The sequence below is a fragment of the Tubulanus polymorphus genome, chromosome 10 (assembly GCF_964204645.1).
Source record: "Tubulanus polymorphus chromosome 10, tnTubPoly1.2, whole genome shotgun sequence".
Lineage (NCBI taxonomy): Eukaryota > Metazoa > Nemertea > Palaeonemertea > Tubulaniformes > Tubulanidae > Tubulanus > Tubulanus polymorphus.
The window spans coordinates 13,754,679-13,885,095 of NC_134034.1; the positions used below are offsets into that span (position 1 = coordinate 13,754,679).

General features: G+C 40.7%; 12 protein-coding genes and 1 non-coding gene across 17 annotated transcripts; 4 read left to right on the forward strand and 9 right to left on the reverse strand.

The window, feature by feature from the left end:
• Positions 1–7,504: 7,504 nt before the first annotated feature.
• LOC141912123 (pancreas transcription factor 1 subunit alpha-like) lies at positions 7,505–14,622 on the reverse strand. Its single transcript, XM_074803344.1, has 2 exons — positions 14,154–14,622; positions 7,505–7,696 (listed from the first exon to the last, which is right to left on the reverse strand). Exons 1-2 carry the CDS (start codon positions 14,620–14,622, stop codon positions 7,506–7,508), a joined length of 660 nt encoding a protein of 219 aa, XP_074659445.1. The 3' UTR covers position 7,505.
• An 8,291-nt stretch (positions 14,623–22,913) lies between these two features.
• LOC141912287 (uncharacterized) lies at positions 22,914–27,876 on the reverse strand. Its single transcript, XM_074803528.1, has 3 exons — positions 27,720–27,876; positions 24,472–24,680; positions 22,914–23,224 (listed from the first exon to the last, which is right to left on the reverse strand). The coding sequence occupies exons 1-3, from the start codon at positions 27,784–27,786 to the stop codon at positions 23,012–23,014; spliced, it is 489 nt and encodes a 162-aa protein (XP_074659629.1). The 5' UTR covers positions 27,787–27,876; the 3' UTR covers positions 22,914–23,011.
• A 931-nt stretch (positions 27,877–28,807) lies between these two features.
• On the reverse strand, positions 28,808–31,660 carry LOC141911648 (uncharacterized). The gene is made up of 4 exons (XM_074802638.1): positions 31,649–31,660; positions 31,327–31,574; positions 29,733–29,853; positions 28,808–29,466 (listed from the first exon to the last, which is right to left on the reverse strand). Exons 1-4 carry the CDS (start codon positions 31,658–31,660, stop codon positions 29,380–29,382), a joined length of 468 nt encoding a protein of 155 aa, XP_074658739.1. The 3' UTR covers positions 28,808–29,379.
• LOC141912184 (uncharacterized) lies at positions 31,536–44,539 on the forward strand. Its single transcript, XM_074803396.1, has 4 exons — positions 31,536–31,607; positions 43,611–43,881; positions 44,171–44,247; positions 44,439–44,539. The coding sequence occupies exons 2-4, from the start codon at positions 43,611–43,613 to the stop codon at positions 44,454–44,456; spliced, it is 366 nt and encodes a 121-aa protein (XP_074659497.1). The 5' UTR covers positions 31,536–31,607; the 3' UTR covers positions 44,457–44,539.
• On the forward strand, positions 32,097–35,976 carry LOC141912226 (apelin receptor-like). The gene is made up of 3 exons (XM_074803445.1): positions 32,097–32,208; positions 32,496–32,576; positions 32,997–35,976. The coding sequence occupies exon 3, from the start codon at positions 33,006–33,008 to the stop codon at positions 34,137–34,139; it is 1,134 nt and encodes a 377-aa protein (XP_074659546.1). The 5' UTR covers positions 32,097–32,208; positions 32,496–32,576; positions 32,997–33,005; the 3' UTR covers positions 34,140–35,976.
• Positions 44,540–45,915: 1,376 nt separating the features above from the next.
• Positions 45,916–49,532, reverse strand: LOC141911968 (putative proline iminopeptidase). The gene is made up of 7 exons (XM_074803099.1): positions 49,396–49,532; positions 48,237–48,360; positions 47,714–47,892; positions 47,487–47,574; positions 47,045–47,238; positions 46,391–46,535; positions 45,916–46,103 (listed from the first exon to the last, which is right to left on the reverse strand). The coding sequence occupies exons 1-7, from the start codon at positions 49,530–49,532 to the stop codon at positions 45,993–45,995; spliced, it is 978 nt and encodes a 325-aa protein (XP_074659200.1). The 3' UTR covers positions 45,916–45,992.
• Trnas-gcu (transfer RNA serine (anticodon GCU)) lies at positions 48,527–48,608 on the reverse strand. The gene has a single exon. It is a non-coding gene; the product is annotated as a tRNA-Ser (tRNA).
• A 787-nt stretch (positions 49,533–50,319) lies between the features above and the next one.
• LOC141911753 (putative proline iminopeptidase) lies at positions 50,320–53,929 on the reverse strand. Its single transcript, XM_074802787.1, has 7 exons — positions 53,688–53,929; positions 53,053–53,176; positions 52,414–52,592; positions 52,129–52,216; positions 51,510–51,697; positions 50,975–51,119; positions 50,320–50,847 (listed from the first exon to the last, which is right to left on the reverse strand). Exons 1-7 carry the CDS (start codon positions 53,879–53,881, stop codon positions 50,737–50,739), a joined length of 1,029 nt encoding a protein of 342 aa, XP_074658888.1. The 5' UTR covers positions 53,882–53,929; the 3' UTR covers positions 50,320–50,736.
• Positions 53,930–55,111: 1,182 nt separating this feature from the next.
• On the reverse strand, positions 55,112–63,334 carry LOC141911716 (coiled-coil domain-containing protein 93-like). 2 transcript variants are annotated; one of them, XM_074802730.1, is made up of 20 exons: positions 63,230–63,334; positions 62,790–62,896; positions 62,521–62,634; positions 62,299–62,393; positions 62,115–62,226; positions 61,583–61,681; positions 61,235–61,291; positions 61,019–61,116; positions 60,744–60,783; positions 60,567–60,647; positions 60,334–60,381; positions 59,770–59,856; positions 59,374–59,388; positions 57,998–58,112; positions 57,565–57,703; positions 57,135–57,363; positions 56,576–56,805; positions 56,147–56,231; positions 55,755–55,868; positions 55,112–55,655 (listed from the first exon to the last, which is right to left on the reverse strand). In XM_074802730.1, the coding sequence occupies exons 2-20, from the start codon at positions 62,880–62,882 to the stop codon at positions 55,611–55,613; spliced, it is 1,896 nt and encodes a 631-aa protein (XP_074658831.1). In that variant the 5' UTR covers positions 62,883–62,896; positions 63,230–63,334; the 3' UTR covers positions 55,112–55,610. The 2 variants fall into 2 exon arrangements, with proteins under 2 accessions (XP_074658831.1, XP_074658832.1); XM_074802731.1 differs by lacking the exon at positions 59,374–59,388.
• Positions 63,335–63,541: 207 nt separating this feature from the next.
• Positions 63,542–80,311, forward strand: LOC141912358 (ATP-citrate synthase-like). 4 transcript variants are annotated; one of them, XM_074803612.1, is made up of 24 exons: positions 63,542–63,651; positions 64,455–64,650; positions 64,949–65,071; positions 65,611–65,864; positions 66,090–66,169; positions 66,691–66,940; positions 67,402–67,538; positions 67,934–67,963; positions 68,885–69,076; positions 69,360–69,493; positions 70,959–71,215; positions 71,487–71,655; positions 71,735–71,839; positions 71,926–72,017; positions 72,250–72,675; positions 73,019–73,112; positions 73,315–73,469; positions 73,697–73,847; positions 74,358–74,501; positions 74,844–74,957; positions 75,102–75,184; positions 75,299–75,375; positions 76,570–76,698; positions 77,274–80,311. In XM_074803612.1, exons 2-23 carry the CDS (start codon positions 64,498–64,500, stop codon positions 76,671–76,673), a joined length of 3,324 nt encoding a protein of 1,107 aa, XP_074659713.1. In that variant the 5' UTR covers positions 63,542–63,651; positions 64,455–64,497; the 3' UTR covers positions 76,674–76,698; positions 77,274–80,311. The 4 variants fall into 4 exon arrangements, with proteins under 4 accessions (XP_074659713.1, XP_074659714.1, XP_074659712.1 ...); XM_074803613.1 differs by having other exon boundaries at positions 76,570–76,694; XM_074803611.1 differs by lacking the exon at positions 76,570–76,698.
• A 1,521-nt stretch (positions 80,312–81,832) lies between these two features.
• Positions 81,833–95,760, reverse strand: LOC141911751 (uncharacterized). The gene is made up of 22 exons (XM_074802786.1): positions 95,681–95,760; positions 95,409–95,514; positions 95,008–95,073; positions 94,567–94,788; positions 94,159–94,343; positions 93,273–93,657; positions 92,788–92,993; positions 92,463–92,579; positions 92,000–92,131; positions 91,780–91,876; positions 91,069–91,697; positions 90,022–90,219; positions 89,463–89,814; positions 88,926–89,065; positions 88,480–88,681; positions 88,029–88,247; positions 87,585–87,870; positions 87,092–87,241; positions 86,581–86,685; positions 86,220–86,292; positions 86,035–86,121; positions 81,833–83,082 (listed from the first exon to the last, which is right to left on the reverse strand). Exons 2-22 carry the CDS (start codon positions 95,470–95,472, stop codon positions 82,981–82,983), a joined length of 4,017 nt encoding a protein of 1,338 aa, XP_074658887.1. The 5' UTR covers positions 95,473–95,514; positions 95,681–95,760; the 3' UTR covers positions 81,833–82,980.
• Positions 95,761–96,333: 573 nt separating this feature from the next.
• Positions 96,334–110,633, forward strand: LOC141911649 (lachesin-like). Its single transcript, XM_074802639.1, has 8 exons — positions 96,334–96,371; positions 106,392–106,498; positions 107,540–107,624; positions 107,918–108,091; positions 108,443–108,600; positions 108,874–109,075; positions 109,465–109,704; positions 110,491–110,633. Exons 2-8 carry the CDS (start codon positions 106,397–106,399, stop codon positions 110,610–110,612), a joined length of 1,083 nt encoding a protein of 360 aa, XP_074658740.1. The 5' UTR covers positions 96,334–96,371; positions 106,392–106,396; the 3' UTR covers positions 110,613–110,633.
• Positions 110,421–115,130, reverse strand: LOC141911861 (spermine oxidase-like). Its single transcript, XM_074802935.1, has 5 exons — positions 114,850–115,130; positions 113,284–114,158; positions 112,657–112,859; positions 111,544–111,652; positions 110,421–111,347 (listed from the first exon to the last, which is right to left on the reverse strand). Exons 1-5 carry the CDS (start codon positions 115,034–115,036, stop codon positions 111,219–111,221), a joined length of 1,503 nt encoding a protein of 500 aa, XP_074659036.1. The 5' UTR covers positions 115,037–115,130; the 3' UTR covers positions 110,421–111,218.
• Between the last annotated feature and the right edge of the window lie 15,287 nt (positions 115,131–130,417).

Sequence of the window (130,417 nt, forward strand, 5' to 3'; positions counted from 1 at the left end):
TGTCGTTGATTTTCAGACGACCTGGCACAACCCGAGTGAAGTTACAAAGTCCATTCTCAAAATCACAATACAACGGGAAACCTGCTGTTAACGATATGACAATTTTTGATTAATGTAGATTGAATTGTTTTTTTGTTATTTTGGCATCGGGGATAAATTGCGATAACAATTGTTTTTATGAGCAAATATATCGATAAAATCGAGTTGATATCAAACTCATTTTTAAAAGTAATTAGAGACGACATCCATTTTGACCAACGGTGTATATTGCATAATGATTAATAGTTCAATTGTTTACTCGATGGGGCGGTGGGGTGATGGGCGGTGGGGCGGCGGAGTGATGGGGCGGTGGGGTGTTGGGGCGGTAGGGTGACGGGGCGGCGGAGTGATGGGCGGTGGGGTGATGGGGCGGCGGAGTGATGGGGCGGCGGGGTGATGGGGCGGTAGGGTGACGGGGCGGCGGAGTGATGGGCGGTGGGGTGATTGGGCGGCGGGGTGATGGGGCGGCGGGGTGATGGGGCGGTGGGGCGGCGGAGTAATGGGGCGGTGGGGCGGCGGAGTGATGGGAAGGCAGGGCGATGGGGTGGCCACAGGATCAATAGACATCTTTATGTGGTCATAGATGCTTTTTACCGTTTTCAAATGTCTTCATTAGTTTTTAAGTAATTGCGAGTCAAACTTCCAAAACTGTAAAAAGGCTTATTAACAATATTCCTCATTCCTCATTCCTTACATTTCAATGACTCTTTATACAATTCTAAATAAAAGATCAATTCTATATTATGGACTTCATAGCTCAAGTCTAGTATCGGAACTACGACATAATGTGGTTCTTGGTAACTGCAATTTGCCTGTAAGGTATTGATTTTATCAAAACCTTGATTATTGATTGTAGACGAACATGTAGCCAGTACATGTAACGTGTATTTACAAAAAATGAAAATGAACATATGTAAATACTTACTTTGTTCGGCGTCGGCTTCGGATTGTGAAATCATCAAAATCAACGCGATCAACAATCGATTCATGGTGATCTTTTCGAATTCACAATGACAACGACGCGTTAGGTTTGACATCGAGTCAGAGTAGACAGAGTTAGGAGATAACATTTCATCGGACAAATTATTCGTATAGGCGAATGATACACCCACTAATAAAGCCAGCAATGATTTATGCGGTGCAACGACGACATGATCGGAGCAATCCAGTTCATCAATACTTCATCGCATCGTTTTTATTTCATTGATTGCTATTTTCGTTCCACTTCATGAAACAAAACAAAACAAAACAAAAAACACAAACAAAAAACGCTTTCTATCGGTCAGTTACTTCCGGGTAATTGAAGAAAACGTGACCAATTTACCCAGTTCTCGTAATTGAATTAGGGCTCAGATCTCGCTGGTAAAATCTTGGACGCGGGCGACGTCCTCGGGATTCGAGCTCGTACGGCCAGTCCGAAAGTGGAATAAACTAAAACTGCAGTTTAGTGTGAACTGCGAAAGTGCGCTTGTAAAATGTCTAATGTTCATTTTCAACTTGTCTCAGATTTGTCTCATTGAGAAATGTTTTTACGGCGTCAAAAAAAAACACGGAGAGAGGCAGATCCTCCCTGCTTGACCCCCTACTACTGTCTCAGGAATACGGGTCGCAATACTCGCGGTGAACGGTCAATAGCGATGACAACCGGACGAATATTTATTGATGGATTATGACACGAAGCATCCGTTTTATTCCAATCGTCCTCGGACTCACGTGATTGTAGCTTCTTCGCCGAGCGGAGATTGATCACGCCGGGCCGGAAGTATCACCGCAGAGCCGACCCAATAACCTCGATTTCAACAAAGCATTCGATTCCACACGCGCGCAATCAATCAGTTTTTCGATAAAAGCGCAGCCGTTTTGGATTTAATCCCCGGATCATTCAAAAACTCGTTAAACATCGAGTTAGAATGATTAGATCTATTTAACACGTCAAAAGGTTAATACCGACTCGATGCGGGTTAATCCGTTTTACCGGTTACCCCTCTCCCTCTCTGTGTCAGGCGACTTTATGAAATATCGAATATAGAATTCAATTGATGTTTCATTGCTTGCAAAAATACTTGAGTTGTTTCGAGCACTGTCGTGTTTCGCCTTGATTAGGCCGCACACTGAATCAACGCATGAAAATACAGATCAGCCATACTTTTTATCCAAAACCTCTTCCGGTCGAATGTAACTGACAAACTTGAATAACACACAGAACGAAACGTATAGATTAATACATTAACACTTTTTGTAACAAATTTTGTTTTTGTTATTGAAAAACGAAATCAAATAAATCGTTCGGCCGCAAGCACCTAGTAAATAGGGGAAAGGAAAATGAAGGAAATGATAATTGATAAATTCTGAAGCCCAATAGGCAAGACTATTTGTAAAGGGTTGTTTCGACGATACCAACGAATACCCGTATCCGCGCGCGCGCGCGTGCGCGTATGTTGTGTTATCCATCACACAATATGTGAACGTCGTGATATCGAGTTGATTATTAATTCATTAAGACTCAATCACCGCGTTTTAAGTGTTCCGCGTCCACTTAATTAACTACAAACAATGCGCAGTAGTCATCGTGATTTCAGACGATTGATCGTTCCGCCGTGTCTTGTAGTCCGCGCTATTCTCTCTCCATACGTCCGATCTAACGTTTTCCGATACGCCCGAGGATAGCTGCGCACGCTTTGATTCGTCGACGAATTAAACGATTTTCTAGAGAGCGTAAAATCAATTTCTATTAACGAACGAAGAGCGCGTTGCTTTAGGGTATTAAGACCGCCGGTGGTGGTCGTGTTTGAGATACCCGCCGCATCTCCGACCTGTGAAATTCATTAAACGAGTTCATCACGAGACAAAAACATAGCAATCCATCCTCTAAAATATCTAAAATACTTTTATACGGAGCAGAACAACGTCCTGCCCTATTCTTTGAGCAAGGAATCGTTAGAACTTTAATCGGGAAGTTTCACAACATTTTTCACCCGAATCAAAACGTTTTTCAAAATAAATCATATGATATCGGAGTGACAAACGTTGCATTAGGCCGACATCAGTGTCTTAAGATGGCCGCCTCCTATATTCCAATTATCCAAATAGCCGACAGGAGTGGCGCCACCTGTTTTGGATCGGAGGGAGTCAGGGCCCATTTTGACCGATGTATTTTGGCCAGTCTTCGCGGAACCTATTGTCACGGAGTTAAAACAATTTATGGCTATCATTCTTTATTATATGAAGATATCGGGCGCATCATTTCAGCTGGAATCAAAAAGGATGATTGTGAAAGGTGAGACTAAAATCAGTGGGGCCACTGACACCGCCTGCTGAGGGTTTCCGATATGGTTTCGATGATTCAAGTTCAAGTAGCAAAGCACAAGAATAACATGACAAGTCTGGACCCGCTACCTAAAAGGGTAACTCGATATCTCGAGTGACAGTAACCTCGCGGACTGATCGATCAAAATTGAACGAATTCCGGTGTCTTAATCAGCGATTTGTGCGCGCACGGATTTATAGATCAGTGACTCACGGCATTTGTAGCAGAAACACGAGGCGAACAAGAGGAAAGAAACATCGGCTGAAGAATTTCTCGGTTCGGAGATTGATATTGTATATCGTTGCGACGTCTGAAGCCATCTGTCGAAATTCCCTTGCCTTGTCGCAGTATCGACCGACTGATATACAGTGTGCCGCAGTCCATGTCTTCCCCTCCTCGCTCGCTCGCTCGTTGATTGCCTCTGGAACTATTCACCACGATGACGAAACGCTATTATCACGGTTGAGCTGATTTCCATCCACGCATCCCGGTCCGTCCGCGCGCATTTCGTTAAAAAGAAAACTCATTTTGAGCTTATATGATGAAAACCCATTCGACGTTGACTACGTTTTAGAGTCCACGATTAAACTTATAACCCACACAACTGTGGAGCGGAGTCCAGCGTGGGATTAAACCCTATAATCAAACCCACATAACTGGTCCAGAGTAAAAAATTAAACCCACACAATTGTGGAGCGGAGTCCAGAGTGGGATTAAACCGGCACAACTGCTGTGGAACTGGATCTATAGAGTATAAACCCGCTAAACTGTAGATAGGTGTCGTTGTTGCAGGTTGTTTTTGGTCCAGGCCTGTAAAACGTGTTTTTTATCAGCTCGAATCCGTTTTCCTATTGTCGTGATGAAAACAGCGTGGAGTCTGGTCGAACTACTGCATGCGAGATGATTATTATCAAATCTTGTTCTATATAATTACACCGCAAATATTGCGGAATAATATCGGGTTTATGATGAAACGGCCCCCCGTGGGGAGGTCGCCACGTGTGCCCCACTTGATTATAGACATTTCATTTAATTAAAAATAACCACATGGATCTTCGTTAAACATGTCTATGGGCCGCCGATCCTATTTTATGTTTTTTAGGTTCTGTACCTAGCGACACCTTCGTTCATGTCGATAGTTGCGAATTTATTCGCTCTTACGGCATAGGGCGCGGGGGGATTCCTGCACTTATTGGGTGTATTCTTAAGATAGATTATAACACAATGACCCCCCTCTCCCCCCCTCCCAGAGAGAAATGATCAGCTTGAACAATTCTCCACTGAAGGACTCACGGTATAGGAACTGATTTTTACTCCAGCACTTCGTTTCCCCTTTCATCGTTTTTAACTCATAAATTACACTAAATACAAAAAAATGAACAGCATCATAGAAAAAAGCATTGAAAAAAAGAACTATTCTTTTAATATTTCGTGAAAAAAGCTTCCCGCATTCCAGGTAGAATATGTATAGATTTTATTATCGTATTTTTTTTTCAAAATAAATGCAACAAGTGTTCATCCATTAGTTTTAAATGTACAACATTGTCTTATAAAAATACTATTTTATCGAAGACTCATTGGCTTCACTTTCCATCATGAACCATTCATTAATATTTCAAGATGGTTGCTTATTCAATTGTAAAATTTTTTAGATTAGGCTGAAATAAAATGATACCTTGTTCCTAATCGGCGCCGGGCTATTTTTGTAAACAGCAATACAATTCGTAATCAGTTCAATTCTATAGATACAGGGTCTGTTACGGTTTATCTTGATCATGATTTTAAAAAGGGGTATTAATAGGCGGCCGGATGGGTCAACTTTCAAGCTCAGCAGAAATGAGAGACAAGGTATCAAACTTTTTTAGCCTTTTACATATTAGATATGAACATAGACGTTTTCGATTGATAGCTGGCGAATCTAGGATTAACAAAGCCATGGCTCAAATAGAAAAAGGCATTTTTAACCATAATCGCTTGGATCGAGGACTTGGAGCTTTTGAAGCACGAAAACTGTTAATACAAAATGTATCTCGGTAACGACATACATTTATAGAAAAAAGTCCGATCTAAATTCGAAGTTTTAGGTTCTGAATCCCTTTGATTAATAGTATACAATATGACTAGTCTTTTACTCAGTCCCTTTTTATTTGTGAATATATTTAGAGAATATTTTCATAATTCCTACATTCCCCGAAACACGAACGCATAAAATTGAATATTTCAAGACGGATTACAGGTAAACCCCATTCATTCTTTAAGTACTATAAGTTATCGATGTAAGTTAATAGATAAATAAACATTCTTTCTTTCTGTTGATTTTTACAGTTATAAGTTATGTGGCCTTATTTACAATACAGCGATGAATTATACCTAATCTACAGCCTTGAACCTGCATCCCTCAGCATCCACGTTCAAGTAATCCAGGCTTTACGATCTTGTCGTTCAGTCTTAACGTGTGCTGAGAATTTCGCCCGAAACATTTCTAAATTGAAAATGATCTATAATCATCAGGCAATGGAACATTATCAGCAAACTTTAAAGAAGCGATCGTCCAAACTTAACGTGCGTTCTGGATTTTAAATTGTAAACGAACCAACAAATTAGCTTCAGACATCAGACATTTTGTCGGCACACTTCCAAAAGTGCTCGTCAGGACTGAACGTTTGTTTAGGACTTTGTCCGAGACATTTTTGATTGAAAATGAACGAAGAAATGAACATCGAACACGTGACATTCGATATTAATACACTTTCTCATATCTATGACAACAATCTACAGTGCTTGTGGGTGGTTGGGGTGGTGGTGGATGAGGAGGGGGTCCAAACTGCAGATAGATACCTGCGTTCGAATCAAACTTATCGCTCATGCTTTAGAATTTGTATTTACATAAAAATATGTTATTTACATATGGCAGTGCGTAGAAAGGGCTAGTCGTTATTCTGAGATTAAAAATACAGACAGATACTTTCAAACCCTGACCCAGAATATACATCAACACACACAGGCTCCAGAACTAAATCCCATCGTATGAGTCCAAGTCGAGAGCTCACAAGCCACCAGCTCTACCACCAGATGGCGCGTGTAACAATAGAACAACACTTGGATCGTAGTACATTTTAAATCCACTTTCATCTTGATTTTTAGCCTCCTAAATCAGGCAGATTGATAAACTCGTGTCTCTTGCTGAACTCAATTCATATTTAGGCCTCAAATACAGCGCGAATTCAGTTCATCATTCATAGAATTTGCGAAATAATTGCGGATAGATTTTGATTTAATCAGAAAAAAAATCCGACAACGTTGTCCGAATGCACACTGTTGCCACCTGGTGGATCCACGCTTGCATCAAGTGGAATCCCCGATTGCCACAGTTAGCTACGGAGTCCTCGTTACGCTTTCACTGAAGAGCTAACATGAGGGCGAATAGGGAGCAGTGGATTGAACCCAATCAGTCGATTACTACGTGTAGTTAGTTGTATTGAAAATACATTTTTGAGCCGCGAGTAAAATATCGAACACTGATTATGACGACGATGAATTCATGGAGGTTTGTTTAAAGTCATGTTTTTGATCAAAGAACGACACAAACGTTTTACAATGAGATTCTTTAACCTTAGAATAGTCAAACAAATTAATATTCATACCTATAATTATATATATGATAATAATGATATTATAATAACAATTTTCTCTATCTTTGGAAGCACTTTTTGAATGTCAATATAAGAATTGAATGAATCGCTTTGAGTGACTTCAACATTTCAATAGAACCATATCTTGGTAGTTCCTACTGTAATAAGATCCATCCCAACAAAACGGCGTGTCTGACAGTAGGCTATTGCCTAATTCGTTAGGCTCCGAAATCGAGATTGTGTGAAGATCTCGTAATTAGGATTATTCGAAGTAACCCGTCTGCAAGCCATGGCAATCTATGGTAGAAATGAACAAAATTTTGTCTCCGAGACCACATCGGTTATTACGAAACCCTATTGTTCTCATATTGCACGTTTGTCCCATCATCTAACATCGTGAAGTCGCTATCATCAATGTTCTTATTCTGCTGCTGTTGTTGTATTGGAAGAATATCTGTCGGGTTGTGTTGAGCAATGGTCCATTTTAGGGGACTCCCGACTAGTTCACCCCTAAAACTACCCTCATTTCATAAATCCAAGGTGTTGTCTAACAGCGACGAACACTCGGAGGTCATCTTGTTTTGACGCGGATCTTCCGGGGTCCAGATTTTTGCACTCATCGTATTGTTCGGACCCATTTGGGGTTTCTTTTCGTCTGTCCAGGAGAGAGAGTGGCCGGTTAGTGGCGGTAATCCGTATTGCTCTCCTTCGTCCATCGCTGAAAATATAATAAAAGAATTGATTTTGAATTTATGAACTCGGTTCAGGCTACATACAGGTTGTACGTAGTTTGTTTGTGGGCGTGGATCCTGCAGTAACACGTCTTTATAAGGCCTGCAGTTACGGGGATATGATCAATTCAATTTCAAACTAGCTTTTCCATTCCTATACTGGAGCCTACTTCATAGGCGTGTGGTATAATAATCAAGATCGAATCCATGCCAGGGGAGTATGGGTAATGTGTTAAATGCTTTTGAAATTTGAAGATTGTTCTTGGATTCATAGACCTCAGAAACGTTCTTAGTCATCGCCATGCAACTGAGCCTATTGAATTGGTGGACAGTCAATTTGATGATATTTTTTTTCAGAATCCAAAAACGCGTGAGTTTCAATCAAAACACAATATATTGATAATATATACGAGCTGAGGTTGGACTGAAACTGAGCCTATCGATAATCCAGACCTCACTCATGAACAACGACATTTTATCCGGTAGTTCGTGTGCAATATGCGCGAATATGTAGAATTATTGGGTTTAAGGAGTTTCGTCGTCGTCGTCGTCGTCGGCATAAACAACGACGATGCATCAACCTGACGTCAGCTGCAGCAACTCCCACCACGTTCCCCCGTATCAGCGTCTCTCACAGCGCGACAAATATACCGCATATATTATTCATAGATCCAGTCATTGAATATCTTGTGTCCGCGCGCGCTATCCAGAAATCGGTGGTGTAAAGAACGTTGGATTGCCCGGTCGGAGAGAACCCTTTTATCGCGTGTAAATATCCCGCGCCGCCCGCGCTCTCCATCACGGGTTCTTTATTCCATCACGGGTTTCCCTTCCTTTTTTCGCTCGAACAAAGACATTCGTCATTAAAATTTAATAGGAAACTTAATTACAGTTTTGTCAGAATGATGATATTTGGCCAAACAGTTCTTTTATTTATCAGGAGTCTTTAAACAAGTGCAGGAGTGGATTTTTTTTCCAGTTCTTTATTCATTTTGGTTTTTAAGGAAAATATATTAAAAAAAACACACGAAACTTTATAAGTTAAGCTATGCTGAATCTGGTGTAATATTTTTGTACCCACAGGTCCTACTTCCAGCTGCAGTCAGGACTTACATTTTTGAGACCAAAGTCGAAGACCATCTCGGTGTACCAGTTGTATAGCGATCCTAGATCATAAGACTGGTCTTAAGTTAAAAAGAACTAAGTTGGTCATAGACTGGCTGATCTTAAATCAAAGCCATGACTTAGATCCAGTCTCACAACCTAAGACCACAGTCATGAACTGGGACTAGAGACCACAGAAAAGACTACTTTCAAACGATGTTCCGCATAAGTATCCATGTTGTGAGTTTGGACTTGTTTCATATTTCATAAGTTGGTAAGGAGGGATCTCAAATACCAACGTGCTATCATTTAGTAGCGTGTATTGAGGAGATAGAACTCCCTTTGTACATAATCAGAAATTAAGTATTTGCAATTTTGAGACCGGGTTTTGAGGAAAATATCTAAACCCCAAGCGGTGGTTTTCGGGGTATGATAATTGCAGAAGCATCCCGATGACTCATGAATGATTTATGTTTTTGCCAATGTTTCATCGAAATCGTGGGTTTTATCATACAAAGTAAGGAATCGTGAATATACGACAAATTAATAGATACAGCTAGGTATATAGAATAGTTAATGGTACTTATATCGGCATAAATCAATAGAATATAATTGATTTAGATTAGAATAACCCAAGTATCCAGCTGACGACATCCTCCACTCAGGTATCAAAATCCATAACAAACACATGTTGGATTTAACGAGCAATTATTTGTTGTAGTATAACATATCGCGCGCCCCGGATTGTGTTTCTGATCGTGTACAGACTATTCAAAACTTCAAATATTCGCTTGTCCACTACGCATTTGAAAATCAGGCAAAGAAATATTGTTTACGTGGACTGATAATCCTTGTTATAGAAATCGTCACTTCCCCGTGTTTGTTGTGGCTTATCACAATAAACAGACCAAACGTGGAGAAATGATATTCTCGGCTGGCTGGCTGGCTGGCTGGCTGGCTGGTTGGCTGGCTGGCTGGCGGGCTGGCTGGCTGACTGACTGGTTGGCTGACTGGCGAGACGTAAGGACGGATGGATGGATGGACGGATGGATGATAGTTGGTTTTCTTCATGTCGCAGAAGAAGGCGGGCAATCGAGAATCGATGTCGCAATGTACCAGTACCACTCTCCTCTTAGAAACCGACACCTGTTCGGATTCCCATCGTATCAGTTCTCTCTTTAGATCGTCGCGTGTATGCTTAAGTATGGGGGAACGAGATTGGGAGAATAAGAGAGAGAGGGGGAGAGAGAGAGGGAGGGAGGGTGAGCAAGAGAGAGAGAGAGAGAGAGGGGAGGGAGAGAGGAAGGGAGGGTGAGAAAGAGAGAGAGAGAGGGGGGACAGGGGAGAAGGAGCAGGAAAGGGGAGATTAGTGGCTCAGGAAAACAAGACTGGAATGGAAATGGAGATAGAGGGAGACGATACCAGATCTGGACGCGTCCGTCGAACTATAAACATCGACTATCAAGAGAATCTAAGGGAGCCTTGAAGGAGTTTATTTAAAAACGGAAGAACTGAAGGAAATGGCGGCGGAGAAATGGATATTCCATTGATTGAAATAGCGGCGGATGGAGACACTTAATAATGATTTGCTCCCAACGCTCGTTCGTCTGCCATAACACTTCCGTCTCCCTGTGTTCCTCTTCCGCCTGTCTCTGCGCGCGCGTGTTGTGTATCGATAATCAATACTGTCGAGTATCGTCGATACGACAATTTTCTAATGATTTGTCTAAATATTACCGTTATAATTAGCAGCGCTTGCGAGGGCTAACTAGCGGTGATGAGAGCGCTGGCGTCGTCGAGTGAACAGCCAACTAACATAAACTATTGCGGGATACCATTGGAAAAGGTCCTGTGTTACACAGTTATTTCATGCCACAGCCCTGAATCACAACCATTCACAATTTGATTGCATGAATACATTTTGAAATTGTGCTGATGAAATGTCTGGGTTTGTATAATAATATATGATAATTCATTATGTCATTTAACGCCTCACATCTAATCACGACGCTTTGAAAAGTATAAAAACGTTAAGATACAATAAGACATGTTTATTCATTATAAATTCATTTTCGATGCTGAACAGTGTTTTCAGCAACCGGCCCCTCGTGCTCATAGTCTATTTTTAGATATATCAACGGTTCAGTAAAATCGTGGTCTCAGAGAAGTTAACGTAACACCGTAGAAATACAAAAAATCTATTTATTGAAAAGTAGCCCATCTTGATGCACCATTCGCGGAGCATATGGATTGAAAGACCAGAATTTAACCGTGGGCGTATAAACTAGGGTACGTACGTCCATGATCCAACCGTGGACTAGAAAACAAAATGGTTTTAGCGTCCATGATTCAACATATATGTTAGACTGCATGCCTAGGCTATTGATCACCTGTTCATTCAACACAAAGTTGTGCTAAACCGTATCACAGCAATACTGAGTGTTGAAAATGTGGCCAAAAATTGAAAATTAAGACTCAAAAACTCGGGATGACGTAGGCTCAAACATTATATGCAGACGCATGCTTAACTAAAAGCACGTGATTCATGCATCGATATCAAACGCTTTGAAGCGGTCTATTTAAGAATTGATTTTTTTTTCGAGATGTTGCACCGAGCAATGAAAGCATGAATATTTGATAAATCATTTACCCAGTGGATTATGTTATTATGAAGTGTCTCCTGCTCTGTGTAGCTCTGCGCAGCGACTGATGAAGCTACAACAGAGCGTTAAACCGAGGCGTCAATGTTGTACCGGACTGGAACACTGATACTAATCTCAGTATTCAGAGTAAACGGAGTAAAAACCTACAGTAAATGACATTAAAGCGTTTATTGTCTGAAGGTTTCGAAGTTCATCTAAACTCCAACATCATAGCAACCAGTATTTTGTTTTACGGTAGAACTGGACTCAGTCAGAAGCCGCGATCAAACGGAGACGATTTTGTCCGGGCCAAATTGGCACGGATCAGGCTCGAGTCAAATTTGGCCCGTGTCTAATCAGAGAGCGCGTTCACACGTAAACCATTCACTCGATACTAAACAATGCTCAAACAAAGCGAAGTGGATCATTTCCGGTGCCAGTTGCAATTCAAACGCAATCATTTGTCTGGTGCTAAAATTTGGCTCGGGCCTGGTCGGACGTTTTTGGTCGGGCCAAAAATGCTCGTGTGATCGCGGCTAGAGTCAGGTTTAAAGTCCTAGAAACTGTAGAAAGTCGATATAAAACCAGTGATGTTAAACAGTGGTCCCAGGTGCATATTAAACTCGAACTATATTGTGAAAACAGGACGAGAGTCAAATTGAAGAACAGGATACTGAGTTCAATTGAATCCACGTAACTCAAAATTAAACGCACACTCCCGCACACAAGGAGGAAAGCGCGCCGCCAGTTCCCCTGTGTGCGGGGGAGGGGCTTATTGTGGAGTCAAACCCGCGCAAAAGTGGAACTGGATTCAGAATCCACATCCAACGGATCCAGTGAAACCTAATTGTCATATCAGATCATGCGGAGATCCATTGAACTGCTGGAACAGGTGAACAAACATAGATTTCATTTAATCACACGCAGAACAAAAATCTAAACCGCTCAAACAACAAAACCAGCACAGAGATCCGATCCGGTATTACTCGGTTACGTGAATCGATTCGATCATATTTTTCAAATAGCATGAATATTGTTTAAATCGTGTCATAAATCTTAGGAAGCGTTCAGTTTTCTAATCCGGGTCTAATCGTCGTGGGTAACGTCACACGAGGTGCGTCGTGTCGGTCGGTCCGGAAACCCGATACGCGTGCACTATATTGTTCATAGGCATCTACCGACCTTGAAACTACGCCCGCTGACGCAATAAAAAACTAAGAGAGATTACGATTGTATATTTAATTTTTCTCGAATATAACCTCGGGGCATTTGTATTTGTATTCGATTGTGAGAGAAAAAAACGGGTTCCACACGCCTGCAAATTGTTGCACTTCTTTTGTTTGAGGCTTATTAGCCGGAAAATTCAATAAGCTTTAATGAGTCTTCTGGGCCCAGTTTCACAAAAAGCTTTTGCTCCTAAATCGATTTAAGTTGAAATGAATTAATGATGAAATTAAATCACTTTTAAGAGTTGAACTTTTTGCGAAACTTGACCCCGGCTTCATGACGTGTTTAATAGAAAACAGATATGGAGTTTGTACACGATACACTAATGTCGAAAACTGATTAGAAAACTGAAAATAATTTCGTAAAACTCTGGACACTCAAAGCTACATACAAAAAATGATCATAGAGACTAACGAACGTCCCAAATAAACCGAAAATTTATTAATCTTTTGTGACAGACGATGATGATTTTAAACTTAACATTTCCTTCAAGATATCTCATCTATACAGATTCCTTACGCGAAGAACAGACACGTTTAATACCCATAGAATTTAGAAAAAATTCAATATCGAATTTAAAAATCTAACAACGATCTCTAGTGAGCGTTCGAAACGTCGTCATTTTGTGTTAATTTTTGATAGATAAAATTCGATTTTAATTTTCTGAATTCTGTATATAACGTGGGCTTCAAACTTATTTCACCGAATGTATTTATACACACAGATACACTCGATGATATTACTATACAATACATTGTTGATACACGTCGTCGACGAATCTGATAAAATAGTAAATCGTTTTGTTATCGCGAGTACCGATAACTTTCGAATTAAACTAGCAATAATTAACTGATAAAACGCTATATGTTCGAATGATCAGATTTATTTGCGAACTCTGCTGACGAGTTTTATTTTCATTCGACCAGGATTTTAGCAGTTAAAGCAAAGGTTGTTGATCGAAATTTGAAGGAATCGTAGGCACAAAACGTGTATTTTCAACTGGATCCTAAACATCTGGCGGACAACATTTCAAAAGGCCAGAATCATAACATATATGTCTAAAAGCATTTTGGTTTAAAGATTCGAAACTGCACTTTGAACAATCTTTAATCTCATCTTTAAAAAAAAACTTAATCTGTGGTTAAATCGATACAATTTCTCCACCGTTCCAGTTCAGTTTAGGATGAGTTTGTCCTTTGTAAAAAGAGACGCAGTTTTATAAATGAATATATCAATGACTAGTAGAGAGATTCAGTATTCGGAGATGCGGTAAATTAATGACTTAATGATTTATTCTGATCTGTCACAGTTTCGAAGTTTTTACTAAACTTCATCATCCGTGAACATTATCATATTATTTTGGTGTCTCCGATGATGGAGTTTACAAAAACTCCGATTAACTGTCATAGACCGGAATAAATAATCACGTGATCGACAGTAGATTTAGTTAATATGAACACGTCCAGCTTACCTCTGTGATAATTAATGATGACTTTTCTCGGCTGTTCACCGCACTGATTGTTAATGTTCTCTTTAGCGTGAATGTCCGATTGAACGAGTTCGTTAAGGAAACTGATGTAACCGATCGCTAACCGAAGCGTGTCCACTTTCGACAGTCGTTTTTCGTACGGTAACGTCGGAATATGGGCACGTAATCCTTCAAACGCTTCGTTAATCGACAACATCCGTTTACGTTCTCTTAAATTTGCCGCCTGGCGTTGTTGGACCTGTTGTTGGGGACACCGGCGCCGCCGACGCCTCGTCTTACCGCCCACCGGTTGAGGGGTATCGCCCGGGTCGTGCGAGGTCGACGTTTGATAGCTGGACTCCGAGGAAGCGATCGAAGCCGTCTCGATATCCGTGCTACCTCCGTGATACTGACCAGTGCCGTAATCGTGTAAAAATTGCCGATTTACGGCGTCCAAATCCAAATTCTCCATGGCACCCCGATTACCGCGATAAACGGTGAGATTTTTCATAAATATAATGACGTTTTGATGAAGATGTCTTGTTTTGTGTTGCGTCAATTTAACGCGCGTTTTCTGAGCGGTGTTTGTTATATCCGGTGAGCCGAGCGCTCGGTCGCGTGTCGCTTTCTCGTCGTCCACCAATCAGCGCCGCTCAGACGACCGAATGGGCGTGGCTTACGAGTGGAAACCCGATCTGGATATCGTCGATTCGTTCGTAAAGTAAATAAATGCAAGTGTCGCCGTTCTCACCGGGACAGCGGTGCAGATACAAAACGGCTGGAAAACAGTAGTTAGTGAAGGAAGTATAGGTGAGATACGACAATCTGGATCCCATCGGGTGCGGTTCCCACATACTAAAAAATACGGATAGCAAGAGAGAGAGAGGGAGAGAGGGAGAGAGAGAGGGAGGGAGGGAGGGAGAGGGACGGCGCGACGAATAAATTCACAACTTCTTTATTATTTCATTTATACCGACAATACACGATACAATAGAGAACGTGAAAGTTTATTGGAAAATCGTATCCGCATTTTATACCTGTCTACAACACGCGCGACACGCGTGTTGCTTCGCGATAGATTCAACAGTTTGTTGGTTAGAATGTTCTGTACTCTGTAGTGGGTTCTATTTCTTTTTTGTTACGGCTTTCACACCAGTTTTGAATAGCGGTTCATAGGTTTGAAGCCCTGGTTAAGTAGCAGTTAGTCGGTCTCGCCATGTACTCGTTTTAGTGTCCCACGGTCTCAATAATCATTCAGGGTCCACGTGTTTGAATTCTAGTGCTAGCAGTCAGTCTTTCACTAGACTTTAGTTAATCTACGGTTCGTAAAACCCGTGTGTTTAGTATTTCACGCGCTGCCCTGATAGCGGCGGTTTCTCAATTTTCTTCCTATCGACAGGAAAAATTCGTTAAGAAGTTTCACAAATTTGTCACGATAAACCCTGACGTCTGAAGTTGACAAAAAAGGACTCGGACCCTAAAATATATTACCACAGTATGTTACCGTATAAATCTCATTTGAAAGTTATTTCTGTGAAGAAAGTTATCGGAGATGTTTTGGGAGTTACAGCCTTAAAATCTGGCCATCATTTTCACGCATTGTCACAAGATAAACGGCACGCGATTCATAACCAATAATCCAAGGCTCTGTGTGGGTTTGAATCGTAGTCACAACCGTCAACTTCAGATCAGAATCTATAACCGAGGGAGCCATAGCCGATAATTGGGCCCTAATTATGTCGGAAAAAGAAGTTCACTTCGCTTTGTCGTCATTTTAACGCCTTGTGAGTTAAAACATCTCTTTTAAAAATGCGGAAGTATTTTTGCTCACAATAACTCGTCACTACTCCGCCCCTTCCGTGACTTCTAAAAAACGCGGACATGCTATAGGCCTTAACAGTGTCCATATCCCAGCTGGAGCGCAGGCGAACGCTTCGATTTCGTGCCTAGAAAACCTGAATTGCGAAGGTATCTCGGACCGAGGATCACACGATTCTGCCCTGTGTTTGCCCGGTGGAATTACACGCACGCGTTTAAACCGAGCGAAAACTATAATGGTTTTAAATGGTGCCTTTAGAATGTGCGCGATAGAATATAGCGTGGAAAGCCAACGAACAGCTAATTATTCTTTTCTTCTTCACGCAATCGTGTTCTGTATGATGTTTTCTAATCGCTCCTCGGAGAATATCGCGCGCCTATCGTAAAAAAAAGAGCTTTAGCTTTTGTAGATCTGAGCTTATGGCATCGGGTGCTCCTCATCGCAAAAATGTTTGCTTTCAACATCGTCTTCTGAACTCAGTGAAACAACACAGATTAGATTTTAGGAGATACAACCACGAGTTTATATCCGTCATTTACATAACTTTAAGAAACAAAAATGCGCAAAGAATAGATTAGTAATTGAGAAAACATATCGAAATGTAGTTTACTCGGTAATTCGAAGCCAACATTAACAAACAAATCTAGCGATAATAATTATATTACTGTAAACAGCAATAATTAGTAATTGTGGCATGTAAATATGTGTTAGGTTTGTTAACATAAAAGGTGCGAGGAAAGCTCTTTGTACATCGTTTGATTTTTGATCAAGCTGAAATACGTAAGATGTGAATACCTTTCTCCAGAGTAATTAAACCGAAGCAGCAGTAAGCAGTATATTGGAGCATTGATAAATAGTTATAGCTTAGAGAATAACAAATGGATAGCATTAGTTTCAAATTGAACTAAAATACGATTACGATTAAGATTACGATAACGATTTATTTACACTCCAACCATTTCCATGGTATATGGAGGAAAACTATTACACATGTATATACAAATATTTACAAAACAACACTGAAGTGATTAAAATTTAGATAATGAAAACGTAAAATAAAAGAGTTAATGTCGCCCCATCTGGCGGTATAACCTGTGTTGTGGTTGTCCATTTTCATCTTTTCTTCTTAAAGCTATGTTTTTTTCTTCGACGCTTCAATCTCTTTGTTTGATATCTTCCCCGAAACCGCTCACTATAAGAGAACTTGACCACAGGTCAAAATATACGAATCCGGCGACTGAATTGCGCTATTGTCTGTTCTCAGTCGTCGAACGCGGGACGAATTAAATCAGACACTGATGCGGAAGGTCTGGTTGTAAAGTTTGGCGCGATAGTTTTTTTAATCCGTTGTTGAAGCGCGCGTGCGGATAATAAGTTAAGGGTCAGTTTTTTGGCCAGTGCGGTGACGGAAACCGCATGGTGCTGGCGTAATGATTAATACCGGCCCGGAGGGTCCAACTCTTCATCGGTCTCTGGGTCATTCTTGTTTCGTTGCTGGCGTCTGTGATCGAAAAATAACTGGAGACCGCATTGTGCCGCAAGATCTGCTGAATTACCGGACTTAGATGCGAAACAACCGAAGTCTCTTTGGCATAAAAAATATTACGATAATGGATCATTGATCTAGGTTTCTACCCAAGATTCCATATAATAATCGTATTTGTAATCTAGCTGAGATTGATTATAAACGCCAGTAAGTTACTTTGATTTATCTCGCTTTTGCTGGTGTGAGGCTAAATAAAATAGCGAGAAATTACTGGACAATAACCGTGTGATGATGTGTACCTGAACTAGGTTATTGTACCCTTACAGTGTGTATCATGCACTTATACTGTACCATAAAAAATGTAACATGAACTATTTGACTCCTAGGTTGACTCAATCCTCACCCTGACAAGGGTGACTTCACCCTCACCCTGACAAGGATGACTCCATCGTCACCCAAATACCATCGAGAAAAGAATGTTGATAAGATGTTGGTGTAATCACTCAATGATTATACCTCGGAGATAAGATAACTGCCTGCCTCTCTGATAACGTAGTGAATTAGTGAAAATACGGCCGGATTATGAACTCAGTCAGTTTAAAGGTATTTGAATATTTGAAATCGCGGGAAAGCGTTAAAACCGTTACGATGGCGCTCGTGGCGGCGGCGGCAGGTCACCGGGCCATAGGACTTAAACAACTCTCTCCATCAAAAAAAACTCCACATAAAGAACATAAAATTGCGCGCTTAAATTTCGTAATTCGGTCGCGGTTCGCATTTCGATTGTCTTTAAAGGGTCACGGTATCGAGGCAGACGTGATGCGGGCGACACTTAAACGATCCGTAACGACGTTCGCGCCGTCTTCAGCGTTCAGCAAACCGAGTTCTTGACTCTTTTAAATTGAAATTTAAAGGTGAGCGCTACGGAACGTTACACGCGTCGACACGCGCTCTACCGGCGCTGTAGTATGTTTGTACTAGCGACGGAGTAAACACTCCAAAAACGATCGTATATACATATATGTACATTCAAAGCGAGCTTCTAGTCTCTATTTTCCCTATTGTCGACTGCCTACGATTTTTCATATATATGAAATGTTTTAAACGCGTGTAAAGAAAAGGAACTGTGATTTTCCTGTCGTGGGAGAATTCAACCGTCGGTTTCGATGTAACGGCGTCTCGATCCTCTCGAGTTCAAAATGACGACGAGTTTGCATTGTTACGCGCAGTGACGTATGAACCGTCGAACGTTAGAAGTGAAATAAGTATAAGTATATTATTTAGATATTACTCTGTTCTCACGCTCAACCCGTCGCGCAAACATTACTAGAAATGATCAAATTCCCGACTTGAAACAGAGGTTTTTTTGTGTATTTTCTCGTTGGAGTAATTTTTCAAGTACTTTTCATCGAGTTCATTCAACAACAACAACGGTTTAAATTCAATCGTTTTTCTTTGTTTTTCGCGTTCGTTAAAACGTATAAGCACGTTACATACGTACATGCCTCCTAAACGGGTCGAGGTCGTGACACTGTGATCTTGAAAAGAGGATTTCTAACAAAAGGCCGAGATGCATTTTTGCATTTATTTAAGTGTGGTTCCACCGGAGCCTACAGACGAGAAGGGGAGATGAGGACTGAGACTCTTTTCGATTTTATTTCCACGACGCGCGGAATATTCTTCTGATTTCAAGATTAACGATTTCACAGATACAGAAGAATTGGAAACTTCTAAACGCGTCATTCGGAAGAAAAAATTAATAGAAAATAGTATGGCAAAGAAAGCAAGAACGTAGGCAATCCGGTAAATCAAAAAGTCTACGACTAATTGAATCCATAATTGAAACCCCCAACACCGCCTCGCGACCTCACTTGGTGACAGGCCGCCTCGCGACCTCACTTGGTGACAGGCCGCCTCGCGACCTCACTTGGTGACAGGCCGCCTCGCGACCTCACTTGGTGATAGGCCGCCTCGCGACCTCACTTGGTGACAGGTCGCCTCGCGACCTCGCTTGGTGACAGGCCGCCTCGCGACCTCATTTGGTGACAGGCCGCCTCGCGACCTCGCTTGGTGACAGGCCGCCTCGCGACCTCACTTGGTGACAGGTCGCCTCACGACCTCACTTGGTGACAGGCCGCCTCACGACCTCACTTGTTGACAGGCCGCCTCGCGACCTCACTTGGTGACAGGTCGCCTCACGACCTCACTTGGTGACAGGCCGCCTCACGACCTCACTTGTTGACAGGCCGCCTCGCGACCTCATTTGGTGACAGGCCGCCTCGCGACCTCGCTTGGTGACGGACCGCCTCGCGACCTCGCTTGGTGACGGACCGCCTCGCGACCTCGCTTGGTGACAGGCCGCCTCGCGACCTCACTTGGTGACAGGCCGCCTCGCGACCTCACTTGGTGACAGGCCGCCTCGCGACCTCACTTGGTGACAGGCCGCCTCGCGACCTCACTTGGTGATAGGCCGCCTCGCGACCTCACTTGGTGACAGGTCGCCTCGCGACCTCGCTTGGTGACAGGCCGCCTCGCGACCTCATTTGGTGACAGGCCGCCTCGCGACCTCGCTTGGTGACAGGCCGCCTCGCGACCTCACTTGGTGACAGGTCGCCTCACGACCTCACTTGGTGACAGGCCGCCTCACGACCTCACTTGTTGACAGGCCGCCTCGCGACCTCACTTGGTGACAGGCCGCCTCGCGACCTCGCTTGGTGACGGACCGCCTCGCGACCTCGCTTGGTGACAGGCCGCCTCGCGACCTCACTTGGTGACAGGTCGCCTCACGACCTCACTTGGTGACAGGCCGCCTCACGACCTCACTTGTTGACAGGCCGCCTCGCGACCTCATTTGGTGACAGGCCGCCTCGCGACCTCGCTTGGTGACGGACCGCCTCGCGACCTCGCTTGGTGACGGACCGCCTCGCGACCTCGCTTGGTGACAGGCCGCCTCGCGACCTCACTTGGTGACAGGCCGCCTCACGACCTCACTTGTTGACAGGCCGCCTCGCGACCTCATTTGGTGACAGGCCGCCTCGCGACCTCGCTTGGTGACGGACCGCCTCGCGACCTCGCTTGGTGACAGGCCGCCTCGCGACCTCACTTGGTGACAGGCCGCCTCGCGACCTCACTTGGTGACAGACCGCCTCGCGACCTCACTTGTTGACAGGCCGCCTCGCGACCTCACATGATGACAGGTTTAACTCATGTTAGATTTGAATACTGCTATAGCACGAGATGCTTTTTAAAACCAAGACGCAAAGAACCGTCCGTCTAAATATATCTGACACGTTCGAAAACATGACCGCGGACAGATTGTTTTCTTACTATTGAGATTATCGAATTACTCGGAATCTGATCCGATCAGCGGTTTTTATAGGAAAATATCGAACGTCTGCCAGTGGAGAAAACGATACACAAAACGCCACGTGTTGACGACAGTCGCGGCCACAATGACCACTAAACTAATCTATGTAATCACGATCATAACGCTGAACAAACACGGTTAGAGTTTCACCCCGTGCGCGATAGCGTCCCGAACTTCAAGGGCGTCGCGCACTCGAAACGGTCGGTCAATTTACGCAACGTGACGACGACTTTGTGACGCCACTTCCGGTTGTTTGGCGAACGTGACAATGGCCGGACGAGGAATTACGTGAACACGTGTTTGTGTACTCGATCGCGCTGCCCGAAACCGAACGGTGTAACTATTGAAATTTATTTTACCCCCCTCCCCCTAACACATAACAGTAAATCATCTAATAGATTTCGAAGTTTTACAGCTGAGAGCAGCAGCTACCACTACGGGTCATTATGATATTGCACAGAACTCGTCGAGTCTAGATGCAAGATGAATCTAACTCTAGGCCAGATCTCAATGAACTTTGTTGAACTTACGGGCTTAGATTTGTGGCTTAGATTCGGTATCGGGCCATAGTTAGACCAGACATTTAGTTCTTAAGCCAATGTAACATAGCTAGAACCTTTCTAAGCTATGACAGCGCAAACGGGCCCCTACATTGTTTCACAAACCCATTCTGTGTGAAGAAACTTAGCGACTAAAGAATATTTTTACACTTGAACCACAAAAATGTAGCCTCGACGTAACGTGGCATCTTCTTGAAAATACATTTCTATATCCAACTGATTCGGGCGTTATATCAAAGCCTCATTCAAAGTTGTTGGTGCCCTTGGGTTCAGCTGAACAGCCCAAAGTAATATTTAGACAGGCCTTCAGTTGCTATAGAATGTGTGTGTCTGGACCCTTCAACTGGGCCACGTGCACCTAGCCTTGAAACTATGAATAGTCTCAAGTATCGACTTCGATGATTAAAATAGAAAATACACATTTATTTCATTTCGATAATAGTTAATGATGCAGGAAGCGTTTACTCGGCCGAGCTTCGAGAGCAGTCGTTCTCGACTCCTACGCCTACCTCAGCTCAGGCCATCGGCTAAACACTTCCCAATTAAACCACTGTTTAATTAACGAAATTCTGCTCAAAAAACGTTTCGAAATCTATTTCGAGCACCGGGTTACCGCGTGTGTGACGCCGCGTACGCGCTTAGTGTCCCGCGTGTCGGGAAATCTTAAAAGCGTAAAAATCGGGGTTCGAACACCTACGCAACAGCGGCGGTGCCGCCGCGTGGTTTGAGTCGAATCACGATTTCTAGATAGTTTATTAACGACGACTCGAGGCTTTTCATTGTAAAGCGTGCGTCTCGAACAACTTGAAACAGTTCTCTTCGTAATAACGAGTCTTTGTGTACGTATATACATCGCCTAATTGCCTACTTATAGAACGGAGGCAAAATACGAATATATCAATTAGAATTTGTAATCACCAACTAAAATGTCGTTACGCGCGTCGAGAATATACATTGTTCAACTCCGATCTCAGCCGAACTGTTTTCCAGGTCTTACTGATATCGAACCAACTTTGTTTTTGTGGGTTGCTGATAAAATCATTGTTTATAACGTGAATGCGATTGTTAATGCAATAATGAATTTTGTTTTTATTCTATCCTCAATTTTGTGAGTTACTTACCTTACACTCAACAGAACCATGCACACGTGGACACAGTGATCGCAATCATATTTGTAAGTAGCGATTTTAGGCTGGTACTGTGTTCCTCATTTTATATCGAATTCCTTTGTAAATCAATAATGCAAATAATAATTTTGTCAAATTGCGAAATGCTTCGGTCTCAAAATTTCCCCAATCGTAAACGTGGGTTGGATCAAAGGAAATGTATTAAGGTTGCATTTCTCGAATCGACCCGGCAATCACCCAGACCAGGAAAATCCTTTAGTCAATTTGTAACTTAGATTAACTGAACCGTAGACTGGTGTGTGCAACCCACCAGGTGGGACGACCTACGCTTCAAGACTGCGGAATTGACTGTTTTTTTTTCAGTAAAAATGGAAGAAAATTGGAATTCATTAACAAACGTGCATTCCATAATTATCCGTACATGCATTACATACAAAATGATGATAAGAAATTCAAATTCTGCGTCGATCGTCAATTTGATACGCGACAGTAGCGACATCTATTATAAAAACGGAAGTAGCAGGAAAGTCGTCAGCAGTGGTGGATACGCGAGTAACGGTGTCGCCATCTCGAGGCCATTTGCGCCATTACAATTCTGATCTTTACAACAGTAAACATCGGTCAGTGGTGAATTCTTATCGGGTCCTTCTTCGCAGTGCAGTCCGCAAAACCTCCTGATCAACCAGTTGTTCTTGTCCTGATAAGTGACCACTTTCTGTAAAAACGATAAAGATTTTCCACTTTAAAATCACTAATTTGATCATCTATTAACGTACAGTTATTTTGATGTCTTATTTTGCGTGTTGTTGTTGTATCTGAGGTTTAGGCAATAAATAAGTATAATATGTATCATATATCATATATTATCACTTATCATGGGTCCCTAATTGGAGTATGAGTATGTCTGAAGCTTTAAACCACGACCCTTTCAGCCTTTCAAAATTTGTGACTCTGCTAAAAATAATCGTTTTTGAAAGCGCGCTGATCAAAGCATCTAATATCCGGTGTTTGTAGTTCATTTGTTAGTTATATTTCGATTTTAAACATCAGGTGAAGTTTTTGAAATTTTGGCGAACAGTTTTTTGAAATAGTGCGGATAAAGTATTCATTTAGCATTGGATATATCTCGGTTGAAGTCACGTGAAGCGCGGACGATCTTTTGAAAGAGTGCTCTGAATTGTGAGTCCATATATCGCTATATTATAACAATTTTTGACTCCTCGAAAAAAAATTGCGTGATAAAATGTGTCAAGAACAGAGTTTACCTCATTAATCTGAACAGAATATATTACCGTGAGCCTAATAACAGGTACTCGTAATTAACGTTAATCATCTAGAGTAATTAACAATATACAATTAATAGATGTTGTTACTTGATATTCACCCAGATAAACCTTGTATATATATATCTCATATCATACCTCATTGAACTGTTCATTTCCGTGGCTACATGTATAAATATGTATCTATGTACGTAGAGCTGGAATTATCTAACATATCTGTTCCAAACGTTCTGGAGTTTCAATTTATTTACTCCTAAACATATTCACCGTGTAGACTAATGTAGTCTGGTAAATATATAACCTTCTGAACGTGTACTGATAAAATACATAATGTCTGGTGTTTGTTACGGAAGAGCTTAGCGACCAGATGATTTTTTCCACTTTTTGAAAATATTATATGTTGATAGAATGTCTAATGTCTAATGTCTGGGGTTTGTAGTTCATTTTCGATTGAAAGTCTCAATTTTCATCGTAAACGGTGAAGTGCTGAAGAGTGGAAGATCAGTTCAAGAAAGTGCGCCGCTCAAATGTCTAATGCCTCATGTTTGTAGTTAATTTTCAATTGAAAATATCTCAGGTGAAGTTCTAAACTTGGAGATTTGAATAAGAATCTGTGTTATGGAGGGCTGTTTCATATATAAGTTCCCCAAGTTCTTATCTGTATTTTTCGAGTACGTACGACGCAATAAGGACTCATCTGACAGTCTCGTGTAAGACCTGTCGTATTGCTGGCTGACTGACAGTGTCGACTCGATTTGAGATTAGACTCGCCCGCTGATCTGATACCGTCCATGATGAACTCTTCAGCCGCTTGATTCGTTTGGTGATAATAACAGTTATAACAACTGGACACGACGTCTGTCGTTTCTATATCGGACGAGTGTACGACTGAAATAAAAGAAAAATGATATATAATTTGAATGTTTGAAAATTGTTATAACTAGAATGTCGCTGAATACGACTGATGCCCCACATCAGGTGAAACGTCTGAATGTAAAATACACCCCGCGCGTATGTCGACATATCTCATTTAACAACTTTAGATCAGTCTAAGCTGATTTTGTTTCTAAAGCCAATCCAACAAGCGAAGCTTGAGAGATTCTATAAAAAGAATGATCAACGCAATTTGAATAAATTTGAAACCTTCCCAAAAGTCGGCGTTACAAATCTCATTAGTTTTCCATATTATTTCTTCTCCGTACATAACGGTTCACATGCCATCAATTCTCATAACGTTGCAGAAATACGACTGTCTAAACTAACTGTGAGATGATAATATTTGTTATAATTACGGACGGTGAGAAAATCAGAGGGAATGAAAATATTTTCATCGAATGTGAAGATAATTTTTCTCGGGCAGAAAAAAACCATTAGATTGTACAAATATACTTACAACATATATACTACGGCTATATCAAGTAGTTCGAAATCTGGAATTTTTATTTTCAAAGTTTGATGGCCCACTGGCAAAGTCGTAACCAAAAGCCTGTATATGATCATCTCAAATCTTCTTTAAGCGAGGTCCGTTCAAATCATTAAGTTCGGTTTAAGAGCTATATCTGCATCAATGGCTAGTTTGGAAATATATGTGTCCCTCCAAATCCACCCCCCCCCCCCCAAAAAAATAGGAAATATCTGCTTCTGCTCCTGTGTAAGTGATAACCTTTTCAATTCTTATAATAATCTGAGTTCACCTCTGGGTGGAGGACGTCTATTCGGGCACACGCGATCCAAGTTTTCGGGATGGACCCACATGTTATCCATGGGGCATAGATGAAATAACATTTACACGTTAAGAGATGCAATAATAAATTCACGGGCAATTCACGGAGATTTCTCGGCAAAAATTCATCCAAGGTTTCCACGTTTATTTCGCTAGTTCATGTATACAGATATAAACCGTTGGTCTTTAGAAATCTTTCCTCTAAAACTCTGAATTACCACGCATATATATATATATATATATATATATATATATATGTATTTTCTATTTTTCCTGAGGGTTTTAGATAATGACAGTTTGAGAGTAGAGAACGAATAGATCATATATACGTCGCTTCGTTTCACGTGTTCCCTGTCATTATCAGCTAGTCAGGCGCCATGTCGTGGTGGGATTATTACTGGGGTAACGATAGCGCTGAAGCCCTTTACGAGAAAGATCCAAGTTCATACTATAGAATATCTTTCGAACTGTTCGCCGACTACGTGAGTGTCGGGAACCACTATGCGCTCTATCTACTGGTGTATCCGCTGGGAAGCGTAGTCAACTTTCTGACGATCATTCTGCTGATCAAGTGTCGCAGATATCAATCGGTTCGCTACACGTTCCCGTATCTGATCACACTGGCGACCTCGGATCAACTAGTCGTGTTGTTCGGGTTGGAGTATTTCAACAGTTGGTTTATACAGTTCGTCACCTACTACCTACAATTCTACCGAGACGAATGCCGATTCGAAACAGACGATACGTGTCCGTTCAAGGGATACTCCGAGTTTTTCGACAGGCTGACGATGGAGTGGATCCCGTTTTGTTTCATAAAGAATCTACTGTTCAACCAATCAATCGCTCTATCAAACTATATCGTAGTAGTAATATCAGTGGAGAGATTCCTGTCAATTCGATTCCCATTTTTTCACCGAACCCATTTCACTCTGACCAGGCGTAAATTCACCGTATTGTTTGTCGTTTTATGGGTTTGTCTGATAAATATCGACTCATCTATAGTCGACAATAAAGTTCGACGTGTCGCCCACGAGGTTTGGGTCGACATGCCGACGAACGACAGCGACGATCAGTTCGAGACGATGACCACGACCGGAGGGGTATCGTACGTGTTTTTCTGTTTTAATATTCTCGGTTCTACCGGTGATTACCTTTCCTATCAGAACGTTTACCAGCACGCGATCATAATCATCAAAGAAATTCTTCAAAACTTTCTACCCACACTGGTCATCGTGATAACATCGGTACTAACCGCCAGGGCGCGCAGCGGTCGGGCCTCGCTTGCCAATGCTGGTGCGAGTGGTCACCAGCATGTATCGGCCAGTAAGACACTTATAGCTGTTGTTATGGTCTACATAGTGCTGGTGGTGCCCTACTCCGTAACCACAATCATGGCCAGTGTACCTTTGTTTTTGGCGAAATATTTCGACATCAACTTCGTCACAGGTGGCGAGACGATCGGAGACTTTTACGTATCCACCCTTTGGGCGAAGCTCCAACTTTTGCTGATTATCCCTCGTGAGCTTTTGTTCTGCGTGAATTTTTTCATATACGTCGGAACTTTGCGAGTTTTCAGACGACAGTTCGTTCGGGTATTCACCTGTCGGAGAATTCGACGTCACGCCCGAGCCGGGATACCGAAAATCTAATCATCCCAGACCAGTAGCGACTTTCTAGAGATTTGATGGACGCCAAATGTCGTCTTAGTTCATATCATCAGTGCCCACTGCTGCATAACTAATCGCACGTGATGTCAGGACCTCCTCACTGCCAGTCACCCACATTCTATAAAACCTATGTATCACTAATAAAGTTTCTGTTAACTCGGTTTCGAATCAGTAAAATGTAAGGACAGATAGTAGCCTGCTTTTGACCTTTCCGTATCGTGTTGGCAAAAAAAACAGACAAAAAATGTCCGAAATAAAAATACAGTTACATCGAAATCAATTCGTGTTTGGCTCCTTAAACTGTACAGTGCTTATCCCACATAGATCCTACACTATTTGTATATCTGATGAAGCTTCTATATGCATTAGTTATAGTTAACATATATAACTGTGTTTGTAATTCTGTTACCCAAATCTCGGCAAGTTACATAGATACCTTACGAAAACATTCAGATTAACATCAAGCAAGAAAACCTAGAGAGAAACTGTGCGTGGGTAAAAATACATCGCAACTATAAAACATACTTTGAAACATACCTTCACTGAAAGAAAATACTGCAAGCATGGTGACCAGAAATGAAATAATCCGTTGAGCCGGTGCCATATTGTACCTACTTTACAGGCAGATAACAGGGAACTAACTAATAACGATAGCAGACGAACTAACGTTTATTAGTATACAGTATATACCATCACTTCACAGCGGTGGTTTTTGAAACTCTACTCCGCCTGGTGTCTATATCTATCGACTAATTACTTCCTTCTCTCTCCTTTCTCTCTCTCTCTCTCCCTCATCCGATGAATACCGATATCGTTAATTGCCAACATTCTCCTCTCGCATTCTATCAGACGTTTTGACAAAGTCGTTAAAAGAAGCGTTTTCGGAATAGTCCATTTCGTGGTTTAGTATCTACTGCCGCTAATCAGACTTTTACGTAGTACTGCTTCGTGTGCGGTTAACGCACGGCCCTGTCCGAGACAGGTTACAATTTAGAACTACGGACTAGGTTTTATTAAGCAGTCGCAAGATAGATTTTAGGAGTGAATTAAAATCAATTAAAATCACGTTTGACTAGAATGTAGGTGTTATTCATTGTCTGTCGCGCACAAAATCTGAAATAACAAAAAAACTAACTAACGTAATGTTTATTGACCCCTTGAAAAAGATAAGGCGCATGAGAATAACGGACGTGGCGTCTGTGATATCGTCTAGGTCTATATATAGTCGAAGTTACATCAATCCTAGTCGGTCGAAGGCTTTCCGTTGATTTGGACCTGATGTAGTTCCACGGTTTGGCGTTAGATTTGAAATCATAGTTGTTGAACTCCACACATCCTAAACTACAGGGGGTCCTGGTATAGACACCAGGAAACGGCTGTGTGACAAATCCTCAGATAAAACCCGTTGTTTAACAAGAATCGTTTAATGACTGCATTAAATCATAGATAGTTTTATTCTGTAACGACACATACCATTAGAGCAACATTCAAAATTTCAGGTGATCGAAAACAATAAACAAAAAATTCTAATTTCAAAATATATATAAATCAGTGCTTGTATGAAGTAAAGATAATAATAACAATATGGAATATTTTGACAACATCAGATTGATAAAAGAGTGGACTGTTGCGGCGGAGAGTGGATAAATAGAAATAAATCATCCATTAAAAAATGAGACCGCTGTAAGCTTATCATCTCTTGGTTATGAGATGATATTTATCGGCGACGATATACAATTTTCCTTTCTTCAGGGTGACCACGATTCATCCACTTCTAAATTCCCTGTTTCCGCGGTAAGAGCAGAATGTTCCCCGTGTTCTAGTGAACAGCCACAAGTAAGACCAGAAAGTAGCCATATTCACAGACCCAAGTAATAAGCTAGCCCAGTAAAATTTCCTACTTTCAGTGAATGTTTATTCATAGGAATTTCAAATTTACCAAATGAAACGACGATTGTTAAGTTGTGGTGAAGTTATGATGATAGAAATGGAGGTCACGAAACACAATTCGAAACAGATCAAAATAAACACAATTTTCCTGTTTCCCAGAGGTTTGAGAAATTCAATGTGTTTTCCCTGAGACGAATTAATTTAATTCCCTGCGTTTTTTTTTTAATGAATTAATTCAATTCCCTGTGTGTCTTTTTGCCCCGCTTTCGAAATTATGGTCACCCTGTTCTGTATGATGGTGCGATTTTCACATTTTCAGCATGTGAACTATTTCGTCGGCGGAAGGTCTCTTCATCGGGTCGGCGTTCGTACATTTGCGTACTATTTCCCTGAGCTGTAAATATAAACACGAACCGGTTCACTTCCGGTATACCTAGCAATGTTTTACAATGTTTTAAACAATATATAAGACGATTCATGAGTCTAGCGTGGTTTTGGAAAAAACTTGTCTCCACCTGGGACCAGTTTTGCAAAAAAAGGTAGAACTTCTTATTGATCCATAAGGTGTCGCTAGTGTACTGTAGGTCATCAGCTACCGTGGTATTGGAGGTTTCCACTTGTGGCAAATGATAAGACAGAGTAGTTTGATTATCAACGTACCACACTTAATATCTTGTCGTCATTTGCCGAAGATTCGACGATAGAAATTGGCTGTTCGCCGTTAACGGTGTCGTCTGCGGCGACGTCCGATTTTTCTCGAGAAAATGCGGGATTCTTCATTCTGGAAAAAGCGGAAACCGCGTGAACAAGATGTTTTGAATACAACGAACTTGACCATCATTTCTTTGTCGTTCGATTTCACCTTGCAGATTCGAAAGATATAACCAACGAGAAATCCCAACCTCTTATGACGTCGTTTTGGGAAAGTCGTTATCTATATTTTTCGAATTTAAAAGTAAGGTCGAAATACCAAAAAAAACGAAATACATTCGATTTTTTTGACGGAATTATTAACACGACTCAGCGTAATTTCGACGCTATATTCGCGTGTAGTACGACGAGTAATTTTATGCATATTTTATCGCTTCGATCCCCGGTGACATAAAGCAATTATTGTAAACCATTAACTTCTCGCTATATACCGAACCACACCCGTATAATCATTTCAAACGTTCATCCATATATTTTGTTTTTCGTTTAGAAAACTAATCTCGGCGCGTTCTCTAAAGTAATCAACTGAATGAAGCAGATTTAATTGGTATTCCGATACTGCGTTTGATGCCAGAAGAAATTAACGTATTTCTATCCATAAACTATGTTTGCAATAATTGCTTTTTCATATTCATATCTTATGTACCTCCACCCACATTATTATATCATATCACATCATAAACGGTATTGTGTGTTAGTGGTAAACGGGCCGTTTTTTCGTTCTGTACAGTTAGATTTGTAACAGACACGTCATCGTGCATCATTCACGCTGTTTTAAGCTTGATACTCAAACGTGGAACTGACAGTGAATATTTGTGGTTTCTGAGGGTCTAGGGCCCCTTAATGCCCCAACCGAAAAAGCAAGAATGCACTTTTCTTTGTTGGCCCACCAAGGGCTACAATTATTCACCCTCAAACCTTTTATACTCAAGCAGAATTGAATCATAGCGGGTCTCTCTGACTATTTAAGATGGTTTAATGTAATTTGACAGTGAAAATGAATAATCGAATCCAACTAGAACGGTGTCAGGTTATTCAGGTCGGCGTCGAGCCATAATAAAGGTATCGGTGAAATCCCACTTAATCCACCGAAAGATTACCAAGTTTGATTCTATCGTTAGTTCAGCTCCCTCTGTGCGGAATAATTTGTAGAATTAGAGAGATTTGAAAAAAAAATATCCTAGGATCTTCTATTCGATAGCCGCCCACAGATAATACGCCCATGACATCTTCAAAGTACCTGGTGAAGAATTATTGATAGACCAGAAAAATATGGCTACGTATTCTCCAAATGAATTAGGATTTTATAAACATGTGTTTTGTATTTATTATTCAAGATGAAAACGGAAACAGAACATGATTATAGTGAGTGCAATAAAACTAAAAAACATACGAAAAAAGTACCGAGAAGTTTAAATATTTTTAAAGGGCCTCTATTTCATCTTATCTGAAAATGTATTATTAATTGTACAAATCAAACTTTGATGAAAAGATGATTGTGTAGATAAAAGTTGCAAATATTCTCTAGTTATCAATCACATACCCGGTTTTCCGGCGTATCTTATCCGAATCGGTCATCAATTTAGAATCGTCACCGTCGTTCACTGCTGCGGCAGGTATCGGCTGATTCTCTTCGCTATCGTCTGCTATATCGATACCGATATCTTTAAGATCGGCTGGCGCTTCCGGTGAAGTCGCGTCGTCTGTCGCGACCGTCTGCTCGTTACAGCGCGCGCCCTCTAGCGGCGTAGATGACGGCTCGATATTTAATGATGAGGTCTCTGTATTCTCCTGCAAAAAAGTCGAGTGGGCGATGAGTGAGAAGTATGAATGAAAAAAGCAGATGCATTTCGAAATAGAGTTACCACTGAAAGCATAGGGCCGTGCGTAATTTGAGTTTTGGGGGATAGGAGGGGCAGAGAAACACCCTGCCCCACTACGCTATATACGGCCCTGGAAAGAGACCTCCGTGAACTTTTAACATAACAGGGTCCTTGTATATTTATAGCACTATCTATCCTATATCCGAGGCTTTTTTTAGTAGGTTTGTATTTCAGAAATTAAGTTCCACTTGTCTATTTCATTAGACCTTGGTCTTGGAGTAATCATTTGGCAAATGATTACTCCAAGATTAGACGTAAATGCTTTTCTGGATACTGTCTGTATTGCTTTTACAAAGTGCCTGGATGCTAGGCCGGTTTTTCAATATAAAGTTCATGGTGTTGATTTATAGTCTACATATGTCACATGAGCCAACTGGGGACAATTAGACCAATTTTTAGCTAAACTTTGATATCTGGTGCTCACTGTAAATCCTGATATAGACTGATATAGACATCTATATATGTCGATAATACATATCTGCTGTAATTTTCGCCTTGATAACCAAACAGCTTTTTACATTCTGGTATGTACGGACCTAATGGTAAGTAAAGCGTGAAGTCGTCTTAGCTCTTAAAATAAACAACCAAATGAAATGAAGGTCGAAAATACATGGCTATTGTGGACCTTAAATTCTTGACTCCAAAAAACTGGGCCTTTTAACAAAAGATTTATTTTGCAAGGCGTGCACTAACGTTAGCGATTTATTCGTGCATGTTTATATATATTTGTGGATATAGGTCTTTGTGTATTAGCTTACGCTATACTCAGGTCTTCGGGCATAATACTTGCTGCGCATTGTGAATACACGGTGGTAATATTTTTTTTTAGGAAGACTGTATTTAACTGCAGTTGATAGAAGATAAAGCGGATTGGTCCATTCGTTATTGCTTGGAATTCGTGATCAGTGAGGTAGGATATTTTGAACTATTTACTAAGGTCTCGCATGAATTATATAGATTTCATCGATGATTTTCGAAAGTGATGTTTGGTAATACAACTTTTGTCATAGATCATCCATGCAAACCTTGGGAATCAGTAGGAACTGAATCAGCCTGATGGGTAAACAATAGTATACTATTTAGCCTATTACTTAATTTGCTTATCATGGTTAACCATTCGGTACATTGGGTTCCTAGTTTTGACTGGTCTGATGCATTTGAAAATTTGTGTTATCATCAAGTCCAAAAGCACTCAGGCTAGCCTTGAACCGAGATAAGAACACCGACTTAACAACGCTGGCCTTGTCTTATGATAAGGCTTACGCTTGGATAAGGTTCCGAGCAAACAAAAATGTTTGTCGAAATATTTAATTCGTTTGATATATTTCAGTTAAACAGCATGGATGTAACCGGTCAAACAGGCGGTGGTGGTGGTTTCGTTAATACGGTAACCCCGACCATCGCAGCCGACAACCAAACCGCCGACGCCCTGTACGACTTCTACGAGATTTGCGTCGCCTACGTTGCGCCGATATTCTATATCCAAGGAATCGTCGGTAACGTTTTCGCGCTGGTCATCTTCTTCAAAAGTAAAACCGTCCGGCGCCGAGAGATCGTCGATTTCCTAATACCGCTAGCATTGGCCGATTTGACTTTCTTGATTTTCGGCGCTTTGATCAACTGGTTACAACGCGACATGCCTCACGCCGTCGGTGGAATCGAAGGCATCAAAACGAACATACTAGCGACACCTGGCGCCTGCAAGGTGCTCTCCTATATCGGCTGGGTCGGCATCGCTGCTGGTAATTGGATCGTCGTTTTGTTGACATGGGAACGCGCGGTCGTCATGAGCGCTAAACACGCGTTGCTATGGTTATCGCGGGCCAAACGGCTCGTAGCCCTAGCCGCTGCTGTAATACTCAGCGCTCTGTTGCTCATCCCGGTCCTGGTCAAGTACGATATAGACGACGACGGGATCTTCATCGAATGCGACTACATGGTATACGGTAAACTTACCGACAACTTACTCACCTACCTAGGTCCGACTTTGATCAACGTGTTCGTGTTCATGGTGCCCCTAGCGGCCGTCTGGATTGCCAATACGATATTGGTCGTTCATTTATGCAAGAAACGACGGCTAGAGGGCGCTGAAGAGGACGATATAGCCGAATTGACGCGACGAGACGAAGAGAGAAAACTGGTCATTCAACTGATCGCGATTCCGACGATGTTTCTAATTTTCACCACTCCCCCGACGATATTCGGAATCTGGTTCGATTGGCTCCAGTACGAAATCGATGTAAACAACAGATCCGACCTTGCCGCACTGGATACCCTCCATATCGAAGGTCTCAACGATTTCTTTTCGCGACTGGTCTACATAAATAACTGTCTGAATTGGATCGTCTATATCGCCTCGTTGAAATGGTTCCGCGAAGAGGCGAGGAACATCTGTTGCCCGGCTAAACGGTCGCGCAACGACAGCGAACTAGCCGCGCCTCTTGTCAGAGACGACGCAGAAATAACAAGCTGAAATATCGAATTTCCTTCCACTCGAAATATCGAATTTTACTTGAGAAACCGTATGTTATAATCTTTGAAATATCCATTCGCAATGCCGTATTTTCACTTGAAATATCGAATTTTCTGATTCGCAGTCGCTGTATGATTCAATTTATGTATATATAAACCACAAATAATTAATCATAATAATACCCAATTGGTGCTATATCTGATTATAATAAGTACAATGTATCCATATAACCATATCCTCCGCGCAAGGGATTTGAGCCTGATGACATCATGAGACTCGGTCACAGTACAAACCCCTGTCCTAGAGGTAGTCTAAACACGATGTCATCAGGATGTTGGCGACTTACCTCGAACGCTGGCTGATCCGGTTGATGTAAGGTGCTTAGATTATCCAAGGGAATTTCTTTATTGATTTCCATTTCAGAGATATATGCCTTCAAATAAATCAAGACAAAGTTTAAAAGATGTATTTATATCGTCACAATTTCCAATCTATTGACGAATAGATTCTCCTTATATTCATCTATATGAATATCAACAAATTTGTAAGATTTGAAAGATTTCTAATAACAATATGAACAGAAGGAGGAATAATTTTTGAAAAATGTATCATTTATAATTCATTTGCCTCTACTTGAAAAAAGAAAAACAAATATGTTCCTGTGTTATCTCCGGGGCTCTTATTCCGAAGACTGGTATCAACCGTGGGCTAACTCAATGGAAATTGATTTGATTTAAACCCTATGTTTAAGTAAATACCAGGTCTATCAAAATCTGGATTAATTTTATCTATCTTTTAAGCAAAATAGGCAAATTACAGATGATAATCTGGTTACCTCTTTTTGCGTTGTTGTTGTCCTGGCTTCGATGCTAAACGCGCTTCCCGAGCGAGTACTAACCGTTCACGACAAATGTATTCCGTACATGCTCCCTCCCATCCGGCAGCGGTGTGGAAGCTGCGTAGCCTAGTAACGAAAATCTGTCGGGTGCGAAGCTTCAACAGCGCGGAGTGAATTTTACCGGTCACTTTCGTTGACGGCAGTGTTAATCGCCTGGTGTAGTTTTATTACTGCCGATATGTCATTAAAAGCATTTCACGTAATTAACTAAAACGTATAAAAAAGGCGTCGTCGCTCCGCTTATTTATTAGCTCTCGGTACCATGGAGATTAGTTCGCGTTCTCGCACTCTTTTTGCGTTTCATTGCTGGGATATAAATGTCGCCGCTGACCTTGGAGCGTCGCTGACCTTGGACCGCGAGGTTTACAGTTAAAATTCATTTCAATTTTATGTATTTTCACTGGGACGGCCTTGACCCGAGTATCGAAGTTAGTTAATCCCCGCGGGATAAAAATCCTTCGAATCTATAGACGCATAAACAGAAGGCGTAATTGGATTGCTTCTCGCTTATAGCATAGACTTAGAAATTTGTATTTTGCAACTTCTACAAACGGAAAAAAAGGTTTAAAGAATTATCAATTACCGGTAGTCAAAAAGATCATGATTATCATAGTTGACACAAAGCCAAACGGGCCTAGCATGTAATCGCCTGCACTTGGTATAATCCAAAGTTTACAATCAATCTTCGACTAACAGGTAATTATATCTAGTTTGATAGTTAAGGGTAGGAAGAAATCTCATGATTAGATAGTTGCAAGTACTGTATATCTAGCTGCACGAGATGAGGATCAATCTATGGATTTGTGGTAATAGTAAATCTGCTCACAACCGAGAATCTGAACAATTGTCTCACGTCTGTTGTTGAAGCTGATTGGGTAAACTGACTGGAGAACGCATCAGAAACGTCTGGCACAACTAGTTTTTTCAGCGGGTGCTGATTCATTCTGAAAATTTTTCAAATCATCCTTCTTCCATGGCTCGAATCAGCCGCCTATGGCCGTGGAGATGGTAGCGACACATGGCGGATCCTCTTTCGGAATCCAGCGAGTTCTTGCGTCGAACCAAAGGTTGTCACGTGATCCGGATGGAGCATCCAGGGCCAACTTCAGTTTTCGTAGCTAGTCGACTAGTGGTCGGAACTAATAACCGAACACACTATAGTTCGGTCGTAGCGTATTTCACAGTGTCGGCCATCTTGAACCTAGGTCCGAACTGTAGCGACCGTGCTCAATTGCGTGGTCGACCATTTCCGGACTATAGTCCCGACATTCGGTTTCGTTTAGTTCGACTATTGTCGACTATCTCCGATAACCGAAGGTGGCCCTCGGAAATCGGACAAAAATAGAGCCCTAAAAACACAACCGACAGACGAACAGTAACTCGACGAATCCTCACTTGCCACTAGTGGAATCCCCGACTGCCGCAGTAGCGTTATCCTTATCAATTGTAATTGGTTTGAAAATTGATATGAGTTAATTGTTTCATTGTGTGAATGCGAGTAAAGATTTATCAACTTTTCCAATTCACACGGTTTTTATTCAGACAATGAACATGCGTCGGGTCGATATGGCGGCGGTGACATCAGGCTGTTATACGTCAATTTTACAAAAAACCAACATTTTTACATCGATTTCATCCGCTAAGAGTAAAGCTCACACATCTGTCAGCAGCGCGTATAGATCGCTCGTCAAGGGAAAACAATTTTTCCACCTTTTCGAGCGCTGTAAATGTTAAACGCGTGACTAGTTAAAAAAGAGTTGTGCGCGATCGAAAAAATGTCGTTGTTGTATTATGAATCGTTAACGGTCGATAATCGAGCACTGAAGTATCGTTCAATTCATCTTTCGAATCGATCTTTCGATGCTGAACGTGTCGCGAAGCTCGTTATTCGGCGAATTAATGGTCAATTAAACCGTTAATTTGTCGTTTGAAACATGTTCAGGTACTTATACACGTGTAACGCCGTGTATTGAGCGCGCGCAGCAGCGTCCAACAGTTTTAACCCTTCCAATGAAAATACGAGAGAAATCCCGCAATCAATCAAGCCAAAGATGAAAAGTTTTATTTCCAGCAATTTTCCGACTAGTATATTAATTGAATACTATAGATCTTTAGCCGAATCCAGAGTTTAGTTCTTGAGTATATGCATCTTATACGCGGGGATATTGTGTATTTTCTCGACTTCTCAATGAAAACTGCGGATATGTGGCATATAGTCAAATTTATCATGGGTAGAGCCTACATACAATGCGGCGTGGAACTTGTTCCACTCAGAGTGGAATAAAATCTACTCAACTCTTCAAGTGGGTCCAAAATCATGATGAAAAACACTGCAGCTGCGAAAATGGATCCAGAGTAGAATCAAAACTACACAACTGTGGTGGAGCCACCCACACAACACTGTGTCGTAATATTGGGTACAGAGTCAAATTATACACAAAAACAACTGTTGAACTTGATCCTCAGTCAAATTAAACCCACACAACTGTGGAACTGCGTGCAGGGTCAAATTAAACCCACACAACTGTGGAACTGGGTCTACAGTTAAATTAAACCCACACACGTGGAACTGAATGAACCCACAAAAAATGTGGTCCCTTTACGAACACATATATCGACATTAATGAAGTAAAGTGCCATTCACTAATAAAACTTCTGTTTGTGACAGCAGAAACAATACATTTCAATCAAACATTATTGAGAAAAACTAAACCCAAGTGTCTTCGGGGGCTGTTTATAATGTCTTGAGTGGGCTGATATTGTTTGTAGATTACTCTCCACGCTTAACAATAAGACAGATATATAATAGACAGATGCTGAAGTGATTTTGTTTCTCGATATTAATGGCATCTGGCTGCACGCGTTTATTTATTTAATAAATCTTGAAGAAGACTCGTCGTCCATTTGTTGGTTTTTATCTAACTCAGTCGCTATTGTTTCTGTCTATTGTGTTCGGATTTTAGATAGAAATACAGAATGAAGGTAAGTAGTTCGTTCCACTTTATTCTGCGTCACGAACGACTCGAATCTGATCTCATACCAATCATAGGCTCTCGTAATAAGAACTCGAGTAACCTTAGTACTGTACTGTGTGATATTCAAATATAGACCACTGCACTCTGTGGAAGTGGGTTCAGGGTCAAATTAAACCCGCTAAACTGGGTGCAAAATCATATTAAACCCAATCAACCTTTTTTACCAACTCGCCCCTATACAAATTAGTACAGGGTACAAACACTGATTGACAGCACTGCCAATTGTACAGTGTATCGATAGTTCAATAATCAATCTTCTATAACAACACCGAAAACCTTGGACCACAGGTTGGGTAAACTAGCATCGTTATAGATCAACCACACCCATCAGCCCTTCTACACTATGTGCTTCTTCGTAATAAAAAACTGATCAATTTTTACAGTTTTTTGCCGTGTTATGTCAGTTTTTGCTGTTTGTATTCGTCGCTGTTCGGTTTACGGTGGCTGTTATGAACTACACGGATATCGGAGATAGTTTAGCGATTTGCCAGGAGCAATGCGCTGTGTTCGACTTGAAGTATCCGAACAACCCGGAATTTCTGAGAAACCGCGACTGTAGGATGGTATGTTCACGACAGATCGAGGTGTCCCAGTGGGGCTACAAACCGACCAATGAAACATGTAGACGAAATATTAGAAGATGCGTTAAATCAATAGGTAGGCCTCGTATATTGAGGAACCCTCCTTTTTTAATAGTGGCGCCTTACTGTGATGCAAAGTTAAATCATGGACTCTAAAACGAATCGTTTTAGAGTCCATGGTTTAATGATGCTTCCCATTCGCATTATTGCCCCTATAACTCTAACCAGGGAAACCCCTATAACTCTAACCAGGGAAACCCCTGTAACTCTTACCAGGGAAACCCCTATAACTCTAACCAGGGAAACCCCTATAACTCTAACCAGGGAAACCCCTATAACTCTAACCAGGGAAACCCCTGTAACTCTTACCAGGGAAACCCCTATAACTCTAACCAGGGAAACCCCTGTAACTCTAACCAGGGAAGTGTCTAACCATGTATCACTCATCTCTCCCTGGGGAGAGTAAAACCCGATTAGCTGCTAGGCGCTCAGGATCCATATATCAGACCAGGTACCCGCATTTACTCCAGGACGCTACGGTAATGTATACGTGGGTTCGGACCCACGACCTGGCTTCCCGCGAGTTGAACCCTCTATAACCACACAGCCCAGGGCTGAGCCACACCGCTGCACAAATTAAAACAAAACATATTTGGCTCCATCATCATTCTACGATATAACAATCTCGTGGTCATCCATTTACTAACATCAAATTTCCTAAAATCATCGTTTTTCGTCAGTGCTCTTTAATTGTTTTAAATGCAGCGATTTGCGAAGATCCAAGCATCAACATCGATTGTGCTGTTTCAAGTTGTTACATGAAAAACTCAACGACAAACGAAACAGGATGCACCGGTAAGCCTCGTCCCCGTGACGTCATAGTTTGTTCACAATCTACCCGCGCACTCGTTCAAACTGTGGCAGGGATTTTACATTGAATTTCTATTAGATAGAAAAATTATGTTTGCTAATCTTTTTGTAATTTTCAGAACCAATCATTTCGAAACAGCTCCAATGATCAGAGTGACGGATAGGCATTCGCCCTACCAGAAAATGGCTGCCCGCGTAGATACCCCCCAAATCTTTACTTCATTACTTATATTTACCATAACTTAGTCACAAAACGATATTCAACGCTGTCATTGAAACAAAAGCTAATTGGAAATCGGTTTATCGTCGCTGTAATTCCATCGGTGACGTCATAGGTGGATTCAAGGAAGATAGCATCATCAATTTGGAAAATACGATGAGTCTTAAACATGAAAACTTAAAAAGAAAACATTTCATGAAATCTTTCGTTAGTAAGCGGTATAGTATCAAAAAGGAAAATTAAGAACGAAAAACTTTGATTCCATTTTCTATTTTTGATTCCAGTGATGACGTGTTTTAAGGAGGCGGTGATGACGTGTTTTAAGGAGGCGGCGATGACGTGTTTTAAGGAGGCGGCGATGACGTGTTTTAAGGAGGCGGCGATGACGTGTTTTAAGGAGGCGGCGATGACGTGTTTTAAGGAGGCGGCGATGACGTGTTTTAAGGAGGCGGCGATGACGTGTTTTAAGGAGGCGGCGATGACGTGTTTTAAGGAGGCGGCGATGACGTGTTTTAAGGAGGCGGCGATGACGTGTTTTAAGGAGGCGGCGATGACGTGTTTTAAGGAGGCGGCGATGACGTGTTTTAAGGAGGCGGCGATGACGTGTTTTAAGGAGGCGGCGATGACGTGTTTTAAGGAGGCGGCGATGACGTGTTTTAAGGAGGCGGCGATGACGTGTTTTAAGGAGGCGGCGATGACGTGTTTTAAGGAGGCGGCGATGACGTGTTTTAAGGAGGCGGCGATGACGTGTTTTAAGGAGGCGGCGATGACGTGTTTTAAGGAGGCGGCGATGACGTGTTTTAAGGAGGCGGCGATGACGTGTTTTAAGGAGGCGGCGATGACGTGTTTTAAGGAGGCGGCGATGACGTGTTTTAAGGAGGCGGTGATGACGTGTTTTAAGGAGGCGGTGATGACGTGTTTTAAGGAGGCGGCGATGACGTGTTTTAAGGAGGCGGCGATGACGTGTTTTAAGGAGGCGGCGATGACGTGTTTTAAGGAGGCGGCGATGACGTGTTTTAAGGAGGCGGCGATGACGTGTTTTAAGGAGGCGGCGATGACGTGTTTTAAGGAGGCGGTGATGACGTGTTTTAAGGAGGCGGTGATGACGTGTTTTAAGGAGGCGGTGATGACGTGTTTTAAGGAGGCGGTGATGACGTGTTTTAAGGAGGCGGTGATGACGTGTTTTAAGGAGGCGGTGATGACGTGTTTTAAGGAGGCGGTGATGACGTGTTTTAAGGAGGCGGTGATGCTAGTGCTGAATCATACACAGCTTCTGTGCTGAGGTGTGGTGCCGTCGTTCCCTTGCCAAAAACGGGGATCTGGACAATGATGACCAACTATACTGAGTGTTATCGCTCAATGTCAGTAACAGCGACGGTCTGACAATAAAATCTCTTGTCGCGTTGACGCAATCCTGCGGAAATAATAAGATTTTCATGCCACCCGATCACACTCTCTTTTACAAATCAGTCCTTCATCCTCTATTTTTAATGTATAAGCTGTTTTTTCATTAATTCTGTAGAGATTTCATATCAAAGCATATATCATATATCATATATCATATATCATATATCGATGATAATTTATTCATTCGTTTGTCGAAGATAAAAATTTCTTAGCGAGAAATAATATACGCATGAAATTCAAATAATGTGATCGCTTCGTCTCCAAAGAGTCTCCTTAATCCCACTTCAAAAAGCCCTCCAAATCGATTCGCGAGATAATCAATTCGTAAAAGCGAGTCGAGTGTGGGCCAATTTGAAACTTATTTTTTTCTATAGAAACAAATTGATATAATTATGTCTACGCGCGAGTGTGCAATAAAGGATATATCCGAATATTCTGTCGATTGCGACCATCTGGCGTTCAGCTAATTGAAAGTATATTTATACAAACCACGCGTCGCGTCGCCGTCACAATTATTCAAAAACTATACTCGAAAAGTTACTCGCCGAGACTAATATATCTATAATACACAAACAGCGCGGTAAAAAAAACCTTGGACCCAGATGAAGGTAAGCCATTTACTTGGATATTATAAACACAGAGGTAATGGATGGTGATGATATCATTTATTTTCATAAGGTAGAACTACAAAAATAATCGCCGCGATTTAAATCACTTGAGAAAATAAAATTCATGTTTTTTTTCTAAACGAACCACAAAAATTCAGTAGACCTAACCCGCGTCGGACCCGATCAACTCTGATAACGGGTCAACTCAGATGTTCGCTCAAATAATTTTACGACACTATTTATGAAATACATAAAATCCAACTGTGATATCACTCATCAAGTTGGACACATTTTTACGCATAAAAAAGATCCGACTTCACCGCGGAGTCCACTGTGATTGAATTAAGCCAATTCTATGAATACAATTTTAAGTTCGGATTTAAAACAACGTCACTTAATGAACGAGGAATGGAATTCAATCGACCAGGTGCATGAAATATAAAAGTCTCCAGCCACAAACGAGTTTAGGAGTCTGATGTAATCTTGAAGCGCTAATCGAAGAGATCCTGTATAAATGGGTGCGTCTATATAGTTTTTACCGATCTTCAACTCATGTAAACTTTGAATAATAATAATTTCAACTTTCAACAAGGCGAGAGCGTTTTCTGTTCAATCGAATTCGATAGACATTTTTTTTAGAAAGATGGTTGTTTTCAAATTTTAAAATAAGGAATTTTCACTCTTAGCTTTTAGGTTTTAATTTGATTTCACTCGGTCCATTGACCCACCACCAACAGGTAACGAAACAGAGGATTGAGTTTTGAAATCGAAGTTACATGATTTGTATTAGATAATAACATAAAGCACATGATTGGAATTTACGACGGTTTCTGGATTAGCCACATGGAACTGCGACCCTTATTATGAAAATATTACTCTCACCATGGTTTTCAGGTAACTCTATATGAAAATCTGACCACGTATGGCGCACCCTATACATCCCAAGACTTACCAACGAAAAATGTTCATGGGGTCAGATTCTAAGTCTTCTGCTGTGTATTATGTCGATAAGTCTAATCATAATACCATCGGAACCATCTGTCAATAAATGTTAAATGTAAATATCGCATATTTGCGAAGGAATCAACTGGATAATATGGCACTGCTTGGATTATAAAAAAAACGCACATATAGGTGTGCCTACCACCATAGAGCGAGTAAATGCGGGCTAATGATTATCAGTGTCCGCTCAAAATTAACCATCTAATTCCTCTAGAACGGTTTTGAAAATAATTTCTGGGGCCGAAAGGGGACGATTAAGAGAAGTGACAGTGAAATTACGTCTCACCGGGGTCGAACCCGGGTATTGTACGTGGACAGCAAGAGTGCTAGCCAGTAGACCAATAGAACTCCACTTGGCCTGTGGTTGTCCTGTATGCGCAACACCATCTTGCTTCTTGTAAAGGCAAGTGATCAAAATTAGATTTCCTCTCGACGCACGAGCAAACAGCTGATCTACCGTTTATTTCGCATCGATTCGCTCAGAAACATGTTTGCACATTGTATCATATGATATCTACTAGTTTACTCAAACTATTTATCACATGCTCACAAAGTGTTTGAGCCGATCGCTGGAGACAATCTCACGCACAAGTTTTTGAAGAGATAAGTTGTGAAGTTTTCTCTACTTTTCAACCTTAAGTTTTTCTCAGTATATGCGTAATCATAACTGCAGCAGCATCGAAAGAGAAAACCGCGGTGTCGGATTGGACATGCGTCCGTCTGGTACCGTGATAACCTATCACGCGTTTTCCGTGAAATACATTTAAACTTAAACTTGAACCATTAACTTCAACCGCTGCGCGAACAGGACAAACACTGGACAGATAAAAAGATTTTATCTTGATTTCAGATGGCAGCCATGTCGTTAACGGTCGCGTTCCTAATGATGACCGTTCTGTACTCGTCCGCTCTCGATACGTATGAAGGCATCACTGAAGCCAACATGAATACATGCGGCAACACGTGCTCTGATTCGGATATTCAAACGGATTTGCACGAAAATTCACAAAAAAATCGCGACTGTCGTTCATTGTGTCACCAAATTTTACTATTTTCTGAAAACGAAATCGTCGTTAAGGCTGTTTGCAATTACAGCTTGAATAAATGTTCCGTTTCGCTTGGTAAGTAAAGAGAAAATCATTAAAGATGGATTCTAATGAAGCACAACAGTAGAATCAATGAACCCGGTGTCAAATAAACCCACACAACTTTAGAAAAACTAAACATCTAGCTTTAAATCAAATTCAAAAATGATTTTTAGAAAAGTGCTTATTTTTGTCCAGGTTTTGTTGCCTTTTGGTCATTTTCATTCCATTCATTAGAATTCAACTTCTAAACACAAACAAGCTTCGTGAATTCGTCAAACTAACATCGATTTTTTCACATTTTATGCATTTTCTAATTTTTCAGAACTATGTAATAATTGTCCTCGTGAGAACTGTAGAGTCACCGACTTCCGGAAAAACACTACGAATTGTAACGACGAGGTGAGTTCAAAAAGTTTCAATCACCAAACTGTGATTACTTGGAGAAGTCAAACATTTAACAGTAGTTCCCATATAATTCTCTATTCTATTCCTGAGTTCTGTAGCCGCGCCCTTGATATTCAATATCGAGACAGATAAAAATATACCAGAAATGAGACGAAAACAACGTTGGTTTTTTGTTCTCTATTTAGATGCACGATGACGCCTGAACAACGACTGATGAATTATTCAAACGATATAGAAGAAACGGACATCATCCTGAATCTCAAATTTACACGTGATAAAACTCAAAGACATTAAATTCATTCATTCACTGCATCTTTTTCATTCGCTTTGATTTTTCTGCCAGAAAAACTTTCTAGAATCGTTTTGTGAATCAAACAAAAAGAAGCAAATATTCAGTACAAGAGTTTGATAAATCTAGGCTCTGTCTCTTACTGCGGCAAAGTTAAGACTGGTAAAATTCTACCCCGAGTTAGTGTCAAATACTGAGTAAGAGTTTATGAAATACAGTAGACTCTGTCTCTTACTGCGGTAAAGTTGAAACTGGTAAAATTCTACCCCGAGTTGGGGTCAAATACTGAGTAAGAGTTTGTGAAATACAGTAGACTCTGTCTCTTACTGTGGCAAAGTTAAGACTGGTAAAATTCTACCCCGAGTTAGTGTCAAATACTGAGTAAGAGTTTATGAAATACAGTAGACTCTGTCTCTTACTGCGGTAAAGTTGAAACTGGTAAAATTCTACCCCGAGTTGGGGTCAAATACTGAGTAAGAGTTTGTGAAATACAGTAGACTCTGTCTCTTACTGTGGCAAAGTTAAGACTGGTAAAATTCTACCCCGAGTTAGTGTCAAATACTGAGTAAGAGTTTATGAAATACAGTAGACTCTGTCTCTTACTGCGGTAAAGTTGAAACTGGTAAAATTCTACCCCGAGTTGGGGTCAAATACTGAGTAAGAGTTTGTGAAATACAGTAGACTCTGTCTCTTACTGCGGTAAAGTTGAGACTGGTAAAATTCTACCCCGAGTTGGTGTCAAATACTGAGTAAGAGTTTGTGAAATACAGTAGACTCTGTCTCTTACTGCGGTAAAGTTGAGACTGGTTAAATTCTACCCCGAGTTGGTGTCAAATACTGAGTAAGAGTTTGTGAAATACAGTAGACTCTGTCTCTTACTGTGAAATACTAAGACAGCGGTATTCTAAACGCTTTTTAGTTAATCATTTTCACCCATATATTTTCCGTATTACTACACGAGAACAAGATAAAATATATTTTTTATTCAAATCTTTTTATCATAGAATGAAACTAGATATTAAACTAGGGTACCGGATACTAGGATGAACAGCGAAACGAACCTGTCGTTCGGATCTGGTTACCGGTAAATCCGTTCATCCGGTCCGCTTTTATTTCTAGTTGTATATGTACATGTACATACACTGTAGAGGAATATTCACGATATATGATCCGGTTTTCTCTTAAATCCGCCGAAATTCATACATTTTCATCTATCATCATAATCGTCACAATGAAATATTACTAATGACGACCTCTCATCCTCAGTAAAATTCAGTAAAATTATGATTAGTTACTAATGGCGACCTCTCATTCTCAATGATTCAGTAAAATTATGATTAGTTACTAATGACGACCTAATTCTCAATGACTCTTGATGGACCGCGCCCCATCACAAACACCTCCTCATTCTAAATCATGCCATTTTAGAAAATTGAATATTTTTCAGCACCTACAATTGTCCATATTTATCAGTAGCTTCAACGAGCAATGCAGCGATTCCATCCTCTTTTGAAGAGTGTCCGGCATCGGGAACGACCTGATACTCCGCTTCGGGCCAACGCTGAATTTAAAAAACAAACAAACAGTAAAACCGCATCAAAATGTGGTTATCATTTTCAGTTCCAAAGTAGAATTGTAGAGGCGCATTGTTCCAGATCTAGTTGGGAGCTGCAGGGGTAATATTGTAAACAGGAGGCTGACTTGCTCATCACCGAAATGGGACCGGTATAAGATTTCGAAAGAGACAAATGGTCTGCTGTAGCAATTTTGGGGTAGTTTAAAGTAAACCTGAGATATTTCGAGCAATATTTCGTTTATCGTTATTTTCAAATCTGGCAAATCAATCACCTTATGAAGTTGCCACGCGGTCGCCAAGGGACAGACCATATCGTAACGACCTTGAATAATCGTAGCCGGAATGTGGCGGATTTTATCGACGTTATCGAGAATGTATTCATCTGATGAGAAAAATCCTTTATTCGCGTAATAATGACTGAAAAATAAACAGATAAAGAAAATGCTTGGAAAACATCTTTTCCCATTTCATTTCGGCTCCTTTCTACGGAAGAGCAATGCGGCCAACAACATTTTATTTTCAGTTTAAAACTTTTATTAACTCGAAAAGTCGACTTTTTAAAGTCGAAAAGTCGACTTTCTAAATTGAAAATAAAATGTTGTAGGCCCTATTGCTCTTCCGTAGCTTTGAGCTTGAAGTACGTCATGTAAATACGGCATGGTTCGTAGGCCCATACCTAACAGGTGGGCCAGTCGTACGGGGCCGGACTGTGGCTTGGTTCACGGCGTGTACCACCAGGGGTCGCGATAGTGATACAGCGCTATAAACCAGTTTCAGCTCGGCCTATTGGCTAAGATCAAAGTGTAGTATCTGTTTATCAGCTATAAACCAGTTTCAGTAAACCTGAAGGATTGGGATTCAAAAGTCGGGAGACATTTTGGGGTCAAGAACACGTAATTCTTAAACGATCCCTCAAAATTGCTTACCATTCAATTCTCGAATACTGTAACCAGTCGACCTGTTCACAGTGAGCGACATTCTCTTCATTAATTAACCCGGGATTCATCCGCGATGTTCTCGTCTCCCATAAACTCCACGCTTTCGCGCATTCGATCTGTTTTTGACGGTCTGTGCCGGTGAGGTGTTTATAATACGCGTCAATCATTGAACCTCGCTCCGACTGAGGAATAGAACAACAGAGAAAGCATTTACATAAACGAGGGAGAGAGAGAGATAGAAGAGCAAGAGAAGAGAAGAGAGACAGAGTGAGAGAGTGGGAGAATGGAGGGGAAGAATTTTTCGAAGGAAGGAGTGGAGAGAGGGAGGGATAGAACGAATGAGAGGTAGGGATCGGTGGAATGATAAAGAGAGGGGGAGTTAGGGAGCGACACCCCCCCCCCCACGGGAGGGAAAGAGAAAGACACGTACCTCAGGAATTGGAGCGATGAAGTCCTCCCAGTGATCTGCATAGACCATATTCGCACCTTTTCCCTCATAATACCAGTCAAATTCTACCCTGTGAAACAAAAAAAGCATAAATCTTGAAGCCCAGTTACAGGGAAAAGTTTGGCCCGAATTTCGTCTTTTCATTTTCTTTAACTAGAAATTTTATAACTTTGAAATTTCAAACTACGATAAAGCTTCTTGGTGCTCACTTTCTTAAAAGGAAAATGCCTCGTACAATCAGCGAGCCGACTCTATCGGGATGGTGCTCGGCGTACGTGAGTGACAGCGTCGAACCCCAGCTTCCTCCGAACACACACGCCCATTTATCAATTCCTAGAAAAACGCGTAATTTCTCAATGTCCTCGACGAGATGCCAGGTAGTGTTATCCTGCAATTGAAAGTCAAAAGTTACTGCATTTCCTGGGACCTCATCTTCAAACTTAATTGTTTGAATAAGAAGAATTAATTGTTCTTTAATCGATCGAAGATAAAGTTGATAAGTCAAATGATTTTGATTGTGAAACTATTATATGTTTTTGGCCTGGTACAACTTTTCACATAAGGTTATATCATGTAACTGGGCCTGGAAGTAGATTAAAGGCGAATTTATCACATCAAATCTGATTTGACGAGATAAATTAATTCGCCTTATCAATACAAGTTCTGGGATATCGTTACACAAATCAAGGTAAACGATTTTCTGAAATCTGAAGCTTTTCTCATAGTGCCTACCTTGAGTTCGGCTGGTGGTGTAGATTTACCAGCTCCGCGTTGATCATAAGTGACGATTCGGTAAACGGCGGGATCAAAAAACCTTCGATCACGGGGTCCGATACTTAACCCCGGGCCTCCGTGGCTGAACAAAATACATAAACAAAATAATCCTAACGAGATATAAGTGCTTAACAGAGTTGGACCTAGGTATGATGATAGGCCTAAGGAATGAACCAAAAACTATTGAGACCTCATTAGGCCTCATGAGACCTCATCTGGTCATTAGGCTGTTGTGGCAAAACAGCTGCCGACGAGGATGGGATTCGAACCCACGCGGGAAGAACCCAATGGATTAGCAGTCCATCGCCTTAACCACTCGGCCACCTCGTCATATGTGCGCTCTTAAGTTAGAATCGGGAAAAATACGAATTTATCTCCGACAAAACAGCAGAAAATATAAAATTTCTTGTTGAAATATAACAGACTAGACTTTTTTCAACTTGTTGACTTGGAAATATATGGGATGGACTAGCTCTCAGTCAGTTTTGGTGGTAGGCCTACATGTCATCCCCAACTCCTTCAATCCGGGCCTTAAATAGGACCAACTGGCAGTTGAACTAAAGTAGAACAATCGCTTTTTAAATCCATAATCAAAATTAAGCAATTGATTAATTGTTATTACTATTTACAATATATCAACTATTGGAGGGATCGATTCGACCGCGATTATAGTATATAACATTGTAGCACGTGACAAGATCTATAATGTCGAGCAATCCGACCTCATATGGTTTATTTATAGGCCTACATTGAACGTTATAAACTAATCTAACCCTAATCTAGTTTCGTCCGTAAATGTTGAGTGAAAATTGTATCTGGGTCCCAATGTTGGCACCTGCCTCGCGAACAGCAACTCTTCATCCACCCGCAGTGGCGAGTAGCCCTGCTTGTTTAGTTTTATCTACTTATCGTACTCAGCTCCGCCCAGGGAGCAGGGGGCAGCTCCCAGACATTTTGGACAAATGCCCGTTTTTGTTATTAGTATTGTTATATATACATCCTATAGGCCTGCCCTTTTTCGGGTTTCTCTGCCGTAGCCACGCCCCCCCCCCCCCCCAAGAAAAAAATTCAAATGCTACTCGATGTACGGTTAATTAATATTTTACATATACTTTACATAAAAACAGCAGGTTTGCCGCTGGGATTCCCAGTCTGTTCGTAATAAATGTTATGCAGGTCGGACACCTTCAAAAATCCGGTGTCGTACGCTTCAATCGCTGGATAAATCTGTCTCAAAGTCATGTTCGATGACATTGATCGTTTTACGATTAGTTTCTGGGCGTGAGACGTCAGCTGTTTTATCAGGCGATTTAAAAGCCTACAAGGATCAAAGTCCTCCAGCACGAATTGAAATACGTGGATTGATTTTTCGCAAGAGGTTCGAGTCCTGGCTCAGGGAACAGCCTATAATCTCGGCGTCCCTTCAGGATTTTAGAGAATGGGTCCCAAGTGCCTCAGGATTTTAGAGACCTGGTCCTATGTCCCTCGGGATTTTAGAGACCGGGTGGTCCTATATGTGCCTCGGGATTTTAGTGACCGGATCCTATGTCCCTCGGGATTCTAGAGACCGGGTGGTCCTATATGTGCCTCGGGATTTTAGTGACCGGATCCTATGTCCCTCGGGATTCTAGAGACCGGGTGGTCCTATATGTGCCTCGGGATTTTAGTGACCGGATCCTATGTGCCTCGGGATTTTAAAGTAGCGAAGCTCGGTAAAGTTTGGTCCGTAAATATTTTATCAAGTTGAGAATCATGGAAACTCGGTTTATACGTCGTCACGTCACGTGTCTCCCACTGAGATGGAGTTGCGAAACATGATCGCTAACCGTGGTGTCCTCAGTCTACAAGGGGGTGACCATTCTACCTACAAGGGGGTGACCATTCTACCTACAAGGGGGTGACCATTCTACTCCTTTTCCCTAGAAATTGAACATCCAAAACATATATACGGTAAAACTATATACGGTAAAAAAAAATTTCGCTTTTATTTCTTAATTTTTCACATTATATGTATATATATATGTATATATATATGTTTACATGTACTGAGTACACGGGAATAAATAAAATACAGATATTATTTTTTCATTTTTCCATTTATAGAATAAATTTAGCTTAGTTTATAGAGTCACAGTGAAACCAGACGCGTTTCACAAACAAAAACAGGATGAATATCTTAAAGATGTTCATAATCAACCATCAAATATGATAGAATTAAGTTAAGTCACTTCAGAGACTGAGCCAATCTTAATGAGTAAAACGATTCGATAAAAAGAGAATTTGATAACTCCAATACACTCTCAATGACTCCAATACACTCTCAATGACTCCAATACACTCTCAATGACTCCAATGGACTATCGTTGACTCCAATAGACTCTTGATGGACCGCGCCCCATCACAAACACCTCCTCATTCTAAATCATGCCATTTTAGAAAATTGAATATTTTTCAGCACCTACAATTGTCCATATTTATCAGTAGCTTCAACGAGCAATGCAGCGATTCCATCCTCTTTTGAAGAGTGTCCGGCATCGGGAACGACCTGATACTCCGCTTCGGGCCAACGCTGAATTTAAAAAACAAACAACAACCTCAGGTATTGATTAGTCAGCACTGAAGGGGTTAAAGTAAACCTGAGATATTTCGAGCAATATTTCAATTATCGTTATTTTCAAATCTGGCCAATGAATCACCTTATGAAGTTGCCACGCGGTCGCCAAGGGACAGACCATATCGTAACGACCTTGAATAATCGTAGCCGGAATGTGACGGATTTTATCGACGTTATCGAGAATGTATTCATCTGATGAGAAAAATCCTTTATTCACAAAATAATGACTGAAAAATAAACAGCAATCGCGGATAGACAAACATTTCCTAACATTCCTCATGGTGAAATACAGTTAATATAATAAATATCATTTATAAGCACGGTACCAAAATAATTAAAATGTCACTTGTTTAGAGAAATAGGTGATGTTTAATTTGAATATTACTGTATTAAAATGTTCATTATTGTTGCCGATGCTTTTTAGTTTAGAAGAAAACATCTTTTCTCTGATTAAATTAGGGGAGAGGGGCGTGCGTTTCAGGTCTAAGCGGCAGTTGCACCCTATTCTCATGCCTATGTCGAGGGATCAATGTCCCAATTATGTATTATACACGTAATATCATTAATTATCAATTGATTACTAACATAATTTTTTGAAGGCTCCGTAAATTGCTTACCATTCAATTCGAGCGAATTGTAAAATCCAGTTGTCCTGTTCGCAGCGATTGACGTTCTCTTCATCAGGATGAATCCGCGATGTTCTCATCTCCCACATACTCCAGGCTTTCGCGCATTCGATCTGTTTTTGACGGTCGGTGCCGGTTAGGTGTTTATAATACGCGTCTATCAATGAACCTCGCTCCGACTGAGGAATAGAACGACAGAGAAATTATTATCAACTCGATTGGGTTTTAGATATCGGACCCCTTTACTTTACTGTAGTGCCCTCGCGCAAGACACATCCTAATTGTCTCTCTAATGCATGGCTAGAGGCGTAGTGGCCGAGTAGTTTAAGCCGCCGGTCACTGGTCTCATCAATCCAGGATTTATGGGTTCAAACCCTGGTGGCGACAGAGTTTCTTGGTCGAAGGTTCTTCTCTGGTCTCTCCCCATTGGGAAAAAGAAACATCGAACCCGCTAATAATGCCCTGCGTGGCGCGTAGCGGGTTGAGGGTGTTAAAAAGAAAATGAATGGCTAGAATAATAGGATAGGGGTAATAACATCAACATATGGAAAGCACCTTTGAACAGTGAAAAGGGCGCTGTAGAAAATTCAAACTTTATCACGCAATATACCTCAGGAATTGGAGCAACGAAGTCCTCCCAGTGATCTGCATAGACCATATTGGCACCTTTCCCCTCGTAATACCAGTCCAATTCTACCCTGCAACAAAATAAGAGTAAATTCTTGAGGCTCCAGTTGCACAGAAAAATTTGGCTTAAATTTTGTCATTTTGTTCTCTAATCTATTTCAAAAAGTCCAAACAAAACCTTCGAATCAGAATTTAATTCTCTGAAGCTGATTTTCCCCCGAGTAATAAGAAATTCTCAATAAACCTTCGGTTTTTCATGGGTGCTCACTTTCTTAAATTGAAAATGCCTCGTAGAACCAACGATCCGACTCTATCAGGATGGTGTTCGGCGTACGTGAGTGACAGCGTCGAACCCCAGCTACCTCCGAACACACACGCCCATTTATCAATTCCTAGATGAATGCGTAATTTCTCGATGTCCTCGACGAGATGCCAGGTAGTGTTATCCTGCAATTGAAAGTCAAGGTACTGCATGTCTATTGTCCTGGAACTATCCTTCACATATTCACTACTATCATACAGGGTCACCACCACATTCACAGTGGCCACTGTTAGACCTATTTCCCTTGCTTTTTCCTCTGACTATTCCCTGATATCAAAAACACATGTATTTTTGTTGATATGCGCGTTGTTTTCCCTGACTTGATCTGCTTACAATCAAGATCAATTAAAACAGTCAAATATATCAGACATTGATGGAAACTGTTTGATTTTATGCCGGGCTACTTAACTATCTGAACAATTCTCCCTGATTTTTAGTTTTTTCCAAAATTCCCCGACTGTACCCTGACTTTTTTGAAGAAAAGAAAAATTCCCTGACTTTTCGCTGATTTCTGGGTCACTGATTGATAGGTCTACCTTTACCAAGTCAAAGACAAAGTATCTAACTTATTTTCATGTAACGTACTTTGAGTTCGGCAAGTGGTGTAGAATTACCAGCTCCTCGCTGATCAAAACTGACAATTCGGTAAACGGCGGGATCAAAATATCTTCGATCGCGGGGCCCAACACCTCCGCCTGGGCCTCCATGGCTGAAAAATAAAGAATCCTTGCGAGACATAGTGGATCTGATAGGATTTTTTTTAACGGGTGGATCTGAAATTTGAATACGCGCTTCATTTGAAAAGTACGGATTAGGTCATGTGATGCACTGGTAGAGGGCTGAGACTTCCCCTAGAAATTTTTGATAAATCAAGGCCAAGGGCAGAAAGGGGCGTTTCGGGCCTTTTTGGATTTCATATCTGCATATCTGAAATTTTGCTTGCCCCCTCCAAAAGCTACTTGCCCTACACAGACAGTCCGATTGGTGGCACTATCATCCGTTGTATCGAGTGGGAAAAAAGCTTTTGTGACATGAAAAAGCACTAGCCCAGCGGACAAGTGATAATGATAACCTACTAACTTGCCCTGACAAGACCAATATATACTTGTCCCGGGCAATCGGACAAGTGCTTAGATCGGACCCTTTGAGTAGGTCCGCTGTTGGAGGGAGTCGAACTCTGTCTAGTAACTTAGTAGTGTCTCAGTCATCCTTGTACTTACATAAAAACAGCAGGTTTGCCGCTGGGATTTCCAGTCTGTTCGTAATAAATGTTATGCAGGTCGGACACCTTCAAAAATCCGGTGTCGTACGCTTCAATCGCTGGATAAATCTGTCTCAAAGTCATGTTCGATGACATTCGTTTTACAATCAGTTTCTGGGCGTGAGACGTCAGCTGTTTTAACATGTAGGACATGAAAAGGGTTACTGGGTCAGTTCTGAAGTCCAGAGCGCGCACCGACCTTCAGCAAGACCTTATCGCGCGATACACAATAAATAATATCTTGGGGTTCGAGTCCCGGCTCATAATATGTTTTTTACGGAATACCTGTGCCCCTCGGACCTGCGCCAATAACGTCCGCTAATCGCCGTTAATCTAGAATAAAAGCGCTAAAAATACCGATGGCGCAATGCGGTCAGTTCTAACGCTCCCGGATCGGCAAAAAGTCGGAGTTAACCGCATGTCAGCAGCTCAATATTCTTACTGCGGCACACGGTTTAGTTCACATATTCCACGTTAACGATATATATAGAGGCAGCACTTGACGGTTAAAGCAGGGCACAAAGATTTTCTACGGGCCGGCCGTATAAAATCTGTAAATTTTGTGTTGTCCCTCTAATACCTGTAATGGGTTCGAGTGTAAAATAAATAAGTAAACCAGGGCGTTTCGCCCGATGCAAGGGCTCCTTGGGGGTCTAGTTGACCCCCAAACCCCAAAATAACAAAAATATTGTTAAATAAATAAATTCATATTATGAATTTATTTATTTTTTATTTATAATAAAGTACAAAACGGTCAAAGTCTCTGAAACTTTCAGAGAAGATAGACCTAAACAAGAGCTACAGCCCAGATATAGTTGTTGCCCGGTGCAAGGGCTCCTTGGGGGTTTAATTGACGCCCAAAACCCCAAAATATCAATAATAATGTTTAGAAAGTAATAAGTAAAATAAAAAACGGTCAAAGTCACTGAAACTTTCAGAAAAGATAGAACTATTCGAGAGCTACAGTCCAGTATATAGTTGTTGCCCGGTGCAAGGGCTCCTTGGGGGTTTAATTGACGCCCAAGGAGTTATTTTATTATACAGTTGCAGGGATACTGGTACCCCCATCATTGGTCTCATCCATTATCAATCGTGACAAGTCCCTGTGTTGCCGATGGGCTTGGGATACAGTTCGTGGGGTTTTTGATAGTGTATCTGTGTTTTGAGTAGTTATTCTGCATTAAATCCGAAAACGTACAGGGATGTGAATGAATTTTTCTTAAAGAGAATTAAAGGGCACTTGTTCAAAAGGGGTGCGTATACCCCTTAATCCTGCCTTGCACCCCACCAGATTTACCTCACGCACCCAGTTTGACAGGTCTGACAAATATAACATCGAGACAAAATGGAATATTTAACAGTTATATTTTATTTATTCAATCATTAACAATACTATTTGGCGATACGGTATATAGTGAAATTGTCCTAAACTGGTTTCGTCTTGTCCAAATCTGGATCGGTATAAGTATATAATATTAGCTGAGACGAATCATCGCAATAAACAGGTTTTATCTTAAACAGAATTGTATTAACCAGGTTCAACTCGAGGTACAATATACGTTATATCGAATGGGGATTTTACAAGAAATAACTCTCTCCTATTCGACACACGTCTCACTAGACTAGACTTTTTATATTTGTTATGTTTTATACTCAACTAGTCACACACTAGTAACATTTTCACAAATTTTCATTTCACAAATTTTGATATAAAATTATCATGTTTCTTCGGCCAGTAAAATCGATTTCTCGCTGTTCGACCGTTCATGTACATAATCTCTCATGTATAGTTTCAATAACAGCTAGACATGAACTGGATGAAAATGAAAAGTAAATTGGTCTGACAAGTATCAATAAATGAACTGGGAGCCGAGACGATCCTCTATTGACGGAGTTGAGCGAGCATTATTTCATTTTTACGACATTCCTGAAAAATCGAAAGCAACGAGAACGAAAATAAGTTAATGCAAAAATAATAAATCCTGTAATGAATGAATGAATCGAAAGTTGTGTAGTTTATCATCACCTCTTTGAATTCTTTGATCGATTTGAAGTAAAGTCGCTGTTTTTCGATCAAATCTAAATATTCGTCGTTAACGCCATCTCTTCTCATCTTCTCTTCTTGTTTCTTTTTCTCGACCTATTGAAGAAAAAATGTTTAGCGCTATTGAACTAGTTCATTAATGCTAACAAAAGATTGTTTATCCTCTCAGACTCAAGTAAAAAATCACTGAAGATGAAAAGTGATCATATTTTGAAGCCCTTTCCGGGTAGGTATAATTCTAGCCAACTCAGGATATATATAGCTCCAGCGTTCACAGTTCATCCATCCAGGGAATCTAGTATTTTGGAAGTTCGATATGTTTTCATGGATTGTCTTTAAGAAGCTAATGATAAGTTGGATAGTAGTGTACTTACCTTGAGACGATTTTGTTTAATTCCTTCTACGATTTGTTCGAACTGTTTCAAGAATTGTTCCTTCGAAGCGGCAGACGACATCGCTCTGAAAATATATACAGTAATCATATTCAGCTATATAAAAACCAGGCAGGAGCAAAGATCCAGAGGCCAATTTCGAAGGACTTGTCAAGTCCAAAAACAGAACTTCGGAGTCCAAATAGGCACCAATTATCTTTGTTGACAAAATGAAAAAGGGCATTCAAAAAGAATGGACTTGCACAATTCTCATAAGTCCCACTGGATCTGCCCCTGTCAGGTGTGGGTACACAGGAGATTCCAGGATGTCAGGAGAAATTCTTGCCCTTTTAGAAGGTGACGAGTCCTTCATATGCAATGATAAACGTAGTGAGCTTTTAAGATGGAAACATCGTTGTGAAACAAACGTACTGTTCAAAATTATCATGAATTGAATTCAATAAATTCACTTCTTTGTTCAGATAGAGTTTTGTATCGTCGAGTGTATTATACAGCGTGTAGAACTGTTTCGTTTCTTTATGCGTCGACGCCACCTGGTTGTACAACTCAATGAATCGTCGCTGGTACTGACTCAATTCCGCACGCGACGGAACCTCGTCGATCTTTCGTTGCAGTCCGGATATTTCGCGATTTTTTCGCGCCTGAAAAAGAGACGACGAAAGAAATGATTTTTGAGGAATATCTCGGGCGGCCACTTTTATTTGACATGCTAATTCCGTGGCTATTCCCTGAAATGCAGGTCATCGTTTTCGCTGACTTGATCCGCTAACGATCCAATCAATGAACGCAGGCAAATACATAAAACATAGACGGAAACTGTTTGATTTTATGCGTGATTTCAACAAATTTCCCTGATTTATCTCCTGCATACAAAATTCCTTGACTATTCTCTGACATAATCCCAGATTTCCAGGTTAGAGGCCTGGAAAACTACATTTGCCCCAAACTGAATCAACTGTTTTCTACTGACCAATAGCAGACGGATTTTGTGTAGTTTCTCTTTATCCGCGTTGTACTGCTTGTCGATCATCTTCGATCGTTCTTGATCGTCGGTCGTTCCCTCGTCCGAGTCTAACTTCAACTGATCGATCGTGGCTTGCAGTCGAGACATCTCGTCTTTACAGTGAGCTTTAAACTCGAGTTCCTGACGTTTTAAACTTTCGTTTAACTCGACGAGCGAGCGTAACTGTTGTAGAATCCTAGCAACAAGAACGATCACGAGAGATTATTCTATGCGGCCTTGGACCACACTTCAAGCGTTCATTATTTAATGTGTGAAGCCTGGACAAAATGTGCTGATAAAATGTCTGATGTTTGTAGTTCATTTTCAATAAGAAATGTTTCAGGTGAAGCACTGAACACATGTGAAATGTGAACAATCTGATATTAGAAGATCTTACACTTGATTTTCCCCGGCTTCCATTTCGATTAGTTTATCCATCTCATCATCGATGCGCTGACTGTATTTTTCTGCCTCCTCTAGTTCGCGCTGAGTTTTATTGTAAATTTCTTGTAGTTTCTCGTGTTGGCTCGTTATTCCTACAAACAGAACAAATAATAGCTGAAAGATAATACAGTGCTGTCCCCGATTGTTGCCACTACAGGTTTGCCTGCAGGTTCCACTAGCTATTACAGTCAGTCTTCGCTCAAAATTGACCAATAAGCATTGAGAATGAAACAGAGTTTTTTCACAATCCCAGCTAATCAGGAACTGATTTGTACCGTGTGCCAAATATCTAACTGTTAATAGGAAGAATCAGTAAAAAAAAGTATATAAAACATAATAAATGATTGATCTGACCTTCAGATCACGTACCGTGTTGATATACGTACCTTCTGATTTCGAGGTTTGTTGTTGAATTTGTTTGGTTAATGATTGTACGGCTCGTTTGTGCTGTTGGACGCTGCCTAGCGACGCATCACGTTCCGTACTTCCCAGTTCGGCGTGCTGAAATTTAACACATATCAGAAAATGTAGCAAATTTTTGAGTTGAAATGTACGATAAAACCATAAGTTTGTAATGAGCTCAGGCCGAACAATCTTCTCCAGGCTGGGATTCAAACCTGATGACATCACTACACTCAGCCACGACACTAAACACTAGACCAGGTGCGTAGGTGCATGCTACCGGTGACTGAGTGTAGTGAGTGATGCCATCAGGTTTAAATCAATCCCTGCCGCGGGACGATGAGGCTGAACTGAATTTAAGTATTGTGTATAGAAGCAACATGCAAAATAGCCTTCAAACTAAATTTTCGTTCAAACTAAATTGCGTCGCATAACAACATGGACCTAGGATCCACAGTTGTGCTTTTGATTTAGGCTTAAGAGTAAAGAATCTAACTCAAAATCGTAGAACTTTGGATCTGAGCGGAAATAACAAGTTCTGACTTAGAAATCTAAACCACAACTGCGTAAATAAATGAGATCCGAACAGTCATTCATAATTATGAACTTTCACCCGCAAAGAAAAGAAAAAAGAGCTGTTAGATGTAGAACTATCTCCCAGAAATATTAACCGTTTGCAAAGCTTGAAGATATTGAAACAAAGAGAACAATGCACTCTAGAAACCACTGGTCTGATTGTTAGACATACACCTACGTGATGGAGCAAGAAAACCAGTCTCTCGTGTAACCGTGTGATATTAGTGTTTTAGGAAGTCATTTATCATAACACGCATTAACAAAATACAGTAAAACCCCAATAAAACCCGCTTCATGCGGTTTATTTCAAAACGATGAAATTATTTAATCCAGTTTTATGAGAAAACCAAATTGAACATAATTGAACATAGATTTACAGGTCTCATCCTCCCACAGCAGGAATTCGAACCTGATGGCATCAAGACTCAACCAGAGCATGAAACCCTGCCACACTAGACCGAGTGCGCAGCTTAGATGATGTCATTATTAGCCGACGATTATCAGAAATTCCCGTTTTATTTAAGCCCGGGTTTTTCCATTTACAATTTATCCTCAGGGATTATACAACGTGCAATCTGATTGGTGCCGCAAGTTTTGGTGCACCTAAACCCGCGCACGCGGTCTAGTGTGGCAGGGGTTCGTGCCGTGGTTGAGTGTAGCATTGCCATCAGGTTTGAATCCCTGCCGAGGGAGGATGAAGTGGACTGTAAATCCAGATAAAATCCGATCCAGATGAAGCGGTTTGTTATGATATATAAAAAACGGATGCAATTGTTTTGTCTACCTTTTCGTTTCCGAGCTGCAACAAGTCGTGTTGTTTATGAGTAATTCATAGTTACCGGTAGAGATCACTCTATTGAGCCGTTATTTCAAAAGTTGGAAAAATGTTGTTGCCGAAGTGAGATTGAAGCGATGAACAATAGGCCTGAATGGCGACTGAGGTATAGTAGTATTTAGATGCACAGGCCTTTGGTCAGTCACTAACAAAATTTTCAAGAAAATTCAAGGAATCTTTTAGGACTGTTTACATCAATCTCACCTCTGCCGTTAAATAAGCGATTCCTAAAATGAGGCCATTATCGCAGGTTTTTGTCTGAATAACCGTGACGACATGTATGCATTGTTGTGTAACACGGCTGGGGGAATGAAATCTTTATACAGCGGGGGATATTGTACTTACCTTTTCGGCGTACTCCGACGCTATCTGCTGAATTTCCTCCGACTGTAAACCGACTAAAGTTCCGACTGCACTCGCTGTCAATTTACCCTAAAAATGCAGACGCTAATTTACATGTATAATATATTTACACAAATATCAGCATCAGGTTTAGGGTTTTAGGTAAGATAGACTAGGCCAGACGGAGTTTTCAAACTTTTTCAAATTGAATCTCTTGAAGGATTCTTGGAAACAATGAAATTCTCATGCAATTCTCTTAGTAGTTTCAACCTCAAGATCGTTTAAAATTACCATTCCGACAAATTAATTTCATAAAGTTTGTACGTTCTGACTGGTACTGATCAGAAAATTTATCAAAAAGCCATCACTATCCAACTTGTTGGATATCATTTTCAAGTGTGCCTAGGCCTTAATATCTATAGTCCAAAAAGACAGAGTCTACAGTATGTATATAAAATGCATTCGAAATCAATTAAGGGGAATGCATGCAACGACAAACTTTAAGAACTACAAGGACAGACGGTTTAAAAAATGCCGAGCAAAATGTTAAGAAAATAAATCAGTTACCTCATGCTTCGCGGCAGACATGTTTTTCATCAGCATGTTTATACGTTTCTATAAATAAAGCAAAATGAGAACGGACACTGAACAAAAATCACCAACAATCGTCTGCCGCCATCAAAAATCAATAAAATCATATATTTTACATTTAACTTTTTACATCATGCGAGGATTTTTTTTTTCAAAAAAAACGTCGAAAACATTCACGAAACAAAGAGAACGACGCAAAAAATCGGTACCTCTTCTTCAGCGCGTAGTTCCTCGATAGAGGGCTCTGCTTGTTCGCTGTCCGTGGCTGTCTTCTTCTTCGACGCCGCCTCCTACGTGAAATGAAAAATTATCGCGTTTTTTTTTTACGCGGAGAGTGAAGATATTTTTAAACCAAAGCTCGTTAATCTCAACTTATCTCGAAGTACCTCATTGGCTTTAAGCGCTTCACTTCCAATACCATAACGTCTGAGAGTAGAAAAACGTAAGATCTCAGAACTTTTAGAATGCGACAAAATCAGCAAAATTAGCAAAATCAGCCGCTCTGTGCGGGAGTGTGGCTTACATGTATATTGATTTTTTGGGATGTGACAAATCTTTCAAAATTGGCCTCTGAATCCAAAAGTTAAAGATTTTGACGATCGTGATACACAAAATGGCCCCAAAAACTTTACATTGACGTACAATTGGACGTATAACTGACCTGCCGTATTCGAGTAAAGTTGACTGGACGCGAATCGACTCGTTCGATATTTTATCTGCGTCTTGGCGTTTATATTTACGAGTTGGTTTGTAAACTTCCTAAAAAAATATAAAATTATCATTCTAATCATTGTTGTGGTCTCTACTGGGGTTTAAGATTTTGAGAAATATGGATAGAAATTTAAATTTGTAGAGTTTATGCGAATTTATTTCTTACCTTAATCACATTCATGGCATCAGTCGCTGCGGCCTTTGTTTCATTGTAAGCATCATCCTAAAAATATCATTCAACACGTACATGTACATAGTTTTCATACATAATATGCGAACATGAGTCTGTACATATCTATTAGGCCTACATGTCCATCTGCATGCATATATACATGTACACAAGACTGGAATGTACATGGATATTGGACATATCGAATCAACGTGCATTTGTGTTACAAAATGAATGTACATAATCTTGAGTTGAAACGAATGCACATGTACATGTGTTTAAATGAATGTACAAGTTATAGTATTGAATACTGAATAGTACTGTATATTGTAATAGTTATAATACCTCAGGCATGGAATGACTCTTGTGGAATTGTGAAATGGAAAACGCTCTGATGTAATCACCGGTCTCTTCCTTCGTAGCAATAGCTTTCTTTACCAACCACTATAGAAATATAGATATTCATAATCAACTACTGTGGAGGCAAACATCATTTCAACAATCGGCCATAAATTAAAGAGAAAAAGGCAAATCAATAACGCAGTGCGATCTATAGATGTGATAAGGGATTTATGGAGGCGAGTGATTTGATGATGTCACAGGGTGAATCAATTCGCACTAGTGTGGCAGGGGTTCGTGCCGTGGCTGAGTGTAGCGTTGCCATCAGGTTTGAATCCCTGCCGAGGGACGATGTGGTGGCTGAGTGTAACGATGCCATCAGGTTTGAATCCCAGCTGAGGGACGATGCACTGGCTGAGTGTAGCGTTGCCATCAGGTTTGAATCCCTGCCGAGGGACGATGCACTGGCTGAGTGTAGCGTTGCCATCAGGTTTGAATCGCAGCCGAGGGACGGTGCTATAATAGTTTATCTATGTACCTGTATAACTGGGAAGATATGAATGAAATCTAATCCTTGAATTTGATGAGGTTCGATGCGATGAGGACATTTCATACGCGGTAAAACAACCACAATCTTCTCGGTCAACGCGCTAAAAACAAACAAACAATCATTTCACACAATTCAGAATCCTGCTGTTTTCCGGCGCTGGTTGCAAACTTACATTTTTTGTCCGATCGTCAAATTTTCTTGGAACAACAAATCAACGTCGACGTCGAAGTTACAAGTCGTTATACACCAAGTCATTCCACCTACAACCTACAATCAACAACTTACAATCAACAACTTACAACTCACAAGATCATATATTGTAAGAACACAGTTCATCATTGAATATCTAGTTTTATAGCGAATCGTGTTATGATCGAAGAGATAAAATGCCAACCTTGTCGAATGGAGACAGCCCTTTAATTCTCGCGCGGAAATATCCAGCAGCCAACAACAATTCAACGATCGCCGCTAGTTTTTCACCTTGCTCTTCGTCCTCGCGACTTTCAGCCTAAAATTGAAAATGAGAATTTGCTGAACTACGAACAGAATGGTTGATTAAACCTGATTCATGAGGCTCTAGTGACTCTCTGCTGTAAGTTATGAATCTGTTTAGGCCAATAAACGTGTCTCGAACTAAGTAAACATATTTCTATATAAACGTACTTGGATTAAATTTCCATCAGCGTCGTAAACCGTATTCATTGTCATCTTTGACGAGGCGCGTCGACGCGGCGTTAAAACTCCTGCTGCTGACATTGTGCTCAATCAATCTGAAATTGAAAAAATTTTAATTCGATTTTGACCTTTTTGATAATTAGAGAGGGTGTCCTTTAATTCAGGGTACATGTTGCATTGTTTTGACGCTATATGGCTAGATTTCTTGGGCGCGCAGGTTGCCACTCAGTGGCCATCGAGAAATTTTGCCGTGTGGGAGGTGGTTCCTCAGGGTTCCAGGACCGACCCGGGACAGGTTTTGCCCCCGGCCCCGGCTCAGCCAGGTTTTTTTGTCAAAATTTTAAAAGCCCCTGACTGAATCCCCTGAAGGCTGAATGATGAAGATTCGAAGTATGATGAAGGAAGTTATGGTCATGATAATATCTTACCAGGCGGTTCACAAATTCAAATGTTGGATCAAAAATGTGGGAGTGTGATCAATTTTTCAGTCGAAATCGAGAGAACTGTCAAAAATCGGTCAATTCAATTCACTTTATTGACAGTTTATACTAAATTGACAATCTATTTACCGAACCGTCGATTTTTTTCAAAGCCTGTTTTACATTAAAAACATTCGCAAATATGCAAAATCAATTATTAAACGTTGAAAATAAAGGGAAAGATCTTATTCTAATTCGTAGTTAAAATCACAAATGTGATTCGTCGTTTCGATCAGACTTGAAGAGTTATAAATTTGACCCCGATGACAGGTCAGTGAATAGAGCTGTACAGTATTAATCAGGATTATCTCGTTCCAGTGCTTATATCAGCTGTCATTCAGCGAGGTTCTACTGTCCTGCGATCTCTATAGGTAAGTACCACTCGTCTCTACCGATGGTAATTCTTGATTTAAGGTTTACATCGCAATAAATCGATCTATTTTCATGAAAACTGTCCCAGTCTGGTCAATTCAAATTCAAATTTGTTGGTGTTTATAATTGGATTTTGACATGTATTTGAATATATTGATTCATCTGTGCATTTCATGAATTTTGATTGACACTGGCTGAATTTCAACTGGTCAATGAACCAGGTCCACGGGTGTAGAGAGAAGAGGCGTTTTTTATTGCCAAATATTGGCTAATACATTTTTTGGGAAGTTAGAATAAGTTCAGGCCTACGCCGCCTGGGCCTATAATACTGATTGGCCTCCAGTAAACTCCAGAAAATAAAAAGAAAACTGGCCCCATTTGTATTTGTGGTGTTGTTTTCTGTTGTTAAAATACAATTTTTTGAATTTTTTCCAAATCTAGTACAGCTAAATATAGAGGTCATTGAGAGGTCAGTCTGCATCAATACTTCAAAACATATGTTCAGATTATTTGCTAATAAAGTACGGGCCCGGGACAAGGTGAAAAATGCATAGTATTTCCAAGTGAAAAATTAAACCAGACACAACTGTGGAACACTGTGGAACTGAATCCGGAGTCAAATTAAACCCACCCAACTGTGGAACTGGGTTCAGAGTCAAATTAGACCCACACAACTGTGGAACTGGTTCCAGAATCAAATTAAACCCACACAACTGTGGAACTGGGTCCAGAGTCAAATGAAACCTGCTGATCGACTGCAATCAACATTTTTTCAGAGAAAGTTTGGTTATTTTTTTTTCAGAGTGAGTTAACGACGGGCGATCATTGAAATCTAAAATCAAATCATGTCGGCAAAAGCTATCCTAGAAAAAACAGCAAAAACGCTGCTCAACAATCACCTGACTCACGACAAAACATCGGCTAATAGATTCGCGAGTGTTGATTTGAGGACTGATATCGATGATTTGGTGAAAGAAAGTCCGTGGCTGGCTACTGAGGTAAGATACAGCGTGTCACTGATAGTGTTCGAACTGAATCGGAATGGCTACTGCGGCAATAGAGGATCCACCAGGTGTCGTTAGTGTGCAGTAGGATATCAACTACTGCAGTAATAGAGGCTTCCACTTGTGGCAAGTGAGGATCCACCGGGTGTCACTAGTTATTTGGTTATTCACTTACATTTCGATGATGAAACCTCTCAAATATTGAATATCATCGAATTTACGGCAAAAAAATATATTTTTACTAAAAATCTGCTTCGAGAATGAAGAAAAAGAGATTTTTTCTTGTTTTTAGAAACTGGTCGTAAAACCAGATCAGTTGATCAAACGACGAGGTAAATTAGGTCTAATTAAAGTCGGGGTTAGTTTCGACGAAGTAAAGAAATGGCTCAGCGAACGTCTCGGCAAAGAAATACAGGTATCGTAAACGTCATTGTGCTTTAGGAGAAAAACAGAATTAAAAAAGGCGAGAAATAAGTAATTTTTTCCGGTCCTAATATTTCCAAGAGTTACGGGTCCAGAAATGGTTTAGAAGAAGTTTAATTCTGATAATTCAACTATTTTTGAGTCAAACCTTAAATTCACTATAAAACTGTCTACTTATGGCTGCAGTAGAACCGTATATATATATATATATCCTTGTACTAGAATCAATTTGAATGAATTGCCAGTGTTGAGATTATGCTAATGAGAATAATAAGATTAGTGTCCGAGGAATCCTTCAGCACTTCATCAGTGAATATTGTATACGTTGATGAAAGTTGCTTCATCGCTGGCTTAATCAATACATTATTGACACATAGGTCATTTGTACAGTCGACTAAGGCTGGGAATTAAGACTAGCCTTAATTTTTCATGCCCTATAACCAGGCCATCCCCCCCTCTATTGGTCGGAGCTAAAAAGGCGAATCATATTTTTGAGAAATCATCGTTTTGTCATGCGTCCTATTTTTCTAGGTCGGCGTTTCGAAAGGAGTCTTGAAGAATTTCATCATCGAACCGTTTTTGCCTCACCAGCAGACGGAGGAGTATTACCTGTGTATTTACTGTCACCGTGACGCCGATACTATCCTGTTTCACCACCAGGGCGGCGTCGATATCGGCGACGTCGACAGCAAAGCGATCAAACTCGATGTCCCGGTAGGTGGCAGCACGAACGCCGCCGAAATCAAGGCAAAATTGTTGACGCATGTTGCGCCTGGCGAACAAGAGTAAGTCAGGGGAGAAATTATTTACTTGCCGCTTAATATGAAAAAGAAATTGAAGAATCATCACATTTTAGTTTGAGTACAGTCATGTCGTCGATTGAAATTGGGTTAAAAATTGCAACAAAGCACAAAAATTATTGAATGTTTTTCCTTCTTTCTGAGGCCGATTACCCGGTTGATTTTAGACGCCGTACGACAATGATTTATTAAGTTCTGTTTGTATTTCAGTTTGCTCGCCAGTTTTATCGTAACGTTGTACGAATTTTTCCAGACAATGTATTTCACTTATCTCGAGATAAACCCGCTAGGTAAGTGTGTCTCGACGAGTTGTTGACGGCCGGTTCAAATTCGGGCTGAATCTCGGGCTATCATTTATCTAGTGGTCTCACACACAAACTCAAAACTGAACTGAACTTCAATGCATTTGAATTCATATGTGTTGAAGACAATCAGAACTGATAAGAAATGTCCTACTGATAAGCAGTGATAGTCATCTTTAACTGATAAGACGATGGTGTGTGCGTAAGGTCCGTTGACCCCGCCGGGTCAGCGCTAGTAGTGGCAGACGCACTTTTTAGAATTCGGACTTGTTTATGAAGAGAATATCGAATATTTCATCAAAATCTACGAGACCTGTCTATGTCCGTAACAATTCTAAAACCGATGTAACAACTTAACTCGAGACCAGTCTTATGATGATTTAAAACGACCTTTTGTCTCGGGTTTTGCTTTGAAATAAGAATCGAGGAAACGTAGATAAAACATCAGCCTTTTATTTCAGAATGAATGAATGTTTTTGAAATGTATTTTTTTCCTCTATTGTTTCTAGTTGTAACCGGTGGTAAAGTGCACATTCTGGACGTAGCTGCTAAACTCGATCAGTGCGCAGAATATATGTGTAAAACTAAATGGGGCGAGATTGACTTTCCGCCACCGTTCGGTCGCGAGGCGCTACCCGAGGAGGCGTACATCGCGGACCTCGACGCGAAAAGTGGCGCGTCATTAAAACTGACCATTCTAAATCCGACCGGTCGAATCTGGACGATGGTCGCCGGGGGCGGAGCTTCGGTTATATACGCGTAAGTTACCTACACGGCTGCCTTCATGGATCCCCCTATGACATCATTAAAAAAATCTATAGACCCTTTCAAAAAATATGTCTGCCGCAAGGAATACCCCTATGACATCTTAAAAAAATGTAAAGACCCTTCCAAAAAATATGTCTGTCATTAGGAAATCCCCCAATGACATCATCAAAAAAATCTATAGACCCTTTCAAAAAACATGTCTGCCACAAGAAAATCCCCCTATGACATCATCAAAAAAATTTATAGACCTTTTCAAAAAATATGTCTGCCACAAGGAAATCCCCCTATGACATCATCGAATTGATTGATTAAAAGTTCTAGGAAAGAAGCTGTATACCATAAATATCTTCAAATGACATCAACAAATTTTTTTTTAATGACAATTCAAAGATGAATTCTAGGAATTCTCGCAGACATCGTTAGATTCTTACTGCTACACGTATTCATTTTAGGGATACTATTTGCGATCTAGGTGGCGCCTCTGAACTGGCGAATTACGGCGAGTATTCCGGAGCCCCGAGCGAGGAACAAACGTATCAATACGCGAAAACAGTTCTTACTCTGATGACGAAATTTAAACGCGACGAAGGTAAGAAAGAGTAGGAAGAGGGGAGGAGGACTTGAGTTCCCTCGGCAGGTATGAGACTTAACAACAGTGTTAACCCCAACAGGTTTAGCCCAGGTCACGAGTCGGCCACACTTACATGCGGTACCAATCGGATTGCCTGTTGTATAATCACTGAGGCAAATACACGGATTGTTATAGATAGAAAAACCCGGGGCTAAGATGAAATGTGATTTCTGATTGGAGGCTGATATTCATGTAAAGGGCAGGGTTTCAGGCAGTGGCGGAGTCTCGACGATATTCAGACTCGAATCCTTGCTGAGGAAGGGTGTGTCGAGTTCATACTTAAAATGGTTCTAAAACTGATTGTGATGGAATTTGTTTAAAGAAATTATTGTTTGTTATTATTTCCGGAACAGTCTATGCACCCGACTGGAAAGGGGTGAAAGGTAATGATAATCGTGTGTTGTTCATGTTTAGAATCAGTAGTTTCTGTTTGATTTCCCCCTCGTTTGCGAATGTTCAAAATCATTACGTTATTAATCAATACTCATGTACAGCCTTTCGAGTTCCACAGTTGTGAGTTTGAGTTAGAATATTTCATTTTGAAATATTTTACTGTCAATCAAGATTCAAGATTTAACCCACAACTGTGCAACTGGTTTTCAATTAGCTTAGGAAACTGTGCAACTGGTTTTCAATTAGCTTAGGAAATTGTTTTAGATTGCAGATACTGCACTTATTTCTATGATCAAGATAATTGAGTAAACCGGCGCTGAATTTCAGAAATTCCAATCAAATCTGATTTTATTCGGTTAAACAAAAAATTCATTTTAGATTATATTTAATTTAAATGATTTATCTTTTATGTTATACATGTATCATCTTCACTCGTCAAGGGATTCGAACCCACTACACTAAAGCTGTTCCCCGAACCCCTTGACCTCACGAGTCGTTGGAGTCGTTACTAGCCGACCAGAATCCGGTCGGGCCAATCATAGCGCTTGTAACAAACTGAGCTTCTATTGGTTTTCCCGTTAAATGGACCAATAAGCGAACGTTTTACCGAACAAGGAAGTATTTCGCAAATCGATATATGACGTCATACACAACAGCGCCAGTAATGAACTCACGTGTCGTGAGGCCAGGGGGCGCTGGTGGAAGTGAGTTTCGGGAGCGATACCCACACCCCTGGCAAGCGAGGATGTACATGTTTATGTTTAATCAGAAAAGTATTGCATCAAAAAATCATGAGTTGGAACGAGTTGAGTTTGAGCAGAGTTTAGAATCAATTGAGAAAAAGAGAATCCGAGAATCTGATTCTTCTAATGACTGAAATGATCAGGATTCGTTTTTATTTCGTATTTCAGGTAAAGTGTTGATAATCGGTGGAGGAATCGCTAATTTCACGAACGTCGCCGCGACGTTTAAAGGAATCGTTCGCGCTCTACGAGAATACCAGCTGCGTCTGATCGATCACAGCGTGTCGATATTCGTACGTCGAGGTGGACCGAACTTCCAAGAGGGTCTACGCGTCATGCGGGAACTCGGAGAAACATTAGGTAAACATTTCAAACCACGTCTTTAGAAAATATGGCTGCCTACATTAATATTCACAAGTGAAAAACGAAATCAATTTTGTGCGATTATTTGAAACCCTGGGAAAATAGAAACCAAAACAATTGTTTAATTTTTTAGTGAAATCGATCTATCCTGTTAATGCTGATTGCTGAGGTCTTTGATAGAATATAAAAATCAGGAAGAAATAATTTCCTCGATGACTCGTTGAATTTCCGATACTTTTTGCAGGTTTATGAATTAGTTTCTCATCTACGATATTTTTAGGGGTTCCCATCCACGTATTCGGACCAGAGACTCACATGACGGCGATCGTCGGTATGGCGCTCGGAAAACGTGAGATCGTTCAACCAAAATACGAGAAACAAATGACCACCGCGAATTTCTTACTCCCCGGGGCGGTAAGTTGAAACCTAACGCTATAGCTAAATATTGAGATAAAAAGATGATTCGGTTGTTAGGATAAAAAAATTTCCAACGCTTAAATGGAGTTGATGCAATAAACAATAAACTGAATTGCGATAAGTTTTCTCCAGTCAAATCAGTTCGGGTCGTGTTTGAATCTGATTATTACTGATAACAGCTAATTTCACAGGAGGGCAGTTTCATGGAAGTATTGAAGCTTACACCAGTGATATTTTAGATATTAGGAAATATGAAGTGAACGAGATCAAATAAACCAGAAATAAATTTGAGACTCTTTTCAAAACCAAAAACTTGAGTTAAGAAAAAAACTCTCTGATTTAAAGCAAAGATTTTAATTTAAAACTCTTTCATGGAACTGGTCCTCAACTGGGCTTAAGTAATTCTAATGTCATGCTCGCATTGCCTTAATGATAATCCCACTTGAAATTTGAAAGAAGTTCAAAGTTCAAAAAGGAAGCTCATGGATCCAGTTGTGCTATAGTGAAACTGGATCCTGTTATTGGAAGCACTTTTATTAATTAAAGCTGTATTCGATTTTCTATATTCTGCATTTTTTAGCCGAATGTAAGTAACAAAAAAATAAAGTATTTTAAGCGTGTTCGATGTCCTAATTTATGTTGCACGTAGCTGTGTTATATTCTGGTTTGATTGCTGATAGCTTTAGGCTTTGTATATATGTATTACAATATAGGGCCCAGTTACACAGACATCACTTATGTAGCATAAAACTGAATAAAGTCTTTGACTTTGTGAGATTTGCTACAGAACCAAAATGGGCTTAGACTAGTCTTAAGTTATTAGACTGGCTTTAGAACGAAATGGGCTAAGACTAAAGTTGTTAGATTGGCTGTATGACCACAGTGACATCAGACTGGTCCTAACTCTATATAAGTCTTGACTTTGTAACTGGTCGCTGAAATTAATGTAACTTTGAGACCTGCTAAGAATTTGCCATTTCAAATATGTCATCTAATTCACAAATGCCTAACTAATATATAGATAAGCTTCTCGTGTATATCTTGTATTTGCTGGATTCCACAGTAAAGTGTTAAATGCTACTTCTTTTTCGTTCATGTTCCATTAATCTTTATTTTACGCCAATTTTATCTCTTATATTAATGTTTTTGGTGTAAAGTTATTTGTATTCAGTAAGTGGCTATTGTTTTTCCGATTCGAACCTGTATAACTCTTTGAACGGGCAATCGGGATTTGCTTAGCCGCATTTGAATTTAGTATCATCTCTTATTTTACGAAAATTAGAATTTCAACTACTTACCTAGAATATTGTCAATGAAAAAAGATAAGATTAATTTTGGCAGATTTATATCTCTGGTTACGTAAGCCGACAGCTGCATATCAGAACTTCTCGGTTAAAAATGAAAATTTTGAATAACCGAAAATCTAAATCGATATGTAATTAACTTTTCATCCATTTTTCAGTCGAGCGGTGGAAGAAGCCGAGCGATGTCCGGTGACTTGGAACCGAAATCGCCGAATCGTGCTGCCGCGCAACACGGCAATAATTCAACCAGTTCGACCGGTGGCGCCACCTGCGGGATGCCGTCGAAGTTATTCACTAATCGTACAAAGTGTATAATTTGGGGAATGCAGCCTCGCGCCGTTCAGGGAATGCTCGATTTCGATCATGTCTGCTCGCGTAAAGAGCCGTCTGTCGTCGCGATGATTTATCCATTCACGTGAGTACAATTAGTTATCAACCACCAGCTGACCTCACCAGATGGCGTGCTTGGCAGTAGGACATACTTATTTTAATGCCACCAGATGGCGTGCTTGGCAGTAGGACATACTTATTTTAAGGCCACCAGATGGCGTGCTTGGCAGTAGGACATACTTATTTTAATGCCACCAGATGGCGTGCTTGGCAGTAGGATAATCTTATTTTAAGGCCACCAGATGGCGAGCTTGCATTCATTTGTTTCAACTAGAAGTGCGTTGTTTTCTCTTCAGCGGTGATCATAAGCAGAAGTTTTACTGGGGACATAAAGAGATATTGATTAATATCTATAAGAGTATGGATGATGCGATGAAGAAACATCCGGATGCCGATACATTGATCAGTTTCGCTTCATTGAGATCAGCGTATGAGAGTACATTAGAAACACTTCAATATAAACAGGTCAGTCTCTCACTGGCTGTTTAATTCGATGATGTGTTATATTCCACCTCATACGTCATAAATTGTTTCTCTGCTGTAGATTCGAACTATAGCGATTATTGCTGAAGGAATCCCGGAGAATTTAACCAGACAATTGAATAAAACAGCCGCCGAAAAGGGGGTCACCATCATCGGCCCAGCGACGGTAAGTCTGAGTCATTTGTCGCGGATATTTATGCGGAGATATATTTTTCGCTGGTATTTTATTTCTGTGTATGTGTTATTTCACAGGTCGGTGGTATTAAACCTGGTTGTTTTAAGATCGGTAATACAGGAGGAATGTTGGATAATATTCTATCATCAAAGCTCTACAGACCAGGAAGGTAAATATTCACATCTATTGTGTAGGATACTGGATACACGTCTATTAGTTACTTATATTGTACAATGTTTGACTGGTGCTGCCATCTTTCAATAGACATTATAACTAATTAACAATTACATGGATACACCGCGTAACGCAGTACTAGCAAAGTCCATTACCAGTTTATACACCGCACCAAAAGGGTTAAGAGGGTTTTAGATTCGTAATGCCTAATCGTATCTTTGTTTTAGTGTTGCTTACGTGTCGCGGTCCGGAGGAATGTCGAATGAACTGAACAATATAATCGGTATGAACACGGACGGTGTGTACGAGGGCGTCGCGATCGGTGGTGACCGTTACCCGGGTACCACGTTCCTCGATCACATCATGCGATACAACGCCGACCCAGAAATCAAAATGATCGTCATTCTCGGCGAGGTCGGCGGCACCGAAGAGTACAAGATCGTCGAAAATATTAAAAACGGCACGATCGCCAAACCGATTGTGGCGTGGTGTATCGGAACGTGCGCCAAAATGTTCACGTCGGAGGTACAGTTCGGACACGCCGGCTCGTGCGCCCAAGCCGACGCCGAGACAGCGACCGCCAAGAATCAAGCGTTGAAAAGCGCAGGCGCCTCGGTTCCGAATACCTTTGATGAACTCGGTGAAATCATCAAGTAAGTTTCATCAATTAGTCATTAATTGGATTGATTAATTAGCACTTAATTGATTTAAGATTTAATAAAGAATAATATAATTAATATATTACCGGTAAGTGTCACTTATAAATTGTCTGCTAACCCACTAGATCATACTAAGATTACCTTGTAGATGGCGACACTGTCTATCCCATTGTGAAGCGATTCAAATCGTATCATCTGCTACCCATGGGATTGATTTTACCCTATAGCTGGCGCCACTGTCTGTATCACTGTGAAGCAGTACGCAGTCGCAGTAGATTTAATTAAGCTCCTTTAATTAAACTCTACAGATTTCACTGTTATTTTTTCACTTTCACAGGAGTGTTTATGAGAAATTGTTGGCTGACGGTGCCATAGTACCGAGAGAAGAGGTACCCCCTCCTACCGTACCCATGGACTACGCTTGGGCCAGAGTAAGTTATCCACTGGGCAGTTTCTGCGTTTAGATTCAGGGCATAGGCGGGCTTTAGTCTTAAGACTAGCTTGAATATATAATTAGAGCGAGTTAGATTCGCTTTAAGCCTTATAGGATTTATGAGAACTGTGGCCAGAAGTTGTATGTTTGTGAAGGCAAGCGTAGATTGAGAATTGCACGTTTAGTTGTATTATTTGCAGGAGTTGGGGTTGATTCGTAAACCGGCGTCGTTTATGACGAGTATCTGCGATGAACGAGGACAGGAATTACTTTACGCCGGTATGCCGATTACTGAAGTGTTTAGTCAAGATATAGGTCTCGGGGGCGTGCTGTCTTTATTGTGGTTTCAACGCAGGTACGTTTCAGTAAACCACTCTCTCCGCTTGATTTCACAGTACAGTCCCTATTTGATGAATGTTGAACTTGCGACCAATTCCGCAGTTGTGAGTTAGAGTTAACTCTGAGTTTAAGTTAGCTCATTTTCAATCAGTTAACTCAGAGGTAAATCTTAACTCGGAACTGTGGAACTGGACCCTGTAGTTTCGAAGATATCATTAAAGTTTTCTCTGTTGATGCGTCAAGGTTACCGAAATACGCGACAAAGTTTATCGAGATGTGTTTGATGGTGACTGCCGATCACGGACCCGCAGTCTCCGGTGCTCACAACACGATTGTCTGCGCACGCGCCGGAAAAGACTTGATCTCGTGTTTAACTTCAGGATTACTCACTATCGTAAGTACAGTCCGAGTCCGAGTCCGAACGGCTTAACGCTGTGTATAGAAGTTTTAAAAAAGCATTGAGCGCCACCAGTGTTGACATTAGAATTAAATTCGATACATAACAAAATTGAAAAGGCTTCCCTAATGGTGAAAGGATAGGGAGTTGACGTATTTGACCAGTTGTGTTATACGAGATACAGTTACTCAGACCTCTGCAGGTTCAGAGCTATTCTCATTTCCCACATCACGTCTAACTGCTTAACATCTACATTAGGAATGTAGGCCTACATTATATCCAGACTTTGTTCTATTCATAGTAAGTCACGGTGCCCATCTTGTGCCTAACCTGGTGTTTAAGCCCCTGGTAGGCACTACCCCTGCGAACATAAATCATAATATACATCACTAATCAATCAATCAATCACATAAACATTTATATAGCGCCTGTTCCACTAATGCAGTCTTCACCGGCATCACTAAAACATGGAATTGGAATTACGATGGAATGTTCGTATTTTTTCAGGGAGATCGTTTCGGTGGAGCTCTGGACGCAGCCGCGAAACAATTCATGGAAGCTTACGATAACGGTGAACATCCGATGGAGTTTGTTAACGGAATGCGTAAAAAAGGTCAACTGATTATGGGTATCGGTCATCGCGTTAAATCGGTACGTTTTACCTTTGGAATCCTCGTAGACTTGCATTTTATTTTTCAATTTTCCATGTTCTTTAATGGCATACAGAGTTCCCTGATTGTCAACTCGGTGAAATATTTACAGCAGTCCCAACACGCTACCGAGTTCCCTGATTCTCAACTCGGTGAAATATTTACAGCAGTCCCAACACGTTACCGAGTTCCCTGATTCTCAACTCAGTGAAATATTTACAGCAGTCCCAACACGCTACCGAGTTCCCTGATTCTCAACTCGGTGAAATATTTACAGTTCCAATGCTTCTCATTGAATATTTGTAGTTCCCTGATTCTCATGTTCTTTTTTGTTATATTCTAGATTAATAACCCGGACATGAGAGTAGTCATCTTGAAAAACTACGCGAAGGAACACTTCCCGTCGACTCCTCTGTTGGACTACGCTTTTGAAGTTGAAAAAATCACCACCTCTAAGGTAAGATAATAGACATCACACTAGTGACACCTGGTGGATACTGGAGAGACTGTCGATGTAGCGATGACTTGCACCGAGGTGCAAAGTGCCACAAAATTCAGATTTAGCAGTTTGAAATAATTTTCTTTTCTCCGTTGTTTCCAGAAACCGAATCTCATCTTTAACGTCGATGGTTTTATCGGTGTCGCGATGGTCGATTTACTGAGAAACTGTCAATGTTTTACACGGTGAGTAGATATTAACTGTTAGAAATCCAGAACTCAGTTCCATGATTTCCGAGAACTTGTGACCCCCACTCCTGACCGAGTTATAGTCATATATAAAGTTTGTCGTAATTTCAGGGAGGAAGCACAAGAGTATATTGAAATAGGAACTTTGAACGGATTGTTTGTACTCGGTCGCAGTATGGGATTCATCGGTAAGTTCAGCACCGACACCTCCCACCCCTTCCTGTCCTCATCCGCTTACCTTACACCCCTTCAGCAAACAGTTAACACCATCAACAGACTTTTCTAATAAAGATGACTACCTCCTTAAAATCTGTCCCTCAATGACATCAGGGAATACCATTTATTTTTGAACTGACCTTTTGAACTTTAAACCAGCAATTTGGGGATGTCATCAGGGATTTTCAGAGGGGGAAGTAGACATTTTTCCAAGAAAGGTCCTATGAAGACCCTGGCACCAGGTGGCATCCGAAGCGTGGCCAGGATTTTAAAAGTTGTAGAGGCAAAAATATAAAATACATGTATTTTATCATTATATAAATATTTTGAGAGTTGATACATATAACTAATTTAGACTCTTAGACTCGTCCGGCATGTGATGTGAATTGATTTAAATCAAAAGGTGTTTTAAAAATGGTGAACTTTGCCAAAACAGTTACAAAGCTTCAAAATACTGGCTGCGCCCCTGTGCATTACTGTCATATCCCAATATTAATGTGGTGTACATTAGAATTAGTCGCTGTCTTCGCAGTTTGTTTCTGATTCGAACGATTGAATTATATTTTACCAAATGAAATTCTGAAGTAGATTTAATTTGATTTTTTTGTGGAAATGATACAGTGTTCGTATATATCACGGTTAATGTTTCCTACATCTATAGCTCCTGATTCTTCAAATGCCTCGTTATTCTGAAGCTTTCGTTTACAGCTCGGATATAGGTTTCTACAATTGCGGGAGATTTATTTTTCCAATTCCACAGTTGCGTGGAATCAATTCGAACCTGGATTCTATGTATTTCGAAGTTGTTTTGGTTTGATATCATGCGGGGGCCGGTTGCTCAAAAGTTGGTTAAAGATAACCGACCGTTGAATACCATAGTAACAATGAAATTTCAATTGTCACCATATCAACTATCCACTGGTTAACTCTAACCAACTTTTGAGCAACCGGCCCCAGCTGTACTTTAACTCACAACAGTTGAAGTTAACTTTTTGATCAGACAAAACCATTTGACATTTGGCACCTTCATCCGAGCTGTATATGTACGTGTAGTTCGTCTGCTGTAGTACATGTAAACACATGCATGTTTGTACATGTTCATGTTTGTACATGTACCGTCTGCTGCATGGTTGTACGGCTGTTTTCTCGTTGTTTCCGTTTACTAGGACATTATTTGGACCAGGTTCGTATGAAACAGGGTCTCTATCGACACCCGTGGGACGATATCGATTATATTCTGCCGGAAGGACACGAAATGCCGCAACAATAAACCGATCAACGGGCAGACGTGGTTTGTATGTTTGAACATTCGTATTTAACAGTTTTCTAACCGGGCTTTGCAAAGTTTTGGATAATGGGAATTTTTTTCCAGGCCCTTGAAAGCTATAGGAATTCAGTTTTTTTTCTCTATATTGAGAAAGTGTCGAAAATCGGTTAATGGTCTCAATATGAAATTTTCCTTGTGTTTAGAATTTTTAGAACACATTTAATGACAAACTTTATGAAAACTCTTGGTCGATGGTATTGATAATTGGTACTTATTTCCGTTGAATGGACCTAGACATAGCTTGTTCTAGGTTCGGGATGTGTAACTTAGGGGTATGGAAAAGTTACGGAATATGAAATTGGGAAACCCGTAAGAACCCTGAATTAAATAGTCATCGAGTGTTTTTACAAACCTGGACCCAGTTCCACGGTTCAGAGTTGGAAATATTACTTAAACGTTGAACTGCGGAACTGGCTTCAGAGTATGGTTGAATTGAGTTTGACGACTAACAGCTTTTATCACTTTCATTCTGTAACTTGTGAATTTAATTTGTTGAAAGTTTCGCAAGAATTTTATCGTATTTTTTTCATGATTGACTTTCAGGACATTATTTGGATCAGAAGCGTTTGAAACAAGGTCTTTACAGACATCCGTGGGACGATATCTCTTACATCATGCCTGAATCCGATCAAACCAACGAACAACAGCAGCAATAAAAACCGATCCAGCGTTCGGTAAAACATGGCTTTCAACGATCAACCGCTTGTTAGAAAGAAAAAGAAGCGACTAGTATCAAAAATAGGTGTATTGTACTTGAAAATCTTATTTTAGCAAATAGATATTCTTCTAAATTCAAAATAGGTACCTTGGATACTAAACGATCTGGTGGCCTCAATTTGCATTTCGAATGATTTATGATGAAATATTTGGATCAATTCTTTGTATTGTATTTTTAGTCCCCTGTATAAAACACTTCTACGCTTCGTTTTATATCAAACGGGTTTTTGTTATGCAGGATTTTTTCGTCAAAATTAGAATTAGGATTTGAATCGAATGGGTGAAAAATATTCCAGCTACCCTAGTAGCTATTTCTGTAGAAATCTGTTTCGTAGAGGAAGGGCGTGTATGTTCAGGGACTATTCGACCTATTGCAACATTTGTCACCCCAGAATTCTATACTTCCTGTCTATTTTGACCAATCGTAATTGAGATGTAAACAGCAATAACCGACCGAACATTCCAATGTTTGATATATTTTAGAATATTCGCGTTGTTTATTTATACGTTAATTAAATTCTTCGATATATTTGGGAAAGATTTATTTCTGCTTCTCGGAAATATGTAATCATTCTATCGGGGCTTTGAAATTGTAGCTAGAATCTTGATAATGATTTGTAAGTTTGTGTATAGATCTATGTTTCGGGCTGGTTGGAGGAAAATGTGCCGTCAGGGCAACATAGGAATGGTGGGGTGTAACAGGGGGAAAATGGGGTATGGAAACTGGAGCTAAATATTGGATTTCTGATTCTGCTTGATTCGGTGATCGACTTCTCGATCTGAAAGCATATTACAGTAAAAACCCCGCTTAATCCGGATCATTTTGGAACTGATGACATTTTTAAGGTCTATGAAAAATTCCGGATTAATAACACCGGATTAAACGTTAATTTTACATGTCGTGTACATGTATGTACGTACATGGCGACTGTAAAATGATAACTGGATCAGATCAAAATCATGTCGAGATTGATCCGGATTTAAAGCGGGTTCCGCTGTAATATACGTAATCAGTGCTAAGTGAAAGACTACTATGCCAAACTCGAAATCCACTCACAGGGCTACAATGAATCCCCTCACAGTCAGTAGGTTTAACGCCTTTCTCATTAATCAGAGAACTCTCACCATAAAAACAGTTTTTGAGATATGATTTGTTAGATTAAACAGCAGACTTGCTCTGATTGGCTGAGACGCCTCTCGGTCTTTAGATAATTTTTCAAAAGTTGAATAAAGTTGATGCATTGTTCAAGGTTAAACCACTGCTATGATGGGATTCTTCTGCTCCTGGACTCGAATCCACTCAACTCCTCTTAACAGAGGAGATATATCAATATATATCTGAATATTAATATCACATGTTGTCATTCGTGATTGATGTGTAGTAAATAGCTATAGGATTTCATCGATGTTAGAGGGTAGAGATGGATGTTTACTGTAATATAGTATAGGCTCCAGATCCGAATGTGCGATACAAGGTTTCGTGGGCCGTACGTGGTCTTTATCTTAAGACCATTTAAAATTGCTCCTAGGACTCAGATTCACAGTTGTAAGAAGTGTGTCTGCACTAAACTGCGCAACTGGACATTCTAATCATGGCTCCCTGTTATATCTCAATCTGAAATCAATGTTGTACGAATCAGCCGCATTTTTTTATTTCGAGAAATTGTTAAGTCTCAAAAACCTATCTAGTATTCGTCGGTGTCGTGGTTCGGCCTTTTTCTATCCCAACTCATCTTTATTAATCTTCCGAGTGAAAATTACTGCAGTATTTATTGTATTGTTCTCTATCTGATGTGCTATACTGTTTTATGCAGGGTCCGATCTCGGGAATGAAGGCCACTTGCCCGTGAGTACTGTTTTGCATATCTGAAATGTCACTTGCCCCCTCAAAAATCAACTGTTGGCACTAAATCATCCGTTGTTATCAATAGGGAAAAAGCCTTGAGACATAAAAATGCAGCGGACAATTAATTGATAATGATTACCTACGTGCCCCGGGCAATCGGACAAGCCCTTAGATCGGACCCTGAAATCATAATAACCTACTAAATGTGCTCTGTTACTAGTTTAAAAGCCAGTCAAACTGATTTTATCATTCTTAATAATTCATGTATAATGTGGCTGTTGTCTGTTTGTATCAGACTTATCTATTTATGTTATATGCGTGCGTTTAGTGAAACTTGCTTAATCTGCATAATTTGGGACCAATGAAATTCATCCGATTTATGAGAAATCTGGATTAAAGACTAAATGAAAATGATTCCTTCGCACTTAGGGTCACGTGTGGCTTATAGTATGGTCTAGTACATGTATAGATCAGTTGATGTATTCTAAGCTGGTGTTGATCAGTAAGAGTTTATAGTAAGTGTTTGAGAATGGATCTGCAATCACTGGAACCATCCCCTACTGTAATATAGCCTGTAGATCAGGGGTCACTTTCCACGTGACTACACCAGAGAGATTTCTAGGCTTAACGCGTTACAATCATTGAATCATGTACTGATAAATATCATTATCCGAGTATTCCAGGATTTTTGGTAAAATGTGTTAAATTCCCTGTTACTAACTAATGGGCACTACTAATGGGGGTGGGTCCAGAGAGCGGATTGGTACCTATATGCTAGTCTATCTTCAATCTTCTCAGTGGTTTAGCAATTATTTCATGACTCAATCATTATTAGCCAGTTGTCAACAGTGTAATTCTGAATGGTTTCACACGATTTGAAACATATCTAATAAAAAGATGTAAATGTATTTCTTATAAATGAAATGTATCTCTTGTCGGGTAATAAATTAAAATATATTATTAGTCATTGTTAAAATTAGCAGCAAGAAATAAAGCGTAAAAAATGGGAAAAGTACAATCATTACATTGTATTAAACGAGTTAGTTTGTGTTTTTCTCTTGTCGGGCAAAGTCTGAAGGGAAAGTGTCAGCCGGGATTCAACCATCGCGCTGGACTCAGCCACTAGACTGGTTGCCGGAATACCTCGATACTAGACTGGTCGCCTGTCCAATTCGGCGCCACCTGCATAACCCTAACCTTAGACTGGTCGCCTGTCCAATTCTGCGCCACCTGCATAACCCTAACCCTAGACTGGTCGCCTGTCCAATTCGGCGCCACCTGCATAACCATAACCCTAGACTGGTCGCCTGTCCAATTCTGCGCCACCTGCATAACCCTAACCCTAGACTGGTCGCCTGTCCAATTCGGCGCCACCTGCATAACCCTAACCCTAGACTGGTCGCCTGTCCAATTCGGCGCCACCTGCATAACCCTAACCCTAGACTGGTCGCCTGTCCAATTCGGCGCCACCTGCATAACCCTAACCCTAGACTGGTCGCCAGTCCAATTCGGCGCCACCTGCATAACCATAACCCTAGACTGGTCGCCTGTCCAATTCGGCGCCACCTGCATAACCCTAACCTTAGACTGGTCGCCTGTCCAATTCTGCGCCACCTGCATAACCCTAACCCTAGACTGGTCGCCTGTCCAATTCGGCGCCACCTGCATAACCATAACCCTAGACTGGTCGCCTGTCCAATTCTGCGCCACCTGCATAACCCTAACCCTAGACTGGTCGCCTGTCCAATTCGGCGCCACCTGCATAACCCTAACCCTAGACTGGTCGCCTGTCCAATTCGGCGCCACCTGCATAACCCTAACCCTAGACTGGTCGCCAGTCCAATTCGGCGCCACCTGCATAACCCTAACCCTAGACTGGTCGCCTGTCCAATTCGGCGCCACCTGCATAACCCTAACCCTAGACTGGTCGCCAGTCCAATTCGGCGCCACCTGCATAACCCTAACCCTAGACTGGTCGCCAGTCCAATTCGGCGCCACCTGCATAACCCTAACCCTAGACTGGTCGCCTGTCCAATTCGGCGCCACCTGCATAACCCTAACCCTAGCTGACTGAAGGTAGAGACCGGTAACTAGTCTAACCTCGATAATGAATGGGACGGGCAGCCAGCCAGTCTAGCTAACTGAACGGGCACGACACCCGCTAGACCGGATGCGAAGATCTGCGCCACCTAGCACTCAGGCTAGTGTGGCAGGCCTTCGAACCATGACTGGTGGAGTCTCAATGCCCGAATCTCTACGGGGGATGATTCAGTCGACCTGAGATAAAGGTTGTATCAGTGAAAACAGTGGTTCACATCTAGACATAGTAATCCTCTCTTTGTGAATGCCCATTCTCTGGTGGATCGATGCTCGTGGGACAGGGGCGGATCTATTGAACTAATCTCGTTACATGTATCTGTTGGCAATAGAGTGAAGATGACTCAACTCTGGTCTGAGCATGGACGTGATGGTCTGAGACAACACGGCTTCTGAAGTACAGAGTAATCTTATAGATAACCAACAAATATTTGTTTCACAGTTTATAACATTTTGTTATTATTTACCCTAAAAGCGATAGCTTTAAGACATAAGACACAAACCTTTACGCACATAGTCAGTTAGATATATCGTGAATTTCAACCTTACCCCTTAATTTACCGTCATGAAATAACCACATTTGTTAATGCAACAAAGAAATCAGTCTTTCAACAGATAAATAGTTCGAGAAATATGATTTCTAGGACCCGGGTTTCATAGACGAAACCGGGAAACTTCAAAGTTAATTCAGCATTTTGTTATTCTAGATTTATGTAGACATTTGAAAATAAAATCATTGAATCAAATTCATAATCGCTGAACCGGATCGTACCATGGTCTATGAACACGCGACGGTTCTATCAGAACCGGGGAATTTTAAACTTATTCTTTCTCTGAAATGAATTCATGAAATCGATTGCTATTCATCGTTTCGTAGAAGATTCCGGTCACGCGCGCGCCGCACGAGATGTTAAAATGAACATTTTTACAAGACCTCGAAATAAATGCATATTCACAAAATACAACGCACGAAAAACTGAACAAAATTCCTTTCCAACTTTTCGTCAAAGTACAAAAGAATCTGCTTTTAGTTGGGCATCATCGTTCAACTTAACACTGAATATTTTTATGACCCTTTATATAAATGAAACATACCGTACATTATCCAATTTGGACATTCTCTGGAATTGCGGAAATAAATAAATTCTTAGGCCTTAGATACAGCACACTCCGCTTAAGTCATATACTTCGGGACCTTAAAAATCACAGGGGCTCACAGTTGAAGTTTGGGGCCTGAACTGTGGGTTAGAACTCACCTTGAGATCCCAGTTGGGATGATCTAAACTACAGTTCACCCCGAACTTCAAACACAACCCCTGTGGTAAAAATGTGTCTGATTTGAGTGATAACCGAGTTGGATGATATGTATTTCATGAATAGTGTGGCAAAAATATTTCAATAAACGTCAAATGAGTCGAACAGTTATCAATCATAGTTGAACGGATCCGGGACTCGATCAAGTGGAGTCTTCTGTAGTTATATACATTATACAAATTGTAGATTCTGCGCAGAAATAACACGATGTGAAACCGTGATTTTTCGACGCTTTTCAGCTATGTAAAGATTTCGAAGCGGCCGCAACCGTCGTCTTTATTTCTTCGAGAACTGCGAGCTCAACGCCTCGCCGATACTGCCCGGTTTCGCATCACCGCCTGATGACGACGTTCCAGCCTGTGCCACTTCACCTTGACCCTGTACGACGAAAAAAAATAAACAAACAAAAATTAATCGAATACGTTCGTGTAAAATGTTCGTACGCACAGGGGTACCGCGTTACTGTTACAGGCCGAGTATTTATTTATTAGCCAGTGATCGGGTGGCGTAAAGCCTAGCGCGCACAGCAATATATGAACCCAAAACGTATTTCTCGCTTGTTACGTGTTGCAGTACGCGATAACAGCGAATAAATAGTTGAATTTTGGTAGATAGTTGAATGAATGATAAAACCTGTTATCACGAGATTAATTCGCTGTGCGCGTTAAGCTTTAGCTGATGCCCCTCTCGGCTGAAGTTTTGACCTCTCGTCATTTTTCGAGTATAAACCAACATAACGAATACCGGTTATTTTTATGTGCCTCCGGTTTCAAGTAGGCGGTTCGAAATATTTATCTTGGCCTCTTTATAAATGTGCAAGTTGTCAACTGTTTAACTGTAAATTCTCTTGTCACTTTAGTTTCATGAATCTATCAATTTTACTTGAAATACGTAATCATCGTGTAGTGGCCTAGGCCCGATCAAGAATTCGGCCTTCTGACGAACGAAGGAGATGCATTCTCCCTATACTGACTATTCCCGACAACCTGGGACACAGGCGAATACGTCCAGGATTACGAATTATGAATTTAACAAAATCGAAATGGCCTTTAACCCTGAAACAATTACAATTGGCCCTTGACATCGAACTGGCAATTTCGAAGGGGTTTTTGTTAGGAAAAACGGTTGTTTTCACGATGTAATATGAATTGAAAACCATTGCATTTCGAATAGAGATGCTGCCCTGTACATTTCTATTAGCTGCTCGAATTTCCAGTTAGTGTTAATACATGTACCGTATTATAAACTCTTTGAATATAATCAGCAAAACTTACAATATTTCTTTAAAACCAACTCATTCCGATAAATCTGAGAATGAATTTCTAAGGCTTTGGCCGCGTATGACAGCTCCGAACACTGACCAACCGATCCAGTTCCACCGTAGTCGGCTTCACCAGTTGTTAAATCGTTAATATTGTTTCAAGACCCGACTTTAAGTCGGGATTGGATTGGTTTGGTTATACAGTGGAAGTTCGTCATAACGAAACTCGGGGATGCAATATGAAAAGCCAGGACTCATCCCAAACTAATGACAATATCAGTTACGGGTACAATGAATAGATTTGCTGGTGCCTCGAAGTTCGTTCGTAATGAGGCTCCACTGTAAACCCATATCGGTGGATATTCGATTATTACAGCACTAAACAGGTTATCACTGCATCTGAGCCATTTCACAGAATGACTTAGTACTTAATTCAACAGTTCTAAGAGGAGTATAGGAGATACGCTATGGTTAGCAGACGGTTTTCTGCACCAAGCCCTATGCCGATAGGGCCATTTGTTGAGTACGTGCACATCTATGGTGGGTGGGTTAAAATTTGGCCATATCTGCCTTTGTACAATACACACATATTATGTATAATACTGTTAGAATCTACTATTGTACAAAATTACATTTATGAGAAGGGGGTTGATAATAATCAGATTTCACATACATTTGTATAAACTTCTCAGGTCTCCATCAGACCAGTCTCTACATCTTATTGAGGAATACACTGTAGAAATGGCTCCAGTATTAGATTCTAGTATTACTGCTGCGTGGATAACGTAGTAAAATAATCCCAGATCGTATCAATCAGGCCTATCAGAATCCTCCTATACGAGGTCGACCTACACAGAAAACACTCTAGTTACCTCTCATCTCGGTTTGTCATCCTCGTAATGTATCTATCATTGTCCGTTTATATCGAATTAGGCCAAAAATGGCGGCTTGATTTATTAAATAACGACCATATTGGGTGTCGGTAGGCCTAGCGTTAACCAACAACCCAATATTATATTTATTTATTCTATCAATTCACGCGTCAAACTTTAGATTAGTAAGAGTACAATTGTACACCAGATTCCACGAAAATACCATTCTTTATAATGCGTTAACAAGGTGGCCACTTTCCACCCATTTTCAAATCCCCTCATTTTTCAATGTTTACACATTTAAGGTTCAAAACGTTCATTAATTTTTCAGATTCCCTGAGTATTTTTTCCAGGTATTGCAGGTTAGTGACCACCTTTGTTAAAATATTCTTCTTGGCCCGACAGACTTTCACTGCGCTAATCAAGCATAATTAGCTAAAGGAATCTGAGGGGCCGTTCGAGGGCGCCTTGCCCCGCGCTACTCGGGAACTGGTTTAAATGCTTCAGACAATCAGGGATTTGAACCCAATGAAAACAAAACGTCAACAACGTAAGAATATAAATACTTTATTGTTCGAAATAACGAATTTAAACTCGACCTATAAACAATAAGATATATATATATATATATATATATATACACAGCTGAAATAGAAACATTCATTCAACAAAATTAAATCATTTAAAAATTAAACCATCCACTTTCGCAGCCGAATTCAACCAGTCCATTCTCTGAACTGTTATCAATTTTCTTCAACGTTGATGAAAAACCTTCACACAGCAACGCGAGATCATCCACAAAACTTTGCGAATTCGTTCTTAGCATTTAAAACAATTTCTCTCAATTAGACACAGGGTTCATACGTACTTACTCCTAATTAGTCAATCACGAGAATATGAAGAATTTTCAATGAATATTCGAGGAGAGAATGTCTTCAATTCGAGCAGGTTTACGTCTACGGGTACATTTTAACGATCATCTTTGCATTTCCAAAATCTAATCAGGATTTAGAGCAATTTCTCAAAATTGTAGAAAATTTGAGGTCCACTTCTCGAAAATTCAATGTTCAATTAAGCAGAGTTCTCAAACGATCGAGAAGCAGTACGAACCCGGTTAAACAAGACGCAGCCCGAATTCCAAATAGAAATCTTTGAATTGTAAGTGTTTATTTTTCATCGTATCTTATTTTCGCTTACCGAATTTTCTTGCGACTTTTTGTTCTCTCGGAAAAGTTGAATGGCCAAACCAACGGCTTCTTCGATACTTTTACTACCGGCTTCGATCTGTAATTTGAATATTTTTGCACCGATGTTAACGCTGTGCACGGCGGTCAAATAGCAGCGAGGGGAAAATACAAATAAAGATATAAGCCAATACTGACCAGTACATCGACGAGTTGAGTGACCGTTTGGTGGTCGACATCGCGCGGCAATTTAGCCAATAACGCCAGTTTTCTAAACAGAAAAATAATACAAAATTGCTAAAAAGTACAAAAGTTCAGTAATCCCAACTTAATCCAGATCAAGCAACATTTTATAAAATGAAGCTCTTTGCTCCGATTCAACTCATCACCCCATCCACACTTGAACCAGATAAACCCCTCTTCACAAAGCCAAGGCATTAATGCACTCCAGCACTTTGGTTTCAATTGATCATCATTGAGAGGGAGACTTTTTCGACCCCCTATTTCGCTACCCCCTATTTCGTAAAGCTTCTTTTGACCTTTTTTTTCAAAAACTTACTTTTGAGGGTCGAAAGGATCTGGTTGAGTGGGTGATGTCATCGATCTCGCAGGAGGTGGTACTCCACGTATTTGAGGGGGCGGGGACCGAGGACGTCCGTAATAACTGAAATAACAAAATCATAAGTACATCATCATCTGAATATTGGAAATATGTATATGAATGTAACAGGTTCCAGAAGAATGATAAGAAATTAGAATTTTCAAACTGTTTTCAGTGGTTCACAGCCGACCACTTAAATTCAAAAACTAACTATTTGTCACACAAATTTTATTCAAATTACTTTTCCATTAAATTGCTTAGCAAAAACTATTCCAAAGTACGCGCAGTTATCAACATACAACAAACTAACTGTTTCAGGTGGATTTTCAAAGGAAAATTTTTACAACTATGCATCAATATTCAATGACCTTTTTCAAAATATCGGGCAATAATTAATTGTTTTAGGTCCAAATACTAACAAAGAGTCTAAAAGAGTTTCAAAGCAAATAACGAGGACTTTTCAACATACCTGGGCGGTGGAACGGGCTGTGGAGGGTATCCTACCAGCGGGGGAGGAGGTGAATACGGAACTCGTCTCATCGGGGCGCGCCCGTAATGATCATCCATCGGTATTCCCCGATACGACGACGATGACGTTCCGAGAGACGGCGATCGTGATCTACAAACAATCAAACACAAGTCATTAGGTTCTGATCTACGTTTACTCATAGTTGGGGATAGAGCTATTATTATATGTTTTAATTGTTGAAAATTGACCGATAAGCATTTTGAGAATAAAGCAGAGTTAGTTAACATTGCCAGCCAATCAGGAACCGTGCGATGCACGTTGTTTTGCCTGACTTGATCTGCTATTAACACAGTGAAATACATCAGACATAAACAGATCCAACCATCTTAACATATTTCCCTAATTTTCTGAATTTTAGCTTTTTTTACACAATTCCCTAATTTTTTTAGAAGATAAGAAAGTTGTTACATTCTGTAGGTTGTAAGTAACGAACCTGTATCGAGGAGAAGGACTTCGCCTCGGACTCGGCGGTCGTCGTGGATATGACTGTTTAGGAGTCGGAGATCGCGAGTACGTCCTGCGTCTGCGCGGCGGCGGAGACGGCGTCCGCCTGCGACGTTTCGGGGCCGGGCTACGCTGACGCGGACTCGGTGACCGAGGGCGACGGAGCGGCGGAGATCGTCTACGCGGCGGAGGCGAACGAGATCTCGAACGAGACTCGCTAGAACTGCGATAATCATTGTCATGGTAACTACGCAGTCGATTTCCAATACGTCCACCTAGAAAATATGGAAACATCACACGATTAAACAACAATAGAATTACATCACTTCATGATGTTGTCGAGGTGTGGTTCCCGGAGCGCCCTCTATGAACAGTAATCTCACCTCTGTCAAGGTGTGGTTCCCGGAGCGCCCTCTATGAACAGTAATCTTACCTCTATCGAGACGATTCCCTCCGCGACCGCGATTCGGTTTACGAATCGGCGGTACTTTCTCTACCGGCGACGGGAAGTGAATCTCGTAGATTCGTTCTTGGAACAGCGACGGCGGAATACGTTGGTTTTTTAGCGCAGCCGAAAATTCGCTGAAAAACTCGATCGGTTCGCCTTTCACAACTTCCTGTTCTTCGTACGCTTCGTACATCGTCGGTAAATCTGTTAAAACAGCAAATCATCAACAATAGTTTTCGATCGGCTTCACTTTTCACACATTCCATTATTCAATCTACTTTATTTGATTCTATTCAGCAACAAATTTATCAATAGGGATATTTTCAATCCTATCCAGTTTCTCGTCTTTTTACTAAATCAGTTTTATCCCCAGCAAGTTTCACACATCTCGTTATCTGGATTCATTTATCTGTAGCTAGGTTTTTCATTCACTCACCGACAGGTTTGTCTTCATCCTCTTTCAATTCGTCGACGGACTTTTTCGCGACGTCGCGATCGGAAACTTTCTGCGTTCGCATCGGTTTCTGTTTGACGAACTTCTGAATATCGCGGGCGACCGACGAAAGTTTGTCCAATTTCTTCACTTTATCCGTATCCATCCATTTGAATTTCGTGTATAATTTCGGGAATTCGGCTTGCTGTTTTAAAACAACAATAAAACATGCAAACTAAGGTGAACGCAACCATTTTAAGGCTCACTATTTTACGCAAATCTTAGCAAGAAATTTCAGGTAAAATTCCATTAAAGCATTAACGATACCAATCTAAACAGTGAGTTACTTGACACAGATTGATTTGTAGCTTTTAATTGTTTTCATTCACATGTTTGCGATATGACACCGGCTCCACAGTATTATTATGAAATTGAAGTATTCTACTAACCAAATATCTGAGTAGATGCATCGTACTTTGAAGATGATACGTAATTGTCTCCGTCGACATTTTACGTTCGCACATGTCACAAATATAACGACATTGCATGTATTTATTTTCCGGTTGGAATTCCATGAGGTAATCCAATCCTACAAAACAACATCGCAAATAATATCAATATTTATATCCTACGAACAACGAACGCTGTGAGTTTAGAGTTTTAGATTCTAGAGAAAGTAGAGATTTTTTAAACAAAATTCCCCAACTATTACCAGAGAGAGGGGAGAGGGAGAGAGGGAGAGGGAGAGAGAGGGAGGGAGAGAGAGGGAGGGAGCGGGAGAGAGAGGGAGGGAGAGGAGAGAGGGAGAGAGAGGGGAGGGAGAGAGCGAGGGGAGAGGGAGAGAGGGGAGAGGGAGAGAGAGGGAAGAGGGAGGGAGGGAGAGGGAGGGGAGATAGGGAGAGAGGGAAATGGAAGAGAGGGAGAGGACCAACTATTCCCTGATTTTCCTGTTTAATCAAGAGAATCGTCTGTTCTCGTTCTCTCACCTAACAAAGGTTCGTTCGACGATCGCGAAGCTTCCGCGACGTCGAACGTTTTCAATTTGCGTCCGTTATCGTCAGATGTAACCTTCGTCTCAACGGCGACGACCTCGACGGCAGACGGCGATTTTTCCCGCGGCTTCGATTTCTGTTTCTTTTCGGTCGTTTTTTCGGAATCAGTTTTCGCCGGCTGTTCTTCTTCGGTGCCAGGTGGCGCCGGTTGCTGCGAACCAGGTGGCGCTGGTTGTGCAGTGATTATTTTCGGTTTGCGTTTCGCCATGTTCTCATTCGCCAGGTGAAGTTTTCCCTTTTTATGGAGGTCAAGGTTCTTTTCGCTCATACACGATATACCACACAACTGAAATTAGAGACAAAATTCTGAAAATTGAGAACTTTTTTACATCCCCACAACCCGCTGAGTGTAACTCTGGGCAGGTTTGGGGTTCCTTCCCCACAAACATCTTCATGCCACTCAGGGTACATTAAACAGGTTCAAGTTTTTCCTGCTCCAATAGGGGGCGGGGTGGGGGAAGAGGCCAGAAGTTTAAATCTACATCTTACTGACCTCACAACGGAATTCTTTCTTCAGATTTTCTACTTTATTTTCTTTCGTCGGTTTCTTCTTCTCTTCAGGAGCAGACGACGGTTTGGCGCCGAATTCGTCTTTAATCTTCTGAATTTGTTTCGCAATTTTCTCCTCTTTTTTCATTCGTCTTTCGAGTTTTTGCACGTGGACCAAACTGTCGCAATGCACCTTCAAAGCCTGCAATGAACATCGAGAATGTAATAAACTCGATCTCGCATCAGTATTTCATGGACGCAGCAGCTATCGTCGTCAGGAAAATGATAAATCTGATGAATGTCATCGGGTTGAATATTTTCCACGACATCAGGAGTTTTAAAGGTCAAAATACATCTCGTATGACTGACATAAATTATTGGATTCTGTTTGAAACATTTGTCTGTTCAGGAAGTGTCCTTCGAATAATTACGTAATTAGATGATGTCACAGGTGGATAATGAAGGTGGATAATGAAGGTGGATTATGGTGGTGGATAATGAAGGTGGATAATGAAGGTGGATTATGAAGGTGGATAATGAAGGTGGATTATGAAGGTGGATAATGAAGGTGGATTATGAAGGTGGATAATGAAGGTGGATTATGAAGGTGGATAATGAAGGTGGATTATGAAGGTGGATTATGAAGGTGGATTATGAAGGTGGATTATGAAGGTGGATAATGAAGGTGGATTATGAAGGTGGATTATGAAGGTGGATTATGAAGGTGGATTATGAAGGTGGATTATGAAGGTGGATTATGGTGGTGGATTATGAAGGTGGATAATGAAGGTGGATTATGAAGGTGGATTATGAAGGTGGATTATGAAGGTGGATTATGAAGGTGGATTATGAAGGTGGATTATGAAGGTGGATAATGAAGGTGGATTATGAAGGTGGATTATGAAGGTGGATTATGAAGGTGGATTATGAAGGTGGATTATGAAGGTGGATTATGAAGGTGGATAATGAAGGTGGATTATGAAGGTGGATTATGAAGGTGGATTATGAAGGTGGATTATGAAGGTGGATTATGAAGGATTATAAAACGTACCTCTTCACTGTCGAAACTCATCTGACACAATCCACAGAATATTGTCTGCTTGTTTTCTATAGTGATTCCAGTAGGTGTCGCCGGTGGTATATTCATTACAGCAGCAGCTACAGCTGCCGGTGTATTCGCAGGTGCCGGTATTCCGGGTATAGGTGCCGGAGGCATGCCCAACTGGTTATTCGGAGCCGGGCCACCGAGCATCATGGGTGCATCAACAGGCATTCCGTTTATCATTTCCGGATGCGGAGACATCATCGCCGATGGCTGCGGTGGACCTCCGGGAGGTAGGTGGCGCGGCGGTCCTTGCTGCATTCCGGGCGGCCTCATACCGGGAGGTCTGAGCAGCGGTCGCGGTCCGGGCGGTCCCATCGGTGGCCTCATACCCATAGGCGGCCTCATACCCATCGGTGGCCTCATACCCATACCAGGTGGTGGGCCACCGCGCATACCAGGCGGACCCATATCCATACCCTGCGGGCCCATATCCATACCGGGCGGGCCCATGGGTATCCCAGGCGGCCCCATATCCTGCGGTTCCGGGTAACTATCAACTCCTGCAGCTGGTGGGTTCACATTAATATCAAATATGCTGACAGGATTATGTACGCTGTCTAATCCCGGTCCATGACCTGAAATTTATCATTTTACAATTTCAACGGTGTCAAATTCAACTACAAAAACAACTTAAAAATTTTGTAAACAATTTCTTACCTCCAACTGCACCGAAATTTTGCCTGGCTTCCTGTTGCTGTCTGGCGGCTTCTTGCCTTGCTTTTCTAGCATTTTCCATTTCTTGTTTTCTGAGAAACTGAAGTTAAAGAAGAACGCAAGAAATGAGCGAGATACTTACAATAGAAAACACCGGACATTAGAGCAGCAGACTTTCAGAATATGGTTGTTCAGCGTCGAGGGCCGTCGTTCCAGAACTTACTCTTTTGCCTTGTTCAATAAGATCAGCGTAGTCCTTCGTACTCTGTATGTTAACTGATCCCACATTCTCAACGTTTTCCTTTTCTACAGCTTTCATCATGTGCATCGTTCCTCGTAAGTGAACAACATAAATCTATACATAAAACATATCGATTCATTCATCCAGAAACTGACAATTCTGTAGCGGTTTCATTATAGGATATTTTACTGAATTTTCAGCAGTCATCGAGAATGAGAAAGTCGTCATTAAAGATTTTTGAAGTAAGTCGTCATAATTTTCATTGAAGATTTATGAAGTCATCATAATTTTACTGAATCGCGAAGTCTTTGAGATTGACAGGTCATCATCGGTAACTAATCATAAATTTACTGAATCATTGAGAATGAGAAAGTCTTCATAAGTAACTATCCATAATTGATTTCACTGAATCCATGAAATCAATGTGAAGTTAAAATATTTTTACCTGTTTGTTGCGAAATTTCTCATTGCAAATCTCGCAATAGTTCTGTCCTTCATTAGGAGGCAATTCGCGTTGGTCCTGTTGCCACGGGAACGGCCCGATACCTTCCGGTGCATCGTACTAAAAAAGTTCAAACATATTCTTCAATCCAAAATTGATCAGTTGCCAAAATAAACATGGCCGAAATGAAGGATTTCGAGTCAAAACCGCTTATTAGGTTATTTATCCGTCATCCAATTTCCTTGTCGATAACCAGAAAATTGAATCAGAAATCCCACCAATGATCAAGTTCATAATAAACTAATTTTGAAAGGAATGATTTACTCACCTGACAAGGCGGCGGAGTCGGTAATTCAAAGTCGTCGGAGCAGACGTATTTCGTCGTTTCCGTTTCGAGCGTCTCTTTACTCGGTAACAATGAGCCATCCGGTGAAAACGAGTAATTATGTTTCGGCGGTCGTTCCCAAGGTTTACGCGGAGCGAACTGCTGAAACCGACGATTTCCTTGGTTACCGCCTCTACCTTGGCCGTGACCTTGAAGATAATAGCGATGTAGATGATAAATATGACGTCAAATGATTACATTAATATTAGAAATCAAATAACGCACCAAATTTAATCGAGTCCTAACTGTATCCATTTAGGGGCAGTTTATTGAAACTATACAAACATTTCTAATTTCCTATTTCTCAAAATTGAATGAGTTTTTAAGGAGTTTATTCTGTTCAAATGAAAGAATATCAAGCATTTTTCTGTTGAGAAGGAGTTTATTAAAAGGAATCTAGTTGCAGTATCAATATTTACACAACTTACCATCGTGTTGCATTTGTCGCCCGAATTCACGAGGAGGTCGTCTCATCTGCTGAATGTGGTTCCCGCGACCGAACCCTCCTCTATCACTAAACCCTCCGCGTCTGTTACCGTGGTCCCCGTAACCAGGCTCGTTGTAACCCTGGTCATCGTCATAGTAACCTCCTCTGTGGTCGTCGTGGGGATACTGTTGGTGATGAGACGGAGGCCCGTATCGCGGAGGAGGGCCGCCCATCCTGGGTGGAGGCAGCTGACGACCGCCCATCGGATACTGATGCGACTGCTGCTGATGCATCATGGGAGGTGGTCCTTGTTGTTGCTGTTGCATCATGGGACCTGAATTTGGCATGTTGCCAGACATCATTTCTTGCATTTGATTTCCGGCGCCCTGAATTCAATAGAAATGATGGATAATTAAAAGCCATGGCAACATCGGTTCGTTATATCGCTATCAAATAATAAACTCTTAACCCTTTCAGTGCTGGTTAATCAATACCCTATAGTGCTGGAGATAATTTGAAATTTTTTTTTTAGAATTCCACCCTAGTGTGTTGAATAACGGGAATACCACTGTAGTGCCTCTACACCGCGGCGCGGTGTAACGTTAGTTACTAGTATTTCACTATTTTTGACAAGTGCTGCTATCTTTCAATAGAGACAAAAAACTAATTACTAATTACACCAACTGCGGTGTACTAGCAAAATCCATCACTGATTTATACACTGCACTGCAGTGTTGACGCACTGAAAGGATTAAGTAGCTCTACATCAGGCTGGGCTCAGGAACTCTACATCAGGCTGGGCTCAGGAACTCTACATCAGGCTGGTCATAGGAACTCTGCATCAGGCTGGTCTTTGAGAAACATCAACTTTCTACCTATATAATTACCATTTGTGACATTGTTTGTTGCCATTGGTTCATTTGATTGGTGAATTGTTGCCATTGTTGATTTTGCTGCGAGCCCCAATTCATGGAGGACATGTTTGAAAACATTGTCATAGCTGACTGCATCCACTGGTACATCTGAGCCATCTGAGACGACAGTGCATTTCCACCACCACCGCCGCCATTATCTGAATATTACATAAATCAATTTTATCTCTTCATTAGTCCGAATAGATCTAGGAGTTTACCGATAGTGATGGGTGTCGTAGCGATTGCTTACAATTTAATTATCTCCATAGAGTCAATTGTTATAATTTCTATGAACTCAACATCACTTTCAGGACTATGAAAAACTGCCATTAAGACTGAACAGGAGACTAGGAGTCTCTTCTACACGGTTAAATGATGTACCTGGTTGTTGATGCTGCTGCAGATGATGCTGCTGCTGCTGCTGCGGCTGTTGTTGTTGAACTGGTTGTTGTGGCCGGTCTTTCTGCTGTTGTTGTTGTTGCATGTTTTGATACGCTGTCATCCAATGAGTCAGATTCTGATAATACTGCTGCCATTGTTCCTGTATGCTCTGTGGAGTTGATGACGAGGAACCTGGTGCCTGCTGCTGCTGCTGCTGGGAGCCTGTAACCATCGAAAAAATATCTCAAAGATCATTTTTTTTCATCCCTAAACCTGCTGAGCGAATTATTAGGTATTTCAAGGATTCTCTTTCATAACGCTCGTAATGTATTCATGATCTATGTGTGAGTGCTATCCAATAAACTTTAGATATTGAAATGGAGCGAGGACACTCTGCATTGATTCGAAATTGAAGGGTTTTTATTCAATAAGTGAATATACCTTGATGAGTATACTGCTGTTGATTTGGATACTGGACCAATTGTTGTTGTTGCTGTGGGGAATAACCTACGTACAAAAAAAAATAAAGGCCTTATCGTTATACGGTTCAGGTGTCCGGACCAAAATGCAACCGGACTAAACCACGGAGTGCGGTTACACAGCCTCGACAACTATCTCTCAAATCATCTCGAACAGAGATATTCTAGGCTTACGTCAGGGTTCCAATAAACCAGGATCTGTGAACGAAGACTTTGCAGTATACAGTACAAAATAGATATTATAACGATGGTTTCATTTAGACTGCACAGTTTCAATTTGAGGTTTCAAACGATTATGAGGAATCCCCAAAAAATCGATTCACTAACAAAGCAGGCCTAGAGAGGGCTAGGCTAGAATCTTACCTCCTCCTCGGTGATTGAACTGCTGTTGTCTTTGCCCGTGGTGTCTCGGTGGTGGGCCGTTCATGGTGTTCCCTAGTAGCTTTGCACCCGTCGAAACCTGCTGAAACTACCCAATAAAAAAAAAGAAAATTGAATTTGATTGAACCGAAGATGAAGCCTGAAAAATCAAGTTATTCCGCGTAGAATCGATATTTTCAGGATTAATGAAAGTAGAATTCATGAACAAGATATTGAACTCGAGCTTAACAGCTCAATTGGAATGGTCATCTTACCTAACTAAGCACTTTAAATCGGTAAAAACGACATGAAAATGCCCCAGCATCGAATTAGCGTCGATTTGAAATGGGTTCGAATCCCGTAAATGCTCAGAATTACAATTACAAATGTTTCTCACCCGATGTAATTAATGTATGTATTTATCCCGGTAGCGGGTTCCGGTTTAACGCTATCGATATCGGTCAAGGAAGGATGGCCTAATTAGCGGTTTATCCGGGACTGAATTCTAATATCGATTCCGAAAAATCCGAATCCACTCGTAGTTGCTAGGTGACGCTGGCCGTGGTAACAGGGTAAAAAATCAGCTCCGCGGATTTTCACAGTTTTTTGGATACTAACACATTTTTCCAGTCAGCTTTTTAGTAATATACTAACACATTTCTTTTGTGAGAGTGTGTGGAAAAGTCTCTGAGTGTGACTGGGTGTTAAACAGCAAGTTTTTGTGGCTTCCTGCCAACTAGCTTCCTGGAAAGAGAACAGCTGATCTAAGCAACATGGCCGACAATGGATTCTATGGAAACTAGAATTCCTGGAAGACGATTGAGCTTGTTTGAAGAGTTGGTTGAAACAGAAATACGAGAAAATACCCCTCCTCATCCATCAGTGAGCTCTACGTGTAATTTAGAATTAAGGAAACGCACAAGCGAAGTGAGTTCAAATCTTATTCCTTCCCGAAGTCGTCGAAACGTGAGTAAAGAGTTTCAAGCAAATCGAAAGAATTTTATTGTCGGGCGGGAACCCGAAATCAACAACGAAGACATGGCTAGTAGAGGGAATGAAAGTATGAACCCCCTTACCCACTGGGCTGAGTCAGATTCTGAGGATGAGATAGGGTCCTGGGGAAAAACGGGGGGTAGATTTGAGCAATCTACAACAACAACAACGGACCAACACCAAGTAAGTCCGAATAGCCGTACAATAAGCCAAGAAACTGCACCTAAAGGCAAACGGTTTTTTGTGCATGTCGAGAAGCGACCAGAATCTAAGTCAGACAGTGTCAGGAAATCTTTGTCTGACATCATAGCTGAAGCTGCACTAAGCGCAGGTATTTTAGAAACTGTAAATACCCGCGATGATGCACAGGAGAAAAATAAAAGAAAAAGGGAAGACCATAAAGCAGATGATGAGCTAAGTCAAGCCACGTCTAGACCCAGACTAATTTCACCAGTTAAAAAAGCCAACACCACTCCTGATACTGAATTTACTGAAGACAATTATTGTTCAATATGTCAGAAGCCTATTGTATTCTCAAGTTCACTAACATGTACTTTCTGTGAAAAAAGTTTGTGCTCTAGTTGCTCAAATTTACCAAGCGGTTATGACGTTGATTTAACAAACATGGAGCAGTAATTTGCCGTGAATGTAAAGGAAGAAAAACTGATGAAGGACGACTCACTAGATACGCAGATAGGATGGAAAAGATCCTGAAGAACTACGATGAATCAATGGAAAGAATACTGAACAAACTGGAAGAAAAAGCGGACAAATCAACTGTCACTTCTTTGTCATCAGACGTAACACAATTGAGAGACAGAATTGAGCAACTTAATCTCAATCTCCCGGACGACAGAGTTCATGAGATGATCAATAAAGCTGTAAACTTGCAGATTACACAAGGAAACTTGGAGGTAAACGAGACTGTAAAATCAGCAATAGACAAAGAAATCCAAGATGTTCGATGTGAAATTTGGGAGACGGAAATCAGACGAAATAATATACTGATATATGGCTTACAGGAAGCAAGCGAGGAACAGGTGAAATTAAGGCGTAAAAAAGAGTGGCAAAATCTCTATGGATTTATCACCCAGGGCTTAGGTTTAACAGATCTTCATAAACCTAAATTAGTGAACCGTGTAGGACGGTATGAGCAAAATAAATGTCGCCCACTTCGGGTAATACTAGCTACAGAACTCGATAAAGAATTGATCATAAACAGATTTATCGAATTAAGGAGAAATGGAGATCCATCTATTACAGGGGTATCTGTATCCAGCGATAGAACTATGAACCAAAGAAAACACTATCAGAAATTAAGGGAAGAGCTGCAGGAAAGAACAAAAAATGGAGAACGAGGTCTTATCATTCGTGGGAATGATATAGTCAGTAGATTACCGCCGGCATTTCGTCAAGCAAACCAAAACCAACCATAAGGACAATCAACCAGACAAATCACTGTCAGAAAAATTTTTAAGAAAAAATGATCAAAATCTGAAAAGTAACCAATCAATGTTAAAAAGTAATTGCAAATCGAATCAACAAAAACCAGGAAATTATGATAGGAGCCAATCATCAACTGAAATTACGAGAAAGAATCACGAAAGATCCAAATTACATAAGGATCAACAAAATAGATCAGCGAAAAAGAAATCATTAGTACCAAAACAATCACTCGATAATAATCGCAATAATCAACTGTCAATGAATGTTGCATCTAGCAGACCGACACATAACCCTGCAGATGACAGTATATTATATGAAAATGAAGATAATCAAAAAGAATCACCAAAGAATGAAGGATACAATAAAAACTCAAACAACTGTTATTACAGAAACCAAGAGAAAAATATTAAAGTTCTATATACTAATGCTGATAGCATGATGAATAAAAAACCTGAGTTGAGTGCCCTAAAGATCGAACACGATCCAGACATTATATGCATCACTGAAGCTAAACCGAAATATAGTACCTTAGCATATAACCCCAGTGATGTTATGTTCAATGGTTGTGAAGAATATGAAACATTTACCAATATAGAGGAAGATGGAAGAGGAATCGCCGTTTTCATCCGATCTACTATGAAACCATGTAAACCGCCCGTGCGAGTTCTAGAGAGACTGAAGGCATCAATGACTAATGAAATAATTTGGGTAGAAATTCATCATACTTCTAACAAACGGCCTTTGCTCCTGGGATGCGCCTATCGAAGCCCAAACAGCAGTCTGGTGAATAACAACCATTTCAGAGATATGATTATATCTTTAGGAACCTTAAAGGAATATCAAACTGTACTATGTGGTGATTTCAATTTACCAGAAGTTAATTGGGAAACAAACCACTGTAGACAAGCAGACACTCATGTCTCCACAAAGCTATGGGAAGCAAGTAATGATGCATTTCTCGAACAACACGTCAAACACCCAACCAGATTTAGAGAAAACCAGGAACCCAGTTTGCTAGATCTACTATTCACTAATGACCAGGAAATAGTTCAGAAGGTTGATTACATGGCTGCACTAGGAAAAAGTGACCACATCTGTCTAATGTTTAACCTGAATATACTACTCGAAAGAAATACAGCAACTAAGACCGAAAGGCGGAACTACTATCGTGGTAACTACGACAATTTACGAAAAGAATTGAATAACAATCTCAAAACAGAATCCCTCCTTCAACTGGATATGGAGTCATGTTGGCAAAGTATTAAAGAAAATATCCTTAAAGCAGAAAGAACACATGTTCCTCTTTATCAAGCACCACGATGGAAAAGGCACTCCCCACTATGGATGAATAGAAAAGCAATGTCAAAAGTTAGAAAGAAACACGAAGCCTGGAAGCGGTATCTCAGGACAAAAGATGGAGAAGATTACAGGAAATTTCAAGTAGCTAGGAATCTAGCAAAAAAGGAAACAAGAAATGCAATCAAGAACTATGAAAAGAAACTATCCCAAGAGGTAAAAACAAATCCGAAAGCGTTTTGGAGATATTGCCGCAGTAAGACATCACCAAAAGGAAGTATACCAGACTTACAAAAGAATGGCACATCCATTTCTGAGGACATTACCAAGGCCAACACCTTCAATGAATACTTTGCAAGTGTATTTACAGAAGAGGATACCTCACACATACCAGAACCCAATGCACAAATAAATGAAATTCCTGAAATACATGACATTGAGATCACTCCCGTACTGATTGCAAACAAGCTGAAAGGTCTGAATGAAAATAAAAGCATGGGACCTGACTTAATGCATCCGAAAATTTTGAAGGAAGCAGCAGACGAGCTCGCAGAACCACTGAGCATTCTCTTCAGGAAAACCTTAGAAGAAGAAAAATTACCTACATCATGGAAAGAAGCTAATGTAACTCCTATCCACAAGAAGGGCCCAAAAAATATTGTGGAGAATTATAGACCAATTAGCCTGACTAGTATTGTATGTAAAGTCCTGGAATCCATTGTAAGAGATAACATCATGAGTCACCTAATTACTAATGGAGTTTTAACAGATGCCCAACATGGATTTGTACAGGGTAGATCTACGCTCACACAATTACTGAAATCAATGGATGATTGGACACAAGCCCTAGAAATAAAAAAATCCATTGACGTAATTTTTTTGGACTTTCAAAAAGCGTTTGACACAGTGCCCCACAAACGACTTCTAAATAAAATTGAAAATTGTGGTATCACAGGTAAAGCCTTGAAATGGATTGAAGACTTCCTAAGTGAAAGGAACCAAGTGGTTAATATAAATGGTGCGACATCCACATCTAAACCAGTGATAAGTGGTGTACCGCAGGGCAGCGTGCTGGGTCCTTTATTGTTTGCCATTTACATCAACGACCTCCCTGATGAAATTCAAAGTTATATTCTCATGTATGCTGACGATACAAAAATTTATAGAATCGTACACAGCATCCAAGATCAACACAGACTTCAGGAGGATCTGGACAAACTATCAGACTGGGCAAAGAAGTGGCAAATGACTTTTCACCCAGACAAATGCGTGGTGATGCACATAGGAAAAAATAGACAACATTTTCAGTATACTATGGATGCAGGAAACAGAAGACACGAATTGAAGGCGGTCCCAGAGGAGAAAGATTTGGGAATAATTGTTGATGATAATCTCACCTTTCAGGCACAGTACTCCACGACAATGAATAAATGTAACAAGATCCTAGGAATGATCAAAAGATCATTTGAACGTTTAGATGAAAGAACATTCAGTCTTGTCTACAAAGCATTAGTAAGACCAATTGTGGAGTATGCTATCCCCGCATACAACCCACACCTACTAAAAGATGTAGACAATTACGAAAAAATTCAGCGACGAGCAACCAAATTAGTACCACATCTGTACGATTTACCATACCACGAAAGACTAAAACAACTAAAGCTTCCATCGTTGAGCTATCGAAGAGCAAGAGGAGATATGATAACTGTCTACAATCTGGTTCATAACAACTACCGCGCTGGAGACTCCTTAGTGCCACGAGATCAACGAAGAGTGAATCTAAGAGGACACTCTCTGAAGATCCAAAAACAGAGAGCTAAGAAGGATATCAGGAAATACTCCTTCCGTCACAGAGTGGTGAACAACTGGAACTCGCTCACGGAAGATATAGTGAATGCTCCATCTACAAATGTTTTCAAATTACGTCTCGATAAACACTGGCAAGAAAAGCATTTCCTACTACGGGTCGAGCACTACTAACTTGGACCTGAATGTTATCGGAATTCACGGATGTTGTTATGTTTTCCGCTATTACCAAAGTGCTGGCAATACCTGGCAACTTAAGCGAAACACCGAGGCAGTCAAATTTATAGGCCAATAGGCCTTCTTCAATGACTGCGAAAACGATACGATACGATACGATAGTCTAGTAGTCTATGGATGGGTTTAGTTTGGAACGATGGGGCCTCGGACTGCCCACAGGTTGACTCAAGGGATCAATCGTTTGTCAATCAATCATGGATTATGAGTTCAAATTACTTGACCTTGGTCGAAACCCGCTTTTTGTGAAACTGTGCCCTGGAAAAACTTAGTTTGTCCCTGCAGCGAAGCCACAACGGCCAGATCGACTCCCCTGATGTGGACACACCCGGGCGCCGTCACGTGACTCGAGTTCAGGACCGCATTCTTGTTATCTATTATTGGGGAAACTAATACTCGAGTCACGTGATTACACAGAATCAAAGACATCATTTAGAATTATACAGAAAGAGAATTATGATGAATTTTAATTAGAGATCAAATCGATCGCTACAGGTTCAACACTCGTAAGTCCAAGAAGTCAATATCTCAAGGAACCTATATCTATTATTCAAACCATACGAAACGGGAAATACCTACCTTAATTGAAAAAAAAGGTGCAGAATTTTGTATAAGAAAGAACTCAAGTTCAAGTTTTCCCGGCGGCAAAAGAAAAGACACATTAACAATTCTGCCTTTATCAATAAGTGGTCAGGTCAGATCCAGCCTACCACTAGTGTATAGAGGGTACTCAGGTTTGCCCTTCTATTTCACAAGTTCGTCATTTTGACTCTTGTACTAAGGCTAACAAAAATTGATACCTTGTTTCTCCGCTCTGCTGAGCTTAAATGTTGACCCGGCCGGCCGCCTATCTACCCTATACATTACTTTTTTAAAAATCGTGATCAATTTTACCATAACAGACCCGGCCGCTATAGAAATGAACTGTTTATAAATTTTATCATATTTTACAAAAATGACCCGGCCGCTGCGGAGAAACAAGGTATCATTTTTGTTTAGCCTAACATGAATGTTTTATTCCGAGCAAGTACAATGTATAATGGAAAAAGTATAAGAAAATGGTCAATTCGAATCAAAACAAAATAGTTAACTTCTAGGAGGATAGATTTTATGCCCCAAACGTGCTTAAAGATTGCATCTCACAGTCTTGAAAATTAGAAGTATTCTCGGGAGTGCCCCCAGCAGATCCCCCGATTTGTGCTATGATATAGTTGCCCTTCCAGTTGACAGCAGGACTCAGAAACCGCTCTGAGTTGGTGAAACATCTGGATCCGCGCCTAGACCAAAGATAATAAGAAAAATTATTCAAATATGAGCTCTCAGAGCCACCAGAACGCATCTCAGACGTTTTAATATTCACAATATTCTTGGGGGGGGGGGGGAAGGCAAACCCACTATGCCAACTATCCACTGGTTAACTCTTACCAACTTTTGAGCAACTGGCCCCTGGGGTCGCATTTGTTCAAATGTTGGTCAAAGATAACCAACGGATGAATACCATTTAACCTTTAATTGTCACTATGTCAACTATAACTCTAACCAACTTTTGAGCAACTGGCCCCTGGGCAGTGTTCGGAAAGTAACGCTACATGATCATTCACCGTCCTGTTATACGGCTATACGGACTTATCTCCTGCGGTTAAGGAGTTACGATCGAATGAACGTTCATTTGCACCTCCACCCGCGGGTAGGCTGGGGTAGTACTGGGCCAGTGTTCGGAAAGTAATGCTATATCCGCCGTCCTGTTTTTGCTTCATACTTCACACTTACACTGATCTCATTGTGCCTGCATCAGTTCCTTCGTGATATGCGTACTATGCGAAATTGGTATCAGATTTACAATTCTGATATTCCCAAACGAACGTCCCTTTCAAAAACACCTGAATCGCACGAAGTTTGTAGTTTGTAATTTAAGATCTGTAAAAACAGAAAATAACTAAACACGAGAGAACGAGCGCGTGGTGAGCGTGCGACATGCGTCAGCTTTTTAGGTTTCATGAAAAAAAAATCGATGAAATTTCGACAAGTCGCGTTTGATAATAATACCTTACCTTATACACTGCGCGAGATACTGTCTTCTGTGTATCTTAATGAAATTGGATCTGATCATTTGTCGTGAACGTCACGAAGAAAACTTTCCGCAAGACTTCCAATCCCTGGAGCTGACAGTTCTGCCCGTAATATTTAACATTGCAGACGTAGGTTTCAAGTGGATCCTTTTCTCATCGAAGCCGTGAACGAACAAACAACTTTCTGACCGTCGTCGGAGCCGTAGCTAGTATTACTCGGTTGTCAAACACGAAACGATACGAGATGTTGGATTATAATTTCACAACCGCTGTCATTAACACGACCACTGGCGATGGTCGGGTCGTGCTGATGCCACCCGATAATGTAAAACTCTTCATGAATTTCTACCGAGCCTGTTTGTTCCCGTTTTTCGTTTTCATGGGTATCGGAGGCAACATTTTATCGTTGATCATTTTTCCACGAATGAAAAGACGCGATAAATCGACGTCGCAGTATTTGACGTTTTTGGCGGCCAGCGATCTGGTGAATCTAATCACAAACGGTCTGACCGATAGTTGGATGAATAACGCCTTGTACGAATACACGGACGGCAAAGTGCACTTCGACTTTTTGGCCACTCACATGGCCGTGTGTAAAATATTTCGGTATCTTTGGTACATTTCGTCTGCGACATCGACGTGGACTTTGATGTTGTACAACGTAGAGAAATGCGTCGCGATTCATTTTCCGCTGAAACGCGAACGATTGATCACATCTCGCAGTCGGATAATTGCCATTTGTTCCATCGTAATCATAGCAATGATCGGTCGATCGCCGTTTGTATTCGGGTATGATCTGAATGAAGAAGGCACTAGTTGTGATTTGATTTTCGATCGTCTGCCCGGAGCCGGCACGATTATAGTGATCGTAGTGGAATTGATCACCACGTTCGCGATACCGTGTTTTATTGTGATCGTATCGAACGTGGTGATCGCCTCGACTTTGATCAAAACTCGTCGAGCTACCGGAAGTGAGGCCATACAAAAACATGGCGGACATTCAGACGATAAATCTTATCGATTTCTCGTCAATTTGATTTCGGTATCGGTTTTGTTTTTGGTTACGGTGACACCTGCTTGTGTTTTGTGGACTATGTTCTGGATTCGGATTCTCATACACACCCTATACGGAAGTGGACCGAATTTCGACGTTCTTTATTACGCACTGTTTGCGACGAATATTCAAGATTTGAATTTCTGTTTGAATTTCGTCGTTTATATCGCGTGTTTAGATTTCTATCAGCAAGAAGCTCGTAAACTCGTCTGCAGGCCCTGCATCGCTGCAAAACAACACTAAAATCCGCATTCCTTTCAATAAACCCCCCCCCCCCTCCCCGCCACCATACACAAGCAATCAAATTATAAACAAAAACAATAAATAGAATCAGTTATTTCCAAATAATCACAATAAGTAAAACTATCAATCGTTTGGTCTTCCATGACGCGTGAAATGTATCTCTAACAACTAATATGGTTGACGTTTGAAAATATCCTTCATTCTCCTCCACCATCTATATAAACTTACGTATGTGACACTTTAGTCACCAGATTAGAGTCCGGATAACTCCCAATTTAAGATCAACTGAACATTTTGGTTTGAACAATTTTTCTGACTGGCTAGAAGCTGGATAACATTTTTTTACGATGGCCCAGTTTTTCTTTTCTCGCGCGAGAAAACCAAACTTTTTGAATTCTCGCGCGATAAGATATTTAATCACTAATTTCCGTTTTTCTTGTGATTTAAAAGAAGTTACATTAGAAATTTGGAAATAAGTCGATTATGGGGCAAAAACAATTGTTAGAATTTCACAGTTTTCAGAATTTTCCATAATCAAAGCGTAATTTGCAATTTAATTCTCTATCCTTGGAGCACGGAAGGGTCAAGGTCGACGGTATTTAGTAATTTTGACCTTAAGACTGGGGTCAATTCCCACCGGTCACTTGTTTTCACTTCACGCGCTGATGCTTATTGAGGACCGTTTAAAACCTTGTTGAAATTATTACACTCTGATTCAATAGAACGCGTCGAGGATCGTGTGTACGCGGCGCGTGTATGTACGGCAAGGGCGGAATAGTCCCGTGTCTGACGCGTTCCGTCAACTACAGTCGCCGCTATTCTCTCTTACTCCCTCCACATCTCGATCGGCCACCGGATCACCAGAACTGGGCTAACAACCGAAAATGGTTATTACTTTTGTGTAGGAAATTTTAATCGCCGTGAAAAATGATTACATTGAAAAATGAAGATATAATTTGGAATAGCCTATATCATCTTCGCTATACGTGGCACGATTTTACGCAGATGCGCTGAGAAATACCGAGTTACGCGATATGTAACTTTAATTTTTTGTGTATTTCTTCACCAATGAACTTTCCTCGGAGTACAGGGATTGATTACAGGATATTTATCAAACCCTCATCTACGTAGGATTCAAGTTGCTTAGATACGAAATATAGGACGTAGAAAATAGACTTTTTTTCGCTATAATCGGTTTGGCGAATAAATCCTTCTGCCGTATGTTACGAGGATTCGAAGTCTGTCTCAGAATCGAAAACATGACAATTTCACCGGTGATTTTCTTGGTTTGTGGTTTAATCTTGTTCTATGATACAAAATCTGCTACAGGTATCTATCATTTATTTCTTTGTATCTAGTGTAAGAACCGAGATACCGCCTACACACTTAGACAAGTTAAATTTGACTGAATCCAGTTCCACAGTTTTGTGGGTTTAATTTGACTCTGGGTCCACTTCCGCAGTTGTGTGGGTTTTAGTTTGACTCCGAACCCAGTTCCACAGTTGTGTGGGTTTAATTTGACTCTGAATCCAGTTCCACAGTTGTGTAGGTTTAGTTTGACTCTGAATCCAGGTCCACAGTTTTGTGGGTTTAATTTGACTCTGAATCCAGGTCAACAGTTGTGTGGGTTTAGTTTGACTCTGAATCCAGTTCCACAGTTGTGTAGGTTTAATTTGACTATAGATCCAGTTCCACAGTTTTGTGGGTTCCTCTGCACCCACAGTTCCACAGTTTTGTGAGTTCCTCTACACCCACAGTTTCACAGTTTTATTAGTTTAATTTGTCACTAGATCCAGTTTCCCAGTTGCTTTATTGGACCGCAATCTTATAATCTTATATATTCAGGAGTGATGGTTCAGTCTGGAATTCTACGCAATATTCCGAAATCGACTCTGCAGACCGGTAGAACCGCCGTCTTAAACTGTCCATTAACCAATCCACAACACTACCACGTTAGTACTTTTTGCTCGTAAATATCACTAGACAATCTACCGAATTAGTGCATAATTCTAGTCACTGTCTTATCTACAGTGTTTCACTCTCATCCATCTTTTGAATGAGGCCGGTCGAAGATTGTTTTATTGGTCTACAGCCATCATCAGTTCCTGGATAACTCATAACATTACATGTGAAAATTTAAATATTAGATCGTCGACAAGTATTTTATGTACAAATTGTTATATCGAATAAACAGGGAAGATTTATCAAAAGCAAAGCTTGCGGCAAATATCATCCTACAAAACGAATGTAAACTAATTAGGCCTTTCAAACAACTTAAAACCGAGCCTTAAGATTTAATGCTAATCTTGGACTTAAGTCACCACTGCGCAAGTGGACTTAACCCGTTTTTTGGTCAGCGCAGTAAAAGTAACGAATCATTGAGTGTTTTTGTGTGAATCAATTCATAAATGGAAAATATTTCTCTCTGAGAAAGTAAGCCTCTGAAAATCATGAACTCTGTAAAATACCGTGTCAAAAATGTGTGAAAAGAAAGACACATTTTTAACTTCACTTGAACCTTCATTTGAGTTTTCCCGGATGAGCCTCTTCATGCCATTAGACATCATAGATACCACATTTTCTAGGTGACATTTTAGAAGTAGTCTCTTGACATTAAACATACACACATGTTGTCACCAAATAGCCGAAAATGTTTCGTTTCAAAAAATGAATGAGAAAGAACATTGTGCCAACCGTTGTGATATATTGGTCAAGTAAGACAGCTAGCCATGTGAAGGTGTCAGAGTAAAATGTTTCAGGGTAAATCTAGAATATTTCTGTTCCACGTCTTGCATCCACCGAGTGTGTGCGTAATTCAAGAGAGGTCGATCACATTCAATACATTTTTCAGTTTATGCCTCAATTAAATTTCTTGCTGGTTTTTGTTGATTCCGTTCAATGCTAGTATCTCAACTGCCACAGTTTTGTCACTCGTTCATTGTAACTTTGCCGTTTCATATTTTTGTTTATGTAAATTACATGTATTACCGAAGTTGTTTTGGTTGCGACGAGAGAAAACTGGAAAATATACACCAATCAGCGCTGATACGACTTTAACCATTATCAACCCAGACGTAGGTACGATAGATATCGGTCCAAACATCATTCAAAATACATTCATGTGTTTCTGATGAAATGCAAGTTTTAATACAAACGCAATCTATCTCAAGTTCAAGTTCATCTTGTAAAATTAGGTGATCATCGGATTCTGAGATTAATTACCAATGTCATTGTTTCAAAGCTTGAAAAAGCTGAAATATGTGCCTACACAATTTCTACCCGATTTCCTTCTAACCTAAGATCGAACCGTATGGAAAAAATAAACATATTATATCACATGACAGAATGAAGTTTTTTTCATCCATTTTCAGGTAACGGTCAAGTGAAATACGAAGTTCGAATGAGAAACAACGGAGCAAATATCATCATATATACTTTAATCATCCGATCAGTTAAAGAGGAGGATGCCGGGAAATATAGGTGTCAAATCGGCATTCCTAATTTACTGGATCCACCGTTTGCCGACGCGGTATTAGTCGTACAAAGTAAGCTTACACTCTGCGGTAATCCTCGGGGGGGGGGGGGGGAGCGGTTGAAGACCCATCACTATCAACCACACGTTCCCAATCAGAACGCTCTCCTCGCCGCCCAGCGACTCTCGATCTCTAGAATCCAAGTTCCTGGAAACGATATGCCCCATTTGGTCGGACACTAAATGTTCCTGGAAGGATATTCCCGATTCGCTCGGCACTAGAAGTTCCTGGAACGATATGCCCAATTCGGTCGGGCACTAGAAGTTCCTGGAACGATATGCCCAATTCGCTCGGCACTAGAAGTTCCTGGAACGATATGCCCATTTCGGTTGGGCAATAAATGCCACGTATATCATGTTTCAGGAGCTCCGTGGGTTGTTGATGGAACTGGTACACCCATTTACACACGAGAGGGCGTTGACTACGAAATGGCTTGTTACGCCGAGGGTACGCCTAAACCATCGATCACGTGGTCAAAGCCGAACGGGAAACCGCTGAAAACTGGTCAATTTAAAGCATATGTAAGTTATATATAGACGCGTGTGAGCTGATAAATGGACAGATGAACACGTGACTCTTCTAGACAGATACGCGTCTCTGTTACTTCACCAGAAACCTATAATGTGACTGTTCTAATCCGTCTTACAACGATAGGTGTGAGAGACTAGAAGCCTCAAAGGACTAATCCAGGGCTGTACCTGGTATTTGAGTTGGGGGGGGGGGGGGCAGAGAACCAAAAAAGGTACTGTTCCAAAATCCCCCCTAATCTCTCGATTGATATTGCTGTATTTCAGGGAGATCATTTTGTAATAAAGAACGTTACTCGAGAAGATCGAGGTATTTATCGCTGCACTGCGACTAACAACGTTCCACCTCCAAACACTAACGATATCGAATTGAGAGTATTTTATGCCCCTTTCGCGCGTCCGTTTCGCACTACTATTGGACAGATGCCGGATAAAAACTACAAAGCTGAACTCGATTGTATCGTATCAGGTGAGAATTGTTAAAATGTAGTTGTTTTCAATGAAAGTCGTATTGTACAACTTGTTTGTATTGAAGTACTTAACACACTAGCTGTATGAGTTACATTTTGTATTCATGGTTTAAAGCTGGTTAAAAACAAATAGATAATTAACTCAAGTTTTTTTTCATATGGGGAGGGGGCGGCGACCATATTTAGTAGGCTGAAGAATTTGAGTTCATCCGGTTGTATGACAACTAGTGCTATGTAGCGGAATTCACTATTTGATCTACACCGAGAACCTTAGCGTCAGTTGTATATCGCTATCGCGACCCCTGGTGGTGGTTCACGCCGCGAACCGGAAACTCTCGGGACTGGATGAATATTGGTTCAGCGCTTTCTTCATCTTTATCTGTTTCAGGTTATCCGGATCCCAAAATACGATGGTACATGCACGGTCACGACGGTTCGAAACAGCTGATTGAACGCGACTCTAAACATTACGTCGTTGAAACGACACCGAAAGGGGCCAGCGATTTGAAACAGGATGAAAAGTGGTGCACGTTAATCATTACGAATTTACAATCGGGAAACTTTGGAAACTACAGCTGTGAAGGGGTGTCACCCCTGGGAAAACATTCGGCTGTTATAACGCTTTACAGTGAGTACGATGTTTAAACCCTCGACAGAAATACGGTGTTTCTCCTGGATCCAGTTCCACAGTTATGAGTTAGAGTTAACTCTGAACTCAGGACCCGGTTCCACAGTTATGAGTTAGAGTTAACTCTGAACTCAGGATCTAGTTCCACAGTTATGAGTTAGAGTTAACTCTGAACTCAGGACCCGGTTCCACAGTTATGAGTTAGAGTTAACTCTGAACTCAGGACCCAGTTCCACAGTTATGAGTTAGAGTTAACTCTGAACTCAGGATCCAGTTCCACAGTTATGAGTTAGAGTTAACTCTGAACTCAGGACCCAGTTCCACAGTTATGAGTTAGAGTTAACTCTGAACTCAGGATCCGGTTCCACAGTTGTGAGTAAGAGTTAACTGTGAACTCAGGACCCGGTTCCACAGTTATGAGTTAGAGTTAACTCTGAACTCAGGATCCAGTTCCACAGTTATGAGTTAGAGTTAACTCTGAACTCAGGACCCAGTTCCACAGTTATGAGTTAGAGTTAACTCTGAACTCAGGATCCGGTTCCACAGTTGTGAGTAAGAGTTAACTGTGAACTCAGGACCCGGTTCCACAGTTATGAGTTAGAGTTAACTCTGAGTTGAAGTTAGTTCATTTTCAATGTTTTAATTCTAGAGTCAAATTTAACTCAGAACTGTGAAACTGGACCCAGGTGAACAATCATGAGTTATATAATCCAGCAGCAGTTAATCCAAACATTATAGTTTGTATCGTGTATTAATATGTTTTATTTTCAAACTGTCTATTTTTAGGTACACCGACGTGTCAGGGTAGAATCTGCCCGATGGAGAGTATATTGTCATCTGGTCAACGACGATTGGCTAACGGATTAATGACGTCATTGATAGCGATAGTAATAGCTGTCGGTGTTTAAATGATAACATATAATGATGCATTATGTTTATGATGCGATGCACGTTTTATTACAAGCGCAATTTATCTCAAGTTCAAGTTTCATCTTGTTAAATTAGGTGATCATCAGATTCTGAGATTTGTTACTAGCTCCCTGACTATTTCCTGACATACCAGTTGTTTTTTCCCCTGACTTGATCTGCTAAGAATCCAATCAATTAACACAGGCAAACAAACTGTTCGATGTAACACGTGATCTAGCAATCGTAATAAAATAACTGACTTATCCCTGATTTTTAGTATCTGACAAAATTCACCGACTAATCCCTGACTTTTCAAAAGAAAATTCCCTGACTAATCCCTGATTTCCCAGGTAAGTGGCGCCACCCTGATTATCTAAAGTCAAATTGAGGTCCGAGTTAAAATTTGAATATAGAAAACAAATTGAGATTTAAATCTGATGCTAAACGTTTACTCACAGTTAAACATTAACTCACAGTTACCAAGGATCGAGTACCGGATTTTAGTAGCTGTAATCTAGTAATGACTAGGTAATATTTGATTCTAGGATTTCTGACTAGTATTAAGTTGAGTACGTGAGAACTAGCCCCCCCCCCCCCGTTAGACGTTATGACGTCACACGCTTGTGGTGTTCGATGATTCGCTGGGCCTCCCTGATCCCGGAAAGGTGAGCCCCGTGTACTGTTGAAAAGTAATTGCGATTGGTCGCTTCCCCCGCGAACATCAGTTTCGGTTCCTACAAGATAAATACAAAAAATTAAATTGATGTTTATTTTCCCTTCACGGAGGCAAGTGGAGGAAGGGTCGGTCCACTCCTGGAATCAAGTATCAATTTACAAGTGAATCTCGCCGTTGCAACGAACTAAGGTTATATCGTGTTGGGTGTTGAGGTAAGATTCACCCATGTGTTGGGTAAGGGTAAGTCTATTTACCTCCTTGTTGGGTAGGGGTAAAGCATAAGTATCAGCATCATCTGGAGTGCCATGAGTCATACAGTAACTGTAGGAACCACGCACGTACGGCTCAGTAAACCAACGCGACCTATAACAGACAGAAATATCAAATGTGAAATGCCTAAAATTAATGGAATAACGCATGACACAATGAAGGGTTGCGATGAGAAGGGGTAATAACATAGGTTGATTGTTTCAGTGCGCGAGCTCGTGTCTGGTGACAGTGACCCAGTTTTATTATCACATGCCCCCTAAATTGTATTCTAATCGCGACAAACGCTACATTTATTTGATCCGTAAGTGCATAATTCGATTCGAAGGTTCACGTCCAGAAATAGTTTAATTGTTATAGATTATTTGTCTAAAGTCGATTTTTGAATAGACCATAAAAAATAAACCAGTTCACAACGGGTTCCGAGCAATCAACAGTTCCACGTATAAACATGACTATCTCCCATTTATTGGACTTTAAAAAAACGATTTCGTTCCCTATCAATCACAAACGTATACAAGGACACATTTTTACAGGACGAGGCAGATAATTTCAATGAAAAGGGCACATTCAGTCGTCCTTATCGAAATAAACACAAGATAGGTAACACTCTTAGTCGTTTCTATCTATCCCAAAACTAGGCAAGTGCATATTTTTACAAGACGAGGCCGATTTTTTTCGACATAAAGGTTCACCATTCTTCAGGATTTCATCTTTATTGCCTTGAAACTACATCTTAATGCAGTAAATTTCCTAGAAAGCACAATTTGCATCAGAACTTCATTTATTGCTAGGATATTGCACGATATTGGATATAAGAATTTATTGGGGAGGACCCCCAGACCCCCTCGTTTTTCGCGGATAATGACCTTTTTGTAAGTTGTCCCTGGACCCCCCCCCCCATGTTTATGGCCCAGATTGCAGGAGATTGATCTAAAAACAGGTAAAATATCAAAATGTTCTCACCCCATGCGGCGATCACGGTCCTGCCCACCGTCACCATTAGTGGTGCCTTTTTTGGTGACATTGCCCTTTTTCCCCAAGTAACCCCCTCCCCTACAATAAAATTCTGTGTACGGGCACACGCAAGTTCAACTTACATGTGAAACGTTTTGAGCTTCGGTAAACTTTTTCTGTCGGTAAATCTCCGGATTAACTCCAAACAAACGTCCTTCACCTCCTCGTTGGAGCACTCCTCCATCTTGCGAGCCTCGTGACCGGAAATCCAGCCCATTAACATTTTCGGCTGACCGACAATTCCATCGAAGCTGAACATACCTCGATACCACTCGTGACCCGGTTTCTAGCCGATGAAAAAACCAAAAACAGATTTTACAAATAATTTTGCGGTTTACAAAATTGACTCGACCAGTAAGAAGAAACAACTTACCGATGTGACGGGGAAAGCTGGATTATGCCTCAACAACAATTGCAAATAATAAGTTGAAGGATAGACGCTGGTGTGTGTGTATCCATAGGGATATAATTTAAGGGGAGCCCAAAGAAATGAAAAGCGTGCATATTCACCGAAAAATGGGCAAATTAATTATCAAAACAATGGTCTGGAAAAGTTGAAAATTTCAGTGCATTTAAGCACAATTTCTAGGCGCTACCGGTGTCTTACTAGTTGCAGTAGCCCTATTTTCAAAAGGACATGGCCGCATGTGCTCCTTATGTTCCAGTCTGATTTCGCCCCTGAGACGTCACAGACCGGAATAAGAATTTACCTCGTTATGAGCGATAGGGTCGTAGCATTCGAGATTGAAATTCGTTCCGTCATCGAGCCAGACCAGGTGAATCCCCTCGCATTGTTCTTCCCAGAATCTCTCTTCAAACTCTAAGAAAATCTTATCCACGACGCCGAAACCGATACGACTCATGGCTTCAGTTTTCCACGTCGGAAGAACCGGTTGAAATAGCGTGTCGATATTCTCACGGGTCACTCCGATCGAAACTGACGACACGACATAATCCGCTTTATAAACGCAACCATCTTTGCAGACGACCGACACGCGACTGTCGGCTTCAGGATCCAAGCACCAATTTATAGTTTTTACCGGTTTGTTGTAAACGATCGCGTCCTTATCGATATTTTCCAGTAAATGGTCGATGATTGGTTGATATCCACCGGTTTTTAAAACGTTGTCATCTTCTCCGGCAAATTCGTAAAATTCACCCCAAGCTTTCAGGGACAATTCGTCGATCGTGTTACAAGCGTTATCACCGTTTTCCCACAGGAGGCGCCACTTGTACAGACCTTTTTTGATTTCGAGTATTTCCGGCGTATCGTTTCGCGAATCGAGGTACTCGTTAAAACCGCGTCTGAAAAAATCGCCGACAGATATGAGACCGTCAGGTAGCGCCATCTTCTTACGATGAAAGTCGTTCGCCGCTTCGAATAACGACTCCATAAGATTTTCGATTTCGTCGACGATTCGATCTTCGACTCTCTCGCCATTTTCCGTGTAGTAATACGAGATTTTCTTTGAGTGTTTTTCCATGCCGTCCAAATCAACCAGGTTCATTTTGTCGGCTAAATGAAATATCGGATTGCCGTGTTGCCCGTGGACCCATTGGGCGCCGATTTCAATATGCGTCTCTCCTGTTTTCCAAAAATGATAAAAATGTTTGTTTTTTTAGGATTACCGATGAATTGAATGAACACAATAAAATTCTGTGTTATGTCCTTTAAATGAATTAAATTCATTGCTCAGCAATCTGACAATTTCAACAACATTTTCCACAATTCATGATCATTCATCAGTCTATAAGCTGTGTCTCATTAATTACAAGCCATTTATTTTGGACTGAAGAAATATTGATTTTGAATGTTCATTCTACATGAGGCCACTATTTAACGCATTATACCAGGGCTGATTTGACGCACAGAATGCTGACAATATAATATGCCGAATGCTGTGATACACATATTCAAGTACATCATTATTCAAGGCTACTGCATAATGAATTCATATATTACAATTGTGTTAAAACTAGATAAGCTATTTCATAAAGCCCCAACTGTTTGAGTAACAACAATTCAATTTCTATATAAGCGCGCTTTTCATTAAATGTTCAACGGCGCTTTTCTTTAAATTAGTATAATTACCCACCGCCTACAAACTCAAACCATTTATCAATCATCTCTCCCTGGGGAGAAGTAACATCCGAGCATCTACCAGGAGTCCATTATCAGACCAGGTACCCGTTAACTCCTGGGTGGAGAGAGTGAGGCAATGGTCGAGTTTTTCGAATTCATTGCTTGAAATGAAGTAACGATTGTAAGAACTTACCGAACGGATCTAGAGTCTTTATGCGGCCTCCCGGACGATCCTGAGCCTCTAAGACTGTAACATTCTTGAAACCGGCACTAAAAAGCTCACTGGCGGTCGATAAGCCGGCCATACCCGCACCTATCACTAGAACACGATCACGGCGCTTACCACCGGCGCCTCCTCCTCGATCGGTGATTTTAGACATCTTTCTATAATATTCACAGAGCTTAGCCTCGTCCGTGTCGGTACTGGTAATATATAGAAATCGAGAGCATTATATCTGCATGTATGTAGGCTTAGTGTGAATATAATCAAATACACGGTTAATGATCGACCAAAGTTCGAAGCTCAGCTCTGTCGCAGTTTAACGTGCCGCCGTGTGACACTGACTCATTATCAGTCGACTGCACATAGCTGCGATACATCCATGCTGTATCCGGTCGAGTTTTCTTCTTCTGTGCGCGGCTTTCTAAGTTAATGCTGCAGTTGTATTTTCAACTGAAGCTCTGATTACAATGAATACATATTGTGTAGTCTGATATGTTGATTACGAATTAAGCACATAATGATAATAGATTTAGCAATATCATAATATTATTTTAATCATTTTATGTAGTAGTAAGATATATGGAATATTATGAACATTTGGATATGAAATCGTAGATATCTATGATTATAAATTTTGTGACATGTACGTTGTAAGTAGATATGATGCGTGTGAATTGATAATCAATTAACGTTAAAAAGAAACCCAATATCCATAAATTACAAGCGGCTTTTGGAACCACGCTAATTGATAATCAAAATAGGATATAACGATATGTTGTTAACGCGTAGTATCACATTTCAATTCTGCTCACGACGGAGACCAGCTAAACGAATTAACCAGTAAGAAAATTTAAATCAAGATTTCTCAATTAATAATATGATTAAGTAAGTAACGAATTGAATTCTACTCTAGCCTTCTCCTATTTCCTTTTTTCTGCAATAAGTTTGGTATCTGTGGACGCGTGTACCATTTTTGACGCAGTTCCACAGTTAACATTTTAAATGGAGTAAAATGGCGATTTTGATCACGACATTAAAACTTGGTAAGGGTCTACTAGTTAAAAAGTCATAGGCTGATATGCGTCTCAAGCAAAAACGTTTCTTTCTCTTTTCAGCATGCGGATCTCTACCATCCATCCTCGCTTACCAGGGTTTGATATCGACCTCACGAAACAAATCAACTCTAGCTAGATCCTACATGGCCGATACAACAGATCCATCTTCCTCACTCAACGAGCGAGATCAACACATCCTACGAGACGGCCTGGAAGTATAGACCCGCAAATTGGGCATGTGCTTCAAAGCGGATAAGTGATTCGTGGTTAGCTCAACAACAGCTTCCTTCGATTTCATGACTGAATGTTATTTGTATTTTGAGTAACGTCGCGACTGAATTGAGGATTCTGAATGAGGCCCGTCCTAGGTACTGAGCATGGGTTTCAGAAATACAGTAGACACGAACTAGGGTGAGAGTCCAGCCAATCATTTTTGCTTGGAAATATCGCAATCGACGGAATGATGAGAAGAAAAAATTGGCTTTAATAGCATTGATAATCGATTACTAAACGGTGTAGATTACAGAAAATTCCGTAACCGGTAACACTCCAGAAGAGTCTTTTAAACTTAATTTGCAAAAAAATTTTGCTCAAAGAGTTTTATAATTAGTCCTTGTTTTTAAAAACAAAATAAATATATTGTATTACTATAATTGTAATTACTAAATAAATGATGTTTACTCGATTCGTGTTTCTAATCTAGAGGATATCAGCGACATTCATTTTTCATTATGGCAAATAAACAATGGATGCTTAAGTCGTACAGTAGTTGCTGGGTCCATCAAATAGTTCTGTTAACTACTATCGATCGGAACTTGCAGCCAGCAACACGTAAAAACATCATTTATGAGAAATGGAAAACGATGAACTTTGTTTGAAGCAAAATAAACCTAAGACCTAATGTAGTTGATTGATAAAAGGCCATACAGTAAAAATGTCATTTGTCGATGCATGAATGTTATCATACGCGGCACAATGAATATAAGTGCAAGTTCAACACTTCCTGGAAATTAGGTATAGGACGCGACGCAAGAGCGACACAATCTATATCTATAATTATTAGCGAAATCCAGAGACTGCTGATACAATAATTGATAATCAAAAATGAATCCAACCATATGTCGTTTAGTATGAAATATTATTTCAATCTTCCGGAGACCAGCAAACACAACGAGAGTGCGAGAAAATATTCATCAAATCAATTTTCTTTATCAATCAAATAATTAAGTAAGTGATGAATTTAATTGAAGTTTTTTTCTTTCTCCTGCAATAAGTTTAAGTAATTAAGTAAAGATTTTCGACGCAGTTCCACAGTTAACATTTCAATTGGACTAAAATGGTGATTTTATATTCAAACCCGTTCAAACCCAAACATGCTAACTTTCTTAATTTCAAACCGCTAGCCTGTGCTAACTTAATTTCGAAGAAAATTTTTCAAAAAATAACGGGTTCTCTTAAGTTTATTACTAGATTAAGTAAGTGATGAATTAAGAATTAAATTTCCCATTTATCTAATTTTAATTCTATTATTTCGCTTTCATTTTGTTTTTAATGAAAATGCATTAAGAAGCAGCCAGCTTCACGAAGAAGTTTAAGCTTAAAGCGGTTATTTCTAATTTTGTTGTCCTATAATTTGAAAACCTGAGGTAACTAATAGCAATTACACCTTTGATCTTAACCATGATAAAGTTTTTTTTGTGAAACCGGTCGATGTGAGCGTGTGTCACGTGTCTACAGGCGCTACAACCATTTTGGGAAGCCGACTCATGACCTTAAAGTCACGTGGTCTTGTGGTATAAATCTATTTTTTGTGAAAAATCTCAATTTTTTCAGTACTGGGTATGAGGATCTATTACGTCCAAGTACTTCTGGCGTTGGCCTTGGTCCCATTGTTTGACACCACTGGAACTCAGGTCATGACTGTAGAAAAACTTAAAAACGCTCAATGGTGGTTTGATTGCGGGGTAAGCTGGAGAGAGGGTTGTATCGGTATTATAAACTGCATCCGGTACCAAACCTCATTATATTCGACTCGTTTAAACGTATCTGTATTTTCGGAACGAGGCAATTTCAATTCAAAATTGAACTGCAAATCTACGAGGAGTTTTCTTTCAGGATCCCGGTGTTACAAACCTAAATGAAATTAAAATAGAAAAAGACAATGAAGTCCAGGAAACAGGAGCGAACCCGACGACGACTACATTCGTCGTGGCGACAGGAACGACTGTAAACTCCCCTTACAACTCGAATTCGGACAGAACAGCAACAGATGTCACCACCACAAGTATCCAGTACAAAATCGGTAATATAAAATATACATCAATATCATTAGAATAACCCGTACACCCATCGTGGAGAACAGATAATAAATCAAAAACCCTCCAAGAAATAAACTTAATTTGCTGCAATGGCAGCAACTGTTATGAAATGGTATAATTATCATACCACCATTATAGCACGGTTATAACAGCGACAGAATGAGTGACTGCTTTATTGTTCATTCACAGCTGCACAAAAAGCCGAACTATTTGACAGCGGTGTTTACTACTGTCTGATAAACAATGTACGACAACCGGCAATAACTGCTGAATTAAAAGTAACAGGTAAATCATAAGCTGATCTGAAATGAATCTAACTCGGAATCTGATCGAAAGGCTACGGAACTCACGTCAGAGTTATGTTGAACCTACACAACTATAGAACTGAATTCAAAGTTACTAATGAAACCCTCAAAACGAGAATAGAAATGTGTTCTGAGGCGAACCGTAGAACCGAGGTCTTACTCTATTATGCGTTTTGCTTATCGTGTTTTCCAGACACTCCTGTTGTCCAGTGGATCTCCAATGGAAACGTCATCACGTCTGCAGCTACGGGCACTATTGACTTGCGAACAACCGGAAGTGCAACGACCCTCCAATGCAAGGTCACTGTTGAAAGCACGAAAGCGGTGATAAGCATTGTATCAAATGGTATTTCTAAGGAAATCAACCCGTCAGATGCTGGCTGGACTGCAACGTATCAGACCTCTGCTAACTGTCCTAACAGGTATTAGAATTCAGTGAATTTTCACTAACAAAAGCTAATTATACCAAATGTTGACAAGAATAAACTTACTTTCCAATTTTTAAACGAATAAGAGACCAAAACTTCTGTATTCCTCAAAACTACTACTCAGTTCGACACCGACCCGGAGAAAACTTAATTGAGTGAGAATCAAGATTCTACAGTATATCTAACTCTTAGTATTTGACTCAACTATCGGGTTGAATTTTACCTCAGTAATAGAGTTTACTGTAATTCTCGAACTGTAACTATTGAAACTATTTTCAGCACTCACTCGGGTTAGAATTTTTTTCAGCTTCAAGTTTATTGAGTAAGGGATGGAGTTTAATGATTCTGTTGTTTTAGCAAATGCTCTGTTCAGTATGAATACACCTGGAGCGCTTGGAACGGAAGTGCTTACGATCAATTTACCTACCAGGCGAACGGTAACGCCATCTGGTGTGCAGCAACGAATGATATCGGTTTGAAGGCGTCGAGCAGTATTAATTTGGATGTACAATGTAAGTTTGAATATCTCGCTTACCAGGGTAGGTTTGATTATGCTTTGTTTATTTCTACTTGGCAAACTGGTCCGTGCAATTTAGTGGACTGATACGTGGATATTGTATACCTGTATCGATGGAACAAACGTAGTTTTTGGGGAAGTGTTGATAGCAGTAATGACAAGAACTCAAAGTCCCACCAATAAAATCCGGAACTTCGAATATAAATGCATACCCCTAAAGAGCAAAGGAGATAACTGGTTTTCACCTATCTCTATTACAGACGGAATGATCAACTTCAAAATAGCTCCATTAGTTCTGACGATCCAACAACACAACCAACCATTAACGTTCATTGCCAGTTTCAAATCGAACCCGAAAACTTGCAACATCACTTGGTACAAAACCTCCACCCAGAATCAGACATTGGACGCTACATCACTGCTCCCCGCCTACCAGTGGACAGACTCGGTAGGTAGGACTGGGGCAATCCATATAGTAGATTATAACCTGTAACAGGTCCACGCGTCCCTGTCACAGCAGTTTGTTTCGCTGCGTGAAGTTTCTTAACCATCATTTGAAAAATATGCTGTAGTTCTATAATGTTATATTCAACCAAGAAACAGAGGCCCCTGAGGTCTAGATATAACATTGTTCATTTTAGGTTGTCCAACAAACTTACGTATCAGTGATCATTGGCAGACAGGCCACGAAACAAGATGAAGGGTATTACCACGCTAAATGCGGCGCTGATATTGTTACAGCTCAATTGCTGTATAAGGCGTACACCACAGGTGAGGATCCGATGGAACTAAATACCTCACTAACATACCTCACTAAATACCTCACTAATATACCTCACTAATAAACCTCAGCTTGAAACGTTTGAGCGCATTTCATAAGACTTCTTGTATACGACATTAGCCTTTAGAAATTAAATAACGTGCGTCACGGACTCGGATCAAACCAGGCTATAATGTGATGCGGACTTGTGGAGGAAGCATTAACTGATAATTACCTAATTTGGTTTTAACTAATACACGATGAAATGAAGTGAAATATAGGTGTCGGTTTTCGGTCATACAGGATACACGATATTGAACATGAGAGCGATGATATTCGATTTGGTTTTGTTCCCGAAAATCATTATCCCGATGTTGAATTGGATGTCGATCTACGACGCTTATACGATTCAAAATGTCACTCAACGAACAACTACAACTACAACTACAACTACAACTGCGCAAGCGCCGATTGAGCAACAACCGCTGATTGAGCAACAACCGCCGATTGAGCAACAACCGCCGATTGAGCAACAACCGCCGATTGAGCAACAACCGCCGTAAGTAGTTGAAGAAATAATGGAATTTCCAGATGCTGTATAAGACATTATTAAAACGAACAGTGTAGATTTATCAAGGGTGCTTCAACGCCGCGTTTAGGGATTGCTATTGAAATGGCTCAAAGTTATCTATCAAAGCCGTCGAGGTTACAGTGTGATGACACTAAGTATCCTTCTTTCGGTATAAATAATTAATCATGTCAATCAATTCACAAATCGCTAAAAAACGAGTAAAAAAACTAATTTGTACGTTGAGATCACGTGTTCAGAAATACCGATGCTGACCCGGCCAATATATACGTGTTCACTGTCAGAAGGAAGTATATACATATAGTCTCAGCAGAGAAATTACGATTCGGATCCTTGAAACACAATAGATTTCTGGATATAGAAGTTTCTAGTTTCTATACGCCATGTTGCGAGGTCCCCGAGGTTCTCGAGGTCCCCATTTAAATCGCCCGTACTAATTGAATACGTGGTGCATTGCTTATGAAATGACAGAACACTATAAATATCGGCCGATTAAACCTACTACTATACACTAATAGCGAAAGTTCGTGCGCCAAATTAACCTTAAAATACTATTTTTCTCGTTGCATTTGAGTTTTTTTGAAGAAGAAAGTCCGTCATGGTTGTTTTATGGCACCGGATCTCAGGTCACGACTGTGCAAAAACAAGCGAACGCCGTATGGTCGTTTGAATGCTGGGTAAGCGGAAAGAAAATCTAAATTGCTGTAAGACTGTTGGTCCAAGCAATATAAACCTTAGCGAATTTGTTGGAATTTTCTTTTCAGGCTGGTACTGTGACAAGCTTAGATCAGTGGCAAGTAGAAAAAGTCAATGAAGTCCAGGAAACAGGAGCGAACCCGACGACGACTTCATTCGTCGTGGCGACAGGAACGACTGTAAATTCCCCTTACAACTCGAATTCGGACAGAACAGTAACAGGCGTCGGCACTACAAGGATCACGTATAAAATCGGTAAATTTATTACTAAGAATGACGCGATATCGTGTGGCAAACGAGCATCCGCCCTGACCCATCTACATCGTCGTGAATGCGTTTAAATCAATGGATTCTGGTGATACAAGTAGCAACGAACGGTTCCACCTATGGCAAGCAAAGATCGATCGTACGGTGTCTTTCGTTCGGATTCAGTTTGTCCTGTTGTGTTTGCTTGTTGTATCGAGATTGAGTTTGCTTGTATCTTTTTGTTCATTCACAGCTGCTCAAAAAGCCGAACTATTTGACAGCGGTGTTTACTACTGTATGATAAACAATGTACGACAACAGCCCCTAACTGCCGAATTAAAAGTAACAGGTAAATTAAGTGAATTATGTAATGATCTGAAGCAAGTGAAATGATACCGATAATTGGACCCACAACTGTAGAACAAAGAGTCAAATTAAAAACAAATAACTGTGGGCCACTGCTTATCGTGTTTTCTAGACACTCCTGTTGTCCAGTGGATCTCCAATGGAAACGTGCTCACGTCTGCAGCTACGGGCACTATTGACTTGCGAACAACCGGAAGTGCAACGACCCTCCAATGCAAGGTCACTGTTGAAAGCACGAAAGCGGTGATAAGCATTGTATCAAATGGTATTTCTAAGGAAATCAACCCGTCAGATGCTGGCTGGACTGTAACGTATCAGACCGGCGCCAACTGTCCTAACAGGTATTAGACTTAAGTGACTTTTCCTTATAATGCTTAGTGTTTGAGCCGCAACGCTAGTCCGAACGCTGTGGCCGCTTCGATGTTTAGTACTGGAATCCATCACTGGTCCAGGAGACACGCATTCGCTTAACGAGTGATGTGGTATCGAGGTAATTAGATGGGTCTTAATGATTCCAGAATAAATCTTCTGCTGTAAATGTATTTTTCACCTAAATAATTCAATTAACGACGAGATATTTTTGCGAGTAACGTTTTGTTTTTGCAGCAAGTGCCATGTTCAGTATGAATACATCTGGAGCGCTTGGGACGCGAATGCAAACGCTTACGATCAATTCACCTACCAGATGAACGGTAACGCCATCTGGTGTATAGCTACGAATGCAATGGGTTTGAAGGGGTCCAGCAATATCAATTTGGACGTTCAATGTAAGTATCTCTCGTTTCCAAGGTGTCGGTCGGGAAGTGTTTCGGTTAGTCTGATGCAAAGGTTTGCTATTTCTGATTCATATCAAATGTTTGATGCAAAATGTAGCCTAATCTTTCCATAAATCCTGACCCCCGAAAGCAACGATACACCCTCTCCCCACCCCAATGGAAATGATAGCACGTCGTTTTCTGCCTATTACAGACGGAATGACCAACTTCAAAATAGCGCCGGAAGTTCTGACAATCGAACATCGAAACCAACCAATGTCGTTCGTTGCCAGTTTCAAATCGAACCCGAAAACCTGCAACATCACTTGGTACAAAACGTCTACCCACAATCAGACATTGGACGCTACATCACTGCTCCCCGCCTACCAGTGGACAGACTCGGTAGGTAGGACTGGGGCAATCATACAGTAGATTATAACCTGTAACAGGTCCACGCGTCCCTGTCACAGCAGTTTGTTTCGCTGCGTGAAGTTTCTTAACCATCATTTGAAAAATATGCTGTAGTTCTATAATGTTATATTCAACCAAGAAACAGAGGCCCCTGAGGTCTAGATATAACATTGTTCATTTTAGGTTGTCCAACAAACTTACGTATCAGTGATCATTGGCAGACAGGCCACGAAACAAGATGAAGGGTATTACCACGCTAAATGCGGCGCTGATGTTGTTACAGCTCAACTGGTTTATAACGGCATTGAACCACTGATCCCATGGCAGCTATACGCTAACGGTAAGAATGAACAAGAGATGTTGTCCTTGCCTTCGCTAGCCTACAAAGACCTATCCTTATGTAGACTTCCGGAAAAGATGGCTACCTCTATGTGATTCATTATGACGTCATTGAATACCTAGCTTATAGTGCCCCTTCGAGAAAAGATGATTGGTTGATTTCACATAAGAGGCGTACTAGTAATAATCTGCAATTGAAATATTGCCTTTATTACAGGATCCACGATATTAGACATTAGAGCGCTCATATTCGATTTGATTTTGTACCCGAAAATCATTGTACCGATGGTTAAACAGATGCCGGCCTATCAGGATTATATAACTCAACTTGCAGCTCAGCAACTACAGCAATCTCAGCAGCAACCAGCTCAACCTGCTCAACCGCCCCCAGCGCCATAGCCGGTTCAGCAGCAACCAGCAGCTCACCAAAAACAGACTCAGCAATAACTGGTTTTTAGGAACTTCGAATTTGTACTTAAATTAAATGCTTGTGCTTGACATCCAATAATAGAACAGAATCAGATTTTCCAATTTTCTTCCTTGTTTCAATTATTTTGATTCGTATCCATTTAAAAGAATGCACCCGTGTGTCCGGATGTCGGATCCATAACCATTGTGGACCCAGTGCCTCTCCGTCTCCGTCTCCGTCTCCCTCTCCCTCTCCCTCTCCCTCTCCCTCTCCCTCTCCCCCTCTATATATTTCATTGGGGAACTGTTGAATGATGAAGCACTTTTTGCATTTTTTCACTTTTATCAATATTTTCCAAAGCTAACAAAATGAGTGTTGCGTGCATTTAAACGACTTAATGACTGGCGTAGATCGCGCTGATGCTGTAGCCAGGTTTGACTAGTTTGCCAGCCATCCATCGGAAATCAAGGTTATGAATCTGTCACCTGTCAGATGACCACGCCCACACCTACACGTCAGGCACTGGCGGCGGATTCTCGTGGTTCCGGTAGGTACTCGTATCAACCCGATTCCACTGTGATATTTATTTTGCACGACTTGTATAATTGTATGCATGTTTTAGACACGGATTGTTACAATATCATTTACCGTGATGTCAGGCCTTTGTATCCAGTTAATCTCTACGGGGTCTCCACCATAAGTGCTCTGGGCTTCCGGACTTATAGACAACGCAGTAAAAACGTTTTTCTGTCACGTCGATTATATGTATAAAGAACAACCAGGGTTTGTAGTAGTCGTAGGTGCGAAAATATGAAATACATCCTAACTTGTCCCAAAAATGTTTAGGGCACCACCTACATTGCTTTATACTGGCAACGGCACCGGATCAGTCTAAACTCATTTGAGTTCCATAGACGGCCTGGCGACTTCAGACCAATCGATGCTTATTTTTGTTCTTAAATGGTTCTACAGCCGATTTAGGTGCTACTTCAGACCAGTGGGATACGAGATAGGTTATAACCAATCAATTACGTAACCACTCTGGGACCAATCTGATTACATAGCGCTTGATGCCGTTACGGTATAGCTGGGTCCGCGGAACGATCAGAAACCAATTAATATAAAATCGGAATTCTATATCTGCATATTGTTAGCGGGACCCACTTATAGAATGAGTAATTGATCATACAAATATATTTAACCATACGTTGTTTAGTTTCAAATTTCAATTTATCATTCTGTACTCACCGACCGTATTTACGTTACACAAACAAGAACGAATGCTCAAGAAGGTTTGAAGAAGAGAATAAATCAACATTTATTAATTTACCATAGAATTAAGTGATGAGTTAAATCGAATTTTCCGCATCTATTTTCTAATTATTTTGATTCGTTTTTTTTTTTTACAATTTCTTTGATAGAAATTAAAAATGATTTTGTGAGGTCATTTCGGACTACAAGTCGCACAGTAATGAGTTCCTCTCAAGTTACAGTGTATCGGTTGATTAGTCAAACTCAAAACGTAAACCTGGGTCCTGGTAAAAATGTATGAATGCATTAAACACGTTAAGCAAATATATTTTCTATTTTTACAGCATGCGGATCTTTTCCTCGCAAACGATTCTGACGTTGGCCTTGATCTGCCTGTTTGACGTCACCAGATCTCAGACCACGACTGTACAAAAACTTGCAAATGCCGAATGGTCGTTTGAATGCTGGGTAAGCTGGAAATCTATAAATTGATATTTGTTAGTCATATTTCTCAGCGGCATATCAAACCCGACGACATCACTCTACGCCGTGTTCAAAAATCACAAATTGCGAAATTGAAAAATGAACTACTGTTGCGTTGGTCTCCTCTCTATTTTGCTTCGGGTACCGGAGTATCGAGTGGATTAAACCCTTAGAGGACAAACCATTAAATTCGATTTAACATAGCTTTATTTTTTTCCATCTCAAACACGCTCAACATGGCGTCCACGCTTCCTCTGCAAATCATCACGTGACACTTACGTCACACAATCAATATTACTTTATAACAACTATAAATACCAGGCATTAGACATTTTATCAGCAAACTTCAAATCCACGCCCTTCATTTTGACTAAAATGAGTCTAAAATGAGCGACAAATAGCAGACAATATACGATTTAACACCTTCCTCAACAAAATGACGAATGTTAGAGACGAGTATTACTGAAGAGTTAGATAATACCCGACATTTGAACCCGAGGTTTGAATCTCTTTAGTTGCCGGCTATTGCTTCTCATCATAATGTGTACATGAAAAATAACAATACAACAAGATATAGTATTTGAAAGGTAAAACTTGTTTATGTGACGCACGAGTTTTCGCTAGTAGAAGGTTCATCAGGTGAATGAGTGGCCTGATGAAGCTATCACCTATTAGAGAAAACTCCAGAATTGATTGAACACGTTAACAGGCTTCTCAAAGATTGAAAAATGAGGATTGTTGGAATTTTCATTCCAGGATTCGACTGCAACAAACCTGAATGAACTATTAATAGAAAAAGACAATCAATACCAGAACTCACCAGGAAACCCTGCGACGATTACATACGCCGTGGCGACTGGAACGACTGTTGCTACAGCTTATGCCGCGAATTCAGACAGAACAGCGACAAGTATCGGCACCACGAGAATCAAGTATACAATCTGTAAATAATTGAGAAACCGTGTATCTAAAAAGATACCAAATTCGATTAAATCGGTGGTAACCTCAGTGAACGTAATGACGCGGTCCCCTGACTGCAGTCCACAGCGGATCACTACGATAATAAGTTAGAAAATATATCAAGACAGACGGAAAAAACTGTCGGCTTCCCAAAAAACATATGGGAAACACTTCCAGCTGGCGATACTTATCAATCTCCGAACAACAATTATTTGCTGCAATGGCAATTTCTATAAATTGTGTTGTGAGTTAAAAGCGAAAAAATAGCAGATCATTTGTTGTTGTTGTATTTTTCTTTCACAGTGGCGCAAAAAGCTGAACTATTCGACAGCGGGGTTTACCACTGTAAGAAAGGCGGCAGCAGAATAGCGTCCATCACCGCTGAATTAATAGTAACAGGTGATTTATCTGTGTCTTATAACTGATTCTACTACTTCACTCTCCTGTTCTAGAAATGGCAATCGCGGGAGAAATTTCGGACATTTTGTATTTGATTTTAAAAAAAATATATATATTACCAGAATAAATGTGCCTTTATTTCGGTAATACCCGGTGTTGGGGTCGTCCAGAAGAGATTTCAACCAGATGACATCGCTAGTCTGGAATATCCTCTCGGCGAGTATGACGGTTTGCAGGGATATACGGATCTAATAAATGGGAATATTATAGGATTTTCAACACTGCGATGAATTGATTCTTTGTGAAGAGACATGATACAGATATTTCCTCGGGATAAAATGACCGCTTCCTGGCCTTAGCAGGGAAGACAACGAGCGGCGATTGGATAGATCTGCCAGCATCGAACGCACCAGTTTGCGCTATAGGCTAATGCGTTGTCTTTTTTTCCAGACACTCCTGTTGCCCAGTGGATCTCCAATGGAAACGTGCTCACGTCTGCAGCTACGGGCACTATTGACTTGCGAACAACCGGAAGTGCAACGACCCTCCAATGCAAGGTCACTGTTGAAAGCACGAAAGCGGTGATAAGCATTGTATCAAATGGTATTTCTAAGGAGATCAGCTCGACGGATACTGGCTGGACTACAACGTATCAGACCGGCGCCAACTGTGCTGATAGGTATTAGGCAAATATAATTCATACGCAGCTTAACATTCTTTGTAAAATGCCTGCCTTATTTGCAATTTCATGAAAAATATAGCTGCAAAAGCAGCGATAACGGGTTTTCTGCCTAGCTACATCCTTATTATGCGAACTAAAGGGAATTATTGAAACCTATCACGATATGACCCTCAACAACTTATCTTTGAGATCGCGTTTGAACGGACGCTATACTCACTAGCTATACGTGAACCGAATCAAGCTGAAATCTCAAAGATAAAATTCTTACTAACAGCAAACGGCAGTCAAAAACTTGTTACTTTTTTCTCAATTTCGGAAACTCAACTACGCCTGCAAGGAGTCGAATGAAGGTGTCTAAAATATCCAGTGAATTTGCTAAAGATCGGTAACGTACTTAAGTAGAAATCAAATGTTCATAATTACCATTTCAAGGCCTTGGCACAATGTGCAAAATGGTGGGAATAAATTATTGTATTTACACTTGAAATGATTATCGAAACTTGCGGCGAATTTACGACGTAGAAAAACATATCGATTTATTGAATGGACCAAAATTACGATGTTTACGGTACAACACGATTGCTGTACAACCTTTACCGAGTAAAGCGAGCGGCCTGAACTGGATAAATAAACGATACATGTTCAAAACAAATAATTTACCAGAATCTATTGATAAAAAATTAACCACGCCAAGGACGTGATTATGATACCAAGACCTCGTCGGCCCAGAAAAGTAGCCCCAACCGTAACCCTAACTGGCTCGTAACCCTAACCCTAGATCGCTTGTAACCCTAACCCTAGCAGGATCCGAACCTGCAATCTCCGGCATGCCAGGAGTGCACGCTACCCACTAGGCCACTGAGCTGTACTGATAGAATGAGTTTGTAAATATGTCCGGTCAGTGTGGTGACCAGTCACGCGTGGTCGACTCTATTCACCAAAGGCACCCTCTCATATGTTATTTAAAGATAAATGGATATCCTAGATTCCATAAGAATTCTCGTATTTTTCAACTTCTGTGAAGTTTTGCTTGAACATATTCGACAAAAGCTTATATTTCTCTTGCTAATTCGGCCATTTTATTCACAGCTGTCATCGTCAACATATTGATGGAGTTAACGTAGATCTAAGTGACCTTATCTGTTAATTACATCGTACTATACAAAGACAATGTTTTCTAGTGAAAATAGTGTGAAAAAACGGGGCAAAAATAATAATCTGGGGCATGATAATAGAGTTTTCTGTGAAATAACAAAAAACCCTAAAAAGTTGTCAAACTTGTTTATTTCATGAGAAACACGAATTGATACAAACTCCAGGTTGTACCTATATTGCCAACATCGACTGTACCGAGATTTACAGTATTTCTCGAACTCAACTCAAAATGTAACCCCGATTCGGGGTAGAATTTTAATTGTATCACCTTATACAAGAGACAGGGTGTTATTATGTTTGCAGCAAGTGCAATGTTCAGTATGAATACATCTGGAGCGCTTGGGACGCGAATGCTAACGCTTACGATCAATTCACCTACCAGATGAACGGTAACGCCATCTGGTGTATAGCTACGAATGCAATCGGTTTGAAGGCGTCGAGCAGTATTAATTTGGACGTACAATGTAAGTTTGAATATCTCGTTTACCACGGTCATCTTCATCCGTCAAGGGATTCGGACCCACTAAGCTAAAGCCGTTCGGGGAGCGATACCGGACCCCTGGCAAGCGAGGATGACTAGGGTATAGATTTCAATAGAAACTGGCGCGTCAATATAAGCGCCTTCGAGTACATGGAGAAATAATCCTTGTATTTTGTTTTCACCTATCTCTATTATAGACGGAATGGCCAACTTCAAAATAACTCCATTAGTTCTGACGATCCAACAACACAACCAACCATTATCGTTCATTGCCAGTTTCGAATCGAACCCGAAAACTTGCAGCATCACTTGGTACAAAACCTCCACCGCAGATCAGACATTGGACGCTACAGTGCTGCTTCCCACTGACCAGTGGACAGACTCGGTACGAAGGACCATATTACCTTCTCATACATTCACTTCATGTTTTGTGAAGTCTTAATTATGGTGTATGGTAGTCAATCAGTTTGTAAATATGTATCAAATTAACAATTCTGAACACACGTGAGACATTGGTGAGTTGGGAAATGTCTGGCACCGCGGATTAGTTGCTCAAAACTTAGTAAAGGATAAGAAACCTATTTTTGAGCAACCTGAAGTCACGAGTGCGTGTATTAACAACTTCAGATTTATAAGTTCATTTTAGGTTGTCCAACAAACTTACGTATCAGTTATCATTGGTAAACTGGCCACGAAACAAGATGAGGGGTATTACCACGCTAAATGCGGCGCTGATGTTGTAACGGCTCAATTGGTTTATAACGTGATTTCACCACCAAAACCGCATGTGAACTACACCGCCGGTAGGGAAGAGTCATTGATAGTCTTACCTCGACCCGTGCGCGCACAACCTCTGATAGATAGACCTCCAGGGCTACCTGTGTGTACAAAACCCCTCATATACCTGGCGTATTAAATACCCTTCATGAGAAA

Coding starts and splice junctions, on each gene's coding strand:
- LOC141912123 (XM_074803344.1), bottom strand. CDS start 14,622: ATGGAGAATTTGGATTTGGACGCCGTAAATCGGCAATTTTTACACGAT. Junction 7,697..14,153: donor CATCATTAATTATCACAGAG/GTAAGCTGGACG, acceptor TTATATTTTCAG/CGATGGACGAAGGAGAGCAA.
- LOC141912287 (XM_074803528.1), bottom strand. CDS start 27,786: ATGGCACCGGCTCAACGGATTATTTCATTTCTGGTCACCATGCTTGCA. Junction 24,681..27,719: donor AGTATTTTCTTTCAGTGAAG/GTATGTTTCAAA, acceptor CTTTTATTTCAG/TCGTACACTCGTCCGATATA. Junction 23,225..24,471: donor AGATGAGTCCTTATTGCGTC/GTACGTACTCGA, acceptor TCGTTTTTACAG/AAAGTGGTCACTTATCAGGA.
- LOC141911648 (XM_074802638.1), bottom strand. Junction 29,854..31,326: donor AAGATACGCCGGAAAACCGG/GTATGTGATTGA, acceptor CGCTTTTTCCAG/AATGAAGAATCCCGCATTTT. Junction 29,467..29,732: donor ACGACAAGATATTAAGTGTG/GTACGTTGATAA, acceptor TTATATTTACAG/CTCAGGGAAATAGTACGCAA.
- LOC141912226 (XM_074803445.1), top strand. CDS start 33,006: ATGGATGTAACCGGTCAAACAGGCGGTGGTGGTGGTTTCGTTAATACG.
- LOC141912184 (XM_074803396.1), top strand. CDS start 43,611: ATGGCAGCCATGTCGTTAACGGTCGCGTTCCTAATGATGACCGTTCTG. Junction 43,882..44,170: donor TAAATGTTCCGTTTCGCTTG/GTAAGTAAAGAG, acceptor CTAATTTTTCAG/AACTATGTAATAATTGTCCT.
- LOC141911968 (XM_074803099.1), bottom strand. CDS start 49,532: ATGTCATCGAACATGACTTTGAGACAGATTTATCCAGCGATTGAAGCG. Junction 46,536..47,044: donor CAGTATTCGAGAATTGAATG/GTAAGCAATTTT, acceptor TTTATTTTTCAG/TCATTATTACGCGAATAAAG. Junction 46,104..46,390: donor CCGCGTGGCAACTTCATAAG/GTGATTGATTTG, acceptor TTTTAAATTCAG/CGTTGGCCCGAAGCGGAGTA.
- LOC141911753 (XM_074802787.1), bottom strand. CDS start 53,881: ATGTCCTACATGTTAAAACAGCTGACGTCTCACGCCCAGAAACTGATT. Junction 52,593..53,052: donor CACCACTTGCCGAACTCAAA/GTACGTTACATG, acceptor TTTCAATTGCAG/GATAACACTACCTGGCATCT. Junction 52,217..52,413: donor GGCATTTTCAATTTAAGAAA/GTGAGCACCCAT, acceptor ATTTTGTTGCAG/GGTAGAATTGGACTGGTATT.
- LOC141911716 (XM_074802730.1), bottom strand. CDS start 62,882: ATGTCAGCAGCAGGAGTTTTAACGCCGCGTCGACGCGCCTCGTCAAAG. Junction 62,394..62,520: donor GGCTGTCTCCATTCGACAAG/GTTGGCATTTTA, acceptor TGTTGATTGTAG/GTTGTAGGTGGAATGACTTG. Junction 60,382..60,566: donor AACTACGCGCTGAAGAAGAG/GTACCGATTTTT, acceptor CTTTATTTATAG/AAACGTATAAACATGCTGAT.
- LOC141912358 (XM_074803611.1), top strand. CDS start 64,498: ATGTCGGCAAAAGCTATCCTAGAAAAAACAGCAAAAACGCTGCTCAAC. Junction 67,964..68,884: donor CGACTGGAAAGGGGTGAAAG/GTAATGATAATC, acceptor TTCGTATTTCAG/GTAAAGTGTTGATAATCGGT. Junction 71,216..71,486: donor GCGATGATTTATCCATTCAC/GTGAGTACAATT, acceptor TTTTCTCTTCAG/CGGTGATCATAAGCAGAAGT.
- LOC141911751 (XM_074802786.1), bottom strand. CDS start 95,472: ATGAACGGCCCACCACCGAGACACCACGGGCAAAGACAACAGCAGTTC. Junction 92,994..93,272: donor GCGACAAATGCAACACGATG/GTAAGTTGTGTA, acceptor ATTATCTTCAAG/GTCACGGCCAAGGTAGAGGC. Junction 86,686..87,091: donor CAGCCCGTTCCACCGCCCAG/GTATGTTGAAAA, acceptor TTGTTATTTCAG/TTATTACGGACGTCCTCGGT.
- LOC141911649 (XM_074802639.1), top strand. CDS start 106,397: ATGGTTCAGTCTGGAATTCTACGCAATATTCCGAAATCGACTCTGCAG. Junction 106,499..107,539: donor CCAATCCACAACACTACCAC/GTTAGTACTTTT, acceptor GTATTACCGAAG/TTGTTTTGGTTGCGACGAGA. Junction 109,705..110,490: donor GGCTGTTATAACGCTTTACA/GTGAGTACGATG, acceptor GTCTATTTTTAG/GTACACCGACGTGTCAGGGT.
- LOC141911861 (XM_074802935.1), bottom strand. CDS start 115,036: ATGTCTAAAATCACCGATCGAGGAGGAGGCGCCGGTGGTAAGCGCCGT. Junction 114,159..114,849: donor AAAGACTCTAGATCCGTTCG/GTAAGTTCTTAC, acceptor TTTGGAAAACAG/GAGAGACGCATATTGAAATC. Junction 111,348..111,543: donor TACCCCTACCCAACAAGGAG/GTAAATAGACTT, acceptor TTTATCTTGTAG/GAACCGAAACTGATGTTCGC.